This window comes from Lepidochelys kempii, chromosome 8 (assembly GCF_965140285.1).
Source record: "Lepidochelys kempii isolate rLepKem1 chromosome 8, rLepKem1.hap1, whole genome shotgun sequence".
NCBI lineage: Eukaryota > Metazoa > Chordata > Testudines > Cheloniidae > Lepidochelys > Lepidochelys kempii.
Genome location: NC_136387.1, coordinates 7,324,010 through 7,428,064, shown reverse-complemented (window position 1 = coordinate 7,428,064; position 104,055 = coordinate 7,324,010). Strand labels below are relative to the sequence as shown.

The window sequence follows — 104,055 nt, the reverse complement described above, 5'->3', positions numbered from 1 at the left end:
TATGAACAAGAGGCTGCTCGGCAGCTCTCCAACATGAGTTTCCACAAGCCATTATCCTCTGATCCCACTGAGAGTTACCAAAAGCAACTACAGCATTTGCTCAAGAAACTTCCTGAAAAAGCACAAGATCAAATCCGCACAGACACACCCCTGGAACCCCGACCTGGGATATTCTATCTACTACCCAAGATCCATAAACCTGGAAATCCTGGGCGCCCCATCATCTCAGGCATTGGCACCCTGACAGCAGGATTGTCTGGCTATGTAGACTCCCTCCTCAGGCCCTACGCTACCAGCACTCCCAGCTACCTTCGAGACACCACTGACTTCCTGAGGAAACTTCAATCCATCGGTGATCTTCCTGATAACACCATCCTGGCCACTATGGATGTAGAAGCCCTCTACACCAACATTCCACACAAAGATGGACTACAAGCCGTCAAGAACACTATCCCCGATAATGTCACGGCTAACCTGGTAGCTGAACTTTGTGACTTTGTCCTTACCCATAACTACTTCACATTTGGGGACAATGTATACCTTCAGATCAGCGGCACTGCTATGGGTACCCACATGGCCCCACAGTATGCCAACATTTTTATGGCTGATTTAGAACAACGCTTCCTCAGCTCTCGTCCCCTAAAGCCCCTACTCTACTTGCGCTATATTGATGACATCTTCATCATCTGGACCCATGGAAAAGAAGCCCTTGAGGAATTCCACCATGATTTCAACAATTTCCATCCCACCACCAACCTCAGCCTGGTCCAGTCCACACAAGAGATCCACTTCCTGGACACTACAGTGCTAATAAACAATGGTCACATAAACACCACCCTATACCGGAAACCTACTGACCGCTATTCCTACCTGCATGCCTCCAGCTTTCACCCTGACCACACCACACGATCCATCGTCTACAGCCAAGCTCTGCGATACAACCGCATTTGCTCCAACCCCTCAGACAGAGACAAACACCTACAAGATCTCTGTCAAGCTTTCTTACAACTACAATACCCACCTGCAGAAGTAAAGAAACAGATTGATAGAGCCAGAAGAGTTCCCAGAAGTTACCTACTACAGGACAGGCCTAACAAAGAAAATAACAGAACGCCACTAGCCGTCACCTTCAGCCCCCAACTAAAACCCCTCCAACGCATTATTAAGGATCTACAACCTATCCTAAAGGATGACCCAACACTCTCACAAATCTTGGGAGACAGGCCAGTCCTTGCCTACAGACAGCCCCGCAACCTGAAGCAAATACTCACCAACAACCACATACCACACAACAGAACCACTAACCCAGGAACTTATCCTTGCAACAAAGCCCGTTGCCAATTGTGCCCACATATCTATTCAGGGGACACCATCACAGGGCCTAATAACATCAGCCACACTATCAGAGGCTCGTTCACCTGCACATCCACCAATGTGATATATGCCATCATGTGCCAGCAATGCCCCTCTGCCATATACATTGGTCAAACTGGACAGTCTCTACGTAAAAGAATAAATGGACACAAATCAGATGTCAAGAATTATAACATTCATAAACCAGTCGGAGAACACTTCAATCTCTCTGGTCACGCAATCACAGACATGAAGGTCGCTATCTTAAAACAAAAAAACTTCAAATCCAGACTCCAGCGAGAAACTGCTGAATTGGAATTCATTTGCAAATTGGATACTATTAATTTAGGCTTAAATAGAGACTGGGAGTGGCTAAGTCATTATGCAAGGTAGCCTGTTTCCTCTTGTTTTTTCCTCCCCCCCCCCCCCCAGATGTTCTGGTTTAACTTGGATTTAAACTTGAAGAATGGTCAGTTTGGATGAGCTATTACCAGCAGGAGAGTGAGTTTGTGTGTGTATGGGGGTGGGGGGGATGTGAGAAAACCTGGATTTGTGCAGTAAATAGCCCAACTTGATTGTCATGCACATTGTGTAAAGAGTTGTCACTTTGGATGGGCTATCACCAGCAGGAGAGTGAATTTGTGTGGGGGGGTGGAGGGTGAGAAAACCTGAATTTGTGCTGGAAATGGCCCACCTGATGATCACTTTAGATAAGCTATTACCAGCAGGACAGTGGGGTGGGAGGAGGTATTGTTTCATATTCTCTGTGTATATATAAAGCCTGCTGCAGTTTCCACGATATGCATCTGAGGAAGTGAGCTGTAGCTCACGAAAGCTTATGCTCTAATAAATTGGTTAGTCTCTAAGGTGCCACAAGTACTCCTTTTCTTTTTAATTAAGGTACAGTCTGTTTAGAGTCAGATTTAGATTGTATATAAATGCTCTAGTTTGGAAGGCAGAAATAACCTGTTAACCAACCCACCATGACAATGTCCCTGTACTTACATTAAGGGAAGTTGTACAGAAAAAGATATCTTCTTTTAAACCAACCCCAGCATTTTCCTCTTTCAGGCTGCGTCAGCTGGAGAAACATATTTTTAGCTTTCCCATCAAAGGAGACTTGATTGCCACAGTGATCTTAACAGCTCATCATTTGTGTCATTTGAAGTTAGTGTTCAACAGAGCGGAAAGTAATTCTCCAGAACCCCGGAAAAGGGACTTGACATACCTCTGAATTTAAAAAAAAAAAGATTTGTAAGTCTTCAGTGGAACACAGGAAAACAAATGAGAGAAGGATGAAAGACCACAGGAATATAGGATTTGCCATATTGGATCAGATCATTGGTCCATCAAGACTGGAGTCCTGGGAAGCTTGGGGGGGAAAAATTGCTAAATGACTTATTTGTGGGTCCTGTTTTCCTACCCCCTCCCTGTCTTGACCAGGCTCCAGCCATGCTTGCTCCTCAGCTCAGCTTTATGCTGCCACATTAGATTAGTTTCCTCCAGTCTTTTCATTCCTCCTAGTATTTGCATTAATTTAACCCTAGCTGCAAGGAGGTATAAAAAAGTCCATAGGTGGCACAGTTATTCTTTCCAAACAGAGGGACCATTGCGCTGCAAGTTATGGCACCAAGACCTCACTTATGTGCCTGGGCAGAGTGTCTGGTGACAATTGCTATGAAGAATTGTCATAAAACCTGGCTGGTTGCAGATTTTCTAAATCAAACCCCATGCGGTTCTTTTTAGAGTGCTTGGGAACAAATGGGGATTTTGCTAATGAATTTAAGCTCTGGTGTTTGGATAACAGGGGTATCCTCTTTATATAGGAGCAATCTTGGCAAAATCCTTTGCTATTTAATGAATTTGTCAGTTCTGTGATCCATCTTCCAAGGAAATCACTATGTATCTTCATCAGACCAGAGGATAACAAAATGTTTATCTTCTTAAAGGAGGCTTAAATGAGTGGCAAGTATTGAGTTTTACCAACAAACATGTCATAAAGCAATTTAGCGCTCAGTAACATATGTCACAGTAGAGCATCAGCAAGACAGATTCTGGAGCAGATCGTTCCGTCAGCTGAGAAGCATGGGAAGCCAAGTTGCTTTCCTAAGTGCTTGCCAAATTGTCTTGTCCTGTGACACTACACAGCATGTCTGACTGCAGAAGGATGGACATGATGACATTATGAATGACCATTTAATTGGAGTCAGGCTTTTAAACTAAACATGGGTAAATAATTCAATAGGCCATAGTCCTTCCCAAATAAAAGCTAGTGATCTTGTTTATAGGGGAACTGTCATTCTGTGGAAAACTTAGGAAAGAAAAGTATTTGCTTGAAAATAAATATACTCAACAAAGTTCTCTTTGCTTTACTGAATATGCTTGCAGTTTTATTAAGGGATTTCTTTCTCTGAGCTGTCTGCCTATTGCCCCCCCGCGGCTACTGGAAATAACTGTGATCTTAAGGGTATGTCTACCCTGCAGTTAAACACCCAGGGCTGGCTTCTGTCATCTGACTCAGGCTTGTGGGGCTCAGGCTACAGGCCTGTAAAATTTGTGGTGTAGACGTTCAGACTTGGGTTGGAGCCTGGGCTCTGGGACCCTCCCCCTTGTGGAGTTCCAGAGCGCCAGCTCCCGCCTGAGCCTGAATGTTTACACAGCAAATGTTACAGCTCCGCGAGCCCAAGTCAGCTGACATAGGTGAGCTGTGGGTTTTTAACTGCAGAGTAGACATACTCTTAATACACAGTATCACATGGGCACGCAGGGTTTCTGTGGAAATTGCATTCCTACAAGGAGAGAAATTGACCCCTGGACTTCACTGCCGAATCAAACAGGACAAAGTGAACAGCAAAGGAGCGAAGTTCTCTACCAAACACACATACGCTGGGTAATTAATCAGCATGTTCAGAACAATTATGACAATCCACTGAAAGGCAAATAGATTTAAGTTTACATAAAGAAGAAACCTGATATGATTCAAGGGTTCCCCCAGTGTAACCCCTGCCTATGAAATTACACTAATTGCATGATAAGCCCCACAAAACTTGTAAGCAGCTACAATTCAAGTGTTTAATATATTTCCAAAGCCCAGAGGTAGGGTCATCTGTCCCTGCTCGTGTTGAAGTCAATAAGAAGTTTGCCACGGACTTTAGTGGAAGCAGGATGGAGTTGCTACGTAATGTCTGTTTTGGTAGGGCTGCAGGACATCTTCTCCATGTTTAGTCCTCTGTCCTATTCCAACCTGAAGCTATTCGGTAATTTACCAACTCGTAATATTACAAATGCGAAAAGGACATTGGAACCACACTGACATGGCAACATAGTCTAGAAACAGCTGCTATTGTTAATAATTGTGGTCTCTCTCTTACAAAGTCTTCCAGGGCTCTCAGAAGCCCAAGAGTTCCTTATCAAACCAGCATTCTGCAACAAGTCCCTATAGAACACAACACAGAACTGAAAAAAACAGCATGGTTGAGATTTTCAAAGCAGTATAGGGGATTTAGATACATAGCATCCACCTTGTTTATTGGAAAGTATGTGCCTAAATCCTCTAGACTGCTTTAGAAAATCTTATCCCATTTGCTTTCCAAAGCAGATGTGATTATAACAATTTAGTTCAAGTGTAAATATAAGAAATATAGGTTTGGTTTTTATTTTTCACAGAGTATTTTTGGGGCATATCCCTATCAGTATGTTGCAGGCTGGGTTCAACCAGCTTGTGCCTATTTGCCTTCACTGGTGGAGGGTTCGGTAGAGTTTGAAAACAAAAGTTTGTCCATGAATCTCACAACAGATTCCAGGTTTAAACATTTTCTAAAACTTCTCTGGATGACTTTGGAGCCAGTTCTCCCCTCTCATTGGTTTTCCACTGTCTGGACTCCATGGGCTTCAGTCAGAAGAAGGGGACAGCTGACTGGTGGGGTGATCAGAGGGAGCCAAGAGCCATCTGTGGAATCCTTGTGCTTCCACATTAACTCTTCGCTCATGCAACTCCTCTTTCTTGGCAGCTAAGCCCCACTGGAGCCGTAGCGTCAATGTTTATCTGACAGCTCTCCTGGAGCCCTTCCCTAAAGGGGGATCCCCACCGGGGCAGGGGAGGTCTGGCAAAAAGAAACCAAATCCCCCTCCCCCTTCCTATGTGAAAATCCCAGCATTCATGGAGAACCCTCTGCAGGGTCAGAGAGGAAGGAACTGGATGCTGCTGCACAAGGATTAGGGGAATACAATCATGGCCAAAGACCGTTTCACTTTTCTGAGCACAAGGCAGCTGTAGGTAATGAGTGCGGAGATGCTACTAAGAACCGTGTATAATCTAGATTCTTAATGCCAAAGCAGAGCAGTTGAGTGTCTATTAGAGCTTGCTCTGTCCTTGCACGTCAGACTTTGTTCCCATCACACGGCTGATTTGGGAAGGCTCGGGATGTAGTGATCATTCCGATGGAATGTTCTGCAACAGGGTTTGCCTGTCACAGACCTTGTATTAGGGTTCCACTGGAGTTGGAACCAAATATTCCCAAAGGGCCTCTGAGCTAGAGAGACTAGGCTAATCCCCCTTTGAACATTCACACTGCAGTAAAACTTGGTCCCTTCCTGGACATGTGAAAGCCCAAATAAACACTGTCAGATGGCTTCTATTTTACCACATATGCTGTTGGACATGGCCCCAGAAAACATTGCCTTGGGTTTTTAGCAAAGGCTTTGCAGGAAGAACGAACGCTATGTCAGGAGAAAGAGGAATCGATCCTAACAAGAGATGCCTGGGATGCTCTGCTCCAGAATGAGGTCACTGACAGCTCAGCGCTCCACCTGAAATCAGGTATTAAGCTTTTCATTATTAGTGCTTATTTGTTCTGGAGCCAAATTAACCTTTTGCTTGGGCACGAGCTGCAATTTTGGTGCCTTTTCTTCTTGGAATTGTCGTCTGTGGATCTATTAATTATGGGGGCTCTGGGGTTTCCGCAGGCTTTGTTTTCTTAAAAAACCATTCTGTGCCAATTTTTGCTCTCAGCTAAAGGGGCATAAATCAGGAGCCACTCCAATAGTTTAAAAAGAATTACTCTGGACCTAAAAAGAAAAGGAGTACTTGTGGCACCTTAGAGACTAACCAATTTATTTGAGCATAAGCTTTCGTGAGCTACAGCTCACTTCAACTGTTGAGCGAAATTTGGCCCCATGCTTTAGAACAAACAGGGCTTCACAGCCTCCTTTCAATTCCTCCCTTATCTATTTTGAGGTTCTTCAAGTGCCAGAAATAATATTGCATACTCCTGCCAGAGCATTTATCTATCTCTTGAGCTTATTTCAGTGAAGAGACTTATATAGGAGTGGTTTGAGGGGAAAGTAGATTTTGAAAGCTTATAGTTATCTCTATTCTCAGTGTTTTATAAGTTAAAGATAAATCAGACAAAGACAGAGACAAAGTCACTCTCACACATGGCCCCAATTTATCTTCAGACATACACAACACATATTTAATTAACTACCTAGACACCCCACCACTGGGTGCAGAAGTGCCGTATGTGTATGGGATTGAATGAGGCTGTAATTCTGTGGGAGGAAAGCACTTTGCCTCTGCCCATAATAATACCATTTTGTCACTCATGATTTTTATTCCCCAGAAGATGCTTTTTCTGACAATATTATTTCAGAGCCGGTGCAGTGTAATGAGCAGAAAGGGAATAGAGCAGACATCTCCTGGTGCTCACAGGAGGAGACTGGCATGTGGTCCTTTCTTATGTATTTTTTAATTTTGCTTTCAATGCGTTAGCAAAGATTGCAAACAGTGGAGAAGGAAGTATCGGGGGAGGGAAGTATCAGTGTTAGTCTGTATCCACAAAAACAACAAGGAGTCTGCTGGCACCTTAAAGACCCAAATAAATCTGTTAGTAGAGAAGTAGAGAAGGAAGCCTTTTGTTTACCACCAGTTTATTAAAGTGCCTGGGCATGGAGTCCATACAGGGTCACTTTGCTTAGCCCCTGCACACTTTCAGACACCACCTGTCACAAGCGTGAATGGGCAATTCATCTACTGGCTACTTGTCCACTCCAAAGACAACCTGAATATAGGAGGAGGATGGTATCAGTTGGGTTATAAGATTACAACTTCTGAAGCATTAGAAGAGGCAATGGAGGTGACAGAAGAATTTTCTTGGGGCGTGTGTCTTTGACATTGAAATCCTGAGCAGATACCACTGTCTCTGTGTATGTCTGAAGGGCAAGAGCGCTAATAGCTGAGAGTTGTGAAGTCCAGAGTCCAGGAGGAACAGGATCGCTACCACAAGAGAGACTAGAAAATTTCATAGAGGGCTGAATTGTGCTCTCAGTTACGGTGACAGAGGAGGATATGTCTGTATCAGATTACGAACTCTATTTTGTATTATGTGCTGAACATATGTCTAACTTGCCCAAGGGCAACCTATTAGGGTGTATTCCAGACAGCTGCCCTGTCTTGGAGCAGTGTTTGACACCCTTTTGAAGGACTATCTATCACTGAGAAACCATCAAGACAGCAATCCAGGGCCAGGGACTTTGACTGTCACTCAACTACCGGCCTATCAATGGACTTTCTACACAGGGGTCCACATAGGGGCTGAGGGAAACATGACTGGAAAGTCTTTGGAACTTCCCAGTGGAAAGTGGCTGGGGGGAGGGGGTACTGCTCTGTGCAGGGTAAAAGACTGACCATTGCCACAAGTAAGAAGGACATGCAGGAGAGTGAGACCAGTGGGGATTCTGTCCTGTCTGGATTCACAAGAAGGGGAGAGATCAGACCTGGGGAGGGAGCGTTTCAGGACTTTTCTTTGGTTTGTCAAAGATCTGTACCTCTTGGGTGCTTTCAGAGTAAAGTTGTAGTGGGTAAGAAATTCTTTTGCAAAGCCTGTGTTCCTTGCTTGACTACCACGTTGTACCTGAAGGGGTTAAACAAGAAGGCCAGAGTGTCCACAGCCCAAGTGGAGCTGTAGGGGTGCATTTGTAAGTGACTGGGGTGGCCTGGGAGGTCTCAAACACCAATTTTGTGGTCATGGGGAGCTGGATGGTGGCACCTCCTATTTCAAAGAAGGGCGTCTGACAAGATGTCTGAGGTTGGGAGTGTGGCCTATAGTTCCAGAGCTAGAGACAGTGACTAGACTCTACCCAGACCCAGTTGGCTTGGAAGCACAAGGCATCCAGCGACTGGGTTCTCTTACAACAGGATGACCATACAGGGGGTACTGGGCCATGTTTTAACAGCTACATCTCAGCAAACCTGACTTCACAGGACTCCAAGGGTTGCACAGGTAGGGAGGGTAAAATCCCAGCTCTTCTCAGCACTGACTTCTATTTTCCACACAGAAGTTCAAAAACCTTTTGGAAATACAAGAGGAAACCATGAGGATGGAAAAAAACGGAAGAGAAAGCTCAATGGGCCATTCTAGTGGTTGGTTAAGCAGCATTTATGTAAATCACTTTATCAATGTCAATTACTCCGATCAAGCAATCTCCAAGCAAAGATTGAAGCCTGAGCACCCATTGACAGCTTTCTGACTCATCAGTCTATCACAGAAATTAATATCTGATAGAGAGAAGTTTCCTCAGGTCTGAGTCACAATTGTTTGGGTGCTGATTGGACATGAGGGCCCGTTTTTCTACTGTGTCATTATTATACCAGTTGTACTGCATGCAGGTAATTTACTCTTACTGAGTTTCTGAATACATAGAAAGAGACAGGTAAACTGCAGGGGATAGAGAGAAGAGCTAAAGAATTGATACAGGAGAAGGAGGGACCAACTTATGAGACAAGATTGAAAGAACCAGATCAATTGTTTGCTCACTCGGCCAGTTGAGAGTTAGGTCATGCCTACACAACAGACTTTGGTCAACACAAGTTATGGCAGCGTACAGCTGCTGAAGTCTGGATATTGTTTGTACGTGTGTGTACTTGGCTGCTTGCATTAATGCTACATGTACTCACCAGGAGTGCATGTGTCAATACAAAGTGCGGTGCACCATGGGTAGGTATCCCAGTGTGCTGCATGGTGCCATCCGGCACAATCCTTTTGGGAACTTTTCACAATGTATTGTAGGACAGAAATGACTCACAAATCCATATCCCGTAGTTTTTGTGCCTTTAAAAAAAAATCCAATAAACCCATGCAGTATTTTCTGTGTCCGCCATCTCGGACAGACACATGGAGCCTGCAGAGCTCTGCACTATTCTCATGAACATTGCAAATACAGGATATATGCAGACCCACAGGAAGTACTGCAACAAAGGGGGACAGAGAATTTCTGGGAGGAGTTTGCTGAGGCACATAGCGAAAAACAATTCAAGATTGTTGGTGGCATTTAAGGAGCAGCTGTAGATGGTAGACTACTGCTTCTGGGCCCGAAAAATGAGGACTGACTGGTGGGATCACAGCGAAATGCAAATTTGGGATGATAAGTAGTGACTGCAGAACTTTCGGATGCAAAAGGCTACACTCCTGGATCTGTGTGCTAACCTCCCCTCAGCCCTCCAGCGCAGGGACACCAGAATGAGAGCTGCATTGACAGTGGAGAAATGGGTGGCAATCACACTCTGGAAGCTTGCAACACCAGATTGCTGCCAGTCAGTGGGAAATCATTTTGGAGTTGGAAAATCTACCATAGGGGCCACTGTTATACGAGTGTGGAGGGCCATTAATCGGCTCCAAATAAACAGGACTCTGACTCTCGGCAATGTGCAATAGTGGATGGATTTGCAGCAATGGGATTCCTGAACTGTGGTGATAGACAGCATACATCTCCCTATTTTGACACCAGCCCACCTTCCCACAGAGTACATGAACTGAAAGGGCTACTTTTCTATGGGCATGCAAGCGTTGGTGGATCACCAGGGATGCTTCCCCGATATCAGCAGGATGGCCCCACTTTAAGAACACAGGACTGATCAGAAGGCTGCAAGTGGGGACATTCTTTCCTGAACGGTGGATTACTATTGGAGATATTGAAATGCCAGGAGCGATTCTGGGAGACCCAGCCTGTTCCTTGCTCCCCTGGCTCATGAAGCCGTACACTGGCCACTGCAACAACACCAAGGAAAGACTCAACTACTGGCTCAGTGAGTGCAGAATGACGGTTGAATGTGCTTTTGGTAGACTGAAGGGATACTGCTGGTGTTTACTCCCTAGATTGGGTATCAGTGAGAAAAATACCCAATGGTTAGAGATGCCTGCTGTGTCCTGCATGATGTCTGTGAGAGGAAGGGGAACAAGCTTCTGCCAAGGTGGAGGTGGAAGTTTGCCTGCTGAATTTGAACAGCCAGCCACAAGGGCCATTACAAGAGCTCAACGTGGAGCTATGTGGTTGAGGGAGGCTTTGAAAGGGCACTTCAACAGTCAGCCCCAGTAGTGTTCTATGCTAGAGTGTCTCTGGGCCCGGAGCTTTGGGTGCTGCTAGGAATTATGTAGTGCTGTACATTTATAAATACAGCTGTGTTTTCTTGAACCTATGAATTCAGTGGTGCTTGCTGTATATTTACAAGTGGTTTGAATGTTTTTATGCATTCTGTAATATGCCTGGTGAACTAATAAAGATAATGTTATGGTCTAAAAAACCAGAAATTTATTGAGTGGCAAAAACAGTGCAAAAAGAAAAAACACAACATACAAAAAAAATCAGGCAATGCAAACAAGCTTTTAACATAAATGGAGTAAAATTTTAAAATGGGAAAGGTAGCAAACAAACACTTCTGTCCATTAGAGTGCACAAATGTCATCCACTGTAGCTACTCCTAAACCAACCGTGGTTCTCACAGGTCAGCATATGTGAAGCTGTGGCTTACCTTGCTGTCCCCAGGTGTGGAGCGGAGGGGTAAAGATGCAGCTTCTGGTGCCACGTGGCATGATGGGAAGTGTAGTGAGCTGCAACCATGAAGTTCTCCAAGGACTGCCAAGGGTGGACAGCACATTTTAATTACTGGAAACAGGATCTCAATCAGGCTTTGTTGAAATGTGACAAAAGACTTTGGGGAGAGATACGTTTCCTTAGACAGAAGGTTAGCTTGGTAAAGTAGGTTTCATCTCTAGAAAGTATGTTATGATGTGGGATGGCTGCTGCAGGACTGGTAGGGTCGACACAGGTCATGGAGCATCTAAAACTTGCACTGTGTTGACCTCAGTAGGTTGGCGGTGGCTCCATGTTGTTTGGGGAGGTGTTTTTATTGCATTGCTTATATTGGCAGGAGACAAATTTGAGTGTAATCACATGCATGAATAGGTTGTCACAAGGCAACTAATGTCAACCTAATTTTGTAGTGTAGACCAGGCGAAGGAGAGCCTATCTACTAGTGTTTTAAGGGTAAACATCAAGGCTTGAACGCATTGATTAGATGATACAAGGGACTAAAACAAGTGAAATAGAAGGCTAGTTCAGGAACACTCTGTGTAATTGTTTCTGATAATTTTTTGATTAAATTGTATGTTTTCAAACATGGGTGCCCAAAGTAATCTAGTTACTTATCTGGCCTCCATTATAGTAATATCTGAGCAAATCACAGTCCTCAGTGTGTTTATCCCACAACACCCCCTTGAGATAAAGAAGTGTTATCATCTGAACTGGGACACAGTGGCCCAGATCCACAAAGATATTTAGGTTCCTAGTGTCCATGGGAGCCAGAGAGCCTAAGTGACATGCCCAAGGTCACCCACAGAGTCTGTGGCAGAGCAGGGAATTGCACCCAGGCCTTCCAAATCCCAGGCTGGTGCTCTACACACCACTGCACCAACCGTCCTCTCTGCTAGGCAGCTAAACAAATATCTAGGCATCTCAGTGAAAGAGGGTTGATTCTCCCAGGTGCTCAGCAGCCATTGATTTCTTGAGAGCTGTGATTGCTCAGCAATGCTGGAAAATCAGCCTGTGCATTCAGGGCATGGCAGGGTCTTTGACCCTCTCACACAGGAAGGTCTCTCATGACCTGCGCAAGCATAAGCGGCTGTCCCAGTCTGCACAATCCTGACCTTGTCTTTCCGACATGATTGGCTGTGTGAGCCTCTGGGCTCTTTCTGCCTTGTGAAATAATCCCTCATTGTGCCACCTCCACCCAGGGGAGGCATTTCGCAGCAGAGTTTGCACGTGCTCTAATCCAGCTGTCAACTACAATCAGTGCACACAGAGGTAGCACAGTGGTACTCCTGACGGTCGAACTCTGAGTGCCAGAAATAAAACCTATCAAAGGGAAATAAGTCAGGTATTTTCATTTAAAAGCCGTAAGGGATGAAGTTAAATCCTGTGGCCCCATAGACATGTGCATACAATGCCACTAAGTCCCTGCCAGATAAGCTAGTTTTAAAGTTTGATTTGTGTCTAGACAGGACCTCTATTATTTAAATTGTAAAAAATTCAAAATCAGATTCGTTAGCTAGAAGCTCATCTCCAATATCAAGAGGCAGTCAATGGGTAAATTGGCCTCAGCTAATGCATTTGAACAGCAATTCAGCATGTCATTCCGGTTTTGTTCACAGCTTTGCTGTGTGAAATACCACTTTAAATTCCAAGCCTGGATGAAGGGCCGCAGTGGTTTCAGTGAACAAGGCTCATTTTTCAGGGACAGACGACCTGCAATGCCCAATTAACCAAAGCTAATGTGGGAGAGTTAGCATGGCAAGAACTGATTGAAACTCTAAATTGCCTGAAGATTGCCAGTGAGTGATAGGATACTCCTCGTGGCAACGATGTCACCTTCAAAGGGGCAGTTTCTTGGCAACATCTGATCCAGATAAGCAGTTTCCCTCTTGCCTGATACTGCAGTTCTTAGTCCGGCAGAATTCCCATTGGCTTCATTGAAAGTCAGTAAGCTGCACATCCCAGACCTAGAAATTATCTTAATGCAGTGGTCCCCAACCTTTCTTGTGGGAATAGCATATCGCTCTTGCCAGAAGACTGTGGCTGGCGCCAGCCACCCCACCGCCAAAATAAGAAGTGCTGCCACAGAGAAATGGCAACGCTTCTCGGCGGCATTTCGGTGGCGGGGTTTCCTGAGGGCACACAAAAATGCCCCGGCGGGCGCCATGGTGCCTGCAGGCACTGTGTTGGGGACCCCTGTACATGCATAGAGGCTAAACTGGAGTCCATGATGGGAGCTGCTGCATTCCTATTGGCAAGAAGAGCCTAGGAAACATAGACCCCTCTGAAACATGGGTATCAAACTCCTGACTGTGAGCCCCTCAGCAGCACGGGGAGGCTTTCTAAAAAGCTTCTTTTGTTTTATAGGTAGGGTCCTACCAAATTCACAGTCCATTTAGTAAATTTCACAGTCACAGCATTTTAAAAATCTTGAATTTCATGGTTTCAGATATTTAAATATTAAATTTCACAGTGTTGTAACAAAGCATGAATATGTATTTAAAAACAGCAAACTATAAACATGTAAAGCCCTTAAGTCAGCATTTCTCAAACTGGGGGTCCCGACCCAAGAAAGGGGGTGTGTGTCACAATATTGCCACCTTTACTTCTGTGTTGCCTTCAGAGCTGGGTAGCCAGAGAGCAGCTGTTCCGGCATCCAACTCTGAAGGCTGCGCGGCCACCAGCAGCAGTGCAGAAGTAAGGGTGGCAAGGGATCTGTTTTCCCTTCCAGCCAGGCAGCAACTACAAGGCTATTGTAGGGGGGTTGCAGTATTGCCACCCTTACTTCTGCACTGCCTTCAGATCAACTAAGCTGGGCCCTCTCCAAGGCAAGCCTGACAGTACATGCAGATGTAGCAGGGTGGAGTTAATTGAGACCGCAGCAGCTCATTAACCCTTGCTAGGGCAGTGCAGTATTTGAATACCTTACCACATCTGTCAAAAAAACTTTAACAGAAAATAGAACCAGCTGTACATTTTAGTCCAGGCTTTCCTGTGAAATCTGCAGCAAGCCACTAACCTCTGTGCCTCAGTTTCCCCAGGTATGAAATAGGAATAACAGCTGCCTTTCAGAGGTGTTCTGAGACTTATCCATTAATGCTTCCAGAGCACTCTGCACTTATTAGTTGAATGATGCTACAGAAGTGAAACATTGTATTTGAACACATAATTTAATACAAAACTAAATTTCTCAGTCATTTGCTAACAGAGGTGGATGTTGCTTTTATTTAAAGTGTTGTTAAAAAACTCAGTGAAAATCAGGTGTGGTCTCTGAGCTCTTCTGTGGAGACAAGTTACCAGAAAACGCCTAACAATCATACGTGAATCCAAAGGGGATTTTCTCCATTGGCAAAGGTGCAGAGAAGCATCCAATGTATTTAGGCAAAACTTCTATTGATCTTAATGGGAACCATGCCTGAGTAGAGGCTGAGAAAGGACTGCAAAACATCAGCAGATCTTTGAGATGAAAGGTGATATAGAAATGCATTGTAAAAATATTTTTGTTTTCTGCTCCACAGAGGCTATTTTTTTAAATAATCAGCATATTTTAGCAAACTCTCACTACTGCCATGTGCTGTCTTGTGTTTCCTTCCCTGATTGCCAAGATATATAAAGTGCCATCACTAGATTTCGCCTATGAAACAGTTGTAAGATCACGAGCCCTGGACTTCAGCAGCGGTAAATGGACTGAAGAGAAGAATGATGCAAATAGCTTACAAAGGAGGTTTATAATCTCACATATATCTTGGCAACCTGCAATGACAGAAAATGAAATTTGGGAGCAGCATATAGGTGACCTCATGAAGTAGAATATTTCTCACATCCAGATTAGGCTGCTGGAAAGCAGACTGTTGTGTCTCAACTGTTATGAGTAAGGTGGCTGGATCACATCCCCCCAGACCTGCAGCCTATGTGCTGTCTGCCTGTTAACGTACAGCAGAGATTTTTTTTTTTTTTTTTTTAAAAACTGCTGTCCCAAACCTCAATGCTTTGCATTGCACATCCATCTGAGGGGCTGGAAATGCTTTACAGACACCAAGGGCCAAATTCTGCCCTGAGATGTGTGCGTACAACTCCTAGTTACAGAGTCAGATCTGGAAGAGTGTATTAAAAAACAATATACAGACAACGGCCCCAATTCTGAGCTGTGCCAAGGGGTCAGGGTAAAAATGGCTTTATGCTGGCTTTGCACCTCTGGAATTCAGGGCTGCCACTGGATGTGTGGCACTTCCCAAGGTACCCAGGGTTGTAAGGTACCTTGTTATCACCGGCCCTTAGCATGAGGAAGCCTTGTCTGTGCCTGAAGTAGGTCAGCTCCCCAGCTCCATGGGCAATAGAAGCACTGCCCTTTAGGTCTTGCTGTCAGTCTACTTGTTAGTAATTGGTACACCCCAAACCTCGAGTGCTCAGAGCGTCTCTCTAGAGCATCTAGCTTGTTTCACTGGACACTTGCAGTATTTGCAGATGTGTTGCTTTTAAAGAAGCAGTACACCCCTGCTTACTAGTTTCACCTCAGATCACCACTCCACTTAGCACAAAGCACTCAGATATGTTTATAGTTAGGGCCCTACCAAATTCACGGCCGTGAAAAATGCGTCACGGATCGTGAAATCTGTCTCCCCCTGTGAATCTGGCCTTTTGTGTACTTTTACCCTATACTATACAGATTTCATGGGGGAGACCAATGTTTTTCAAACTGGGGGTCATGACCCAAAAGAAGGTTGTGGGGGGTTGCAAGGTTATTATGGGGGGGCAGTATTACCATCCTTACTTCTGTGCTGTGTTATTAGGCCCTGTGATGGTGTCCCCTGAATAGATATGTGGGCACAATTGGCAACGGGCTTTGTTGCAAGGATAAGTTCCTGGGTTAGTGGTTCTGTTGTGTGGTATGTGGTTGTTGGTGAGTATTTGCTTCAGGTTGCGGGGCTGTCTGTAGGCAAGGACTGGCCTGTCTCCCAAGATTTGTGAGAGTGTTGGGTCATCCTTTAGGATAGGTTGTAGATCCTTAATAATGCGTTGGAGGGGTTTTAGTTGGGGGCTGAAGGTGACGGCTAGTGGCGTTCTGTTATTTTCTTTGTTAGGCCTGTCCTGTAGTAGGTAACTTCTGGGAACTCTTCTGGCTCTATCAATCTGTTTCTTTACTTCTGCAGGTGGGTATTGTAGTTGTAAGAAAGCTTGACAGAGATCTTGTAGGTGTTTGTCTCTGTCTGAGGGGTTGGAGCAAATGCGGTTGTATCGCAGAGCTTGGCTGTAGACGATGGATCGTGTGGTGTGGTCAGGGTGAAAGCTGGAGGCATGCAGGTAGGAATAGCGGTCAGTAGGTTTCCGGTATAGGGTGGTGTTTATGTGACCATTGTTTATTAGCACTGTAGTGTCCAGGAAGTGGATCTCTTGTGTGGACTGGACCAGGCTGAGGTTGGTGGTGGGATGGAAATTGTTGAAATCATGGTGGAATTCCTCAAGGGCTTCTTTTCCATGGGTCCAGATGATGAAGATGTCATCAATATAGCGCAAGTAGAGTAGGGGCTTTAGGGGACGAGAGCTGAGGAAGCATTGTTCTAAATCAGCCATAAAAATGTTGGCATACTGTGGGGCCATGCGGGTACCCATAGCAGTGCCGCTGATCTGAAGGTATACATTGTCCCCAAATGTGAAGTAGTGGATTCTCCATCACTGACGATTTTTAAAATGAAGATTGGATGTTTTTCTAAAGGAGCTGCTCTAGGAATTATTTTGGGGAAGTTCAATGGCCTGTGTAATACAGGAGGTCAGACTAGGTGATCACAATGGTCCCTTCTGGCATTGGAATCTATAAACAAGCCAGATTCCAGCATGCTTTAATTAATATGCCATCCAGGAACTGCAGAGGAGAAGACGCTAGCTGCTCAAATGGCTAGACTGGGCAGTGAGTTTACTTTGTCCTGTTCTACATAGGTTCTTACACTGTGCTCATTACCATAGTCTTTGAACACTTTCCAGTCAGGTATTAACCAACATGGCTAACTTCTGCCACATTCGCTCTCTCATCCTCTCCCCACGGAAAGAAGTATTTGCAGAGGAGTGTTTTTATTTAAATTCACTCACACATCCTCCACACCCCCCACCCCACATGTATGTTAGAGAAGACAGGATCAAAGAAATGTGCCTTGCATTTGGAACAGAAGGTGATGAGGTTTATGATGGCCCTTAGTTCCAAGGGGAGTTCATTTCACAGTCTCAGACCAACCTCAGAGAAAGTCCTGTATCGCACACAGACAAGCTTTACCCTTATTGTAGAAAGTTTCATTACGCCAGAGGAGCATTGTTGTCAGACACAGTCTTCATCTGAGAACTTTATATGGTCTTTTAGATATCCTGTGCCCAGCCCATGGTGAGCCTTGACGGTAAGGGCCATGCCCTTGAATTATTCTAAATTCTCTGGGAAGTCAGTGTAGGGAACATAGGACAGGCTTTATACGCTCACAGTAGCCTGTGTTGCTGAGATGTGCAGCATTCCATACTAATTGGAGTTTCCTAAGCACTGAAGGCTTCATGCCCAGGTCTATCACGTTGCTGTAGTCCAGCCAAGAGATGATGAACGCATGAGTAACTGAGGCCAGGTTATCATTTGTCATGCTGGGACTTATTCTCCTAGCTAACTGAAGATGGTAGAAAGCATTACTCTAAACATTTTAGTGTGTTACCATGGACCCCTGCCACCTCTCAGGTCAGATAGCAATAGCTCATGGTCGACAGTGCTGAATGATGCAGAGAAGTCTCAGAAGAGAAGAATGGATGTCTGCACTCTATCCACTGACAGGAGATCATCCATCAGTGCCACTAAAGTGGTTTCAATTCAGTTCTGGCCTGAGTCCAGATACTGCCAGGTCTAGAGTATTAGCATCAATCAGATGAGTTTAAAGTTGGCCTTTGGCTAGCTTCTCTGTGAGCTTTCTCATGAATGGGAGGTTTGACACTGATTCTTGCCAACTACCACACGATGTATCCAGGAGGGGCACCTTCAGTGTTGGTTGGATTACTGTATGTTTGAAGGAGGAAGGGAAGATTTCTTTTCTGAATGAGGCACTGGCTATTTTGATCAGGAGTGGCACCGACTGTCCATAACTCTCTTTCACAAGCCATGAAGGGCACTGGGTTCAACTGACAAGTCTTAGGTTGAAACTCCTTTAAGGTGTCCAGATGCCTGAATGTACTGAACTCTAGGTGGGAATGCAATTGGCTGTTGGGTATAGGCAGAGCAGATCTGTGCTCTCTCATGATCTTTAAGGAGCTGATTCATGATTTTTAAGTGTTTGGTGTTAGGAATACTGGGAAATAGTGGGCCTGTTTCAATGTCACCACGATACTCTGCTGTACCACATGCAAAGAGTGGAGAGGGAAGAAACACAGTCTAGTGGTCACTAGAATCTATTGGTCTGTGCCAAGCCAGGAGTTCCTGTGTTCCAAAACTGGCTCTGACACTAACTTTATTTATGACCTCAGTAAATGATGTAACTGACTTCATTGGGAGCATGAGCATGTGGACCACTTCTGAATATTAGGCCCTTAGCCTTTTTGTGTCTCAGTTTCTCCATCAGTAAAAAGGGGATTGTAGGCTGTTGGTCCATCTCCCTCAGCACAGGAAGGACTAACTCCACAGCCAGTGTCTGTTCAGGCCCTTCCTTCAGGGAACAGTTGTATTCCTCAAACCTCAAATACCAAAACAAAGTTAGTTCTCTGACCAAAGAAAGCTGCAGCTGCCTTTTCCCTTACTTCTCTCCCCATGCTCCAGGACTAGCTACAAGAACCTATCTACTGGTCACACCTTCTCCATCCACTAATCCACTTACTGGTTCTTATAATCACTTGTTCAGGTTTGGCTAGGAGGTCACTGATCAGTCACAGGTGAAGCTGAGCCCAGCTCCCCTTAAAGGGCCAGCCACCCTGTGACAGGGATAAAAATATTTACCTAATTCACTTGAGATGATCAGTTAGTTACTGCACGTAAAGTGATAAGTACTATTATTGCCAGAGAAAGCTGCTTATTGCAGCTGCAGCCTTCAATTCCAGGACTCCAGATGGACTCCAGATATCTCCTCCACTTGTGAATCACCTAGGCCAAGTCTCAGCACAAAGGACATTCTAATTTCAAAAGGCAATGAGCCTGTAAATGCCCACCCCTAACCAATGAATATATTTACCAGCTCAGTGAGACATATATCTGTAATTTGTGAGCTCTGGAAGGATCTGAGGAATACATTACATTGGAAGCAGACCCATCATGGATCTAATTCATTAACATGTTCATTAAATAATGGGTGCAGTGTCTCTGTGTAATATTTTTTTACAAAAAATAAACAAATCCAGAACAAATTAAAGCAACAGGCTGCTTTTGAAAGATAGCATTGTTGCTTATGAGTCTCAGGGTCCAGCATGTCTGCAAGGCTTCTAATCAAGACAGACAGAGTAGCACCACATTAAAATCAGAAAGTTATATTATTTCTGGAACAGCAAACTAGTAAGAAGTACAAAATCCATATGCCTTCTGCAAGACCCCAAGCAGTTAGCCTCAGTGCACAGCCCTGGGCTGGCTCTGTCTTTGGATTTCTCATATAGTAGTAACAAGAGGATGAATCCTTCATAATGCAATTGGAGGCCAAAATATCAGTCCAGTATCAGTAGAATATAGAGATATCCTGACCATGTCCCCATTGCCTCTATGCTGGCAGAAAGGATAGAATGAAGGAGGAGATAGCACAACTGCTGGTGTGACATCAGTGGCTTGCCCCGTATTAGGATGATCTTCCTATGTCTCTGATTATGTCTGTCATTAAATGGCTTGGGCAGTCTTGGACAAAACAACCACACAACATACCAGGACTTGAACGTGGGGTTTTGTTGTTGTTAACAACTCTTGTAACCCAGGGACTTCTTGATGCCAAGCGGCAGAGTACACAGGGATTTCAAAGGATTTTACAGATCCCCCGGGTTAGATATCTGCATAACAATTCAGTAAAAGGGTGACTTTCAATAAACCCGATGTGCTAACAGAGCAGCGGTCATCATAACCATTGCAAAGTATTTGTATGGCTAATGTTTAAAGACTTATGGGTCTATTCTAAAAATTACATTCTTAAGATAGGTAACCAGGAGGGAACATGTCTCAGGCAGGTTCCCTTCAGGCAGTGAGTAACAGACACTTATCTCCCAGTCTGATCATGGTATATGAATACCTCACAATGTGTGCCTATTTGCAGACCCAAGATGCTGATTAAGAGATTGTTTTTTCCTGTATACTCCTTTCTTGTTGACTGCACAACCAGCAGCTAAGTAAGTATAGGTTCTAGAATGCATGTTATGATTTTATTTTTATATGTAACCTTTTGTTTCCAATACTTCTATTTGCTATTTCTTGAATTTCTATACTTTGTTAAATAAGCTTTTACTTGTTATCACTATAAACACTTCTAAGTGCTGTGTGTCAAGCAGAACAGTGATTTGAGATGAAACTGGTAAGCTGGGGGGTACTGTTTAATTGGAAGCCGTGAATCGGAATACTGCAAGTGTCTAATGGAACAAGTGCTGAAAAGTCCAAGGAGATGCTTGGAGGGTGCAGAGGTTGGAGTGTGCCTTGTGCTGCTTGTGGCAGGTGGAGTCGGCAATACAGGGCAGATACAGATGAGACTTCTCATGCTAAGGGCAGGTGGTAGTGCAGTGACTCACAACCGTTGTTACACCTGCGAAGCACCACACTACTAAACTCAAATAACTTACAAAAAAATGGGAGAAAATTCAAAATCTATGCCCAACTGAGGATAGAAAAGGTTCCCACTCATAGAACAAGAGAAAACCTTCAATAAAAAACAGGAAAGATATACCTCATCTTTTTAAATAAGAAAAAAAGCATAAAAATTCTCGGGGGAAGGGGTAGAAAAATCATCCACAATTGCTTTAGGAACGCAGAGATTGCCACAGCAGATCAGACCTCTGTGCCACCTTGTCCAGCAGTCTGTCTCAAAAAGTTGTCAGTGCTAGATGCTTCACAGAAAGGTGCAAAAACCTCTTGAAAGGACAATTACGGAATAACTTGGCCATAGAGGAAGTTCCTTCCTAACTCCTTTCAGTTAGTGGTCGGATTATTCTAAAACAAGAGGGCTTAGAATCTTTTATTTTTTTATCCTATTCAGCATTAATGGATGCATGTTCTCATTATCCATATGAATGTCTAATACATTTTTGAATCCTACTAAATTCTTGAACTCCAACAAATGGCCATGAGTTCCATAGTTTATGTAAAAAGAAAAAGGAGTACTTGTGGCACCTTTAGAGACTAACCAATTTATTTGAGCATGAGCTTTCGTGAGCTACAGCTGGCTGTAGCTCACGAAAGTTCATGCTCAAATAAATTGGTTAGTCTCTAAAGGTGCCACAAGTACTCCTTTTCTTTTTGCGAATACAGACTAACACGGCTGTTACTCTGAAACCTGTCATAGTTTATGTAGTGGAGGTAAGTGGTATTACTTTTTGCCAATTTCAGATTTAAATGGAAAGGTAACCAATCTGAAATTGGCAAAAAGTAATACCACTTACCTCCACTACATAAACTATGACAGGTTTCAGAGTAACAGCCGTGTTAGTCTATATTCGCAAAAAGAAAAGGAGTACTTGTGGCACCTTAGAAACTAACCAATTTATTTGAGCATGAGCTTTCGTGAGCTACAGCCTTCAATTTAATTGTCTGTCCCTTGTTCTTTTATTATGAGAACAGTTACATCGGAGCTCCCAGCTGACCTGCTCTGTGCCATTTGTTAATTTGTGTGTGTCATGCCCCTAATTTATCTGTCTCCTCTCCAAAATAGTCCTAATCTTTTCAATATTCCCCTCACACAGAAGCCTTCCCAGGCCTTTTGTTATTTTCATTACCAGAAATATGATTCTTTATAAATCATTTGGGGAAAAAAGGTACAAATTGGATTTTCTTTTGAAATATAAAAAGTCACCTTTAAGGCTAGCAAACAATGATATAAGGATAACTGGACTACAGAAGCAACTTGAATCTGTGTCCCTTTGTTTACTGTGGTTAAGAAGATTTGACTAAATGCCTTGAAAATGTTTTATGTACGCTCTTTAAAACAAATTCAGTTATCTTATTGTGAAATATGTCCTAGTCTTATTACTGCTGGACAGATTTTGTTTGCTGGGGACTTAAGTCAAAGCAATTTCAAAGAAGAGAGGCCCACTTTGTTTTTTAATGTATGAAACCCTATGTAAGCACTATGTATGGGTATATTAGGTCTCTTTGATAAATTGAAATGTTTATGCTCCAGGGAGGTTATGGATAAGTCAGTGCAATAACTCTCTACATTTAATGGTTATTTTGCTTTTAATGAAATGAAGAGAGACTTTTCCTCTTGGAATCTAGTTTAAATCAAACAGCACTTACAACCTCTTTTCTTATGCAACAGTCTAAACTCATTAACAGTCTAGGTCCTGAGTAATTAATTACAACTTCAATAAAGGAAAGGCAGTTATACTTAAGAGTCCAAGATTTCATCATTTTTGTACAGAGATATTTTGGGATGGGATAATTCATCTGGCATTTCCTCCATTTTTTCATTCCCCAGAGGCCCCATACTGGTCTGATCTTGGCTTTCCAGCCCAGTAGAGATTGTTGTGCTTCCTTGTGAACCCTCTCAATACTGCAACTGGGATGACACATGACAGTCACTCAGGGTGAGAAAACATGCTCTTGTCTGTGCAGTGATTAAGCACGCTGTCTCTGCAACCTGCAATGTTCTAGCTAGTACTGTATGTGTAACCCTTCTGCCAGGTGGAGCCAGTAGCAACAAGGGGTGGGTACAGTATCTAGGGGTTCCTTTTCAACAATACAACACAAAACCGGCTCGAGCCCCCACCCAGTGACCTGGGACAATTACACACCACCCCCTGGACACCTATAAGAGGCAATACTTCCCCTCTCACAAGCACAGAGTCTGAGTGTAGCAAAAACTTTTAATAAAAGGAGGAAAGTAACACTGCATTAATTTGGGAGAACACCGCAACCAGGGTTCATAAACATAAACCAGGATCAAAAGACCCACTCACAAGTAAGTTGGGCAGAGCCCTCTTCCCTTCAGGTTCTTAAGTCCAGCAACCCAAAAGTCCCTTTGAGGTGCTCGTCCCTTCTCTGCACCCCACTCACAGTTGCTCTGCTTGGCCAGTGCATCCCCAGAGTTCAGAGGTTCATCTACAGAGTTCACCTCCCACCCTTGTGTGGAGGGGGCGTGGATAAGGAGTCACCTTACACGCTCCGCTGCTTCGGCACTCGCTCGTCGTCCCAATGGCCGATTGCGGGGCTCTGCTCTGGCCCTCTCTGCTAGCCGCCTGGCTGGCCACTTTGCCAAGATGTCTTCAGGGCCCCCCACTTACCACAGCTTTCAGTGATTAATTTTAACTGGAAACCAAAGCCTCAATAATGAGAATCTCCTAAACAGCCCGACCAAAGTATCCTAATCCTAACTGGTATAGCTATGCTATTCCAATCCTGAGCTGCCACATATTCATCCCTACTATACACGATTTTCCAGTGACAGCCCAATCCTGAGCAAAGACTTCTATGTCGCATTATGAGGTGAACTTAAATCCATTATGGTTAAGGATGAAACAATCTAACTCACTTCAGGTCAGGTCGATGTCTGATCTGAACGATCAGGAAGAAGTGCAATATGCTATTGAACAGGAGATCAGGCTCAACTTCTCAGACTAGCATTTCAGGAGTTAAGATAAGCTAAAGATATTTTGAGCCTCAGAAGGCATCTGACACTACAATTTTTCTATCCGATGGGGAATTGGGAGAGGGAATCTGACTATTAGGTTGCATTGCTACATTAGGGGACGGATATTTTTTTCCCAGTCGCTGTATGTTTGTGAAGAGAAATGTCTTTATGAATCTGGATTTCCTGCCGCAGATTACAGATTGAAAATATGTGTGGAATTCTTATGACTCCCCCTTCCACACAAAATGGTCCATCTTTCTTAATCCTTGATTTAGTAAGGGAAGAGCTTCCTGGTTGACGTGAACCTTTGTTAGGGTTTGGTGAAGTTAAGGAGGCATGTACTTCCCAAAAATAGAATCATGTTTGGTAAGCAAAGGCACTTAATAAACAACAAGAACTACTTTAAAAGCCTATTAAATCTAAAAACAATGAGGCTCCTGACAAGCCCTACTGAACATTTTAAGGTCTGTGAGCTAAACTATTGTTGCTCCCACTTCCAACTCTTTTACACTATGTATATAATTAAGAATATTGAAAATGTTAACCTGCTTGAGATCTGGTGTTTGTCCTTGCAGACACTTCTCAAACATAGCAAAATAGTAACAGGACCACTTTTGCTTCTCCACAAGTGCCATTTTAAAAATAGTAACAACTTGTTTCAACATTTCTGCAAAAAATTGACCCATTTACCATTCTGCAGACAGACACACAAGTCTTTTCTCTCTCTGTATTATATAATTTTCATTAGCCTCCATTTCACAGACTTGCATCTTCATCAGTAAGAAGAATCTTTCTGAGTGGTGTGACAAAATAGGAGTCCCAAAGCCACAAGAAAAAGAGCACCAGATAAATAGCTATAATGAAAGACAGAAAGACTAAGTGTAACCCTTCTGCCCGTCAGAGTTTGAAAGTTTATCTGCGGAGCTTTACCTCCCAACTTGGATGAAGACGGGACGGGGTAAGAGGCACCTTACATGATCTGAAGCTGACCGCCCCACAGCTCCATAGGCCTTCGCTCCGCTCCACCAGCTGCCCCACAAACTCCTTCACTCCGTGGCCCACAAGCAGCTCCCACCGTCCCACAAACTGCTCCGCGTCCCACCAGCAGCTCCTGCCGTCCTATGAACTGCTCCACCAGCCTGTCCACAAGGCACTCCAGCCATACTGCAAACTGCTCCACAATATAGCTTCAGGCTCCCCCACTACTTAACACAACACGCAGTGATTTCTTAGTCAATTCAGCTGTTAGGTAAATTCAACTTATAGTAGGGGAGCCTCAGTACTGGTGCACTGTTAGCCCAAAGTGAGCTCAGCAGCCTGTAACTAGACTCCTAATAGAATCAAAATTAGCTCTGATATTCCACAGTGGAGAGAGGAGGAAGTGCAATTAGCATGTAAGGCCCTCACCAAGGGGCCCATACCACCAACTATTAATACTTGTCCCCAACCTCTCTCCATTCACAGTTTTGGAACCCATGACCCATGCCTAGCGAGTGCCACTTAGTTGATGGTGAGTCCCTCCATCATAACAAAAGGCCAAGTACAGTTCCAAGCACAGTTCCCATAATCAGGGTAATAACAATTTATTCTTCCTGCCCCAATAACAGAGACACTGGGGATCCCACAGCAGCCAAAGTGACCATTTGGGCAGCTATGGCCTCATTCTAGGCGGGGTGGGTGTACCTATGCAAATGAGATCGGCCCCTGAAGTTCTTTTCCGCAACTTGCCACACCTCACCACCAGATGTCAGGGTGGAGCTCACCCTGACACTGCTTACATAAGTATACAATAACTTCTAAGTGATCAACATAATAGCCATGTTAGCCACCAAAATTAGCAATATTAAGAGCCTGAAACATAAAACACTGGCAGCTTAAGCACCCCATCTTCTAAGATTGGCTCAGAAGAGGGCTAATCAAATGCTGCATTACCCTTGAACCAGTATTAGCATCAATGGGAATTTTCTGCAAGTTTTCCCTATTGTAAACAAGACTTGTGCAGAAGCCAATCAAGTTTTGAATACTCAATCCTGTCTATACCACATGAAAATGCTCTATAGAGGGGGGATGGTATAGAGGAGGAAAGTTCTTTGAAGCACTTCCTTCTTCCTGCCAGGGTCACCTTGTTCATACTTGCGTTTATCTTGAGCCAGATGCTGATTTCAACTAGGTAGAGAGCTAGAAATCATACTGTTTGTTTGACACAAAGGAGATGGAGAGTTGAGGGTCATTTGCTTACTGCTTGTGCTCAAGCCCTAGTTGTCTCACCAGTCCTCACAAAAGCTTGATACAGATGTTAAATAAAATGGGGGAGAGAGGACATAGCTGCATGGGACTCTGAATGAAGGCTTTCAGAGTGGATGAACAGTAGCCATAACAACCCAATGAGACTATCACGTTCAATTTAATCGGTAACCAAATCAGGATCTGAAAATAACTCATCAGAAGTGAAAGAGCAGTATATTAGCTCAATAATAAGTATAATTTTGCAGGGAGTTGAAGAGGGTGATCCACTTTTCTCTCAAGTCTGAATTTTTGAGACACAGTGGCTTGGGAGTACTGGGGAAATGATGCTTTCTATCTCCAAAGGTGGCCAGTGTGCGCATCTTTGCACTCTTCCGCAGGCCAGAAATTGAGATCTTTAAATAGCAATGTTCTTTTTCTGTTTCTCAAAACACTATTACAGCAGGATGGAAAAAAATTTCACACTGCTGGTGTCACTTTTCAGCAATAAAGCTGTATGCCCAGAGAATGCTCTGAAATGCCCACTTTAGACAAAAACTTTCATTTCAAATGCAACTGACAGCATATACAGAATGAGAAACTTAGCTAAGAACAATGTGCAAAATGTAGTACTTTCTTTCAAAGAAGACACTTTCACTTGTTTTCTGAATTAATGAAAATATTTACAGGTCAGCCAGGTGAACTCAGTCAGCCTCCTGCCCCCCCTAAAAGAATGATATACAATGTCTAATGGCCACACATTGCTCTGGGATCAATTTGTGGAATTTATAGGACTGTACAGGGTCTTAAAGTAGGCTGTATCATACTTAATACAGAACAGTTTGCCACCAATTACACATACACAACAGGTCAACAGCTGCAGAATTTCAGCAGGATAACTGCCCTCAGATTTAATACCTGCAGTCATCTCACTAGCAGCTGATTTTATAAGCTGAAAGGAGTCCCTATTCCAATGCTCAGATTTGATGTGTTTATACTTCTGGGATGGAAGAGGGTTGGATTTCCCTATCATTAGAGGTGGAATGCCTGTAAAATATATACATATATACAAATAAAACTCAAACGAGAAGCAGACCCACTAAATAGTACCAAGAGGGTACCCTATTTTCAGGCAGCTCTTGGAAAGTGTCTGAATTAATAATCAGAGAGAGAGAGTTGTACCTATAGAGGTCTCTGCGTTTATCAGTTCCCCTATTCCTCCTTCTGGGGGAAGCTGTGTTCTAGTTCTCAGTGTCAAGCTTATAGCTAGAATAAATCTGGTTCTTCTTTTACTTTGCTGTTTCAGAGCAGACAGGCATTCTCAGTGGAAGAGAGAGATGGAATACAGGGCGGCTGTGGCAGCTGGGGTGTGATTTGGCAATAGCTAAGTCAGTTGGGTGGGCCGGGGCACATTAGGTTCAGGGAGCAGCGACTGTCCTTTTGTTCTGTTTGTACAGCACCAACCTGGTCCAAGACTGGGGTTCTTAAGCACTATGATAATACAAGATAAGCAGCTCCCATGATAGAGTCTGTGTCAGTTGGGAGTAGTTATGGCAGTTGAAAGAACACAAGGGACTGGATGTGTCATTTGGAGTAAGAGCAGGGACTCGCTGCGATGAGGCAGGAGTGGCTGTGCAGGCTGGGATGAAATTGGGAGTGGCTGTGTGAGCTGGGGGGCGGGGAAAAGGATCTTGTGAATTAGGAGCCTTGGTGATTGTAGGGTGGCCACTCATGCATTCCCAGACTACCAGACATTTGGTAATTGCAGGAATGGTGTGACTTACCCCCCACGACATGCCACATGGGAGGGGGGGGCGGGATGCCATTTTGGGGAGTGCGCTGCCCTGCTCCTGCGACCTCACCTGCAGGGCGCGGGAGGTCACACAGTGGAGCAGCGTGCTCCTCAAAATGGTGTCTCCAACACCCAATACGGCCCAAATCCACCTCCGGTTCGGTTTCAGTCTCAGGCAGGGGACAACCCACCCAACCGGTGGCCTGTGGGGTTTACAACCTCACCAGCAGCTTCCCCGGCGAGAGCTGGGGCAAAGGCCGGGAGCGGCTGTGCCCGCGGGAATCCGAGGCGCGGCTGCCGCTCGAGCCTGTGCCGGTCAGCCAGGCCCCTTCCAGCCGGCCCTTTGGCCTCCCCCCGCACGGCCTTCAGCCCCGAGGCGGGGGCAGGGCCCGGGGGGGGGGAGCCCACGGGGCCCGGGTCAACGGACGGCTCGCGCCCCCTGGCGCGTGGGGCCAACGCGCCGGCCTGTGTGTTCCCCCAAAGGGGGCGTTACCCGCGACACCCCTCCGGGGGCCTCTCCTCCCGCCTCGCTCCGTCTTCCCAGGGCCCCCAACGGGGCAGCCCGCCCCGCTATGGGGCACAGGACTCCTCCCGCTCTGAGGTGACGCCCGCTCCCCGCCCCCCGCTTCCCTCGGACGCCGGAAGGCGCGAGGCCGTTGGGCGCGCTCTGACCCCGGAAGGGCTTGGGGAGGGCTCGGCACTTCCGGCGGTGGCGGGCCGGGTCCTCGCCGGCGGTCGGTCGGTCGGTCCGTCGGTCGCCGCTTTCCCCGCGGGGCCGTGCGGCGGCGCCGCCTCCTCTCCCCGGCATGCTGGGGCGGCCGCCCCCCTCGCCGAGCGCCGCCTCCTGGGCCCGCGGCCCCCCATGTCCGCCGCTGCCCCCGCCTCCACGCTGCGGCTGCGCCGGACGCCGGGCCCCGGCTGGGATGTGACCGGGCCCCGCCGAGTGAGTAACGCCCCGGCCTGGCCCCTCCCGGCTGCCGCCGGCTCCTAGGCGATCCCTGGGCTGCGCCTGCTTGCCCGGCTCCCCCAGCAGCCCCGGGCTGCCCCTCGGCGCCCGTTCTCCGTGACAGCTGAGGGCGCCGCCCTCCCCCGCGGAGCTGCCAGGGCCGACCACGCGCTGCTTGCGGCCTGGGGCCTGGCTGGGACGAGTGGTCGAGTTTCGGCAACGTGCTCGCTCAGCCAGACCTGAACGCGGCTCTCTTCCCGCGGGCAGGCTTGCGTTGCGTCGCTCCCGTGAGCTGGCTGTGTCCTGCCGAGGTGTGAGGCAGCTCGGAGGCCTTTTTCTTTATTCCGTTGCATTTTGTTCTGCTGTTGTGGTCATGAGGATCCTGAAAGCCTGACTCTCGTGTACTTAATGAAGCCTGCTTCAAAAAACAAAAACAAACAAACAAAAAAACAAATGGAGTGGGCACCTGTTAGGATAAGAGGATTATTTAGCTCCATGCTCATTCAATCTTTGCTGTCGTGAGCATGGACAGTCAGATAAAGTGGCTTTTGGAACTGTCCACAGAGACCTGGGCTTAAAAAAAACCCCCAAAAAACATTTCATGGTGGCTGCCCCAAATAACTTTTAGGTGCAGCTACTCTGGGCTGGACTTGAATTAACAATTTAAAGGAAAATAGCTAGTCCCATGAGCCACCTAATTTTCCTTAAAGAAAAGAAGGACTTGTGGCACTGTAGAGACTAACAAATTTTTTATTTTAGATGAAGTGAGCTGTAGCTCACGAAAGCTCATGCTCAAATAAATTTGTTAGTCTCTAAGGTGCCACAAGTCCTCCTTTTCTTTTTGCGAATACAGACTAACACGGCTGCTACTCTGAAATCTAATTTTCCTTATCACAGTACCTTACTGTGATTATCTTGACTACATTGGTGGTCTGTGCTGTACTTACTTCACTATTGTCCCTCTGTGTTTTTTGTACTGTACAGAACTCAAGAATAGTGAAAATAAAGCTAAATATCTGATCTGTTGGAATCAAGGGCCAGTGCAGTCTTTAGTTTATGAAGATGAATTAAAGACAATTTACTAAAACTGAAGTGGTGTTCAGTTTCTGAAGTTATGCATTTTTAAATAATGGTCTGTTTTAGCAATGGAGGCTCAGTATGATGGCACTGAAGTAACTGTAGTGATGGAGGAAATAGAGGGCACCTACACCTATGCATCTCCAGTACCATCTAAGAAGAAGAAAAAATACAGAAGTCCTGGAGATCAAGGGGAAAGGGCCAAAAAACCCAGGTGAGCTCCTCTGTCTTCCTTGCTTAGATAATCTCTGGCTTTGTACATTTTGGGAGCAGTATTCATTACCTTTGGTATAAGATTCACCTCTGCAATATATTTGGTCTGGTCTACTTATTGATCTAAACAACTGTTACTCAGCACAGAAGAGCACATATGTATCCTATATACAGGAATATAGCCATACCACTTTGACATAATGTTATGTATGTACCGTACCTTTGTGATAACTGCTATTGCTTGACCAGAGTCCTGCAGGTTCTGCAATTCCATGGCTGGGGGGGTGGAAACCCTTTACTGCAGAATTGCACTCCAGAATCTAAAATTTCATTTAAAAACCATTGCAACCCTAAGGGTAGCTAAAAAACACACTTATGTTGCCTGTCTGAGTCGCAAGCAGCCTGAAACTGAAGCTCTAATGGGGAACAACTTCATTCATCTCAATTGAGTATTGACTGACACCTAATGACAACTTGAAGTATTAAGGGTCATAATAGAATGTTTTATATCAAATTGAACATTAGTATTTCCATTTTAAATAAGTCTTTTTAAAACACGAGTCTGCTAGAATTTCTAGTCTGCTGCTCTGGAGTGTGGTAGAATTTAGGCCACCGTAGTCACCAAGTACACAGGGCTCTTGGTTATAAAATAGAGCAGAGTAATGTACAGGTAAGCATTTACCTCAAATGAAAGCAAAGGAAAATAAATTAGTATTTTAAAGGCAGTAAAATCATACCAAGGGCTCCACAATTCAAACAGTTCTCTCTCCTTGAACAGGCACCTGCCAGCTCCCCCTTTCTTATAGTTAGGGACCTACCGAATTCACAATTCATTTTGGTCAATTTCACGATCATAAAATTTTTATGAAAGTAAATTTCATGGTTTCAGCTATTTAAATCTGAAATTTCACAGTGTTATAATTGTAGAGGTCCTGACCCAAAAAGGAGTTGGGGGAGGGGGGGTTGCAAGGTTATTATGGGGTGGGGTTGCAGTACTGTTACCCTTACTTCTGTGCTGCTGTTGGCGGCAGCTCAGGTGGCATGGTATCGTACTGTCACTCTTACTTTTGCACTGCTGCTGGCAGGGCACTGCCTTCAGAGCTAGGCACCGGGCCAACAGCTGCCACTCTCTGGCCAGCCAGCTCTGAAGGCAGCATAGAAGTAAGGGTTGCAATACTGCGACCCCCCTGCAACTCCCTTTTGGGTTAGGACCTCCAATTTGAGAAATGCTGGTCTCCCCTGTGAAATCTGTATAGTAGAAGATAAAAGCACACAAAAGACCAGGTTTCACAGGAGGAGACCAGATTTCACGGTCCATGACGCGTTTTTCATAGCCATGAATTTTGTAGGGTCCTTTTTATAATCCTAGCGGTCTCATTCTTTCGGAGAACCAGGAATCTAGAGTCCATAGCCCTCCTTTCTAGAGCTAGACTGTGATCTAAACAATCCCTTTATTCCCTGCAGCACTCACCTGCAACTGCTTACTCAGACCAGCCACAGGTTCCCAGGCATCTGTCCTACCTAGAGTATTACTGGCTTCTTCCTTTGGCTTCTTCCTTATATCCCTAGGCTTGGCCTGAGTTAGTCACCTGCCCTTCCTATCACATGAGCAAAATCATTTTCCCACCTGTGGAGCTGAGCTGATCTTGTCACAAGTGGGTCTGAGGCCCATCTCCTCTTAAGAGGCTATCCATCCATTGACAGTACCCAATAATTGCATGTTTAATTTGTGATCCACTGCTTTGTCCACTAAATGGTTAAAGCACTATTAGCGACTCAAGTATGTGTCATATTTTGTTGAATAATTATTGGTCTGTGTGCCCTGTCCCCTAAGACTCTTCATATGTTTTTACTTTTATTAATAAAGACTTTTCCCGTTTCTCTGGCTGTGTATGGAAAACAAGCCCATAATTCTCATAAATTCTCATAATTGCCCTTGAGGCCAGTATACCACTGATGGTGTCTTTGTTTCAGGTGTGTTGTTAAGGAATAGACTTTAAGTTCAGTATCCACTTGTGTTTCAGATCTGCTTACCTCCTGTACTATTATGATATATATTTGAAAGTACAGCAGGAGCTCCCCCACCTCCCCCAATCTGAAATTAACAAGAAGATCAGTGAGAGCTGGAGGTTGCTCAGTGTGGCTGAAAAAAGCTACTATTTGGAAAAGGCCAAACTGGAGAAAGAAGGATTGGACCCGGTAAGTCAACTTTCTTAAATAGCTTCACATCTCCTGCTGTCCCTAGGCATATGAATCATCAGTTGCTTTATCCTTTGCTTTTGCCTGAAAATATGATGAGTAAAATATTAGGAAAAGTCATGAGCTGCCAGCTATTTTTTACTTAATCTAAATTTGATTTTGGTGTCAGGTAAGCATTGTTTCCCGCGTACTCAGATGTAGTTGAGATGACCTCTCCGTTAGAATTGAAGAGCTTCTCCTTTTCTTTAAATTTGCAAAGCATTTTGAGTCCAGTGATATCTGATTACGCTGGACTAAGTCACATTATAGTGCAGTACAGTCAGACAGGTTACAGTTATAGTAATGGTAACCTGACAAAGCACAGTGCGTAAAAGGACAGAAGCAGACTAACTATATGTATGAGAGATGTTTTAGACCAGTCCTAGAATATGGCTGGCTTAGTGGCAATGCAGATCATGGTTATGTTGGTGAGATGCACTTAATTACGGATTTTGGTCTGTAGTCCTGCTTGGGTTAAGATTGTTGTAGAGGGGGTGAAAAGAAGGTGACTTCGTCTGTTGCTCCAGCCAGCTACCTAAGGAGCAGCATTGGCAGACTCCAAAAGGGTCCTGTCCAGTACCTACTGGTAAGAGGAATAGTGACTTCCTGGTAAGGCCTCCAGGTTGAGTGGAATTAATGTAAGGGATAAGAAGAGAGGGGGGGATTCTGAAGGCTCTGTTAGAGATGTGAAGGACTCGCCAGCAATCTGCCTTTGGAAGTTATTTGAGCTGTAATGGAGCACTTAAAAAAAAAAAACAAACCCACCCCTTAGCCATGATCATGAACCAAACCTACTTCCTTCTGTGTCCCTTGCTCCTCTCTATTCCATGCTTTGTCTTGTCAACAGAACTCCAAGCTGTCCACTCTGACTGCAGTAGTTCCAGACATTCCAGGTTTCCGTAAAATCCTCCCTCGTTCGGATTACATAATTATCCCCAAAACCACTCTTCAAGAGGACAGGAGCAGGCAGCACCTAGAACTCTGCGTGGCACAGGGTCAAACAGCATCTGAAGGAGAAACAGCTTCCACCAACATCACGAGTGTTGTCCACGATTCCATGCAAAACATCCTTTCTGTGGACTCGAGCCATGTTGGCATTTCTGAACAGTGCATTGCCATTGAAGGACTGACGGAAGAGACTGCCTCATTTGGTCAGTCAGACACTATAGAAGAAGTAGTTGCTTCAGAGATTCTCTCTCATTATGTCAGACCCATAGCAGATAAAATGACTGGAGATATCCTCCTGGACGAGGCTTCTTTGGAAATAGGAGAGGGGCATCCATATCAGACAACTAGTGTGGTTATTGAAGAGACTCTGGTTAGCAGCTGCAGAGACATCTCCAATGGGAGCATTGCTGTGGCAGAACCCCAGGTTTCTGATGGTTTGTCTGTGGTAACAGTGGTGACCGGGAGGGTAAGCTAAGCTTAGTGATAATAGAAATAGTTACTAGCTAACTTATTGCCTGAATTTTTCATAGAGCTGCTTAAAATCTTGATAGTGATTCATGCTGGCTGAAAGTGACATTAATAAATTACACCACTCCTGCTCCACAGCTCAACTAGATCAATAGTGATGGGAGCAGCAATCTTTGCTCATTATAAGTCAGTCAAAAATGCAGTGCAGTGTCTCCTCTCCTCCCTTCCACTATTCCCCTCAGGCCTAAAAGATGAAGTGCTGGATCAAGCTGTAAGGTGTGGGTTGGATTCCACAGATATACTAAAGCACTGTTCTATGGTATCTCCGTGTTTTATCTCTCTTTCCCACGTGGCTAACTTCCCAGCTGCAGAGGGCTGAATGAGGAGTCCTTTAGAATCCCTGGTTGGTGTTAAGGATTCAGTGACATAAAGCAGTTTCTGTTTAGGAACGGAGTATTTTGCTTTCATAGTGCTTAGATTGTAAAAAGAGTAACAATCTGATAATCCAGGCTGCAGAGTGGTGCCACTAGGCCTTCACTCCTGAAATCCTGTCAGTTGTACTGGTGGTGCCCCACTGCTCTCCTGTATGATATACTCTTAAATCTGATGTTGAAGAGACCCTCAATAAAAGGTCAGAACACAGCTAGCTAGGTGTGTCCCCCTGTCTGTTACGTATCTTTTCCTCTTCCGCTTTTTATTTTTAGGACACAGATGAGAGCTGCTCCTCCATGCCTACTACACAGTTCATTATGCTGCCTCTCCCGGCTCACTCTGTTGTGGAGAACCCAACAGCAATCAAACTGGTGAGTAAAGGAGGAGCTTGTATGTTTCTCTTGGGGCTTATCTACAGTAGTATATGGAAGGTGTTAGTGTGCCTTGTCTACCTTAGGGTACTAATTTGTCTACATTAGGCTGTTAACATATATTGGTTGACACCTTCCAACTCCTAGCCTAGATATAGCTTTAAGAGGTTTTATCATGTTGTGCTCCTTTACCCTACCAGATGGCTATCCCTTCCTCTCTCATATAAGTTCCTGTATACTCTAGTGCACAGCTTCAGATAAACTTTAAAAAAATGGAGTTTTATAATGAATATGGAAACAAATAATGCAGTCAATACAACCACCTTCTGTGCTGCTTACTTTGAGAGTAAATTTAGTTTATTTTAGGCTGTCTTCACACTTTCATCTGGTAGTAAGCTACACACGTTTTTTGTAACGGTGCGTGAATAACTATACTGTATAGACTGACTGGGGACGAAGGAGCAGCTGGTAATTGTTCTGAGACACAATTGAGGCTTTTTATACCTAAACCTGAATTGCCTTCCATTTCTCCTTTTGTTAAAATCATCATCCGTGAGATATTTCACAATTTAAGGGTCAACTTCGGATATTACAGTTAACACCCACTGCGATTAATAGAGTAGTTCACGTCTCTTTGGCTATTTGCATAGTGGTATGGCAGTGAATCAGCTTATGCTTGGTTCATGTTTCTTCACATTCATAAAGGATTGAGATGCATTTTTAAAAATGCAAGCTTAGCTTCTGCAGCAAGGGTTATATCTTGTGCCAAATTGCACAGCCGCAGAAAACAAGGGCCTTGATAATATTTAGTGATCAGTAAAGGACCTAGACCTCTGAACCTCTAGGTTCTGACTACAACCCTGACTCACTGACCTTTTACAGGCAAAATATTTGACCTTCGTGTGCATCAGTTCGTCATCTGTAAAATGTGTAGTACTACTTGGCTTATGGAGGATTGTGGTGATTATAGAGTTAATATTTGAGTACTTACTGGTAGAGAACGATGATTGTGATGTGGCTTTATGTACCTAATTCTGAAAAGAAATTGTTGGCAACCCTTTTGTTTCAGACAACCACTTACACCCGCAGGGGCCATGGAAACTGCACCAGTCCTGGTTGTTCTTTTACTTATGTCACCAGGCACAAACCGCCAAAGTGCCCAAAGTGCGGGAACTTCCTGGGAGGGAAATGGATCCCAAAGGTACCTTTCCACACTTCTCATAACTTTCTTTTATTTCCAATGACTGAGTCTCAGCTGGAAAGTGACACTTGTGTGAATACCTGTGACACCCCAAAGTCTGTGTGCTGGGCAGGTCAGAGACCTGAGGAAGTGAATCTCTGTACTTTTCCACCAGTGTCTCTGCAAGAGCAAGTCACCAGTGAGAGGGTTAGACTTGTTTTCTGTCACAGAGCTCTTTTCTGGATTTCTTGTCTCTGTGCTGAGGATGCCACTCATGTAGTAATCATGAATAAAAGGGACAACCTTGTGAAGCCCGGATCCTTAGACAGGACACTGTTCCTTTCTTGCTTTCTGACTGCAATATGATGCCAGTGTTTGAAAGGTGCCCACCAAACCTGCTTACAGCATCAAATGAACTGAGGGACTCAGTTCAACCACTTGTCTCATGGTCTTTTTATAGACAGGTGGGTAAACAAAACAAGCATAGTCTTGTCTGGTTTGCAGCCATTTTAGTAGGGTAAGATTCCACTACAGCCATTTTAGCATGATCTCAAAGGGAAACAAACAGCAAACTTCAAAATACAGAGGACAGTTGGACCACTTGGGAGCCAAGCCACAGGAATTCCAGAACCACCACCCTCCTCCCCACTTCAGTCTGGGTCAGCAAGGTCCTGTGTGTAACAGACCTGGCTGCTCACTTAGTATACTTAGCTCCTGGTTTGGGTGTGGTGGAAAAGGCAGCTCTAGAGAGCTGGAGCTGTAAAGAGAGGGCACCATATTTAGAGAAAGCAATGGATGAACGAGTTCTGAGGTGGCTATTTTGATAGTAATGCTGATGTCCTGAGAGGGTTTCAAAAATGACTAAAGCCTGGTCTATGCTTAAAATTTGGAACAACCTAGCTGTGGGGAAAAAAATAAAAAAATCACACTTGAGTGCCATTATTAAGCCAAGCTAACCCCCAGGAAAGATGTGGCTAGGCTGACTAAATAATTCTTCCATTGACCTACCTACTGCTGCTCAGGAGGGTGAGTGACCCACATTGACTGGAAAACCACTTCTTTTGCCATAGCATGTGTCTACACGGTGGCGCTACAGCGGCGCTGCTGCTGTTGAATCCGTAGTGTAGACGTGGCCTCATGCTACGTAATGAAGTGTTCGTGAAAAAGGCATGACAAGATAGAACACTTCATATGTAATGTTAGCAAGGATCTCAGTGTCTGAGGAGATAAGGTTTGTTCTGGCTCAGACCCTGCCTTGCTGCTCCTCTAGCCAATGTTAAGCAGCCATCAGCCAAGATGTGAATAAGTTTCGGATGTGAAAGTCTGATGCTCTAAAACATCTGGGATGTTCTGATCTTCTTGTTCTTTCTAGGAAAAGCAACCAAAAGGCAAAGCTGAGCAGAGTTCAGGTATCCCCCTCAAAGCACCGGGGGCTAAAAGAAGCCAGCAGCCAGTAGCCACAGAGAAGGCACTTGCTCGGGAAGATGCCACCAAGTCTACTCTGGAAAGCTCTGAAGCTGTCAGCCAGCTACTGAATGCAGTGCCTCTTCAGGAGCAGATACAGGAGACTGAATGGGAAGAAGTGATCATCTCTGAGGCTCACATCCTTGCAAACAGAGGGAATGCAGCAGCAGCAACACTGGCTAAAGAGAACGATGCGCAAGGCAATTCCTCCTTAGAGCAGCCTGAGAAAGACAGCATAGGGATAGGGTCACAGCCATCTGCTGAGATGACAAGTCCACTTGCCAGTCCAACTGCCACTGTAAAAAAGCCAATGGGGTGAGTCAATTTTGAAAAAAGAAAAGGAGTACTTGTGGCACCTTAGAGACTAACCAATTTATTTGAGCATGAGCTTTCGTGAGCTACAGCTCACTTCATCGGATGCATCCACGGTATGCATCCGATGAAGTGAGCTGTAGCTCACGAAAGCTCATGCTCAAATAAATTGGTTTGTCTCTAAGGTGCCACAAGTACTCCTTTTCTTTTTGCGAATACAGACTAACACGGCTGTTACTCTGAAACCAGTCAATTTTGAGTGATTCATAGAGATATCACGCTGAGCCATCAGTTGTGTGTGGCAGTGTTCATGGTACTGATCAGTACTGGCATCTGAGCTTCTTGGGATGGCTCATTTAGGTAACAAGTGAATCAGGATAAATCCGAGGTCAGAGATTTGATCTCCAAAAACATTGTAGCTATTAGTTTTGCTCTCTTCCATTCTTCCCTCTGCCATGGTATGTGACTGCACTTCACTGGCATAGGTGGAACTTTTGCTACAATTGCACTTCTTGTCTTTCAGAATTGATGCTCTTGCTGCTGCACCCAAAGGACAAGAACTGAAGAGCAAACCAAAACCCAAGCCCTCCTTACTGGCTGCTGCGAGACCCATGAGAGCGATCCTACCTGCCCCTGCTAGCTTGGGGAGGGAAGCCCGCACAGAGCAGCTCAGTAGCCGACAGGGCTTTCCAAGTAATGGTAAAAACAAGAAGCCATCCACAATAGGCTTAGACAGCAGAAGCTCCTTAAGCATGGGGAGAAGGAGGCAATTAGCACATGGCATGTAGTGGAATGCTATAGTGACTTGCTGGCTTGATATTACAATGTTAATGCCCCACAAAGACATTTTAGAAGTACTTGTTTGGATTACAGGTGGTTTAGAGTTCGGTGGGTCTGTTGTAGTCACCAGTGGACTCTTTACAAAGTCAGCTTTCGGCAGCAAAGGGCTACTTTACCTGACCCCTCAGCTGGACAGAATGGGATTTGCAAAGCCTGATTTGATCAGTTCAGGTTCAGAGAACTGCAGCTCCACTGTGTCCCGTGGCTGCATTTGCCAAAGTTGTCAAAGCAAAACAAAAAGCAGATTTCACACAATTAACCTGTTTTCTTTCCTTCTTCAAGATAAGCATTCCCCTGTGAGAACCTCAGGCCTGAAGTCCAGTACGCTGAAGCAGTTGGGTCAGTCTGTCCTACAGCCATCTAGCATTAGTGAGCGAAAGGTAAGAGTGATTCTTGCTTTTTCAAGTGCATGTTCGCTTGCACTTGGATTTCTCTGGTAGGTTCAGGGTAGGATTTCACTCTTTTGACCTGAATGTGCAGAAATGGAATATAAATCTGGTAACTCCTTGATGATGGAATTTGTGTCTGTTACTTAGTACGTGAGACTTGTGTCAGGCAGCATAGGCTAGTGATTGGAGCACGGGACTTTGGAGCCAAGAAATGCTGAGTTCTAATCCTGGGTCTGAAGCTCTGTGGCCTTGGATTAGTCCTTCCACTTGCGTCTTTGATAACACCTCCTTAGTTATCTCAGAGGGGTATTTTGGAGATCCATTAGTGCTTTGAAAATGTGATGTCTGATAGAAGTACTAAGTAATATTCTTGCAGGTGTGCTGTGAGAGGACTAGTTAAGAAGCAAAGCTGTTGGAATAAGTTTGAATTTTAACCCTATAATTTGCAAAAAAAAATGTACTAAAATCCTTTGTTACTTAAAGGTGTTCACTGGTCTTCTTTTAAAGCCATTAATAGTTACTGCTTGTGAGCTGTAATCAGTGCCAGATCTCTCAAATGTTTGATTTATATGCTTCCCCCTCCTCAACTGCTCTCAATCTACAGCTCCACAGCAGCCCAGCCAGCAGAGCATCTCAGGTGAAAGTAGTGGAGGTCAAACCAGATGTATTTCCCTCCTATAAATACAGCTGCACCGTAACTTTGGTAAGGGTCTTTTGGTGGTTTGCTTCCTTAAGGGGGGGCACCACTGAGCCTGTTTTGAGAAGTGGCAATATTCTTGAAAGGCAATTGCTTTCTTCTTCATCATTAGTGCTTTGGAATTGAAAATTCTAAACTTAACAAGTCTCTTGTGGGTACTCAAGCAACCACTTCTGGCTCTTCAGTCTGCTCCAAAGGCACAGCTTAGGGTTTGGCTCTTTTAATTTTTAAATGCAGGTATTGTCCATATAATGTGCTGCATTAACAGCACTAAACATCTCAGTCTCCTGCATGGGTAATGGTAAGGTAAACTTCCCTGCATGGCAGTACTAACATTCAACTCTGTGCTGGAGAAGCCATCATTAGAGGGAAGAATGTAGGCTACAGTTTCCATGCTGATGAAATATTTGTTCTCTTGAGACTGCCATACGAAACACCTGTTGCAGTGGTGGTTTTTGTGAAGTGACACCTCTCTAACAGAGTCTGACCTGAGAGGCCAAATCCAGCTCATTTTTTCCATGAACTGCTGTGCAGGCTTCAGCAGGTAGTGATTTCAGGTCACTACTGACCTGGGCTGGATTTGAGCCAGTGACATATAGTTGGACGGTTCTGTGTGGTATTACAAGTACTTTCAGTCACACAGTCCTTATGATTTGGCTTCTCAGTCAGGCTCATCTCTCTAGAATAGCTCTGCTCCTGCGACTTTCAGGCTTGCACGGAAATATCCTGTTTCATTGCTGACTTACAACAGCTGCATTGAACTAGAAAGTTTAGTGTTGCGTTGAAATCATATTACTACTAATCCCTTAAAAACTGGATTTTTCTTAGTGCCCTAATGCAATTGTACATCCCCCTTGTATTAATCCAGGAGGGTCAAATATCCTTTTATTGCTGAATTTGTTTCCTCTGCCAAGTATCTATGGTATTTGGAACTAGATTTAAAGCATACAGATTAATTGAACTGGTCCTCAAAGTAAGTGGCCATGCCTGTGGTTTATCCCCTGAAACTAAGTGTTAGATATTGGGGGTCAGCATGTGCTATTCTAGTAGACTTCTGTTGTCTTGAGCCTGTTGGCATATGAAAGTAAGATAGAAGAAAGTTTTGCCTGTCTCTTTCCAGGATTTGGGATTGGCAACATCACGCGGCAGAGGGAAGTGTAAGAACCCCTCCTGTAGCTATGTATACACAAATAGGCACAAGCCGCGGATCTGTCCCAGCTGTGGCTACAACCTCGCCAAAGATAGAGCTGAGAAAACTGTGAAATCCCTGGTGAGTTATGTTCTTTCACGCTTGCTGAACTATTGAGTTAATTATATTTTGTCTTTTAGATTCATAGATTTCAAAGCCAAAAGAAACCATTGTGATTATCTAGTCTGACTTCCTGAATAACACAGGCCATAGCATTCCCCTGAATAATCCCTAGAGCATACTTATTAAAAAAAAGCATCCTATCTTGATTTAAAAATTGCCAGTGATGGAGAATCCACCACAACCCTTGGTAAATTGTTCCATTAGTTAATTACCTTCAATGTTTAAAAAACAAAACAAAAAAACCTCATTTCTAGTTCAAATTTGTCTAGCTTCAGCTTCCAGCCACTGACTAGTGTTATACCTTGCTGTAGTCTGTTGGCTTTCTGGGTTATATATATATAGAGAGAGAGAGCTGGTTGAAGCTCAGAATTTCCATTCTGTGGGAAACTGACAGTTTGAAATTTGTGTTTGCTCTGAATTAGAACAAAACCAAAAAGATTAAAAATTTTCCACAAAAATGAAATTGTTGAAAAAAAAATTTAGTTTCAGGTTGATAGGCAAGTTTGGTTCTGATTTTGACTTTAAAAAATTTCTCTTTGAAGTGAACAGGCCTTTAGAACCACAAAGTAAAAACACTAATTCCAAGAAAGTCTGGAACTTTTCTACCCTATTAAACTGATTTTGTAAAAGTGAAAAATTTATCAAAATTGACATTCTTAGGTGAACGTTTAGATTTTGATGAATCAGTATCTGGTGACTGAAAAATGATCCGCTGGAAAACTGTCAACCCACTGTAGTTGTGTAGTGACCTCTTTTGGGGGCTGTACGCTGCCCACAGCTGTGAATGGTAGTTTTCACTGAGAATAGGTACTACAGACTTATTGTATTCAATCTTACCTCTAGGGGCACTCAGCAATTAAAAAAATGCCTCATGGATCAGATGCATATGGGGCAAAACCTCCTAAAACTAGAGAGCAGCAGCAGCCTTGTCTGATTTGTGCAGTCTGAAGAAGGTGCGGTCCCACTTGTGTAGTCTGATGCTGCCTTTGTGACTGAGCTGCGGTGGCAAGTGTCAGTTCAGTCTGTCCATTGTGTACTACAATGTCCTGTTTGCAAGAGCTTGTAACTCAAATTTACACCGCGCCTGAATTGTTGGCAGACACATTCTCAGCCAGGATTTTCTTTTTTTTTTATTTAAATAAAGTTGCTTTCGTTACTTTTACATATAAAAGTGCTAATAATGAACTCTGGTTTCTTAAGATGCTTGTTTTTGCCACTGTGAGCAAACATCTCTTCTGGATTTTATAAATTTAGTTTTGAAGTTCATTTGTGTTTTACATGCAAAATTGTTTTGAATAAAACCAAAGAGTTTGCCCTGTTCTTATGTGCTGACTGAGCCCGCTAGCTAAGCCAGCTGCCTGCCAGTCTGTACAGGAAACTTGTTTCCTTCAGCTGTATTTTATTTGGAAGTACAAAATTGTTCTGCATACTGTGTGAAAGCTACCCTCTCCCCCCCAGAAAAACCTCCTCCAATAACCCCATGTGAAACTCTCACATAGACAGATACTTAATGTAATGCTTTTCTTTTAACTGCTTCCTTAATGCACGAAGATGGACTGGCATTTTTGAGAGAGACTCTGGTTTGTTTTTCTCCTTGTTGGCTTTTTTGGACTTCTGTTTTTTTTGTTTTTGTTTTTAACAAGCCTTAACATTCGTGTAATATGGTTTGTTGTTCTGGAATCAATGCAGTATACCCTTTTCTTGGACAGGCCATTTATCTTATCACTAGACTAGACAGAAACACAAGCTGAAGCATTATCAGGATGGTTTGTTTTACTGATTAGTTGGATTAAAGGCTGTAATGTTCTCTCTGTCCTGTTGAGCCCCCTAGTGTTTTGATTCTTCTTTTTCTGTATACCTTAGTTCTTTGAGCTGCTAGTTCAGAGGTGGGCAGACGACTGCCCGTGGGACCGTCCTGCCTGGCCCCTGAGCTCCTGGCCAGGGAGTCTAGCCCCGGCCCCTCCCCTGCTGTCCCTCCTCCCCCACAGCTATGCCACCATGCAGGCAGCATGGCTTGCGCCTGCCCACCTCCCAGGCTTTCCAATAAAGCCTGTCCTGCCGCTCTGAGCAGCATGGTAAGGGGGCAGGGGCAGGTTTGATGGGGGGCCGTCAGGGGACGGGGTGGTTGAATGGGGCGGTCAGGAGACAGGGAGCAGGGGGTGGGGTCCCGGGAGGGGGCGGTGGATGGGTCGGGGGTTCTGGGGGGCCTGGTGGGGGTGATAGGGGTTGGGGCAGTCAGGGAATGGGGAGGGGTTGGATAGGGGGTGGTGTCCCCAGGGGATGGTTGGGGCGGGGGGTCCCGGGAGGGGGCAGTCAGGGGACAAGGGTGTGGATAGGGGTCAGGGCAGTCAGGGGACAGGGAGAAGGGGGGTTGGATGGGGGTGGGGTCCCAGGAGGGGGCAGTCAGGGGACAAGGAGCGGGGGGTGTTGGATGGGTAAGGGGTTCTGAGGGGGGCCGGAAGTGGTAGGGGGCTGCGGCCAGGCTGTTTGCGGGGGCACAGCCTTCCCTACCCGGCCCTCCATACTGTTTCGTAACCTCAATGTGGCCCTCGGGCCAAAAAGTTTGCCCACCCCTGTCCTAGTCGCTTGTATTTCCATAGACTGCACCATAATCATTTTTTTTTTTTTTTTTTTGTTTAAAATCACAGTGCATTCAGTGCTGGACACTTAGTTTTCTCTTAACATTCAGTTGCTAATCACCTCCTCTGTGGATTTTTATCTTCTACATACCATGCATTGTGTCTGACCATGTGCTATAGGGGAGGAGAATTTATGCAGTTGCCTGCAGTTGAGTAAATGATAGTTTGCAGAAATGTAAATGTGTATACCTTTGCTGTGCTCACCCCATACTCTCCATCATGCAGTCTATATGATAACACTTCATCACCAAATTTTCTGAAGGCCTGCAAAGAGTTGTTGCTTATGCAGGAGCTGGTAAATGATGGTAGGTGAGGTTTCCTCACTGCTGCATTCTACCTATTTTTATAAAGCAGTTCTACTGAAATAAAAATAAATAACCCAGCCCTTAAAGCTATGAGCTGCAGAGACAATGCATTGTCTAACAGAGCAGGGGACTGGAGTCAGCATTTCTGGATTCTGTACTATGCTGTTCTGCCCAAGAACAGATTACTTAATATCTCTGTATATGTTTACTTATCAGCAAAATGAGAAGAATAGTTATCTACCTCTCAGGAGTGTTGAGGCTTCATAATCAGCTTTTTACTCCACATTTGTCTGACAAAATCCAAGTGACATTTTGCTCTCTTTCTAGGAGGTCAGCTCAGGTCTTCCTGATGTGTTGAACACCAGTGAACCGCTAACACAGTCCCAGAAAGAGGTCCAGCGCCAATCAACGCTGCAGCTGCTGCGCAAGGTAATGCAAATTCCAGAGAATGAGTCGGAACTGGCAGAGGTCTTCGCACTCATCCATGAACTCAACAGCTCACGGCTCATCCTGTCCAACGTGAGTGAGGAGACGGTCACCATCGAGCAGACCTCCTGGTCAAACTATTATGAGTCTCCATCTACGCAGTGCCTCCTCTGTAACAGCCCTTTGTTCAAAGGGGGACAGAAGTAAGATCCTGTTTTAGATTTGTGACTCTCATTCACTCTTATCTGATGTTCTGTATTAAAGATGTCTTTGAGGAAAATACTGCTTTATTTTCTCCATATGAAAGCCATTGTAAACACCATGCAACCTGCATCTCAGTAAGAAGTGCACATTTCCCTTAGCTCCCAAGGTCAGCCTTACTCACATCCATGTTTATGTGAGTTTGGGAGTAGACTATTGTAATATGTATTCAGGCCCTTTCTGCATCTGGGATGGGTGATGGTGTTGAATGTTGTTCTTCTGAAAGTGAAGGACTTGCAAATACTATCCAGAAGCAGACAGTGTGTAAATTTTCCATCCACAGCTCTATCCGTCCACCTCAGTCCTGGTCCTGTAGTACCACCTGCTTACTCCAGTTCTATACCCTCTCATAGCTCTGCTTGACCTGCAGTATGTCTGTTACTCAGAACACTTCAGTCCTGAATTCTCACGCCATCATGTCAACCTGTGTAGTATCTTTTTGATAACATCCAATGAACCAAGGTTTCCAGGCACGAAAGCAGACAAATATTAATCCTTGTGCAGCTACCATCTTTGAGATTAACTCCAGATTCTTTTGAAGTGCAGCAGCAATGATTCTCATCCTATCACAGCTCCTGCACTCCTTTGAAAGCTAACAAGCAAACTTCAAGCATTCACATTCATTTAACGTATGATGCATGACCACAACCTTAAACTCTCTTCTTCCATTGAATTACTTGTCCCTATGACAGTTTTTGTACTTTGATATTTTAGGAGATTGGGTATGAGCTGTCTCTTGGTTTCTCCAGGTTCAGATGAAAGTTTCACATCCTTGGGGTTTGCTTTCCTACAGCAGGAGAGTTCAGTGGGTTGAATGAGCATTAAATCTAGATTTAAATCTTATTTGACATCGGCTTCTGGTTGCTAATCCCATTTTATTTTTCCATTTCTGATGCTTTGTGAGGTGCACGGTGAGGCAGGTGTGAAGGGTGCAATAGTGTAAAGCTGCAGGATTATAGATGTGCTGTAATACTACATGTTCTCCCTGTTCTCATTTTGTTGCCGGTTAGAGTGCTTGCTTTGTGGATCCTGATAGTTTTGATGGGTTGTGCATAAATTCTCAAAGCTCAGCCTAGGTTTGGTTCTGTCTGTTGTTAGAACTCAGGCTGATGGTTTTGGAAAGAATCTTGGCAATCAGTTGCCTTCCCATCTTCTCAGCTAGTGGCTGGTGTGGTTGCTTGCTAGTGGGATAATTATGTGTTTTTTCTTTTTTCCCTCCCCCCCCCCCCCCGCCTGCTTCTATGTTACAGTTCTCTTGCTGGTCCACAGGAGTGCTGGTTGCTGACTGCTAACCGGTTACAGGTGGTTACTTCCCAGGTTAAAGTGTGTCTGAATCTGCAGTGCCTGGCCTTGCATAGCTTCATGGATATATACACAGGTAGGGGGAAAAAGCAAGCTATCAGTGGCTAATCTATTGAGACTGATATTTAGAAATCTAGGGCTTCTGGACTATGACAGAAGAGTCCTCCTTGTACAGAAAAGATCTCTTCTTTCCACCCTACCAGACTTGAATTTTTGGTTTGAGAAGTGAGCTGCTGCTCTTCCTTACTGAGGTATATGTTCGTCATGATAGTGACTGAGAGCACACCCCACTTGTCTTTGTATATGCAAATAGTAAATCATTCATTCTGTGTTGCAGACCATGAGTGCTCAGGCTCAGCTGAACAATTCTGAAATTCCATGGGCTTCCTAGTCCTTGTTGGCTCAGGGAATTGAAGCTGTGATCATTGTAGGTTTTGTAAAGCAGTGCAGGGCTGGGTGCTGTTACAATTAAAGGCAAGACTCAAAAGGGAGCTAATCCTGCTGTAGTGAAAGGAGAGGGAATACAGACCCCAGAAGGCCTTTCTAGACATAATGTATTTGTCCTTCTAAACCAAACTCAGCATGACTTGTTTGGCAATAAACAAGTGTTTTACGTTCGGTGTCTGTGGAATTCTAAATCTTCCCTGGTAACTGCTGTATTGTTTGTTAAACTGCAGGCCTGTTCAACGTGGGTAACAAGTTGTTAGTGAGCCTGGACCTTCTGTTCACTGTCCGAAACCATATTAAACTTGGAGAGGATCCCAAAGTGGCAGTTGGCAGTATCCTGGAATCTGTGCAGGAACAGACCGGTAAGGTGCTCCCCTAGCCCTCTCTCGGAACAGTGGCTATTCTGAACTTGCTGACCTCTGTCTTCTCTGAGAATTGTGTGGAGAGGGATTTGGGTTTAATTTTAGATGAAAGTAGTAAGTGACTGCTGGATTATAAAACTCAGCCCTTCTGAGGTTTAATGTATTCCTGTTGAGCTGGGTAGAATTTTGTTTTTGAGAGAGGTTTCTACTGTGTGTGTTAAACAGAGAATTCAGTATCTTTTTAGTATTCAGACCAATGGAAATGGCTCTAGTTAGCAATCAGTCAAATGTATTGTTTGGTGGCTGCCATCTTCTGTGAAAGGGGAAAAACTGTCTCTCCCTCTCTTTCACCTGAACTCTACTGGCTCCATCCCCATCTTCCCAGGATATAACATTTTATAGCCCCCTTCTGCCCGGGCATCCTTAATGTCTCCTCTGCAGAAAGGAAGGGCTACTCCTTTCAGGACAAGGGGTTACTCTGGCAGCTAATCTGTTTGCAATGCCAAGGACAGTTGGGGGTAAAAGAGGAGAAAGGGGAAAATAAAGAAGGCCTGAGTTCTTTGTTCAGTCAGGTGAACCAGGCAGCTGGCCTGGAGACTTCCCAGTGTGATGCGTTCAGGCTGAGAAGGCAGCTAGGGTCCTAGGTTAGGCTGGAGGGGAGATCTATCATTGATGCCTGGGGGGTGAGTGATTGGAGCTATGGAATGTCACACACTGGACAGATGGAGGTGTGGCTGGAAGTGTCCAGGTGACTGGGAAAGCAATATGGCACCAGGGAATAGTCTTCAGGAAGTGAGATCAGAGCCATCCTTAGCCATAGGCCTACCAATGACACAGGTGTTTAATGTTATATTCTTTCTGAACCTGTATTCATTCAGTCTTTGATAGAAAATGGCCCATATAGCCATTAACTTCCTCCTTTTCAAGCAACAGAACACGTGGCTCTTTGCTTCTTGAAGTGCTTTGTCTAGGGGTTACTTGGGTTAATTTAAAACCTTGTTTGTCTAAAAACCCTTCCTGGGGGATGTTTCACTTTAAAATAGATTAGACTGTGTCTGCATCTTGTTTGCAACATGTCATTGCCTGTCTTTCTGAGCTATTGATGCTTGTTTTTATTAAGTGGGGGGTTTATGGTCATACTCTTCTCTCTGAGGAATCCAGAAACATTATATGAATCTGTCTTCTGGAACTGTCCAGCTGCCTCTGTGAGGCTATTTCCAAGGGGAAAGACACTGACACCCTGAAGTAAAATTGCTTCCAAGAGCTACTATAGATTCTTCGGTGTCCAGCTGTTCTTAGAGCTCGCCTTAGAAAGTACTCCGGTTAGAGCCAGACTTGGCCTGTTGCTGAGAGACTTTGGACTCGGAAAGAGAGCCATTTCAAACAGTACCTTTATTATCAATTCTCCCCAAAAATTTCATGGAGATATATCTATGGAGTGTGCTTTCTCTGAGTAATGAAATGTTTTCTGTTGGTGAGTAGTGTGCTGTCTCCATTGGCGTTAGGAAGTGAAAGCTGTGTGAATGCAGTTTGAGTAAACCATGGAAATGACCTCAAAAGTAACCTGCTCTTTTCTTCACAGAGAAAACCCTGAGTCCTGAGGAGCTGAGTCAGCTCCAGGAGCTTCTGTGCAATGGCTATTGGGCCTTTGAGTGCCTCACTGTCCGGGACTACAATGATATGATCTGTGGCGTCTGTGGCATTGCACCCAAGATTGAGATAGCCCAGAGGAATGCAGAAAATGTCCTGGCACTAAAGAATGTTGAGGTAGATTGTCACAAATTTCCCTCCAGCTTTTGTTTAACGCATGTCTCTGTTCTATAGTTCCATCCCCGAGCAAGCCCCACATGTGCAGAAGTGACTCACCAGTTAGCGCTTCCTTGTGGCTGGGTGCAGAATTGCTGGGCCTTCCCTTTGGTTGCGTCCTGTTGGTTTCCTTAATCTGTGTCTTCTGTGGGTTAGCCCTTAGGTCACTTAAGAGTTCCCTTCCCTTCTGGGGTATCCAAGTCCAGCTGTAACACAGGCCCCACGCTGTTTTCTCCCAGCTGGCCTCTTCATAGTCCCTTTGAGTCAGCAGCAAAGTCCTTCTAAATCAATGAGAATTGCACTCTTCTTTCGCAGAGGAGCATATCCCAGAGCTTCTCCCTGGGCCCCTCAGCAGAGCTCCAGAATAAAACACTGTTAAATATCTTTCACCCCTCTCCATCATCTGCTCCCGGTTCCCCTTGTGGACAGCCTGCCTGGAGCCCAGCCCTTTGTTCCAGGGGACCCACCACAGAAGCTAGCTCCACTCCTGTGGCTTAGCTCTCCATCCACAACCCAGCTCAACTGCTCTCCTCCGCAGCCAACCCCTAACTGTTGGGCTTCCTCCCTTTTAAAGTCCTAACCCCAGCACAGGTGTGGCAAGGCAGGGCTAATTAAACAGAGCTGGCTATCTCCAGGTCTCTTGGCCATAAAGGGGCAGGCCCCCAGGTAAAGTCTCAAGAAGACATTTGCTCAGTCTAAACTTAGTAATTCATAGTCATTACACACAAGGATTTAGGCATCAGCAGAAAATATTAGACAAACAGGAGCATGTGGCCTGACTCCATGCTGTCCACATGTTGTCCTCTCTTGGGGGAGAGAGATTTTAGATAAGCAGTTTGGAAAAATAGGGTCTGTCCTACTGGATCACACCATTGAGCCAACAGGATTCTGGTGTAAGGGAGCTGAGTGAAACTCTCAGATAACCATTCTCTTGTGTATTGACTTTGAAGCATCCTTCTGATTTTGTTAGTAGCAGTTTCTCTGAGGTGTCATGGAGTGTTTTCCTAACACACAGGGAAACGAATAGTGCTATGTAGTAAACCCTGTTTCTAACTAAAATAGATTGGTCTGAATCCTTGTAGGGCAGAAGGGTCCTGTGGACTCCAACCCCAAATACAGTAAGCAGACCCCAGGCTCCTCTTCCTACTCTGGACAGTGTGCGTGTTAGCCTTATGCTTCTGTTTCAAGTCACAAGTGGATACAGAGCTGTTTAGAAATGAAGCATGTGTGCTGTTGAATATATGATGTGTTTGTTCTCTCACCTCTGTTAGTTTACCTGGCCAGAGTTTTTGTCATCCAGCGAGGTAAATGTGGAAGATTTCTGGTCCACAATGGAGACAGAAGTGATAGAGCAGGTGGCGTTCCCATCTAGCATCCCAATCACCAAGTTTGATGCCTCTATTGTTGCCCCCTTCTTCCCACCACTGATGAGAGGAGCTGTGGTTGTCAACACTGAGAAGGACAAGAACTTAGATGCATGTCCGGTGCCAGGTAACTCACTGCCATAGAGCTCCTAGGGCTGCTTTGGCTAGGGGTGGTGCTGCTGTGGGATACCAGTAGGTGACCCATCTGCAGTTAAGAACTGAGGGTTTTGTTACACAATATGCTCTAAAGAGAAGTGCTTGGCACTTCCTGGTGGAGTCTTTAGATCCACCAAAGCCAGAGAGGGATGTGTAGGTCAAATTTTGGTATTTCTAATTTTGAATCCCAAATGGGGGACTTGGTCTACCCAGGGGAGTCTGAATGCTTAGCTGTGATCACTTAAATTTCCCTTTATCTTGTCTCCAGCAGAACATCCCATTGCTGCAAATAAAGTACATCAAAGTCTATAAACAGAATGTGTTTTCAGAATGTTACAGGGAGATTAGTCACTCAGCACTTGCTGAAACTGTTAGAATACTCTTTGTTCTGTTTTGTGAAAACTTGTATTCTGTAGCTGCAGACAGTACCTTTTTTGTGCTGCTGCCGAGACACCAGAGAGACATGTCTTAAGTCTGTATGGGGAATAAAAGGAATAAAGGACAAGATGATGGGCGCAATATAGCTCCGATACCACAATCTAAATTTACTCCTGGTTAATGCTGTTAATATGCTGGGTCAGGACAGCCTGTGTTTCAATCATATATAATAATGAGCTATGAGTGAATAACTTGCATCAGAGTTGGATTCACCATTACTAGCTCTTTTCTTACAACTCTGGTTAGCAGAGACACTGAAATTTTACCTTGAATTGGAGAGAACTGACTCCCAGGGCTTATTAAATTCTAAGGGGGAGTGAATTTAAAAAAAAAAAAAAAGTTAACCTCTTCATTCCTGAACTGAGTTTGAATTCCGGGGAAAAGGCACAGGGCAGAGTTGATAGTAGCATGTGGCCCTCCTGAAGCAGAAGGTGGGTAGTGGCCAATTTTGGGGGAGGGAACTGGAGCCGGAAAGCCGGTGGAGAAACAGAAGCATCGACCCTTGGTAGTGGCTGGCCGGCCTAGGAGAGGGGCTGCACCTGGGAGCCAGCACTGCATAGTGGAGGAGCAGCATGCAGGCAGGCCTGGGTGGAAAAAGAGTTGTGGAGACAAAAATGAAGAGGTAGGCCAAAGGGTAGGCCAGCTCTTAAAAGAAAGGGACTTGCTGTGCAGTGAGAATGCAGCAGACTGGTCTTGTCTTGATGCCCACTTAACACTTTAATCCCAACAAATTATTTAAGAATATTTGGAGGGACTGAGAGTGCTCCTTGGATGACTTGGTCCTGCTGACTCTTAGAACTGGTGCACGTTAAATGTCATGATGCTATCAGAACCCAGAAAACCTCATTAGAAACATAAACATCTGCTGACTCAATAGTTCAGGATCAGGCTGGGCTTTACCTTTGGTTCTGGGACTTTCCACATATTTTGCCTTTTCACTGTAGCCTCACTGACTTCCCTTGTGTTTCTTGGCTACAATCCATCCACTTCTGGAGAAACTACATGGTGTCCTTTCCCTTCTGAGGGTGGGTGTTGAGAGTGCTTTCTGCTTCTGCAGGTAGTGGGAGTGCTTTGGTGAGGCTGCTTCAGGAAGAATCCTGCAAACTGGAGCAGATCAACTCTTATAGTGAGGAAGAGCTGCAGTATTTCTTGACACAGTGCAGCATCCCCTGGGGGGCAGCAGACACGAAGGTAACAGGCCTATTCCCTGTCCCCCGCTATGCCCCCACCACATCTAGTTTTGGAAGGGGAACCGTTCTCATGCCTTCTTGTAAGACAAGAGGAGATGATGGTTATTCAGAATGATAATATGAGAAGTAACTTTTCGCTCCACTATATTTAGGAAGGAAAGAGGTGATTAGAAATGACAAGACCCTGCAGATTACAGGGTAATTGACACATGGGGGAAAAATTCAACCCTGGTGGGTTGGAAAATGGAAACCTATAATTACTCTGTTGTGGGCTTCTCATCTTGGAGTTGCTTGTCATCCTCACGGTACTGAGCAATGAATTAAAAGGCTGTTAGTTACCATGTGTTTAAATGCAACTTCTGTGATATTTCACTTACAGCCATGACCTTCTTTGGAGAGCCCCAGGCTTTGATTCTTAATTTAAATGCGGGCTTTTCTCTTGGTCTCTCTGTTCTTAGAATCAGCTCTGTTACTCCCTCCTGGCTCTTTATGACTTTGTTCAGAATGGGGCAGATGCCAAACAACCCCCAGTCCACCACACAGGAGGAAAAATCTACAAAGTGTGTCCACATCAGGTAAGGCAAACTAGAAACTGCATTGTGGCTATAAGATGTGATTGACAGATTCTTAGACAGTAACTTGACTGACAGATGACCTACCACAAAATGTGGGTTTTTTTTTTTTTTTCCTCTTGGAAGAATAAACAGGAGGCTGAGAGTAGGCAGGTAGTGAATTTTGGGTTCTTGTTATCCACACTCAGGGGTGAGGAAAGATGAGCCAGATTTTCTCCTGGGGGTGGACTTCGCCTTCCAGAAGCATTCATGCCATGTTGCCTAGTAGTAAGAGGGTGTTTGGTGTTGAATTTTTGACTCTGCCATAGAGGTGGAATTGGAAATTATTGTTCCTTGCCTGGGATACAGTCAGCTTTTTTGGGGAGGAGAGAGAAAATCTGAAACAACATGAGGTTGCTGAGTCAGGTAGTTTCAAGACGCACTGAGGAGAGGAAGTGTAACACTGGATTTGTTCTATATTCTTTGTTGTTCCTTAGAAATTCTCCTTTCTCAGCTCTAGTGCAATGCACCAGACCAAAAATTCATGTTTGTCCTCTTCACTTTCTTCCGAGGTGGTGTGTGGCTCAAAGTACATTGTGAGAGGGGAAACTGCCCGGGACCACGTGGACCTACTAGTCTCCTCACGCCACTGGCCACCAGTCTATGTGGTGGATATGGCTTCTTCGGTGGCATTGTGTGCCGATATCTGCTGCCCTGACCTGACTGTCCAGATGTGGGGGAAAAACCAGGGATGCTTCTCTGATCCTATGGAGCCCCCAACGGTTAGTTACATTGTTCAGTCTATGCTGTCTGTGAGGATATAAGGAATTTTTAGTGTTGGTATCTGTATTGTGTAGTGTGCAATTAATGTGAAGTTTTTAAAAAAAAAAAAAAAAGCGAGTGATTTATGCAACCTTTTGTTACTAGGCTAATCTTGGAGATTTGAGCCCCACATTCTGCCTATTAAGATGACCGAACCTTTGGAAATGCATGTTTCATGACCTGCCCAGTGCTGTGGCTTCACTTTTCATGTTGCTCCTGACGAGAGTTACAGACTAATTCTACTGTCTGTATTGCATGACATTTGTACTCCTCACAGAGTCGCTGGTTTACCAGCGCAGTCTGTCTCTTGAATACCATAACTATCCAACTCACGGACTGTGGAGATGTGACACATTTTTAAGGGGGACAGTGCAGTGTACCCTGTATAACATAACTTCTTATTGGTCATTACTTACCTGATAGGGAGGCTGGGGAGTCAGAGAACATCACTGATGAGCTGCTGTGTGGTGGCAATGGGGTGTACGGACCCATCCTTCTAGGACTTTTGGGGCAAGCCAAGTATATTTGCTTCCATCCTGCTCCAGGTCATTATTCTAGTCTCTTTAATTCAGGGAAATTTTAGGGCTTTCTTATTTTTTGGGATCAGGCATGGTTGAGGGGAACTGCTGAGCATTCAGCTGGTTTGTGTGCAATCTTTATTCTTATCTCTCCCTCAGTGTGTATCCTGCCCGGAGCTGTTAGACCAACACTACAGTGTAGATATGACTGTAGCTGAGCACTCTGTCCAGCATCCAGTCACCAAATCCACAGCCCGCCGAATTGTTCACACCGGGGCAGAGCAGAACAGCCAGAGTGGTCCAACTGCTCAGCACCGTTCCATCTCACTGTGCCAAGAGCTAGAGCCTTACAGTGCCATCATCACTGCCATCAATGACAGCAAAACCAGCAGTGTCCGCCAAAGGCCCATCACCTTCGACAACGCGACCCACTATTACCTCTACAACCGCCTGATGGATTTCTTCACCAGCAGGGAGATCGTGAACCGGCAGATCCATGAAATCGTGCAGAGCTGTCAGCCTGGTGAGGTGGTGATCCGGGACACGCTGTACCGACTGGGAGTGGCACAGATCAAGACAGAAACAGAGGAGGAGGAAGAAGAGAACCAGGAAGATGATGGAGAGGTTGCTGAATAAACCACTCTTAACTGGTGATTAATCCCTATCTAACCATGCAGATGGTATGCTGGGCTGCTGCAAGGTCTTGGCAGACTGGCCAGGCTTAATTGAGGTAGTGTTTTTTGTTTTTTTGTTTTTTTTTTTAAACAAAGAAGCTGTGATACTGCTGACTTTGACTGCTTACACTGACCAAAGAGCCATGTGCTTCCAGAGGATCATGAGTGCTGCTGTGAGCATAAGTTCCATTAACATTCTTGCTTACAGGATGGGATTCCCTTCCAAGGTGCTTCTTGGACCCAATGATTTGTCGTGCAATGGGCTGTTCTCACACAGCAGCTGGATGGAGTGAAGGGGGGATCCGTTTCTAGTCCCTGGGAATGTCTGAGATAGAAAAGTACAGGGTTGGGTTTTTGTTCCCCCGCGTGCTCCCCCCCCGCCCCAATGGATCTTGTTTGCTGACCTTGTTAATATCCTCAATACAGGGTTGGGTGAGAGGGAGCAGGAGTAGACGGAAGAAAGGCGGATGAAAATGTCCAAGTTTGAATGGATTAGCATAGTAGACTGACATTCCCTCTTTGGAATCACCCCTTCCATCTGGCTAGGCATTCAAAAGGATCATGTTGGGTGGCCTGCAGCTTTAAAATAGTCATGTCTGGGTAGCCTCCCAGGAGGCGCTGGTGCCCAGGACTGAGTTAAGTAGTCACGAGGGGTGGATGTTTCTTGTTGTTGTCCTGGGTTCAGTAACAGTGCAGTAGTGCAGGTATTTAGCGTGTGGAGAGGTGTGTCTGAGTTTCTAGGACTGTTAGTCCCTTAACAGGAGGAGCAGTAATAGTTATGTAGATGTTGCTGATTATCTGCATTACCTAAGCATTGAACTTGATGGGCTGCCCTTGACTTGGCTAGCCAAGGGCTAACAAACTTCTTTAAGGACTGCTTTGAGCTATCTAAGGTAGCAACAACTTAAACCAGTGAGGCACTCAAATTCCACGCACTTCTTTTTTGGGCACTTTATTCTTTTAGCTGTTACATCCCATTCACGGACGTCAAGGAAAATTCATATTTGTCCTACAATTGGGGTTGAATGGCAAAGGACATCTGTGCAGCAGTAACGAGGCAATGAATGCAACATAACCAGAGAGGCCCACAAAGAGAGATTTTTATAATCCTTTCTCTGCTGAGACTGTGGTTGAGGGGGCTGCAGCTTCTCTGCTTTCTTGGGCTTTTGCAAAGTGTGGTAACCCATCCTGCCATTATCCCCACAGCGCTGTAAAATTTAAATGGGTCTCATGCTATCTATACACTGCTCTCACTGTTTTCCTTTGACGAGACAGGCTGAGTCCCCCTTCCCTCCAACATATTTAAACAGCAGCTCAAATCCTGTTTGTATAGCTGCTTGCATTGCCCACTGACACCCTTTCTCTGCTGCTGGCCATAAATCTCAAAATATACACGTCTGGTCTGGCTCAAACAAGGTAGAAGGTGGGATACTGGAATGGTGGGAATCCAGGAAAACGTCCAGGAAGGCTTTTCCTGGTGTGGTCAGAAGAGTGGATAAGAGACTTGTGGTGTAGATGAAAATTTCCTTCTGTGAAGGGGAACCTGCTGAGTACCATACTGTAAACATAAATGTATTAAGTATGAGCAAATGCAGTAATTATGGTTTGGGGTTTTTTCTGTTTAAAAATGTTAATTTATTATAAAATACATTAGTGACTTTTTTCAGTCAGTGATAAATTTTAATAAATTATCTCCAATTTTTTGGGTGAAACTATGTGGCAAAGTGCGTTTTTATTGACATTTGACAGCCTAAGGACTCTGATAGCTAATGGGAAAAGCTTGTAAATCTGCCAATTAGTCGTGTGGTCTGACAGATACATTAGCCGTGCTGCTGACACAGAGGCATGCCAGCTTCTCACAGCTACATGAACTTCACGTGAGGAAAAATTAGGGGAAATTAGGGGAAAAGTTTTTGGTCTTCTCTGTAGCGCTAAGTTCTGAAAGGGGCAAATACAGAAGCTACCTGGGCTCCTAACCCCCACTGCTGAATCTGTGAGGTTTTCAGAAAAAGCTGTGTTTTTAAATACAATTATAGTGTACCTCCTTTAAATGGAAAGAAGGCAGCCCCTGAGATAAAGAATTAATCCTGGTGTCTAACTGTAAAACAAATGTCAGAGTCAAATGTTCCCCCTTCCCCAGCATTTCAGATGTTCATGTGGGAGATTATGCATCATCGAGCTGCTCTTCTGGGGTGAACACAATATTTAAAAATAAATATCCTTTTGGAGATATACTGATGTCTGCTTATCTTCATGGTGCAAGAAGTACAGTGAACCAAAACCTAGACTTCATTCTGCGCAACAGGTCCAATTCATTCATTTGTGTAACTCCAGTGACTCAGTTACACAAGGGTTGAATTAGCATTGGAGCACTCCCATATAGCTAAGATACAGCATTGAAAAGGAGGGGTTGATACAAGCTTATAGTTCTACAATTACTTGTACTGTTCTGATAATGAAAAAGTTTTGTAGGAGGGAAATTGAGCAGATGACATCTCACCAGTAAGCCTCTCCCTCAGTGCTGATGTGGGTCTTTTAAATCATTTCACTTTCATCTTCAGCTTTTTGCTGTTTCAATTGTGCATTGGTGTGGAACAGACTCTGAAGGAGGCAGCAGAGGTAAAGAGGCACTTTCTCCCTTCATATGCCAACCTATCCTGTTCAGCCAGGCATCCACTCTACCCAGAATACCATAATTTCATCTATTTTCTTCCCAAAAGTGTTTTAACCTATGAATGAAAATATCCTGCAGTTGCACCCCTCCTCCTTCCATTACTTTACTTCTCCCAATAACAGATAAGCACCTCGGCTCAAAAGAAGCTTGCAATTAACAAGTTTGTCAGCTTGTAATCAAGTCAACATTCCAACAACTGGAAAAAAGGGGTTAGTTAGCTACCTAAATAATTATCAGAGCAAATCAGTAGGGTCTAGAGTGACTGGCTAGGCTTTGCCCTTTCTCTGACACCTGAAGGGAAGGGGAGGAAAGACTCCTATGAGGTTCTCTGGAGAAGAAAAAATGGACAACATTGCTGTGTTAATCATGTTAATTATATTTTCATCATTATAATGCTAAGTGGAAATACATTAGCTTGTATTTAGTTAGTGGAAAGGAATAATTTATCTTCAACATAGGATTAAACCATGTATCTTCATGGTGCAAGAAGCACTTGCACTTTACACTTTAAACATGTAAGTGTAAAGTTTAATTAAAAACGGCCCACAAAGTAATGGATAGTAGTAGTCTGATAAAGATCAAATTATATAGCTGCTATTGTACAGTAACAGTTGCCTAAGCCAAGTCAGTGTATATACCCTGTCATATAATATATTTTGGCAATGCAGTCGGGTAAGGCTAACATTCATTAGAGACTCCCTGACCAGAAGTCTTACACTAATATAGACTAGGCTGCTGTGTAGAATTAGTAACCCTGAGTAAAAGAATTAAAGATTTAGAAAAGCTTCCTGGGAGGGCCGCAGGGCCTTAGCTTATAAAAAAATGATCTTGTATAACATTATCAATATCTACTTTAAAACATTCCCACAATGGTTTTGGTACTGGCAGTAGTTGCTGAGTTGCTACATTAATTGTTCAGTAATTCAAACATACAGTATTTTGTGTGTGTGTGTGTGTGTGATGTTGAGCTGTTTCCAGGGTTCCTTGATGGGGATTTACATTCCATGACTCTTTTAAAGAGAGCATGGTCATACTTCATATTTCACCTGAGGACATTCACCCTTTGGAGCAGTCATGGTTCAAAGGGACTCTTCTCTCAAAGTTTGTAATGCTGAGTGTCACATCAGCAGCCGTTCGAGTGAAGTGAGATGCAGACTCCTCACCTGCACTTGGCTGGGATGTGGGGTCTGCCACATATTTAATGCTAGAGAGAAGCTTTTCAGCTATAACTAATATTCTGTAACGTGAGGCGAGGGAGGGAGAGTAGTGAAGAAAAAGGCAGGGCTGTCTAGGAGTTAAAGCGGCTTACTTTGAAGCTCTTGTGCCTCCAGACATACACTCACATACAGAAACCCAAGGATTGCATTATAGGTGCACAGCAATACATATCCATGTAGAACAATACATGGTACATGCATACCAGCCTGCAAAACTGGCCTTTGGAAACTTCTTACGAGTCAAGAGCCAGCCAAGCAAGAACGGCTAGCATGGAGTTAGGAAGTGCTTTGTCAGGACGACTGCATCAGTGGCCTGTATGTTACCAGTGTTGGTGAGAGACTCTAAGGGGATCTGATCATCTCCTCATATACATGGATCATGTATAACATTCCTGGTGACTTTGAGCTATGCTTCAACACAACTGTAGGGACCATGCATGAGTCTTGGCTCTTAGCTCCTCTAATGATGTCCTTTCAAGTGGGGAGTTCTGTAATTCTTTCACACTTTAGAAAGCACAGAGATGAGACACTGAGCAAGAGGAACCTGCCTTCTAGCCAAGAGAGGGACTAAGTCCTTTGCAAGGATAGGGGAAGATCCATCCAAGTTTGACCTTACACATTAACAGAACTGGTAATTGTTGCTCTTCAGAAGAGGCTGACTGCTATCTCCTTGGTCACAGGACTCTTCACAGCAGCCAGAGGGCTCACACACGCTGTCTTCCTCTGAGCTACTGGGGAGGTTTGTATAGTCCTTAAAGTAAGAAAGGGAAAATAAGTTTCAGTCCCTTGAGTTTACTTAAACCCAGCTGTGGCCTAGTTCTCCATATCACTTGCCAGACTGAAATGCTGCTGCTTCCACACCCAGGAGACTCATCATTTATATTTGTGGATTTTCTTATCTTTTGGGGGGACATGCTGAACTGCCTTTGATTTCAGTAGGCATTGAATGTACAGGAGCTGGGCACGACCCTTGTGGATAAGGCACTAACTAGACTTCAAGATCCCCCCACGTAATTGGTTAATACAGTATGTGCTCTTGATATTGCGTCTTCTGTGGTATGACTGTAACTTGTGCCATAGCTGGCAAAGCAGAGAGGCCGTGACACTTAGAAGTTCTTGTGCATCTTGAACTATGCACAGTATTAAAAAAAAAAAAAATCACTTCAGCCTTCTAAGCATTTAATTGATTTAAAAGGTGCTACTGGCCAGGCAAGAGTGTGGCATGTTTAAGTGCAGGGGAGCTGCTGTTGATAATCAAGGACCTGCTTAGGTGCCTCCGAGAGAGCAAATCTGTGCTTTCTCCAGGGCCACTTGGATATACCAGGGTACTGTTCATGAGGTATGGCACCCCTTGCCTCACTGCTTCCATGCCACTCCACGTTAGGAGTGACAGTACAGTTTCTACCACCAGTTGCCTGCGTGAAATGAATGGAGATGTAGATGTGTCCACACCCCAGAACATCATGGCTACTGGCAGCCTCAACTGAATCAGTGTGGTGACTTACCCATTTTCTTAGCACTCACTAGTAGTCCCTAGTGCTGAAATAAATGGATGCCATCAGAAAACCAGTGCTGTCAACGTACCTATGTGAGGGGCGAGTTGGGGGACTGCGTACTCCAGTTCTGTACCTTTCCACCAGCACTAAAAAGTGTTCGTTTTGATTAAAAGATGAGAAGCGACAGATAAGGCAGGGCCCTGGGTCACTGGTGGATGGAAAGGAACATCCTTTCTCTCCCCACACTTATCTGCACCTGAGTCTCCAAAGAGTCTCACCTTTTCCTTGTTGGCATCCAGTTGCTTTTGAATGAAAAGCCATATTTGGTCAAAGGTGGGCCGTTGGGTGGGTTGCAGATTCCAGCATGCTTGCATGATGCGATACCTGCAGTATCAAACAGCAGTAACAAGTGTTAGCCTCACTTTGAGCAATGGGCATGCTGACATGGCTCAAGGCTCTCCCAGGAAGCTGTAATAGGATGGACATACTTCATGCCTTGGGTGCATGACCTTTTGGCTTGAGCCAGCCTTCACCCTCTCTGTGCACTTACCTTACATGCTTGTGACGAGTAATTAATAAATATTGGTAAAGTGCTTTTGAGTTCCTCAGATGGAAGTTGCTCTAGGAGAGAGTACAGACTATTGCTAGAAGCCTAAAGAGCCAGAAGCCACACATTCATGCAGTGCTCTATGGACTGTATATTATAGCTTGCTTCTTTTCTGTGGGTTGCAAGAATTTGTGTTTACACTCCTACCTTCAATTGGTAATGGGATTCATTTGGATAAAAACCATTTCCTTTAATATTTACAAGGTGGTAAGTGGTGCCATGTCATGGGTGGTTTCTGGAAGGAAACTACAGTCCATTCCCAGAAAGCCCCATCACTGCATGCTCGTATATCCGGCGGAAATATGCCTAGACAATGGCATTACTGCCTGTAGCATTACGTGCCATCTTAAGCAGCAAAATGACAGGCTCTGAACAGAGCTGGGTCCGAAACAAAATCTCAGACCAAACACTCCCAAAAACTGGGTGCTGTTTAAATTAGGATGGAAACTTTGTGGCTTGAGTGTCTCTCTCTAGCGCTAGAGTAATTAAATCATGAACTTCCCAGCAGAAGGACTCATTGGCCCTCAGTACCCTGAAGCTAGTGCTAGCTTTTTCACTAGCTGTTGTGCCTGCTTCCTTTGCTACCCATGCATTTCCAAGTGGCTGTACTTACATTTCCATAGGAGCAAAGTCTGGTCTAGCCATCTGATACCCCTGCTTCACCATGCTGTAAAACTTGCTATTCACCAGCATGCCAGGGTATGGGCTTTTACCTGCATCCACAACAGAAAACAAGCTATGGTTTAGAGCAGACGTGATAACGAGAGATCTTGCAATCAAACTCAATATGCAGCATGCCTTTGAGTGGTGCTGCAGGAGTTTGCATGGACTGAGTTTCTTGTGACCAAATAGAACAGTTACTGTGGCAGGTTGCCGATGGTAACAGACACTGACAAGGACCAGTAATTTGTACAGCTGGTGTTAAACAGGTTGCTTTGGTCCTACCTCCCAAAGCCCAGTTTCTCAATCAGCCCTTCTCCAATCTCTACTTGTTGCCTAAAGACATTTGTGTATCGGTAAGTGATGGAGGTTGAGAATTCTGAAGGATCCTTCCTTACCCAGCGAAAAGATCTCCCAGAGGAGGATGCCGTAGGACCACACGTCGCTTTGCACAGTGTATATGCAGTCAAAAATACTCTCTGGGGCCATCCACTTCACCGGCAGCCGGGCCTGCAAGGGCAAAATGCTCCACTCAGGGGATAACTTGCTTACTTACACTACAATTCTAGTCCTGTTCTCTCCTGCTCCATCCTCCCTGCCTTAAGCACCCTACACCAGCAGTTCTCAAACTCTGGGTTGGGACCCCTGAAGCCCGAGCCCCACCACCTGGGGACAAAGCCTGAGAGCTTCAGCCCTGGGTAATGGGGCTTAGGTTGCAGGCTCCCTGCCTGGGCCTGAAGTGCTTGGGCTTCAGTTCCCCACCACACACAGGGTGGTGGGGCTCGGGAGGGCTCTGGCTTTGGTCCCCCCTCCTGGGGTCATGTAGTAATTTTTGTGGTCAGAAGGGGGTCTCGGTGCGATGAAGTTTGAGAATCCCTGCCCTACACCTCACTTCTGCTAATGCTCCCAGTTACTTACGTTGCCTTTGACAACATAGTTTGAATCATTCATGATGTCCCTCGCCAGCCCGAAGTCACAGATTTTGGCTACTCGTCCGTGGGTCACTAGCACATTCCTTGCTGCCAAGTCCCGGTGGATGCACTGGACAGAACAGATGGCAAAACAGCATCCAAATAAAATACCCTGCTACAGTGATGGAACACTCTCAAAACCTCCTTTCTTCCCTCTAAGAAGGTAATTGTCCGTCCAACAGGTGTGGGGCAGATGAATTCATGAAGCCCTTTGAAAAATACTAGATGTCAGCAATTACAATTGCAGGTGCTCTCTCATATTTTATACATGCCCCTTCCTACAATTTATTATCAACATAAGAACTGCCATTTGGAAACAGACCAATGGTCCCTCTAGTCCAGTATCCTGTGTCTGACACCGACCAGTACCAGAGCTTCAAGGGGGAGTGTACAGAACAGGGCAATTTGGAGAGATCCACCCATCTCCTCCTGGTTCCTGCAAGTCAGCGGTTTAGGGTTACCCGGAGCATGGGGTTACATTGCTGACTATCTTGGCTAATAGCCACTGATGGATCTCTCCTCCATAAACTTATTTAAATTCTTTTTTGAACCCAGTTCACTCCACTTCACTTCTGAAACGCTTCATACTACATCCTGGAATCACTCGGCCCTGCCCTCAGGTGCCGTGTTGATGGAGTCTCAGATGTATGGGGGTCTTTGCAGACCATGTCAATGGAGAACACTCAGTACGTTTGCTCTTTTTTAAAATGTATATAACCAGGTTCAGGCAGAAATCTCAACTATCACTTTCTGTTCCTTTTTCCTGGAAAAAAAAGGCTATAGGTGCGGGACCGTGCAGAGCCTAAATCTTGACCTAATGTAAAAGCCAAGTGGAAGAGATGTGAAATTGGCACACAACACACACACACACACACAAAATTCAGTTCAGTAATTCTGCCCTGATCTATCGAGCTGTGCGCGTGGAGCTGCAAACACTCAAAGGGAACTATTAGTTGTTACTCTCCATGAAATACAGGCAGGATTACAGAATGAAATCTGAACTGGGTACTGGGTGAGGCCACATCAGCAAGGAAGACCCATTATCCTGCGACCCAAAAAAGTGGAAGTTGGATGCTAGAGGCCTCTTTGCTCGCCCCCTTGCCCAAGATGCAAGCAGCAGTTTACTCAGAAGGCTCAAGGACAGAGGTTCCACCCCAGTTCACAAGGCTGACTATGTTTTGCCCCTCAGATCTTTATGCTCTGGGCTAACAGTGTGTTTCTTAATTAACCTGGTAGGCAGCCCTTGGGCCACCGTCCTCTTTGCCACTTACATTTTTTGAGGCAAGGAAGGCCATCCCCTGGGCCACCTGATTGGAGAACTGCAACAGGTCATACAGATCCAGGGGCCGAGTATCCTGTTCTTCCTTTGCACTCTTGCCTGGAACAGAGAAGAGCTCTTTATGGTTAACCCAGGAACTGCCTTCTGGCAGGAGATGTAAGTGCTGCGTGCACTGGATCCTGGCCCACAATGGGGAATGATACAAGCAGTATGCCTATCAGAATGCAGAGCCCAATGGAAGACGGAAACCATACCTTGTAACTTACCCCCTGCTGGCGTGGAGTCTGATGGCACAGGTCTCATTTCAACATAGGTCTCCAAACACTCGCTTGCAAACCCACTATCACTGAACCAGAGAGAACAGAGACGGGACAAGTTGTTAAAAACAATCAGGACTATATCTGTCTATTCATCCTTTGAGCCCAGGGTGCTGAGCAGAGAAAACACTTCTAAGTACCTGTGAGGTTTGGCGTATTTTAAAAGCTGAACTGCAGAGCAAATGCCAATAGTGATCTAAATACCCCATGCTAATTAGATTGTGTGTGGAAGCATTCAGCAAAGAAATAGACTGTAACTACCCTTTCTAGAAATGCACTTTTCCTTCTGTAAAAGGTACTTCCTGAATCAGTGTGACTGGCCAGATCTCCTTCTGAGACATGACACTAACTGCAAACAATGGAATAGTTTTGACTCAGTAGCTAAGATGGGGGGAAAAAGGGGGGAGGAATGGACAAGAAGCATAAAATCACATTTGTGTGGAAAACATTATCGGTAATTTTCAGAGGTTTCTGAAATGTGCCAGTCATGATTTTCCACTCCAAGGCCTGGCCAGGTGCATTCTGGCTTTACAGAGGGTTTAAAAATATTACCTGTACTACTTCTTTTTTTTTAAAGTGAAACATTTCTACATGTGAGTACCATGACCTCCCAACCTCATGCCAATAAAACCTTCCCATTGCCTCCTGTTGTCAGGCATTGGAGTTCTACATAGAATCGTAGGACTGGAAGGGCCCTTCAGAGGTTTTCTAGTCCAGTCCCCTGCACTCAAGGCAGGACTAAGTATTATTCTAGACCATCCCAGACAGGTGTTTGTCGAACCTGCTCTTAAAAATCTCCCATGATCGAGATTCCACAACCTCCCTAGGCAATTTGTTCCAGGGCTTGCATGTACAATCTCCAGTCCTGAGTCTTACCTTCGGACATACTTCTTCTCCAGATAGATGTTTTTGTAATCGGCTGTGCTATCCAGAGAGGACTCCAGGCTTGAGTCCTGGATGATTATGGACTCTGCGTTCTTCCGCAGGAAATTCAGCAGATCTCCATAGCGACAGTACTCCGTGATGACCAGAATTGGGCCTAAAAAGTAGGAAGTGGTGATCACCAAGAGGTGATTTCACTGCATCCTTTCTCTCTCTCTCTCCTGGAGGCCTGGTTTCCTCTTTAGAATGGCAGGCCTGGATGTGTGGGGGTGAATAGGTGCATGAGTACATAGATAGGTTTGGTGTGAGTCTCCATCTCTAGTGAAAATGGTAGATTTCAATAAATTAGATAATCTTGAGACTGCCGCTTCAGTTCAGATATGGGTCTCCATGCTAATGCTCCCTAATTCTTGGAGCCTGTCTAGGCAACAGGATGGGCAGCTCTGCTAGCTCAGACAGGCAGACTGGTTTACACATCCCTTAGGGAGCTCCCTGAAGAAGAAATAAACATGGAAAGCCTCCACAGGAATGTTCATAAATTTAAGGCCAGAAGGGGCCATTATGATCATCTAAGCAGACCATCTCCTTGGGATTATAAGGGGAGTCAGCAACTTAAGACTTGTGCAAAGCCCCTCGTGTTCCCCTGGGGGTGGAGGTGTCACTGAAAACAGAACTCAGGAGGATGTCTACTGAGGCTCTTAGAGGAATGGTGCCAGCACATCCTACCTCCATAAGTACAGGCTCCCAGCAGGTTCACAATGTTCTCATGGTGGCCCAAGTGACTCATGATTTTCAGCTCAGACATAAGGGCCTCCTGTTCATCTGTGTGGGCTGTTGCTATAATCAAATTGGAAAAGATTACTTCAAGTCTGATGGGAGTAGGGACAGAAAGAGAGAAGAGGTGGGGGGAAGGAGAAAAGGGTGAGAGAGAGCTGGGGGAGGCAGGAAAAAGGATGAAAGAGAAAAAACGAGAGAGAGGAAAACAGTGGAAAAATGGGGATGGAGAGAGGAGGAAAGAGCTGAGGCATGAGAAGATGACGAACATGCTTCCTTTGCCTGGATATATATATGCCTAGGACAGCGATGGCTGTCTTGCCAAAACTGGTGCCTAAAAACCATGCATTTTAATCCATTATTGGCAACCAGTGCAACAATCACATCTCAAATTCTGTGCACATGTGTTTGTGTTTTCAGTGTGCCTTGCGCTGCAGTCTGCTCTTGACTTACATTTGAGCATCTTCACAGCCACTTTGAGGACAGTGTCTTCCTTCCCCAGCCCGATAGCAGTGGCTTCTACCACTTTTCCAAAGGCTCCTGCTCCCAGGGTCTTTCCTACAAAAATAAATGTACTCAGAAGAACCAACCAACCAACCAAACAACAACTGAGTGATGGTGATTTTCTATGCTGACATAGCTCTCTCTCTTTATGCTTTGGACAGACCCTCCGGACAGCCTAGTGACATGTCAGCAGCAGAACCCTGGCAAGATGCAGAACATGTGAGCAATATGGAATCCACAAGTGACATGGAGCTCTGCCCACATGTATGGGGCATTCACTGGGAGTGAAGGCAGAGTTGTAAGGAAGTGAATGTCCAGACATGGGATCAGTCTTTCTCTACATGTCAGAAAAAGTCTGGAGAGGGTGATCTCATTCTGAATGTGTGAGCCTGCATGTGACAGGTTGGGGCAGAATCATAGCACCCTAGCTCTGTATGTGAGAGCACATGGAAAGCTGCAGAAAGAGCAGGATCATGTTGTTTGTAGTTCTGCATGCAAGAGGATGTGAGCGTTTGGATGGGGACAATATTGTATTGTATTTTTCTAATCCTGTATGCAAGAGATCACAAGGGTTTGGACATCGTCAGCGCCCTTTTAGCTTTGCACATCTGAGAATCTGGATCTGAGAGTTGAATCACCGACCAACAGTAGAGAAGCTCTGAAGGTTTCTCACCAAACTGCAGGTTGTTCCTCGGGAATTCCCATTTCTCATTGTAAGGCAATTGGGTGGGGTCAATAAAGATGTAGTTATTCCCTTCACAGGCCTCAATGATCTTCCACCGCACCTGGTATTTTGGTTTCTGTAAAGAAGAGAATCTGATTAATTAAAATTCCTTCTCCTGCTCTACAAGGCTCTGTAAAAACAATGCAGCGTATCACAGTGACTTTAAATCCCCATCACATTCCCTGGGGCATCACGTAGCTCCACAGATCTTCTGGAGAGTCCTATTTTTATACCATCGAGGGCTTCTTGCTTTTGAATGTGGGGTGAATGGAAAGAAAGCTGACAAGCTGGTTCTAAGCATTATGACCTACATCATGGGTCCTTCTGGCTGGTCGTGAAGCCTGATTGCCCCCTGTTCTTGGTTGTATATTAAGAACTACACATTCCATCCACCAGCTGAGGTCAGCACTTAGGCTTGCACTCCCGTTTTCCTCCTCAAGTAGCAGCAAGGGGGCCTGCAGTGTTCTCAGAAACTGTCTGTCGACTCTCTCTTCATTCTCTGGGCAAGCTTGCGAGAGCATCTGGGAACATGGTGCTAGAACAGTTGGTGTGTACCACAAATAGAGGAAGCACATCTCTAGATGGTTTGAGTGGGCAGCAGATGTCAGCATAGTAAGTGCTTTCATTTCAGTGGAAATCATAGATCATAGAATATCAAGGTTGGAAGGGACCTCAGGAAGTCATCTAGTCCAACCCCCTGCTCAAAGCAGGACCAATCCCCCATAGTTGCCCCAGATCCCTAAATGGCCCCCTCAAAGATTGAACTCTCAACCCTGAGATTAGCAGGCCAATGCTCAAACCACTGAGCTATCCCTTCTCCTAAAGGAGCCTCTCTTCCTCCCCATTGCATTCCTGAACCAGCACTGCCTGACTCCATTTTGCTGAGCACAGCACTGGCATGTATTTTGTTCCTTTTAAAACAGAGAAATAGAACTTAGCATTTCTCCTCTTCTGCCTGTGTCTGATTCCAGCAGAAGTAAACAGGCAGGGAAGAGGAGGGCAAGCTGCTCTCGGCGGTGGACAGAAGCAGCCATCAGCTTGATATGATTGTTGTCAATATCACGTCAGAAGGATGGGAGAGACCAGACTGATGTAAGGAGAAAGAGGAAGTGAAAGAGTTTGGCATTAGAGTGATCTGTGCTGCCCACCCCCATGAGCGAAGGGGAATGAGACATCTCCTCCTCTGTCTGCACAGCAGGGCCTAGAGGTCTTGTCTTTGCCCACTAGCAGGAGTGGAGCGTGCTGGCTCAATACGAGCCATGACCACGATGATTCACTCTGCGGCCAAGTTCCCGGATGTGGAAATTTTTCCTCCTCCACCACTTCTTCCTCCTTCTGCTGCTGCTGGGCAGCTGCAGACAAAGGTGAGTCACCCATGTGGATGGCTAGGGAGCTGAGTGGGCCACAGGCATGAAAGGGAGAAAGACTGAGGTAGATGGACACCACCTAAGGCTAGGGCAAGTTCTCTGTGTTTCCTGGCTGGGCAGTTTTCCCTTCTTCCTAATCCAAGGTCTAAGGTTTAAACACCTGCATCCACAAAGGTCTGTCCAATGATAGAAGAAGGCAGCAGGTCCAAGTCCCCAGAAACTGCTGCAATGAGGGTAGGTCCTACATGGCATCAAAGGTGTGCACCTGGGTTTGGTTTACTGTAGACCGTGCATGCAGGGGGAGCATTGCTGATTTTTTTCTCCATGAATTGTCTCAGGCTGCAGGGATCCAGGCTGGATTAAGAAACCCAGCAGTGATGCATCCTTTCAGAAGCACCTCCTGTTTCTCTTTGTGTTCCAAGACTCTCCTAAATTCCCAGCATCATCGGTGCTGGGCTTGCTTTCAGGTCCCCACTGGCCTCTCTCTCCATATCAGTGTCTGAGGGCTTGTTCCTTCCAGTGATGGTAGAATGCGGAGCTGAGGTCTCAGTTACTCTGCCTGGGACTGAGATTTCTCAGAACTGAAGACACCTTTTCTAGCTTTTCCTCATTTTGTAAGATATTCCATGCTAATTATCAGCTTAAACAGACAAGAAACAGGAGTTCAACAACTGAGGATAAAGTTCCCTTATGCTCACTTGCTGAAACTCATGCAGCAGGGCATGTAACAAGAGCTATGGGGAAACAAAACAAAAAACAAACAAAAAAACCTTCAACCCTGATGGGAAAAGAAATCCTGTTTTCAGCAGTTGTGCAAGGACGGACAATTTGTGGTTTATTGTCAAAATTCTATCAGTGATCTCCCCAAAGCCAAGAGACAGCTCTAATAGGCAAAACGGGGGCAGTTCCTGTGTGAAGACAATAGAGCAGTCTCACTAGAGACAACTGGGTGTTAGCATTCCCAGCATCCACTGTCACTGTGGAAACAGCTTTTTGTTTAGTGGGGAGTAGGGGAAACTGAGGCAAAAATTGCAAAACACTGGCTGAAAAGGCAGTTTTGCCCTCCAGTGAATGCATGTTTCAGCTGACCCATACAAAATACTCTTACAGTTCAGAGAAGCGGGAGCTAGTTCCTTTGCCCAGTGCTCCAAGTAACATCCTGCACAGATTTGTGAGCCAGTGACACTGGGATGAGTCACTTGGGGAGCAAGAGCCTGTACCATGAGTGGCTGGGCTTTTGCGGGTTTGCATCAGACTTCCACTGGTATTGAATGACTAATGAGAAGTCAGGTTTAAGAAGTCACGTTCTTGTGGTGGGAGAGGGACCTGGAGGCAGGCACAGAGTTAGAATTCCTCCTGGGGTTCTAGGGGAAGAGCCATGGGCTCAGGGACTGTTGATCATTCCCAGATCTTACAGTATCCCAGCTAAGAGACAATGGAGCTTCAGTGAGATGTCAACTCATTGGCCCAGATCCTGAGGCTCTTAACTTCCATGGATTGGAGTGGAATTTAGAGGAGCCTAAATGCTTTGGAGGATCTTGGCCATTGTGGCTCCTGGGCAAACCCACTGGCTGCATCGCTGGGTAGGGGCAGTGCTGCGTATACGGACATTTATATATGGGTTACAGTCCTTTCTCTCCAGAGAACAGGAATCAGAGTCTGACCTGATTATATTTGTACAGCAGGAAGAGGAGCAGCAGGAGAAGCAGGACCAGTATTCCCACAGAGGCGGAGAGAATGGGGTTGAAGAGCTCATGTGAGTGCATCCATGTTCTTCCTAGAGGAGCAAAGGAAGGATGGTGAGAACCAGCCGTTCAGATGTTTACTTCACTAGAGCGTCATCCATGCTAGCATTTTACCCAACCAGGTATTTGCTCTAGAATCCCCCTGTACATAATTACACGGGGGTGGCCCCAGAGCTGATGTGCTGCCCCCAAAGGAGTCGGGGGAGGGAGGTCTTAATTTTTCAAGATGAAAGATATTGTTCTACAAAGTATATAATAGAAACAGGGACGAATAACAAAAACCACCCAGCCCTTCATAATACAGCGACAGCTCCTGAGACCCATATTCAGTGAGAATGTGCCAGAGTAAAATGCTTTTGAGTAAAGACCTCAGGATTTGACCCAGAATGATTAACAATAAAAGGAGCCTATTAGTCCATCTGCCCAGGGCCAACGCAGGCCTGTTCCATACAGAATGTTGTCTCGTGCTTCCATTCACATATCCCTCTGTCCTGACCTGCATGTGGGGTATCAGCACCAGCAGATGCATGTCCCTAGTGTTACTGTAGGCACTAGCGGAGAGACAGGACTGTCATTCAGTCCTAGTAGAACCAACTGTCCTTATAAACCCAGGAAATATAATGAACTTCCCCCTTATCATCTACATCTCAAGCATCTTGTTGTGTGACTTTGCCCCGGCGCTAACATGGTTCATACGCACTAAGGGGTGGACCAAAAAATCTCACTGTGGTAGGAAATGGAGGCTATTATGCACTCGATCTTCGTCAGTATTTTACTTATAAATGTAACAACTAAAAGCAGGTTCCAGAGCCGCAGCCGTGTTAGTCTGTATTCTCAAAAAGAGCAGGAGGACTTGTGGCACCTTAGAGACGAACCAATTTATTTGAGCATAAGCTTCCGTGGGCTACAGCTCACTTCATCGGATGCATCCATAGTGATGAAGTGAGCTGTAGCTCACGAAAGCGTACGCTCAAATAAATTGGTTAGCAACTAAAAGCAGGTTCTTCTGCTGAGCAACGGCCATTTTGGGGGATGTCTAAGATGGGAGGTTTCACTGTCGTCTCCACAGGTTAAAGCTCAGCTCAGCGGCCTGCAAAGTGAAGTTTCACTCTGGATTAAATTAGCAAATCCATATAAATACCTGAGAAAAATGGTATGGCTTTAAGCGTGAAAATGAGTGGTTTGGCACATTTTCAGTCTGGGGGGTGTGTGTTGATGCCCTCTACTGGAATTTGATGTACCGATACAACAGTTTCTTTTGTCATTGGTGTTGCTTGTGTAGCTAAGTGAGTAGCCTATGTTTGTAGTAATAAAAGTCTTGAGTTGAAATCTCTGGGTCTCCATATGATAGTGCCTTATGTAGGGGATAATTATACTAGTGCATTGCCTTCTCTCCCAGATTTCACAGGGTCAGGAGAACAACATGCTGTACAGCAAGACCTAGCCTTAGAAATCCAGGATTTACCAACCTACCTACACTGCTATGGGGCTGGAAATGAAATTTCCCCCAAAGCAGTAGATGTATTTGGAAATGCCAGTATGAATGGATTAGATTAAACTGAAAGATGTGTCTTTTCCCCAAAAGAGCCACTTAGGACCAAGAGAAGGCCAGACGATCTGAAACAATGATATTTTCTTCTTGATTTCATTAGGTTTTAAATTTGCGCTGACAGGTATGTGATTTTGGGTGTAATTTCAGGAATTAGTCATGCATCTCCTATTGACGTTCTAAGGAGTTGTGTGTGGCTAAAACCCCTGGAACTCCACTAAAGATTTACCCATCATCCCCTCCAGCATCCAGAGGATTCAAACCCAAACTCTCCAGGTCACCAATATGTCCTCATGGATGCAAGTAATGAAAACTGAAGTCCTCTTTAGCAGTATGTTATTGGCAAGGGGAGGAGACATACTTAATCCCTTCAAGTTAGGATTGATCTGATTGCCCTCTTAATGAACTCAACAAGAGCAAAAAGAAAAGGAGTACTTGTGGCACCTTAGAGACTAACAAATTTATTTGAGCATAAGCTTTCGTGAAGTGAGCTGTAGCTCACGAAAGCTTATGCGCAAATAAATTTGTTAATCTCTAAGGTGCCACAAGTCCTCCTTTTCTTTTTGCAAATACAGACTAACACGGCTGCTACTCTGAAACCTGTCAACAAGAGCAGTTATTGGGGCATTCAGAGTGTATGCACAGGAAGACTGTGTTGCCAGCACAGAGTGCCCAAGGCAAGCAACAGCTGGGTTCGTTGCCCGGTATGCGTCGCGCCAATGACCACAATGGGGTGGAGAAGCAAAGAGATTTATTTGGAGCTCCAAATAGGGCGCAGGGAGACTGAGCTGTCTCAAATCCTGCAGCAGATTCCAGTATACATTTTATACCTTTTCCTACTTCACTACAGAATCTTATGCAACCAATTACCTGTTGCCCCGTACAATACCGTAGCCAATCAGCTAAAGCAGCCAGTTGTGTTTTTCCTCAGTAGCATTGCCCAAGCCTTGCCTTATTTGGTCCTATTTGTTACTGGTTTTTGCTAAACGTTTCTGCCTTATCTATCTGTTTCCCAGGCCGAAGCTGGCCTTGGCTGGCGAGCCGTGTGCAAACCTGTCTGTTTGTGTGCTAGCTTCCTCAGAGTTATGCAGGATAACAGAGGGTTCAAGAAGCAAAGGGACCTTGGTTTATCCCGGCCTAGAGCAGGAGGGCTTCCTTGACACTCATGGTCTTCCACCCTCCTGAGTTACCTAGTGTAGTGCCCAGTGTCCCCAACAACTGGATCCTCAATAGCCTGTAGCCATCTTTAATTGAAGTCTGGATTAAATTGATTAATGATATATAAATAATAAATGATCTGATTTATCTCACCTGGAAAAGGGACTAAGCTATGCATCTGTGAGTCATTCCCTTCGCTGTTAATGGCCCAGCAGCAAAAAGTAACATTGTCCTTCAACTCCTTATTTTGAAGGATGCTCTCTACTTCCACCTTTCCAAAGGGCAATTTGCTTATTACCAATGGGTTGGTGTCATTCTGAATCAGTGTTCTTCCCTGGTCATATCTGCAGAAACACCAAGCAGGGGAGAGAAAACATTTCCATGGAACATGCCTGACTACAAATGGAATCCATTGCTACCTTATCACAGAGGGCTAGGTGGACACAGATGGCTAGACAAGTGGTCTGGGGTCAAAATGCTACACATTGCCCCGCCAACTTCAGAGAGAATCATAGAATACCAGGGTTGGAAGGGACCTCAGGAGGTCATCTAGTCCAATCCCCTGCTCAAAGCAGGACCAAGCCCCAATTTTTGCCCCAGATCCCTAAATGGCCCCCTCAAGGATTGAACTCACAACCCTGGGTTTTGCAGGCCAATGCTCAAACCACTGAGCTATCCCTCCCTAAATAGACCTGTCAAAGGAAGTAATTCAGGGGTGGCACGGCACCCTTGCCCCCTGCATTCAGGTGATAGAGATGGTCAGCAAAGCAGTGCCCCTGCACATGAATGGAAAAACTGGACCCAGCTCCTGCTCACTGTATGGGTTGCATCAGCTTGATTGTGCCAACAATCTCCTTCCCTAGCAGCTTTATTACTGGGGAATGGCTCCTCATTTACATCCCTTCCCAAATGATGCACCAGGGCTGAATTTTGGGGCAATAGCACATTAAGCAGGTCTGCCCCATCAGCAAGCATGTTTTAGTGTGTATTCTAGACACTGCTATTAGGAACTGGTACCCATCACCTGGTGTTGGAAAGCCACCCCTGGGACAGATGCTGAAATCTATAAACATCTATTTTAAATAGCAGAATAATTCTCTGTTGTTGTAATATTGGACAGAACTCTGGTATATTGTCATGTATCTTTTGCAAGTCTGTGCTGAGCAGTTTAGCAAATACAGATGACATCTATGGGGAATCTCGGAGTTCTACTGTAGGGGCAGGGAAGGACGCGGCGAGCTCTGGCATTGCGATTGGACGCATTGCACAGCGGAAGGCTCCCCAGCCCTCTCTGATGTTTCTCACCTGTCTGATTGCCCAGAACACTGATACCACTCAATACGTGGAGCAGGGTAACCACTGGCTTTACAGTGAAGGCTCGTGGAGTCATTGAGTACCATCCAGACGAGATGGACCTCAGGCGGGACTGAATAGGGAATGCAAAGGAATGTTAGGTACGGAAGTTATATGAACACAGCTCTCTCTACATTTCAATCCTACTTATTTATGTGCAATGTCAAAATGGCAGGGGGAGTGCTATGTGTTTGGGGGAAGGGGTAATAGCTCCCTTTGGTCTCTTGGCCTGGTCTTTGGGATCCAGGTTCCACACTGCCCCTTCCCTGTGCTGTATCTTGGTAATCTGTCTATCCAGAGAACAAGATCAGTGAGTGAATATCTTTTACTGGACCAACTTCTCCTGGTGAGAGAGACAAGCTTTCCAGCCTCACACAGCTCTTCTTCAGGCGTAAGCTTGAAAGCTTGTGTCTCTCACCAGCAGAAGTTGGCCCAATATAAGCTATTACCTCACCTCCTTTGTTTCTCTAATATCCTGGGAACAGCCCAGCTACAAAGCAACTCTGCATATCCAGAGACCAGGTTTTGTATGGGCGAGCTGCTCTACTCCATCCTATACAGTATTTCTCATTCCCGACTGCCACCACTGGTGACCTCTGGGAGTGAGAATTCAGTCTCCATGGCCACTTCCATAGGCCACCCCCCAAACTGTCACGTGGTAACCACTTTCAGGCATTGCCATCCTGGACCCAGTGATCTAGTGATGGAAGGTCGCATAGCTCCTTATCAGTCCTCCCAGCCAGTTACTTATGGCAGCATTTCTACAAGCACCATTTCACATGGTCTGTCATCCAGCAAGGACAAGTCTTTACTGAGTGCACAAACCCTTCCTGTTACTCTCATTCGTCATCTTGCAGGACACTCCCTACGCTGGGACCTATCTCATCAGTAGTGCACACCCTCTTCTGTCCCGACCCTCTTCTCATATGGACAATATGCTACACTACAGAATCTTGGGGATTCACAATCCATGTAGCCAGTGACCCCTATTTCAATATGATCCACAAGGATGCCCCAGAAAGGAAGCAAAGAGAGAACTGTAGAAGAACGAACAAAGAAGGCTACCCTACAGAAAAAAAATACAGCCTTTATTCTGAAATTACAGTAGAGCTACAAATGTCATACAGTGAAATTATGGTACTGAAGTGAACAAACAGAGACAGCATTTATTAAATGGAATCTAAAAGCTACAAGTGGCCCGAGGCTGAAATTCTCTGCCCTGAAGTACCATTGGATAAATTCACCTCTGCTAAGCTGGAATTTGTAACAATGCTGTAGCTTGCATACAGTAATGAATGTAGTAAGATTTAAACCGTGAATCCTGGTATTTAATGTAAATATACAATGATATATTTGTCATAGTTTACTTGCTGGTAATCCACCGAATACAGTACAGTAGAAAGCTTAACACCTTCCCTGTATGCTGACTCTGCCATGTTACAGTCACTGTACCTTGGAACTTCTGACTGTAACACCAGCTTAGCAGAGGTGACTGTATCCAGGTACAGTGACCCACCATTGCAAAGGGCTTGGAGAGCCAGAGTTGACAAGCACAATGATTACTGTGAAAAGGCCACTGTGGCCATCGCTACCATCACTCTCGTGAGTGCACCACCCCACAGGCGTAAGTGAGGCAGCATTTAGCAGCTTTGATGTTCTCAGCGGCTGCTTTGATGGTTACTGTGACAGCTGCCTTCCTGGAACTAATTCCGTAAGCTCCTCATTTGCTGGCAGGAAGAGCAAGAACCATCTCCTCTCATCCCCTTGCTATCCGCTACTGGTTTCCATCCTCTGCTTCGCAGATTTGGCGGCAGGCAGGGCACTTACTTTTCAGGGAGATGCTGAAGGTCACCGATGCATTGGCCTCAGTATTCGCAGCATAGAATGTATACAGTCCGCTTTCCTCTTCTCTCAGCCGGTTCAGGGAGAGCGTGGTGTTGTACCTGTCCCGAGAGAGAATAAAAGGGACTGAAGAAAGCTGCACATCACAAAAACAACCAGGTCTCTCAGTGCTGCGCAGTGGTGGTGCGATCGCTGCATGCACGTTTGCAGCAGCCAGTGCGTTCCTAGCAATAACCCACACCTAGCCTTACAGGGAGGGTTTCAGTGGCACCAAGGGCAGCTAGCGGCTTCACCCTCTGTGAAAGGCAATGAAAATCTCCCCCTAGGACATGAGACCTGTTCTTCTGAGAGAGAGGATGTTGCCCAGGAGAGTGCTATGGGGACTTCAGTCTTCAGCCGGCTGGCCTCTCGAGACAGGCAAGAGGGATCTCAGCATCATATCCACAGGAGCTTCTGTCCCTGCCTTGACTCAGGAGCCTGGATTAAAAACACCTGCTTCTGTGCTGTGCCGGCCTTGGAGTGCTATGAACACTTTCCCCTCTGCAGCACATCTTAGGTCTGATTTTCAAAGGGCTGAGCACACGCAGCTTCCACTGACCTCGAATGCATCTTGTGATGTAAACAGTGACATGAAAGGCACCAGCAATTGGTAAACAGCTGTCACGTAATATCATTGGCACTTCTGGATTGCCAACCCAAACAGGTTAAAGTCCAGTGGTTAAAGCAAAGGATTGGCAGTTCGGATTCTGGTTCCTAGCTCTGCCACCGACTTTCTCTGTGACCATAAGCAAGTCACTTAGCCTCTCAGCAAGAGGTTCTTTATCTGGACTTCTCTGGACTCACTCAATTCAAGTTTGCAAGACACTTTTGTAGTAGTACCTTCAGCCAAGGATCTTAAAGTGCCTTGCAAACATGACTTGCTTGATCCCAGAGAGATGGTCATTATTATAATCCCTATGTGTGTGGGGAGAAGCTGGGGACACTTTTCTCTCCACACCTTCCAAAATGATATCTTCTTACCATCGCCCTGGCTGGAGCAGGAGATGAAGTGAGCAGCTTGCCTCCCATGTGATGTTCCCCTATTCCCCTTGCTATCTATAGTGCTGACCCAACAAAGTGATAAAACAGTGTGTGTGAAGACAGCAAACTCCAGAGAGGTTACAGTACGCCCGCCCCAGCAGGAGAGAGAACTCAGACACTGAGGAGAGTTAGTCTCCAGTCTGTAACTGAGAAGGACGGGGAATGGCCAGCCACACAAATTTTGAAAAGATGGACTTTTCCCTCATTACTCAACTTGCCCCACCATCTATCTCATCCCATTAGTGTTCCTGAACCCCTAACACAGCCCTTAGAACCCTGACTCTGAGTGACGGAGGGCCCTCTCCATAGTTCACTGCTCCAGTTCCTCGTTCGGTGGGTAATTGTTTGTTTCTGAGAAACAAAAGGGGAATTAGCCAGTTCTTCCCAACTAACAGAAGGTTCTGTTCTTTAAATGTGCTGGTTTTTTATGGGGCACTGTGTGAGGTCCCAGCCAGCTCTTTTCCTTTGGCTTCTGGCCACATCTCATCTGCCTCTGACCCACCTCCAGCATTGGCCATCATCCCCCAGCCTGTGTGAGAGCTCCATAGCCACTGGTGAAACCAGTAGGTGGAGCTGAAGTGCAAATGGATGTGGGAGAGGCCACTTAAGGAATTCGATCTCAGCTGAAGTCCACTGGCCCCAGAGTCAGCTGGGACCACAGTGGAGGATAGGGGCTGTTGGTCTGGCTGGTGGACTGGGTGTGGATCTGTGGTGGGCAGCCCCTGGTAATGGAAGGGTCTGATGCAGTAGGAGACATGCAGACGTATGGCTGCCTCCGCCCTGTCACATCCCATAGGAATTATGAAGACATGGCTGTCTTTATCCCTGTGTCTGGTTGCATTGAAAGAAGCCACCCTGTCCTCAGCCCACATTTGCATTTTCTTTGCCCCCCAACCAAAAAGTGAACAAACATGAACAACAGTATCAAATGCCTACGAGAGTGATGGGGACTTCCCCTGTTGTGCCGCCCAAGGAAAGGCTGCCTTGCTCTCTGGATAAGGGGGGATAGTCCCCTTGCCCTTTAAAATGAATAATCCCCCTAGAAGGGGTCTGCTGTAGGGGGAGCCTGTTCCTAGTAGAAAGGATCCATCTGGCAGTGTTGGAAATTAGCTCAGTGGTTTGAGCATTGGCCTGCAAAACCCAGAACTGTGAGTTCAATCCTTGAGGGGGCCATTTAGGGAAATTCGGCAAAAAAAATTGGAGATTGGTCCTGCTTTGAGCAGGGGGTTGGACTAGATGACCTCCTGAGGTCCCTTCCAACCCTGATATTCTATGGTGCCTATGATGAAATACTCTGCTGATGAGCACAAAGGCGAGAGGAGATACTATACCTGTTGTTACCAGGGACCATTTGGTCATTGTGTACGGCGCTCACGGAGTGTTGGGAAGGATTCTCATGTGTCCACCTCCAGTTGCTAAGTCTGGGGTAAGCCTCAATCAAGACCTGCAGTTCCAGATTTCCTCCCAACTGTACTTCGTGGCTGCTGTTCTGCATGGGCAACAGATGTACATAACCTCTCTCTGAGAGACAAAAAGAGCAAAGCCAATCAGTGGGTGTGTCTGCGAAGGACAAAGGTCATCCACATTCAGCCCTGGCACAAGTGCTGCCCAGCTCCACTGATCTCAGCAGTCGCCTGCCTTTACATCAAGATTGGCTTGGGCGTAGAGAGGTCTTTGCTGATCCCAGTTCCTGGTGGGACCCAGCTCAGCCTGACGCGGGACAATGAAATTACATTCTCTCAGTGCAATGCTGTCTTTTCCTGATGAGCTTTCAGTTACTCTCAGAGGCTGGGGCATATCCAGGTCACACTTCATATTAAAGTTCCATTTACAAAGGGCTAATAGATGGCTAATCAATTGCTAGAGATTGTTACAGCCCAGCAGGTTAACTGGTTGCTTAGAACCATGGCTTATGACTATCTTTAACACTGTCTGCTGGTGTTCTTATAACCACATGTGACCTACACTACTCATGTCGGCAACAAGCATATCGCATCTATGAACCATCCATTAACACCTTATAAATAGAACCTTACTATATAGTGTGACCCATACCCAGGTTTGGAGGGAACTGATATGACAAGGACTTGAGGTTAACTGATTAACGGACAGGATAGCTGGGAAAGGGGAGGACCTGAATGCATTGGCTGAGTCAGCTATGCTAAAGAGTGATGTGGCTAAACTAGCAGGCTGTATCACCTGTGCATCCCCCAGGAGTCCAGTCCATTCCCTTTGCCAAGCCCCTGGTCTCTTCTCGTCTGGGGAGCACATTCAGATCTGAGCCCGCCTTCCCCCACCAGCGTACTACAAACCCCTGCTTTGGTCATCAGCTAATTTGAGCTCAGGAGCTTCAGAGCTAAAAGGATGAGCTGCTTCTTTTTGAACTGCAGAAGTAGCTCTTTCAACTTGCATCTGCATTAGACTTTTATTCTCTTCTATGGATCTGCCACTGGAAGGGAGCACAGACCCACCCTCTCCCAGTGTGGGGCATGCAGTCAGCTTTTGTTTCAATGGCCTCTGCTGTGACCTTGTCTGATTAATCTTTTTAGGGGCTGTTTATTAAACTTGTAGACAAAGAGAAGATCTTCCCTGGCTTTGCATCTGACTGCACCAGCGACCAGATCACTAACTGGATAGTGGCACCTGCCCCTTTTCTCTCAAGACACCTAGACTTCCCTTTTCTATCCACTGTAGAGTTCTGGGATTGAACCAGGTGGGTCTAATCAGGGGGTCTCCACTGGCAAACCAACACAGGGACAAGGTTGTGGTGTTAGATGCAAATGAATGAGGGAGACGAGGTTGTATGTGCGTGTGCATGGGCACAAATTCCATGATCTCACTTTTCTTGCCTGTTCAGGAATTGCTCACCTACAACCTGGAGCACAGCTGAAGAATTACTGGATCCCACAGAATTGTTTGCTACACAACTGTATAGTCCACTGTCTCCTATTGTCACCGCTGGAATGTATAGGGTGAAGGAAACGTAATAGTCCTCTTGTGCAAAGTCGTTGTTGGTAGTGATGGTGACCTGCAGCCATAGGGAAGGAATGTTAGACTGATTTGTTTTGGAACAGAAATCAGTATTAGCGATTACTGTGCCCTTCGTCTTGTTTTCTACCTTACTAGACCTTGTCCAAGAATTTATATGGCTAAAGTGCAGACAAGTGGAGACAAACAGATACAGTTAATTGAAGTCTTCAGTGCAGATACTTGTAGCATAGACAGGCATATAGATTTCTTTACACTCATTGTCAACCCTTTGATTATGAGCTGTAGTTACATTGCATTATCTGAACAGACTGCTATACTTTGTGTGCTAATATCATCTCCTACACTGAGACAGTAACAACTCTCAACCAGGAAGTACTATTTTATCTAACCTAGGTTTTTAAAATGCACTCATCAAAGTTTTATCTATGTATGAAAAGTATTAAAACCAACCCATAATGTACTAAAGTCAACACAAGAAGACCGCCCTTGCTCTCCCCTTCTCGAGGGGAGTGTCTGTGCATTGTGGGTGTTTGTTGTTTTATGAGCTAGGATGTTGATGGGGTTACTGGGGCAAGGCTGGCTTGTAGAAGTGGGTTTTACGTGTCATTTTGCAGGCACTGTTCAGCGAACCCCAATAAAACAACCCCCATTTCATTCTCTCGTACAGTGAGCCACCAAGAATGTGTGCATGTGTCTCTTAACCCTTTGTAAACTGTCACCGCAACAAAGGAGAGAGAGAAAGGATGGCTGTGCTTAGGTCTCCAGCGTTTACGTGCAATACGCAGTCTAATCATGCGCTTCAGTATTGTGCTCCCATCAGCGGCTACCATATGGAAGGCTCCGTGGGTCAGGAATGACTCTGGCCATCCTCTCCCTCCCCATTTTCCAGAGAGATCACATTCCCCCTTACGGACAGGGGAAAATGACTTACATTCTGAGCTGGATGGATCCACTTGATGTTGTACTTGTGGGAAGGAGAAATTAAATTGCAGGTGATCTGGAAACTTTCCCCCTGTATTCGCACATGGTCTTTTTGTTCCACAGTGACTGAAAGCGGCTTTACCATTGCTAAACAAAGGCAGAGATGGGCAAGGATTAGTTACAGGTGGGCTTAAAGGCCTCTGCATCCTTGAAGAATCCCCAAGGACGTGGCTGCTTGGCTCTTGCTGCCATCCACTTTAATCCCTTCACCCATCATTGGCACCACCTTCACCACCATTGTCATCCTCACTCCTCCCAGCACTATCACTTTCAGGGCGGGGACATCACCACGAGCTGGCTCAAAAGCCTTACAGGGTGAGGAATCCCTGTCCCATCTGCCTGTTTGCCCAGCTGCAAGAGCACTGCACCAAGGCCTCAGGATTTGCAGTGTTCCAGTAGGAAGAGCAGATTTTCCTTCAGGCTGCTGGATGCATCTGCAAGGATCTGCATGATGCAAACAGCCAGGAGGTAGAGGAGCAAGATGCCAGGGGTATTATCAGCATTAATAGGAGTCCATCGATCAAATGTATTATTCATGTAGTAACAGCAGTGTACACGGGACTGTCCAATAGCACATCCGTGCTAAACAGAGTACAGAGAAAAGGTTCCTGTCAGGCTGTGGAATAGTCTCCCAAGGAAAGGGGTGGAACCCCATCAATGGGAACATTTAAAACTAGACTGGACATAAGTCCTGGGAATACACAATCAGAAACAATCCTGCATTGGTAGAGGGATGGACTTGGGCTCTGCTTTATAAAGGTGTCTATGGGGATTAGGTGACCAAATCCCACTGAAATTCAATGGGAACTGTTCACCTAACTCCCTTAGGCTCCTTCGAAAATTCTAGCCTCCGTGGCCCAGGAGGTCATTTCCATCTCTAACTTCTATGACCTTTCCCCAAACGAGCTCCCTAGACCCGCTCCTGACAGAGTTAACAATAGCTGCCTCCCCATGGAACTGCTGGAAGAGTGATCAGAAACCTAACCCTTTACCTTTCAGGACAATCAATTGGATTTTCGATGACCTCTCCATTTTTCCATTGATCAGGGCCCCACACCTGTAAGATCCTTTATACTCTTGCTTCACGTTGTATATGGTTACTCCATCCCGAGGGCTGAAAGAAAACTCGGTCCCTGGTAAGACTGGAGAATAATCGTCCTTCAGCAGGGTAACGTTGGACCCATTTTCTGGGTCAGTGATCAGACATGGCAGCTGTGCATCACGGCCTTCGCTTACTCTGACCCTGATGCTATGGACATACCACACCTTCTCGGGATCTATCGATGGAATAAGACAAACCAGATAGTGGAATCAAGCAAAGCGCATACAATAATTAATATTACACTAGGGGGTAATATGCTGCACGCCTTCCCAGAATGGTGGGAGCATAGCTTCGTGGCTTGCAGTGCACCGTGGATTTCCGTCCATGAGGCCATCATAGCACCCCTGCCTGCGTAGGGTCCCCAATAGCAAACCCTCTGCCTGGCAGGGTATATTCAGCAGAAGCCAGGTGACAGTCACCTGTGTGGGCACTAGACAGTGTTTCTTAACAGCTGATCCACGGACCAGTGACGGTCCCTGAGATTTTCCCAACACAGTTTAGGAAGGCAGCAAGCTGGTCCCTGACATCAAAACGGTTGAGAAGCACTGCACTAGAGGAGTGTACTAGAAGCAGTAAGCAAAACCTTTCCGCACAAGAAAGTTATAATGGTATAAGCTAAGGTGTGAATTTAAATGCATACTGTATTGGTCTAGGTCCCAATGAGGTCTCGTTTATGCTGTTTTGGAAGGGGTTTAAACAAAACAAAAAAAGAAAGCCGCTCTAATCCACTCTAATCCCAGAGTATCTCTTATCTGGAATATCCAGCTCTTACATAGCATTTTTCATCCATAGATCTCTAGATGGGGAAACTGAGGCATGGAGCAGTGACATGACTTGCCCAGCTCATCTAGCGAACCAGTGGGAGGCCAGGAATATGGACTCCAGGCCTTCTGAGGCCCAGTCCAGTGCTCTATCCAGGAGGCCACGTTGTCTCCCTAAGGGTGAATAAGAGTGTCCACATGTGGGGGAGAGGGTTATACTGGTATAATTGGTATTGGTATGGCTACAATTGTATCAGGGTAACAGGTAAAACTATCCTGTGTAGACAACCCTTAAATGAGTGTGACAGTAAGCGAAGGAACGGCATTAGCTACCTCTCACAAAGAGATGGACGGACGCTCGCTCCACGTCTCCGCCGTGGGTATAAGCGCACTGATAGGTGCCGGTGTCCCTGTACGTGGCACTGGTAATAGTGAGAGTGCTGTTAGTACCCCTCGAGTCCACGATCATATTCCGTCTGGTGCCGACCCATTCCACGCTGAAATCCCCAGAGCAGCGCCAGGTTACGGGGTCTCCTTTGTTCACAATCATGGCGGTGACATTAGGGTCGATTGTCGGAGATGCCGAGCCTGCAAACAAGAAAGAGAGGATAGGTGAACAACCAGCGTGCCTTACAGATAAACTGGTGGGATCTCATCTCACCTCGCATGGAATATCTTGGCAAGGGCACAAGGAACAGTTGCCATAAAGACTGGGGTGGCTGGCCAGAATTGGACTTTTGGTTCATTTCATACTCATAGCCCAGATTCTAGGCTGATATGGTTGGCTGGGCTTTTTATTTTAATTACTTCTCTGATGGAATGAATTTTAGGCTAGGAGGGGTATTTGCTGTCAGAACATTCAGAGCCTTAGGTGGCAAAATCCACTGTTTTGCACTGATTAATCCAGGCTCCAGGGTTGCTTTGTTTTACTTTCTTAGAAGTTGTTTTTTTCCTATTGATCAGCATTTATTTGGCCGTAAATTTCACTGTGGAGCTGTAAGCACATTGTGTAAATTGTGCTGGGACATACTCCTACTCCTGCATTTTTAATCCAGCAGCAATCAATGCCATTTTCTTTTGTTTACTTCTCTCTGTGTACTACATTAGTGCTAACATCAGAACAGAACAGGAAAGAAATGTGCCAAACTATTTTGTGCAGAGCAACTGAAAGAGCTCAAAGCACTGATTTTGTTTCAAAAACTGTTTTGGGGAAACTAATTTCTTGGTGGCTGAGTCGTGGATTTTGAAAATTACAAAATAATACATGGTACTTGTATAAGTACTCAAATACTGTGGTGATAGAGGCCAGATAACTACCCAGATCTGATAGCATTTCATCCTTAGTACTCACAGAATTGTATAAAGGGAAGCATTATTATTCCCATTTTACAGATGGGGAAACTGAGGCACGGAGCATTTAAATGACTTAGCCAAGGTCAAACAGCGAGTAATTGGCCAGGCCAGGGGTGGAACCCAGTCCTCCTAACTCACAGACCTGTAGCTATGCACTGGGCCACATGATCTCCTAGCCTAATGATCACCATTTTACAGTGGGTCACACTTCAGGCCTGAATTTGAGTTGCCATATTTGCCTTTAAGAGGCATTGTGGAACTAACTCCTTCATCTGTTTGAGTAAAGGGGAACCTGGAACCTCCTTCAGTCCTCACTGTCATAGAGAAACACATTTATTTTGTCTTGTCAGCGAGTTCTTTTAGTCACTGCCTATATTTAAGGAGAGGGGGGAAGTGAAAAATGAATCAGTGCCTTATGGGGAAAAAGCTGCAATAACACCCTCATGACAGGTTTTCTTTCAGGGGACAGGAAACACATTGCAAATGGCTATCTGTGCTCTGAGGGGGTTGGCTTCCCCCCCCCAATACACAGCCAGCCCCTTCCAAGAGCTGGCTGTTCTCCCACTTCTGCTTTTCTGAACACTAACCTCTTCCCCAGATCTTAAAGGAACATACACTCAAGTTAAAAAAACCCCTTCCTATACTGGAAAAGTGCTCCTAGTGTAGACGTGGCCTAACTCAACAGGAACTCAACGAGCAGACTCCAACAGAGCTGTGTATGAGCAATTGGAAAGGACGACATATGGAATATTTGACATTTATTCCTCTTGAACTTTTTTTTGCTGTTTTTTGACTTCTTATAGAAACAGGAAAAAACCCATTTAGTCCCCAAGCAGAGAATATCCCACAATCCCTTTGAAACCATATTTTCCATGTATCTACAGTTTCCTGCTCCCTTCTATGCTAGAGCTCTGTATGAGGGGATGGGAGTGGATCTGCTTGTATGTTGGTTTCTTGTCCAGCCATCAGTGTGCCTTGCTGTCACTGTTTTGCTAACTGGTTTGCTTGGTAAACTTAGCATTGGCCATTAGTATTAAGGATATGTCTACACTGCAGTCGGGAGGTGTGATCACAGCACCTGTAGACATACCTGAACTAGCTTTGATTAAAGCAGATAAAGCATGCACCAGGGCCAGTACCCGAGTGTGAGTGGAGTTGCTGGTGAGATGCATTAGGACAGTAAATCAGCCCCCCCCCCGTAACGTGGCAGGAGCTCTGGCTCAGGGTTCTGTTCTCCTGCTGACCAGAATGCAATCTCACACAAAGCTGGAGAGCGTCACCCACCAACTTCCTCATTGTTGTCGGTAACTGCTGGCCATTGGCTTCATCACACCATGGTTGTGTAACAATGACCTCCAGTTGCAGGATGAAGCCCATCCCCCTTGACCATCCCAGCCACAACAATTAGCCAGGCCCCTTCATTGGGCCAGAGCTTGTTGTTCTTTAAACTTATTTTCCCAGGGACTCTAAGCTCAGAGGCAGATGCTAGTATCCGGTGAGGTTCCAGCCTGAGAGTGCATGGAGGCCCAGCGACGTCCCCCAGGCTCACACAGAGTCAGCAGGACTTAAATCAGATGTTGGAAATTGAAAGGGCATGGGGCCTCATGGCTCAGTGTCCTGCATTAGAAGCAATTCCTGAGGCACTAACTAACCAGAGTCAACTGCAGCATCCTTCAGTGCCCAATCTCTCTCTCTCACACACATCCCAGCTGTCTAGTCCATAATATTCTAATAGCCAGGCAGCTCCAGTTGCCTCCAGAATCAGGAATAACCTTACATCTATGTCCCTACCGGAGCGTAGCCCACATTGCATCCCTCACTGCCCTGTGGGGATGTCCAGTGAAGTGACACTCCATGCCTTTGTTAGGACCCCCTTGAAAATGGTATAGTCCCTTGGCAGACTTGTCCCAGCATGCAAGGTGTCAAACACTCAGGGGCTGAATGTTCAAATGGAGTTAGGCTTCTAACTTCTATTTAGTTTCCTAACATCCACTGAAATCAACAGAAGTTAGAAGCCTAACTCCTTTGAAGGGGTCAGCCCTCAGAGCCCAACCTTCAAACACAGGTGCCTTAAAAGGGTGTCCAGATTCCACCCTGGGATACGCAAACAACCAGTCGCTGCATGCAAGTGGGGCATCTGATGTGGGATTTGCCCAGCCTATTTGATCTGGGGGCAGGGATGCCATGTTTGGGAACTGGGCCCAAAGTTATTAAAGAAATATAGCATATCTGGGACCCAGCAACTGTACTGTGACCTAGCAGGAGGAAACACAGCAATGCCAAAAGAAACAACTAAGGAGTCAAGAAACAGATTAATCAAATTCAGACAAAGCAAAATACAACCCACTGGAGACTTATGCAGGGATAATGCTGGTTCATGCAAACCTAGGGATGCTTCAAGATTCTTGGTGCTGTGGGATTTCTGAATAACTGTGATAAAACTCAGCTATCAAAGGCTTCATGGGGGAACTCTGTAGGGAAATACCCAGCAATGCCTAATGAGATGGACCCACTGAATGTGGATCTTCATTGTAAACGTGTCTATGTTTCCAGTGGAGATCCTGACAGAGTTCTCTAGGCTCCAGGAAACCTTGTGTCTCCCCAGTAACTGCCTAGTTCACATTATCCCAAGTTCCCATCCTACCCAGGGTTCCCAGCCATTCCTGTCTTCCTGGGACAGTCCCAGATGCTCAGTTTCATGGAGGAACTGCACAGTTCCTTAAAGGTTAGGGTTAGAGTTCGGTTGCAGGGGAGAGGGACTGGGGAGGGAACCTCTCCCACAATGTCACCATTGCTTGAAATGCAAAACCAGAAAACACTCAGTTTCCAGAGGGGTCCCCTTTCCATATTTTATTTTGCAAATGGGCGGGAGAATCCTGCATGCTTCTCTTGGAGGACTGAAGAGAGACAATGACAGGGAACGGGCATAGCATCCAAATCAGAACAGACAGCACAGACTTTGCTGTATTTCTCTCCCATCCCATTCCATTGAAAGGCTTAACAATACCCTTGGCCTAGCCCTTCACAATGATTGGAGAAAGCAGGCTGAAGTGGCTTAGGCATGTTGTAGGGATATAAAAAAATTCCAGTATTCCTAGACAAGCCTTTGACTGGATCCCACTTGGTGCAAGACAGAAAAGAGAAGGAGAAGAGATGACATAAAAAAAAGATCGGAGAAGACGTTGCTGCTGTGGGAATAGATTATAATGGAGCAAGAAACGTGGCACTAGACAGCTAGAGGTGGAAACACTGGGTCATAAGGCACAAAAGCATCTAATCTATATGCACCACCAGCATCACCAAAGGGCTGCAACCCTCAAACACAATCTGATACAGCGCCCCAATACCCTAGCCACTGCCGAGTTTACAGGCCACCTGCAGGAACCAGCGCTGGCTATTCATAGCATGCTCTTGAGTGGAGCTCTTGAGCATGCTCATGCTCTTGAGTGGAGGGGGACTGAGTTGAGAATAAGTGCCCCTCAGATGCAGCCCATGATTTTCACTGGGGATCCTGCCTTCCCAAGAGAAAAAAAAACCACCAGGGCTTGTCCACGCCCATCCAATAACACTTAGCACGTCTACAGTGCCTTATATGTTCAAAACAATGGTGCAGGCGTTACGAATAGAATGAGCCCACAGCTTAGCGGAGATCTGTCCTGGGGCTCTATTGGTTCCTAGCCCTTTGCTCTAACAGCTGGGACACAAGGGACTGGACTGACACAGGCAGATGGGCACCTAGAGGATTTTACAAAACTGCCTCAGTATGTTAGGTGCCTAACTCCCATTGTTATTTATTATCTGGATTCTCAGAGCGTCTCGGATCCCTTGTCAGGGACCAGGACCCCCATCAGAGGCGCAGTACAGACAGAACAAAAGTCAATGGGAGTTAGTTGCAGAACTTGATTTGTAAACTCCACTTGGTGCCTCTCTGCATCTTTAGGCACCTAAATACCTTTATAAATCTGGCCCTAGGAGCCTCAGATTGTCTTGTAAATCCCTGATAATGTTGGCATGTTGCTCTTAGTGCAGCATCATTCTCTTGTGCCCAGTGCTATAAATGAGCCATAATGAGTCTGCAAGGCAAACCACACCTTGCCTATTCCGGCTGTGTCGGAGGGGCCGCCTTTTAACTCTCCCACCATTGCAGCAGTTGCCCCCTGCAACAGTCTGCTGAATGAGGGGCTGTAACGCTTCATCCCAGCCCCCCTTGGTTTGCTGGGGATGGGATCATGAGTGCTGCGCTCCCTTTTGGATTCGGGGCTGCATGCTCTTTGGGCCAAACCCGGAGCACCTTGCTGAACTTCCGTTCCATCCTGACCCAGGCAGAGCGCTAAGGGCCAGATTTTTAAAGGTGTTCCTGAAGCCGTTAGGCACTCGAGTGCTTTTGCAAACCCCAGTTGGCGTCTATCTGCATCTGTAGGGTCCTAAACACCTTTAAAAATCCGGCCCAGTGACTTTAATGGGAGTTTGCTGGAGAAAGGGTGGAGCAAACACTGACCAGGGAGCTTGGGATCCCTCCTGTTCTGCAGAGTCACCTATGGGTCATGCAGAAAGAGTCTCCCCAACATGCAAGTCTCTCTCTAGACACATCCTACATGCCACCGCTTTCCAGCTGCCGCGGGCTCACATTGGCTCAGTGGAGTTGGTGCTGTCAGACCTACCATGCCAGATGCCAGCTGCTGCCAGAAGCACCAGGACGGCAGGGTCCATCTCCCTTGGACTGAAGGTGCCTCTTCAGGTGAAGGAACAAGTGCTTCAGCTCAGCGGATCCTCCCGAGTAGAACGGAGAAGGCTGGAATGGAAAGCGCTGCTGAGTCGTCTTCAACTGTTCTCTGCTGCCGTCTCTCTCTGGGATAAACTTCTCCTTTTCTTTCTGAACTGACCACAAGTTAGGAAATCCCTATTTTTTGTTTGTTTATTTTTTAAAAAAAGAGTTACACAGTGTCACCAGTGGCAGAGGACACCACTGCACACCGCTCTGCTCAGAACCTTTCCAAACCCCACCTTTCAGCGCAGGCCTGGGTTAGCCTCCTCCCACCCCTGTCTCCTCCTGGGTTTGTGATGGGTCAATTATTTACAGTCCTAAAAGCTGGATCGTGAAGTGGAGATTTACGGAAAACGTTCTTGACGTGAAACACGCACTAGCGTAAGCTGCAGGGACAGGCCAATGCACTGCAATGGCCCGACAGTAAGCTGCAGGGCTGGGGGCCGGGCTGTTGAGAATTCAACTACATTCCCACCATGGCAGAAATTAATCCAGAAATCATTTCAAAGGGATTGTCAGGGCAAATTTGGCACCAAATGCAGGTTGTGTGAAGCCAGGGAGCACACTGGGGTACAGCCGTGGAGAGCTGGCGCATAGTGTCAAACCCTGAGGGCCTTCATCTGTGGCTTCCCAGTGAAATCAGAGGGAGTGATGTCCACGAAAGGACTGAACAAAGGCAAGATCCTCAGGATTCAGACTGTAGAAGCCAGGTTGTACCTGAGGCCATTATTCCATATGGGCAACAGGCAACCCATGCATGGGAGGAGCCTTGTTTGTTTTATATATGTACATATTAAATGTAAGGAGAAGCACCCAAGGTTAGGCCTCCCCACTAGCATCAACAGTAGGACAGTTCAGTGAGCATTATCCGTAAGCATTAGTGAAGTTGTGGCCACTTCTCACCCTGCCGAAACCGTTGTAAACAAGAGCCAAGGGCTGTATATGCTAAAGCAGCAGTTCTGTGCTGAACTTTGGAGTGAAACAGCTTTATGGGGCTACATGCAGTCAGTGGGCCAGGGACTCAGTTGGTGTAAATCAATATCGCGCCAGTGAAGTCAACGGGGCCATGCCAATTTCCACCCTCTGAGGATGTGGCCCGATGCATGGCCCATGGTGTATTCTGCAGATAGCACCAGCTGCCTTTGCTGCCTTTTTCTTTAGCGCTTTGCAACTTGTACATGCTCAAAGAAATCCTTGTGCCAGTGTTTCTGCAAAATGCCAGGAGACCTCAAACACAGGTGCTGGAACTAGGGATCTGGGGGGTGCTGCAGCACCCCCTGACTTGAAGTGGTTTCCATTATATCCAGGATTTACAGTTTGGTTCAATGGTTCACAGCACCCCCCGCATAAAAATTGTTCCAACCCCCCTGACCTCAAATGCATGGAAAGGCAGGCTTGTAAAACTCCTGTCAGTTATTTGGTACCTTGCTCCACCTAGCAGGGGAGACAATTTACCATAAACTTTGTGGTGCTCCAGCCCCACTTCTGCTCTGACCGTATTTTTTTCCTCTATGGAAGGAGCTTAAGAAAGGATTTTGGTTTTTCCATATAGTCTTATGCTCTGAGGTGACACTCACATTGCAAAACGATACGTCTGCCTTCTTGCCATAATGCACACCCTTTTCAAAGGCATGGCTCAGAGCGGCTTTATGGAAAGTGAGGTCGGGAATATTCTTTGTGACCTGTACCATGGTATCCTTCCAAATAACTCCTTCAGCTGCCAGTATCTGGCAAATGGGTGTAATTAGATGTCTCAGCCAGGCACCATCTCCAGTTGTGTGATTGCAGCTCGCCCTCTCTGGTCAGGCCAGAGGATGGGTGGGGGACGGAAGAAGCACTAGACATGAGCTCAGCCATTAGTGATTCATTGTTTCCTCCATACATGCATCTGACGCCCACAAGCAGCAATGGGGATTCCACATGTGCTGGTGAGGTAGAACACACAGGTACCTATGGAATAAGCTGCCCATAGGGAATCAGCCCTGTGAATGACAGGCGACGTGGCTCATGCTCTTTGCTGAGGCTGCCTCAGAGGGAGTCAATAAATGCTCACTTCGATGGTTGTTTATGATGTGGGAACTTGTCCACTGAGCACACAACTGAGACTTGTTGCACACCGGTCACCACAGAGTGTCCAATATCTTTTATCATTACCAAACTGGGCTTGTCAGTGCAGGCTTTGCTGGTCCAATTGAATCTGTTGCCACCAAATGACCTGTTTATGCAAGTGGGAGACTTCAAAGAGTCCTTTCTCAAGGAGGTGTGCAGCCTATGCATTATTGATTACGTACTGTTATTATTTATTGGCCGAGCTCGTAGCTAATGACCTATTTTGGAAAGCAGTCCTCTTCTTACAGAACACTAGCCTTTCCAGCCAAATCAAGTTCAAAGCCAGGAAAGAAACCTGACACCAAATTAAAGCTAACATCTAAGTGTGTTAAAATGAACACAGCAGGAAATATCCTGCATGCAAATGCCAAAGCATAAAGCCAAACTGAGGCTGATTTGACCTTGTCCATAGCTAAGTGAGGGCTTGAATTAATCAAGCTCAAGAACCAATGTGATGATTTATCTGCTCCCTTCACTCTTCTGTCTGGCAGGAAGAAACAGCGGGGGGCGGGGAAGGGAAGGGAAAAGAGAAATGGCATGAACGTGGTTTGGCACTAATCAGAATTTGTAAAAAGGGCCCTGGAAAGTGCTGCCACAGAAATGCCATGCAGTAGCATAGATGTAATGCCTCTCTGTGGATCAGGGGGTCCAGGATTTGGATCAGAATTTAATTAACACTGGCTAGCCCTTGAGGATGTGAGGAAAGTCTGGGGGCGGGGGGTTAAAGAAAAGACAGCTTTTGGAAGGAAAATGTTTCCTTTCAGTAGTTTTTCCTGGCTTAGCCAAGGAAAGAAGAATTGCCACTAAAATCTGCAGTGCAGGGCAGAGGAGGGGGAGTCTGTCTCAAATGAGGGTCACGTCCCAGAGCTGGGCGTTTGCAGGTGAGGAGATGATGCACACTGGCTGCTCAAAAGTGCAGGAGACGTTTGGGCTAATTCTCTTTCTCTGTCTTTCGGGCCAGAGGGGATTTCTAAAGCCTGTTTATCTCTCCTCTTCCTTTTTTCCAGGAACAAATGCCAACTCAGAGGGAACTGACTCACCAGAACGAACAAGTGCTAAACCAGCCCAGCTCATTACAGGGACAGGAACAAGCTCTCAAGCAGCTCATCCATTACTTCTTCCCTCTGGACAGGCCCATAGCAGAATGTGCAAAATGCCAGCAAACCAACCACTGAAAACCCCGGATAACAAAGCACAGCACTGCTGATGGGACTGGAATGCTGGTGGACCTGGGATACCTGAGCTGTGATAGTCTAGATTAGTGTATGATCCTATCACCCCCACTGGCTGGTCCCAGCGACTACAACAGGCTGCTAAATGCGGACGGCTAATAGCCTTATTCCTCGCCTAGCCCTTAACTCTGAAAAAATTCCTATCATGTTACCACCAGATCAAATTTGGGAGGGAGGAGGAAAAGCTAGTGTAGACTCAGCTTCCATAGTAGGGCCTGTGCTTTCGCAACTGAAGACCCCGGGTTCTTCCCTTCTGGCGACTTTGGTCACGGGTCACTGGCACGCTGGGGAAAGAGATGCTGAAGTTCTTACAATAAGTAAGTGCCAGAGTCACTTTTAGGAAGGCTTCAAGGGAAGCTGATGGCTGCAGCAAACCTCTGGCCCATGGGGGCTATTGCTGGTGGTTGTTTCTCCTAAGATGCGATGGCCGATACTGCTCCATCTCCAGTAGCAATGTTAGCATCCCAGCACCTAAACACATCATACTCAGTACCACAGCCTCATTTCAGGCTGGCACTGAGCCTGTTCCGCTGGAGCCCATTTCACCAGATGCCAGGCATTGCTACCCAGGTAACTGACATCAAAGAGCCAGAGGGCAAAAGCACGGCACCCTAACTGATCCTGGTGCGGCAGAAAGATGTAATGAGGGCTCCTGGAGCATCGCCAGTAAAATCCCCCTGCTATCACTAGGAAGCATAACATGATCATATAAGGCTACCAGGTTAAGGAGAGAAGAGAGACAAGGTCACCACGGGACGTGCTCAGACACTATGGATAGACAGTCCACAACGTGAGGGTGACAACTCATCACATACCAGGTCTTCCACATAAAAAGCAATTTTACTGAGGCTACCAAACCTTGCTCAGTGTTCCTGGGAACCAATTCAACAGATAGAGCAGTGATACTCAGACTGTGGCTCGAGAGCTGCAAGTGGCTCTTTAACGTGTCTCCTGCGGCTCTTTGCAGCACGTGATGTTTAAACACTGTCGTTTAATTATTAGTCAATCTCAGCTGTTAACCAACCAGGATGCTTTTACGATGTTGTTAATCAATTGTAGAACACTCAGTCAGTCACTCTGCTGCAAGAATAATATAGCTACATATAAAAATAGTAAAGGAAACAGTGAGTTCACACGTCGGTGGCTCTTTTGGGTAATGTTGATCGCTAATTTGGCTCCTGAGCCACGGTTCTAAAGCCTCCCCCGGCCAATGCCATTAGACCATGTTCAGTGTTGTGAATAACAACAGAAGGCCTCTGTTTTCTTTTGGCTTCCCATAGGGCTGTCTGTGCATAAGGGGCTGTAATTCCATCTGGGAAAAGCAAACAGCCCCCTTTGGTTTTCCTCAGTAAATTGTGGAACATCAGCCTGGGTTGTGGGCCCCACACGCAGCTGCTAGTGAGAGCTGGTTTTCTTAAAGGGGCCCTCTCCAGATTCTAGTATGTTCCTGAGCAGTGTTCAAAATCCGTGAGTGTCCATCTGTGCAGAGGTTCCTTCCGTGTAGTAGCGTCCATGAACAGAGCAGCCCTTTGCAAATAGCTCGGAGCAGATGTACTGGACCACAGAGAAAAGAGGAAACAGAACTGGTACTTTGCTGGATTTCTTTCTAGGCACATTTACCACATCCAACTACATCACGAGCAGTGCTCCAGAGATAGCCCCCTCTGCTGCCATCAGAACTGCCTGAGCTGGGCATTCCGGGGCTGCAGGAAGAGGACAACTTTCCCCACACATCCCATTGAGCAAAAGTTCAAAGTCCACTCCCTATGCTGAGAGAACAGTTGTCCCCCTCCAGGGATGTGGGAGACCCAGGGTCTGATTTCCAGAGGTGCTGAGCACCTGCAGCTCTCACTGATTTGAAATGGAGTTATTGGTGCTCAGCACCTCTGCAAATCAAGCCCCAACTAGAAAGGCAGCCGTTGATCTCATCCCCACCAGTGGGTCAGTGCGGTTATCTTCGGAACTGATGAATTGGGAAGGCGAGCATAAGGGTCACTCTTCCAGGGGCTGAACGTACCAGAGGGGCAAAGAACGCAAAAGTAAATGTAAACCCAAAGGAACCAATGCTGCATTCCCACAAGGGGAAACCAGAGCTTCAGAGCCGCCCACAGACCCCAGGGGCAGCAGAACATTTGAAAGGGTACGTTGTGTGTGCTGGCAAAACTGCCTAATCCACATCCCAGAGGCAGAATGAACTCTGTCCTCCTGCTCCATTCAGCCACAGATTGCTGGAAGGGTATTTCCATAAGCCACAATTGGGAGGCCAGGCCATTGTCATCCTCCAGCTCCTTCTCACCAAAGAGCACAGGTAGGCCATGGTCCAGGAAATGCAGATGGCACTGGTGTAGCTGCACCACTTCAGAGTGTCAGTGTCTGGAGAACATATGCCTTTCTCTCACTGGAAACCACATGGCCAAGGGCTGACATGTAGCCGGGAGAACTGCTCTCCACTGAGAACTGAAGTTGGCTACAGCAAATAAGGTTTAAAAAGAAAAGCTGTCCTCTATGAGGGATGCTCCTCAGTCAGCGTACTCCCAAAGGAGGGCAAGCATGTGCACTATTGCTAGTTGCACTGCGACCAAGGAGACTGCACGCCTGCTAATTTTAGGGCTAAATTACTGGAGTCAGAGGAAAGCATGAAATCTTGCTACATAGTTTTACAATGGAGAGAGCAGGGAGATCAAATCAGGTCACTCACACAAGACTTAGGATAAACGCTCTGCTGCAACAGTGTCAGCGACGGTCTTTGAAAAGCTGGCGTTCCAGGCACTTCGGAGGAGATGAAGCAGAGATAAGCAGTGACAGAGGATTTGCACCGTGTACACTAGATGCACGATATCACACAGCAGACCCAGGCAAACGTGACTAAATCTAGGTAAGAAATGAGTAACTAGGACTAACGAGACACAATTTAGTTCACAGCAGTGGCAGAATTCATGTTAATCCTGAGCCTGGTAAGTAAAATGTGACCTAATTCCAAGGAAAATTTTGTAACTGTGCTGACTGGGTGAACTGCAGTTAGTGCAAACATCCAGCAAACTCTCAAAAGCTGTGACCCTTCCTAGTTGGAGGTGACCTTGGGGCCGGGCCCAGGACAAATCTTTTGAGAGGACATCAAGGAGGGTCTTCTACCAAGTGAGCAGCATTCAGTGTTGGTGTCTCCATCAGGATGGACCACTGGGTCTGGAATCATGCAGGGGTCATGCGTGGCAGTAGCCAATGGGAATTTAGTGGCTAAAACAAAATCTTTGCATTTAGGGGTTTAACGGTTTGCATCCAAGACGACATACAGCCAGGTCAGATCCTTTCACCATCTGTGCATGAACGACTTTCAGCTGTTCCCGTTGTCCAGTCCCTGTCCGATTCATGCTCAGATTAAGAGGCGAATCAGTCTGAGCCTGTTACCGCTACTTGCCCTTCCTTCTAAATGTGATCGTTAAGGCAGAGGCGTTACAGATGAGGCTTTCTCGCAGCCAGGCCATTGAGAGAACTAGAAAACAGCTCGGATTTTACACTGGCCGCTACTTCTATTGTCTCCTCCCTTTATACTCCTCCCTCTCCAGTGCTTAGTTTGTCATGAAAGAGGTGCCAAGGCTCAAGCAATTAGGTGCCAGGGCTTAAGCAATTTTTTTACATTCGTAACTGATGTGGCAAGCCGAGAGGCGCTGGGGCTATGAACTGCCAAGCCTAGAGGTGGCAGGGCTCAGCCCTGGCACAAATTAAACTCTGTCCTTCTCACAAAGGAGCCACCTGATGGAGACCTTTCCTCCAGCACAGGGTGGGCTGTGTGGGGAGCTCCCTTCAGAGTTCTCTGGTACCACTGCATGCATCCTCCAGAAGGTATCTCTAGATAATCACAAGAACACTCCCACAATGCCCCTGCTAGCCCATGAGCAATCCTGTCAGTGGGTCACTGTTTCGGCTCTGGCCATGAAGGCTGATGGGATGGCACCAGGCCCAAGGACATCCTAGTGAAGAGCATGATAGTGTTATCACACAGCTGGATTACATTAGCACCATTTTCATATCACTGACAAGAAGTCTCACACTTACAGTGCAGACCTATTAAAAACTGCAGATCTGTGGGATACTTAATTTGCAAGCTAGTAACCTCAGGTGTCTAATTAATGATCAAATAACCCACAGGAACATGCAAATAGTTTGCATCTGCCTTATCCTGAGTAAATAGTAATAGGCATTTTGCATAGAATGTAGACAGGGAATGATGGGAGAAGGGTGCTGGGGGGACAGTTCCTTACTATGCCCATGATACCAGAATAAGCTTCTGCTAAAATAATCAGAAACGAGTAATGAACAATACTGACAATCACATAATTAGGCTTCAGAGTCAACATCCCATTAGAGTGATTGGTTCAGTTCCTCTGCAGACGAAGGAAGACATCAGTCCATGGTTCACATTTGGAACGGGGCATGAGCCAAGTCCCAGTACCACCCCACCGTGCTTCATTGCTACTGCCACAGCATGGAGGAGGAAACAGAAGAAGCCAATTCCTTCTCACTTCATGGTCAGGTGAAGCGTTAGCCTAACAAGCACCTCACCTTGCTCCCCTGATGACTGGTGCTTCTTCCCTGGGCATTAAGATGTTCCCTAGAACACTAGCAGCTTCTCTTTAGTGCGTGTGTTCATGCAAAAGGTCTAAAATCCAGAGAGGAAACTGGGAGGGAATGGCCAAGGAGGGGGGTGGGAACTGGCTCCCACAGTAACAGCTAGCTACATTCCCCCACCCTGTGTTCCAGCTGTCTACTCCCCAAGGGATTCAGGACCTTGCTGCAGTCTTCACTGAGAAGGGGATTTTTTTCTCCCTTGCTGAGTCAGCTCTGGCTGACTCAATTGAGGGACAAAAGGTGCCAGCCTGCCTGTGACAGCTCAGCCTTGCCACATGAATCAGAGCAAGCCCATCTGTCTTTTCCTTGGGAGAACCACCCCGAGCTACTCAGAAAACCATCAGCCTCACGTTCCGCAACTAACACTGCGTGTCAAAGACAGGCGCACAGGGCCGGCCGGTCCCAATGGCCGAGGGCAGGCGACTTCACTGTCTCCTGCTGTAGTCTATGTCTGCGGCCTTGGCCACACTGGGTCAGGCTAAACAGGCAAGGTTCATTACCCTGGGAAGTAGCCTGACTGCGTTCTACTGTTCTCTGTGGTTCTAGGGGATGGTAGAAACCCCCAGAGGCAGAGAGGGAAAGCCGGGGTGGGAAGGAAGGAGGCAGGGAGCCCGGAGTGAGGGGGTTTAGTATAAAGGAATTGGGTAATGTCCCTTTAAATAGTTTAGGAGACCTCCTGGAAGACCTTCTCCACCCTGCTTCTTCTGGAGAGCTCTCAAACTGCTTAAAGGGACATTACCTAATTTCTGCACATTATGGTGGGGAAGGAGAGGAGGGTGGGTAAACCCAGGTGGGAGGAGAACCAGGGGGGTGGGAGAGAGATCTACCCAACCAAACCACATGGGACTTCTCTCTCAGGCACCAAGGCTAGGCCCTCCACCCCAGCTATCGCCTTCCCCACTCTCAATCCTGCACTTCCAGAGCGTGCGCTGGGCCTGGCCTCTCTGAGCTACTACACCTTCTGGATCAGGGTTTAAGCCAAGCTCCAGTTGCTTGGGATTAGGATGAGACATTAAGGGCAAGGACAGGTTACCCTGCATCTGCTACTGTTGGGTTCTTACCTCCGAAGCACCTGGGCTACATGGACCTTGCCAATTCCGGTGTTCCTCGTCTGACTTGGAGAGAGAAGCTGTGACTGCCCTCCAGGACCTGAGAGGCCAGCACAGCTTCAGGCCCAGGTTGATGACGGCAGGGCCTGAACGCCCAGAGTATGGGTCTGTCTCTGCAGCCAGCGATGCATTAGGTTCGGGGGCATTCGTACACCAGCTCCTGGCTCATCCCTAGCCCCGTGCTAGGTGCCTTGCTCACTTTCCGACCAGGATTGGGTGTGCTGTAGAGACAACGTGCCCAGCCGTGGATGGGGTGGGGAAAGGGGACCACCCCACTTCTCTGGCATAGCTGTACTGTGCTGGGAAAGCAGCATCCAGGCTGCCTCCACCAGTGGGAAGCCCTCTGTGACACAGGGCTTTTGCAGGAGGGGAAAAGGAGGGAGGTGGAGTCTTCAAGAGGGGCTCATGGGCCCTCCCTGGGAATCATTAGAGCTCAGCTATTTGCACATCTGCCTGAAATGCTGCTGAATAGCATCCCTCCACTCACCTGCCTCCATTCAGGACACCGACGCCCCGTGTGCTCAGTAATCGAAGGGCTCGAGCAGGGCGATCCACATCCACAATTGCTGGCTTAGCTTTGCCTAAGCCTGGGGAGTTCTACAGAGCATAACAACATTCCTCTCCCTTAGCCTCCCCACAGCTAATCTTCATTCCCACCAAAACACAAACACAACCAGACAGGAGATTATGGGAGGAAACACAGCCAAAACCTCCCCAAAAGGCAAACAAATCAGGAACCAGCAAGAAAACGGTTGAAAAAGAAGAAATACCTTTAATTTTAAAATCTTTCCTTAAAAACATGTATATAAAGTTTACAGCATAAAAATATCTCATAGGTATAAATGTAACTTAATACGAGCCCTACAAATACATTTGTAAACCTAGGATAACATTAACTCTTTGGTACCGTAGTTTGAAGGCTGTTCCGTGTCTTGCCCCCATGATGGCTTAGGATAGGTTAATAGGAAAAATGCAAATACAGGCGCTGTTTCTGTTTAGAGATTCCACACAGGCCTAAATAACGTGCTTTAAAAAGGTGCAATCCCAACAGATTATCCATATTGTACCGTGCGGGGGTGAGCTGAGAGAGATAGAAATCAGTGGGCAAACTCACTAGTGCTTTGGAATTGGTAGTGCAGTCTATAAAGGGGGAAACAGCAAACGGGGGGCGGAGGAGGGGGGAGGCGAGACATACCAGTCCCCTGTGTCATATGCCCTCCCACTGCTTGGCTCCTCAATTTCATGCATCCCTTCAGTCTAGAGGGAACGAATCACACATCTGGCCAAGCTCTTCTCAGAGTAACCCGGGAGCAAATCTAGAACAACTCCATGGCTACGCTCGGGCACTCCAGATTTACACTAGAGATCAGGGTTTGCCCTTTCACGGGAAACTGGGAACTCCATTTAACTGGTCCAGTGGAGAGGGTGCTGACTTGGGAGTCCTGGGCGCATTTCCCTGCTCTCTCACAGACTCCTTGTGTGACCTTGGACAAGTCACTTAGCCTCTCTGGGCATCAGTTCCCTTCTGTACAGTGGCTATAGAAGCACTGCCCTGGCCCACAGGGGTGCTGTGAGGACAAATACACCAAGGACTGTGAAGCGCACAGATACCTCAGGAATGAGAGTCAGATAAGTACCATAGATAGAAACAAATGGGGTGAGGCTGATAATCTGCTTGGCAGGCAGGTCCCTCCCTGACATTCCCTATCTATAAGGTGTGGAAGTGATTGCGACTGCAAGGTTGCGTGTGCACAGAGTACCGGCATCAATATCACTTCGCCTTTAGAAATGGCATTGCTGAGTGGCTCCAAGCGAAAGATCTGATTCTCTTTCATTGAACTCTGCATCAGGCCACCATGACTCAATATGACCTGCTTCCTAATCCACAGTCCCTTCCCTGCAGGGTCTTCCCTTCCGTTCTGTCACTGCCACTTGAGAGTCTGTGTCAGATGTCCCGCTCCAGTTCTGACCTGGCGCTTTAAACTTTGGCTCCTGTCCATTGAATACCTTCAGAAACGCAGAAGGTTGAAACGAAGGTTAGAGGAACTAGAGATGCGCCAGGTCTGAAATGACTGCTCGTAGGAAGGAAGCTGCTGAGCCTATAATGAGGCTTGAAAGTGAGGGGAGGAGGAGCCCAGGAGACATGCCACGGGGATGGGTGGCTCATTTCACTGCAGTTTGATCTCACTGGGGAGGATTTCATTAATGGTTCTCCCCTCTTCCCAATGTGTTACGTCCCCCGCTGCTGCCATGTCACTGAGACATGCTGTGTTAGGCTTGTGTCAGTGACCTGTCTGATGCAGCTCAGGTTTCTGATAGGCTTGACTTAAGCAAGTGTCCCTACAGGTCTGGAAATCTAGAAGCTGCAGGAGCTTGGTCCCATGGGCCATGGAGCAGAGTTGCCATCTGCAGCAATGTGATGTAAAAGCTGCAGGTCAGCGGCTGTTTTGCTGTCTGAATAGAAACACTGCACGAAAGAAAAGGAGTACTTGTGGCACCTTAGAGACTAACCAATTTATTTGAGCATGAGCTTTCGTGAGCTACAGCACGAAAGCTTATGCTCAAATAAATTGGTTAGTCTCTAAGGTGCCACAAGTACTCCTTTTCTTTTTGCGAATACAGACTAACACGGCTGTTACTCTGAAATAAACCACTGTGTCATACTTAGGGTCACCAGCGCTCTAGGGCAGGGTCAGGAGCCAGCCACTCTCTTAGCATTGTCTTAAACCTAAAGTGGGGAAAGGAGAGCATTTCCCTGGTACCCTGCATGTGTGTGTGGCGGTTGTGTGAGCCTGTGCCAATATTTTAACCCCTTTGCAAAAACTGGCAACGCTGGGATTGGCATCAATTGATGTGGGGGAAGACGGGAGGGTGAGAAGGGAGGCTCTGTCTCTTTAAATTCCCCCTCCCTTTATGGGGGAAGAGCGGGGTCAGGTGGCCAGTCACTTTTAGTTCCCCACCTGTTCTGGGACTGCCACCTGGCTTGCTAGGAGGCCTTCAACAATCATAGAATATCAGGGTTGGAAGAGACCTCAGGAGGTCATCTAGTCCAACCCCCTGCTCAAAGCAGGACCAACACCAACTAAATCATCCCAGCCAGGGCTTTGTCAAGCCAGGCCTTAAAAACCTCTAAGGATGGAGATTCCACCACCTCCCTAGGTAATGGCGAGGGTCAAGTTAAAACTCAGCTGGAGCAGAAATCCTGTGGGGAACAACCCTGCGTTGCTTGGAAGGAGGAGACAGACTAACAACATGTTACTCTAGTTCTTTCTCTAACCTCTGTGCAGTGGAACAAGGAAGAGATCCCCGCCCTCCCTGGTGCTTGGGATGTGGCAAAACTCTCCCAAAAGGATACAGCTATGAGATATCCCTCCCCATCTTAGTTCAGTATAGTGTACTGACATAACACAGTGTTCCCCAGGATCTCCATCTGACACTGGATACTTCCTGCCTGTTGGTGCTGTACCTCCCAGAGAGTTGGCAATCCTAAGTTAGGTGGGTCTTTAACACCAGTTTTGGCCACTTTTCTACTGACTGCTCATTGCCATTGCATGTCTAGCTCCCATCTCACTGCTCCGAGTCCACCAAGGAGCTGCTGGTCACCAGAGGGGTGAATAGAGGCAATTTAGTTCCAAGTAAAGTCCACTGTGCTCTAGACTTTACACTGTGACGCAAAACACTAAACACGATTCTCCTTACATAAAACCATCCCAACTGAAAATGACAAACATTAAAAAGTCAAACATGTCAGTCTGAGGAAGCATCTTAAATATGGAGAGAGACACTGTCGTGTAGCAATAGACCCCCTGGATGCACAGAAGTCGTGACTGGCAGGAGGAATGTGCATATATGGGAGCAGATAACTTTGTAATGACTGCAGATTAAAATAGGAGTTAAAAAAATATACCAGCGATGGGCCCAAACTGCAGCACTGGGTTCCCTTTTGGGGGTTTGGAGACTCCACCCTTTGGGGTCCTTGGAAAAGGGGTTCAGTTTGGACCCATCCCCCAACATTAAAAACAAACAAAAATAGTAACAATATAAAATAAAAACCTTAGAGGAATTGGTTCCCTTCAGGACAAATTATGGCTACAAAATTGATGGCAACAGATGCGTTAAAACATTTGTCACCCCCAGAAGTCTGACGGATCCAGGTGGGGATTTCAGAAGCAGAGAGAGAGAGAGGGTGTGAACCTTAACCCCTGGCAGGGATTGGCCAGGGAATTTCTTCTGGCAACTGTAAGGGGTAGGTGTACTTTGCCCATGGACCCGCCACCATTGTATCCATTGGCTGGGGGGGAATTAAAATGAGCAGACTCCTTTCTTTGAAAAGGGTTTTCCCTGCTTGGTGTTACTGAGGCTGCCCAGCTGGACCTCTTACCTTGGGGTAGGCTCACCTGGTCAGCGCTGTCTGCCCTTATCCGAGTGGGTGTCTCACTCTGACACAAGGCAGCGAGACACTGCATGCTCGCAGCAGGATGTGAAACCAAAAAGCTTTCCAACCCAGCGGAGCGGAAGGCAAATCAAACTCTTCATGTCAAGCCCAGATGGGGCTGGAAGTAGCCAGACAGTGTTCAGCACCAGCACAAATTTGCCAGACTTCCTGCTAGCCCCAGAGTCACAAGGTCAGATTTGTACAGCTAAATTTTGCATAGGGCTGGTATGCAGGCATTAGCTAATGGGTTCTTTAAATCACAGCTTCTATTTCAAGTAGTAGCATGGGGCATCATAAAAAGAGAAATCTGCTCTGACCATAAAGAGGATCTCTTAAATCCACCCAGATTGAGAGGTGTTAGAAATCTGGGACAAAAGCGGGACACAAACTATTTGATAAGAGCAGTATCCCTTCACCTGGCTGAAGTTGCAGTGGCTTGTGCCCTACAGAGCACCTAAGAAACTGAGGAAAAGTGAGCTAACCCCGACGATCTCATGTTTTGTTGCTTCCCTGTGGTTTGGGGCATTTCTTGAGTAATGTCCACTGGATCCTGCACTATGATCAAGAGGAAAAGTGTGTCGGAAAACACAACGATTCCTGAGGATAAGGGGATATGAGAAAATCTGACCATACTTGCAGGAAATAGAGAAACGCCCCTGGCCATGGTTTGCAGTATTGCAGTAGCACTTGGCTGGCTACCACTAACAGTGCTATGTCTAGCTTTCACCTTTTATTAAAAACATAACCCCCCGACACACACACAGGTACCTGTTCCTCTGGATTTAACTTTATAAATATGTCACTGTTAACAACTCGAGCTGATTGGAAAAGACACCAAAATTTTCAGTGTTTTTCGGTGGACAGTTTTAGACGGCTCTATAAACTGGCCAACAAACCTCCACAAAGAACATCATTGAAAATTTGAACATTTCCAACCATCTCTGTTATTAAGTGCACAGCCACCGTGTGTGAGAGAGAGACAGGGAAGTGGATGAGCTAGAAGGAGCTGTGGATGTGGAGGAAAAGGGTGCTAAGAAATTTGATGCTATTCAAAAGGGAGAAAATGCTGGTTTCCTAGCTGAAGCCATTGTGATAACCTTCCTGGTTTTATGGCTTTTCAGCCACTATGGTGGGGATTTTCATGGTTTCCTTGCTTTCCACCTGGTTTAACTCTTTGAATAAGGAGTGGAAGCTCAGAGCACTACAGGTCACAGCCCTGCCAATGGGGATAGAGGAGGGGTTTGAAGGAAGACGAGGGGTCTCCAACATTTCCATTCTGCATTCCACTTTCTAAGGCCCACTTCCCATCTGACAACCTGATCCTTCTGCCTCTGCTTGGGTCCCAAAATGTACCATCCTGCAAGGCTCCATGGATCCTGTCAGCATGAGAACGGCTGCTCCTGGCAAACACAAATGCTGCTTGTTGTTTAAAAGTTGGCTTCCCCCATGTATTTGTACAGTCAAAGAGACTGTAAGTGGCAGGACCATATACAGCTCTCAGATGATGTAGCGGGGTGGTCACCCATTCCTGCCCAGAGGGGCTTAAAACAGCCCAGGAGAGGGCTGTGGCTGGGGGCAAGTAGCTCCCAGGCTGATTGGGGAAGTAGGCACCACTGGGGCCACGTCCCAAACAGACCACAGCTGGCCCTTATAAAAGGGCTGTGAGCCAGATGCTCAGACAGAATCTCCTCTAGCTGTGGAGGGAGATGGGCCTGGCTGCTGGGAAGCATACCAGGGTACCTGAGGTGAAGCAGGGCTGGGGAAGGCCAGAGGAGCTGGGAGACTCCAGGCTGGAAAAGCCCCAGGCTGCAGGCCTGGCAGACAGCCTAAGACAGGGTACTGGGGTTGCAACAGGGCAGCCCAAAGGTAGGCGGAGGCAGCAGGCCCAAACCCCCCTTACCTGTGATGAGTGGCTTGTACACTGCAGTCCGTCCCAGTGAACAGGGGCTAGGTGGTGACTGGCAGTAACCATATACTGAGGCGAGGTGGGAATAGGGGGTTGGGGGTACCCCTGGGACGGGAGACCCAGAGACTGTGGGAGTACTGCCAGGGGGCAGCTTCCAAGGGAAAGGGACACCGGGGTTCAGGGGGGATACAGGGGCTAGCGAGAGGTGAGACACTGGCTGACAGAGGGCGATCTGGAGGCTGGCAAGCTAATTCCCTGGATGACCAGCAGGAGGCGCCGCAGGGGTGAGTCTTGCATCACTACAGATGACTTCTCATCCTCTCTCTCTCTCTATGTCCCTGGACCGCCTGG

General features: G+C 46.1%; 2 protein-coding genes across 9 annotated transcripts; one reads left to right on the top strand and one right to left on the bottom strand.

Moving 5' to 3' along the window:
• Positions 1-28,648: 28,648 nt before the first annotated feature.
• On the top strand, positions 28,649-92,751 carry HMGXB3 (HMG-box containing 3). Of its 4 annotated transcripts, XR_012160199.2 has the most exons (22): positions 28,649-28,930; positions 30,077-30,224; positions 32,248-32,422; positions 33,309-33,875; positions 34,582-34,680; positions 35,750-35,881; positions 37,233-37,639; positions 38,160-38,335; positions 38,759-38,856; positions 39,470-39,568; positions 40,683-40,832; positions 44,146-44,447; positions 45,756-45,883; positions 46,485-46,616; positions 48,199-48,383; positions 49,694-49,913; positions 51,438-51,571; positions 52,029-52,145; positions 52,694-52,903; positions 53,621-54,191; positions 69,290-69,474; positions 91,404-92,751. XR_012160199.2 is itself a non-coding variant. In XM_073355339.2 (20 exons), exons 2-20 carry the CDS (start codon positions 30,079-30,081, stop codon positions 54,095-54,097), a joined length of 3,954 nt encoding a protein of 1,317 aa, XP_073211440.2. In that variant the 5' UTR covers positions 28,649-28,930; positions 30,077-30,078; the 3' UTR covers positions 54,098-55,847. The 4 variants fall into 4 exon arrangements, 3 of the variants coding, with proteins under 3 accessions (XP_073211440.2, XP_073211441.2, XP_073211442.1); XM_073355339.2 differs by lacking the exons at positions 69,290-69,474; positions 91,404-92,751 and having other exon boundaries at positions 53,621-55,847; XM_073355340.2 differs by lacking the exons at positions 39,470-39,568; positions 69,290-69,474; positions 91,404-92,751 and having other exon boundaries at positions 53,621-55,847.
• Positions 55,085-101,835, bottom strand: CSF1R (colony stimulating factor 1 receptor). Of its 5 annotated transcripts, none has more exons than XM_073355349.2 (22): positions 101,745-101,816; positions 88,184-88,314; positions 82,503-82,757; positions 81,299-81,583; positions 80,257-80,393; positions 79,203-79,362; positions 77,666-77,855; positions 75,240-75,355; positions 73,365-73,485; positions 72,213-72,403; positions 69,272-69,384; positions 66,190-66,316; positions 65,466-65,570; positions 64,965-65,075; positions 64,233-64,395; positions 63,294-63,385; positions 63,032-63,138; positions 61,708-61,830; positions 61,188-61,299; positions 60,743-60,842; positions 59,801-59,906; positions 55,085-58,777 (listed from the first exon to the last, which is right to left on the bottom strand). In XM_073355349.2, exons 2-22 carry the CDS (start codon positions 88,230-88,232, stop codon positions 58,646-58,648), a joined length of 2,895 nt encoding a protein of 964 aa, XP_073211450.1. In that variant the 5' UTR covers positions 88,233-88,314; positions 101,745-101,816; the 3' UTR covers positions 55,085-58,645. The 5 variants fall into 5 exon arrangements, with proteins under 5 accessions (XP_073211450.1, XP_073211448.1, XP_073211452.1 ...); XM_073355347.2 differs by having other exon boundaries at positions 88,184-88,422; positions 101,745-101,800; XM_073355351.2 differs by having other exon boundaries at positions 63,306-63,385; positions 88,184-88,422; positions 101,745-101,799.
• Between the last annotated feature and the right edge of the window lie 2,220 nt (positions 101,836-104,055).

What these genes read in the sequence shown, in the direction of transcription:
- HMGXB3 (XM_073355339.2), top strand. Translation starts at nt 30,079, where the DNA reads ATGGAGGCTCAGTATGATGGCACTGAAGTAACTGTAGTGATGGAGGAA. An exon ending in ACCCAACAGCAATCAAACTG is followed by an intron (nt 34,681 to 35,749) that starts GTGAGTAAAGGA and finishes CTTTTGTTTCAG; the next exon opens with ACAACCACTTACACCCGCAG. An exon ending in ACAGCTGCACCGTAACTTTG is followed by an intron (nt 39,569 to 40,682) that starts GTAAGGGTCTTT and finishes GTCTCTTTCCAG; the next exon opens with GATTTGGGATTGGCAACATC.
- CSF1R (XM_073355345.2), bottom strand. Translation starts at nt 101,829, where the DNA reads ATGCAGTGTCTCGCTGCCTTGTGTCAGAGTGAGACACCCACTCGGATA. An exon ending in TGTTCTGGGCAATCAGACAG is followed by an intron (nt 72,404 to 73,364) that starts GTGAGAAACATC and finishes GTGTTTCTGCAG; the next exon opens with ATATGACCAGGGAAGAACAC. An exon ending in AGCAGGGGGTAAGTTACAAG is followed by an intron (nt 63,139 to 63,293) that starts GTATGGTTTCCG and finishes TCTCTGTTCCAG; the next exon opens with GCAAGAGTGCAAAGGAAGAA.